At 41.5% G+C, this 114,375-nt stretch overlaps 1 protein-coding gene and 1 non-coding gene across 3 annotated transcripts; both read right to left on the minus strand.

Moving 5' to 3' along the window:
- Positions 1-19,659: 19,659 nt before the first annotated feature.
- On the minus strand, positions 19,660-78,834 carry LOC130874791 (interferon-inducible protein AIM2-like). Of its 2 annotated transcripts, none has more exons than XM_057770290.1 (6): positions 78,807-78,834; positions 31,836-32,165; positions 26,914-27,065; positions 24,500-24,910; positions 22,506-22,697; positions 19,660-21,407 (listed from the first exon to the last, which is right to left on the minus strand). In XM_057770290.1, exons 2-6 carry the CDS (start codon positions 32,098-32,100, stop codon positions 21,303-21,305), a joined length of 1,125 nt encoding a protein of 374 aa, XP_057626273.1. In that variant the 5' UTR covers positions 32,101-32,165; positions 78,807-78,834; the 3' UTR covers positions 19,660-21,302. The 2 variants fall into 2 exon arrangements, with proteins under 2 accessions (XP_057626273.1, XP_057626272.1); XM_057770289.1 differs by lacking the exon at positions 78,807-78,834 and adding an exon at positions 62,535-62,593.
- An 11,850-nt stretch (positions 78,835-90,684) lies between these two features.
- On the minus strand, positions 90,685-90,758 carry Trnar-ucu (transfer RNA arginine (anticodon UCU)). The gene has a single exon. It is a non-coding gene; the product is annotated as a tRNA-Arg (tRNA).
- Positions 90,759-114,375: the final 23,617 nt, after the last annotated feature.

Below are 114,375 nucleotides of genomic sequence, written 5' to 3' on the forward strand. Positions count from 1 at the left end.
TCTTTTCCAGATAGAAAAAAAAATGAGAATCCTTTTCTTCCTGAGCATTGAGAAGGTGTTTCGTGTTGCAGAAGCCCTCATAAAAATTGCCATAACAATTAATGATAAATTAACCAAGTTCTTATTGCAAGCAGTTCTTCTTGAGTGCCTTTTTCTGTAAATGGACAAATTAATGCTGGGAGATTGGGAACTGTGGCTCCTTAATTAACAGCTACTAGGCTATCCCTTGCTGTCCTGACCCATTTGCCCAAAAAGATTACCTCCCAAATACATATACAGGCTAACCTTGTAACCAACACTGATTTAGTAATCTAAAGATGTTTTGAGAAAATCGCACAATTGCAGCTCATGGCTTTAACTTCTGAAAGCACAGCCTCAGCAAAACTTTCACAAACACTGGGTATTAAGAGTTTACTGTACAAACATTGGGAAACACTAAGTGCCCCCGCAACCATTTTCATACGGGCCAAAGGGATGGGACTTCCCCATGATGCCTAGCAAAAGAACACCTGTGATTGATGTAAGTTGATGTGGGATCCCCTCTGTATGCTGTGATTACCGTTAATGAATTAATTAAGAAACTGCTTTGGACTTATAGCAGGGCAGAACTTAGCTAGGCCGGTAAATCTAAACTGAATGTCGGGAGTAAGAAGGGTGAAGTCAGAGAGAAGCCATGTAGCGCCGCCAGAGTCGGATGGAACTTTACCCTGTAATACAGATTAATAGAGATGGGTTAAATTAATATATAAGAGTTAGCCAATAAGAAGTTAGAGCTAATGACCAAGCAGTTATTTAAATAATATGGTTTCTGTGTGATTATTTCAGGAGTCTGGGCAGCTGGGAAACAAACAAGCAGCCTCCTCCAACAGTAAGCAGAAACCCTCACTTTGATATATACTGCAACTGGTCCAGACACTGTTCTCTGTATAATCAGGCTGTTCAGGTTGGAGTAAGCAGGAAGAAACTCTCCTCTGGCGGCTCTTACAGAAGCACAATGGTCCTATGAAAGGCTTCTAGGTAGTTTCTTTTCTTGGCTATTTTTAGTAGTGGGGGCAGATTTGGTTATGTGAAAACAATTAGCAGCAGGACGGCAGTCATGGCACGGACAGTGATACAGCAGTGACATAGGCTGTCACCAGGCCAAACTGCAAAGGTGGCCAGGCTACCGAACAACTGCTGATATAGCTAGGCACTTTGAGAGAGTTGTCAGGACAGAGAGAAAGGGGACAGTAGAAGTAAAGGGGACAACAAGTAAGGACTAGCCTGGGAAGAGTCAGAAAAGAGAAACCACCAGCCTTGGTCATTAGGACAGTTCCTGATAAAGGTTAAGCCTTTAGAGCAGTGGTTCTCAACCTTCCTAATGCTGTGACCACTTAATCCCGTTTCTCGTGTTGTAGTGACCCCCAACTATAAAGTTATTTCGTTGCTACTTTATAACTATAATTTTGCTACTGCTATGGATCTTTATGTGAATGTCTGATATGCATGGAATCTGATAAGTAACCCCTGTGAAAGGGTGATTCAACTCCCCAAGGGGTTGTGACTCACAGGCTGAAGACAATTGCTTTAGAGCCAAAGGTGCCAGACACCTCAGACCTGGGAATTCAACACTAAACCCTGTCAAGGACTGATGAATCCCAACACCTATGGTTTCCCTGAGATAATGATGCAAGGCTGACTTCCCATCTCTTGAAGAGTTTAAATCTTGAAGAGCTAAGGGTTAAGACCCTAGGTCTACACAAGAACTTAAACTTATACAGCTAAGTGCCTGATATCCAAGACCACCAGGAAAAAACTCTTGCCACTGCTCTTCTGGCCTGCAACATACTTATTACTAAAGGTAGAAAGAGCCAGAAGCTGCCCAAGGCTAGCACTTGAAAAGCAACTTTACGCCCATAATTTCTATCCAGGTGAATCTGCTAACCCCAGAGAGTATTAATCACCAAGCCATGACATCATCCTATTTATAGACCAGCTGGCAGGCTCCCACCAGCATCCACTGCTAGAGGGCATTTGTTCTATACCTCAGAATTTCACCAGTTTTGAATCCTTAAATTCTCCATAGAAAAGCACAGCAGAACAAGTATTATTTCGGCCCATGATCTTACTCAAAACTCAAAGCTTTTCTACTGTTTCCAAGGCTCCAATTCATCCTGTGCCTACCCCATGAATAACGTAGAAACAATGAGGAAGTATTAACTTTGTCATTGAAAAAGGGCAGCTTAATTTTGCAATCAAGAGGGCAAATAATACTAGATTGCTTTCTATGTATTCGAGGTCGAAGCTTGGAGTCGTCTGTATGTAACAACATTATGCTCTGCAAGCCCAGGCCTTGGGCACCACTAATGAATGAGTGGACGCTACAGAACAACTTAAGCCAAGAGCTATCTCGTCTCAGGTTTTCTTTGAAACCCGTTCAAGTGCAGCTGGCAACCGACACAGCCAAGTTCTCCTGCTACTGTCTGCATCAGAAACAGGAAAGAAAGTGGCTGGGTGACTTGGCTTTTTAAAGCTGAGGCTTTGCCTTCATTCAGAGGAATGTATATTCCTAGGGACTCACCTGTAAGTCTGTGTACATGAAGATTGCAAATCTGAATTTTGTACCTATGAAGACTTATAAGGAGAATCCTCAGTGTAACTAACTCTCTTTGACTTTTTTTTGGTAATTTAATGTTCACAGGAAGACAACTCTTAAGTTTCACTTTCTGAGGAAATTGAAAGCTATGAACATTTCTGAGAGACAATCTCACTGTTTTATCACTCCTTCTGCCACAAAGCAGCACAGGATAAGACACTCAGTGCTATTCAGACCATGCAGTGACTCTAACCAGGGTCAGTTTTCTATTCTTTCTGTAAAAAGTTTATTTCCTTGGAATTTCAGATTTTAAAATCCTCTGGTTCACTTTCCAACAGATTTAACTAGTTTTTACTATTTTAACTTCTTCTGACACCCATCCCTCTCTCTCTCTCTCTCTCTCTCTCTCTCTCACACACACACACACACACACACACACACACACAGAGAGAGGGGGGGGAGGGAGGGAGAGAGGGAGAGAAAGAGAGAGAGAGAAACACACATACACAAACACACAAGAATTGCTTTCTACACTCCAGAGAGTGCTGAGCAACTTTCTAAAGAGGTGAGTCCTGCCCTGCTTTCTGTGGAGACTGGATACTCTTTGAAATGCACAAGACTACAGATAAAATCTTTGTGCATCTATCTTTTGGTTGAGAGAGGAGGAGGCAGAGCTGGTACCAGCTGCAGTTAGTAAGGAACCCATGGTAGCTGGATTTGGATGATTCTTTCAGGAAGATGGCAGACATCCTTATTCCTCCAGTACAGAGACTGAGCTCAGGAAAACACATATCACATATTTCAGATTATAAAACAAACTTTTTAGAGGTAAGTCTGAAAAACTGAATAAGGAAAAGAAGGTTTTGGTTATCTTGGCTAGGGAGTGCTTAGAACCTGGTGGCTTTGATGAGCAACTGAGTAAAAGACAAGTTGGTAACAAGAAAAAATCCCCATGAAATAACATCCAGTGAAAAACGCATCCGGCCATCAAGCTGCGTCATCTAGGATCAACGGGCATGTGTGGTAGAAAACGTCTCCCATTCATAGTTGCTGCAAACACAGTGTTTCAGTGATTTCATAAGCACATTTAATACTCTTCATTCACTTTTACATTAGGTGGAAAGGTGGCACTTTAGACACTGTCGTTCTGTGCTATCCTGAAAGTTAATTTGCTTTGTTTGTTTCTTTTTTTCTTAGTTTTCTTTGTTTTTATTTTCCAGTGGTAAGATGCAGGAAAGAGATGGAGAGTTAAATATAAATAGATACATACTTTCAGAAAGTTCTGAAGACTCTTTGTGTACTATGGTATGTCCATCATGTGTACTTGTACAGTTTTTTAAATGTTGGTCTCAGAATCGTATACGTATTAAATCAATACTGCTAAGTTTATCATTATGTTGCACAGACTTTCTAAGCCTTTACATTACTTCATTTAGTAATTGAGGTATGTATTCTTAAATCGACCATGAAAATTTGGTTTTTATAGCTGTTATTAGACAATCTACTTTTAAAGCTGCTATTCCTAGGAGGTAAACTATAATAATTTGTTGAGTTTTATAAGAATTTCTATCTTTAGTTCTAATTAATACAATGTAATATAGAACAATTGGGTTTTATTTGTTAATAAGCACAGGATTTATTTTAAAAATCACCTTCAGTGAATGTCTTATTAGCAACAACATTTAAGTACATATGTTAAAAAATTTGACAAAAGATGTTAATTAACTGATTATATTAGATCCTTATGAGTGGGTTAATAACACATTTTTCTGACTTCTATTATGGCCATTTCTTTCATGGTATGTCTCTACTTTGTACCTTTTCTTTATATCTTCTGACTGACAATTGAAGACAAAAACATTAAATGAGCTTAAATTCTTGCCTCCCTTAGTAACCGTGTTGATATCCTTCCTGTCTCTTCTCTCTCTGAGGAGGGTTTCCCACCTGAAGCAGAGCTAGAAATAGGCAACTTTGGTTTTCACTCTGCTTCAGTTTTACTCTGAGGCACTCTCAACTTTACATATCGTTCTCTTACCATGCTTCCAATGGTTGTCTCCTGCGCACTTTTTCATTTGAAACTACCGAATGTCAAAGATACTCTTGAGACTTTGTTCTTCAAATGTAAATTTAACAAAGTTAAAACACTTTCTCATTTTCTATTTTACTCAGTGTCGATTGAGGGCATCTCTTTGTGCCACTGGGGCTGAATATATTTTAATATCCAGGACTTGCTGGCAGAAGATGTGTTTTAACACAAATAGCCCAGATACTACATTATTGGACACTTTGTTGAAATTGTGATCACTATTCTAAAATCAAAAAAAAATATCTTTTCAACAGCAAAAATATGAGTGTTCACATGTAAGCAGAATGAATAAAATGTATCAAGATATCAAGATCGCCTGTCATGTCACATCAGCTTATATTTTGGAGTAAGAATGTTATCAAAAGCCACAAAATCAATAAAACCTTCACATTATCGAAAACACTTTGGTTTGTGGCATCTTAGGTCAGTAGTTTGCTGAAAGGAGATTGCTCTTGAGAGTGAGCTTTAATCTGTTCCTTGACTATTTTCAGATGAGCAGATATTTAGGCATAAAAGTTGGCATTGACTCACCCTCTGTAACATTCTTCGTAGTTGCTGCCCTGTGTCTCTTTGGAGAACTTCCCGTCATAATCTGGGCCTTTTCAGCCTGACAACACTGTTCAAAAAATCAGTAAATAGTCCTAGAATATTTAGTACCCTCATTAGAATAGTACACACAAGAACTATATCCCATGACAAAAATTACTTACAAATTTAAGCAGATATTGGAATCCATCCTCTAGAGTTATAAAGGATGTATAGGAATTCCTTAATCAAGCTTAACTAGAAGAGGGCATTTGGTCCATTGGGAGTTAGCAAATGTGGGAGTTTGTAGAAGGCAGGATCTCAGCTGATTCTTAGAGGCTATCACAGAAGGCCTACAGAGAAGGCAATATGAAAATTATGACAAAAAGACAGCATCTATTTCACAAGGTGTGGCAAGGGAAGGATGCTGTGTATTTTGAAGTGTGTGATGTCAAGAATATAAAAGAAAAAGATGTGAAAGTTGCAGATTATCCAAGGCCCTCCAAAATAAAAAGAAACAGGAATTAAGAAGAAAACAAAAACCTGATGAGCTAGAAACTTATTTTAGCAGGATGTAAACATGGCCTATTCAGAGAAAACTGGCACTATGAGCAAAGAAACTAAGAAATCAAGCCTAACAGGAAGAAAACCAGCTAACTAATTTCCCCCAGTAAATGCTATCATCAGACAGTACAGTGTGCACAAAGACCTGGAGAGCAAGGTCTAACACCAAGCAAAACAGTATGCCAGTTGAAGGTGGTTAATGAAGAGCCAAGTGGACTAGGGCCAATGCCCCAGCAAGGATCACCCTATTACAGTCAACACTCATTCCTGTACGTGTACCTGTTTACTAAAAGGCCACTTAAGCATGTACAAGTCAGGAATTTGCCAGGGGACAGCCAGGAATAGGTTCCAGCCCAATAAAGAGTGGAAAAAGGAACCAAAGTCTAACATCAATTTTACATAATAGAAAAAGAGCCCAGAATTTCAACCTCAGAGCCCATACTCTGAACACTGAAACAACCACTGATTTCCATGCTTTTTTCTGTCACAACCATCACTGACCTAAGCCAGCTACCATCATCAACAGAGAAGAAATTCTTAGACTTATTTATTAACTTATTTATTTATTTAGACTTATTTATTTATTTATCTTAGACTTATTTATTAACTTATTTATTAACTGAGCAGTTCTCTGGTAATTTTTCACAGTTGGTAATCAGTTCTCCGTTTTTCACATACACAGCCATGGACAACACTACCGCATGGCTTGTTCACCCACCTAGGCACACCCTGTTTCTATTATCTATTCATGGATGTAATTCTATATACTGTTATTCTCTTGTAGGCTCGCCTATACTTTGAGAGATGGTGAATGAATACAGGAGAATTGTTCTTCTGAAAGGATTGCAGTGTATCAGTGATTATGATTTTAGAATAGTTAAGTCCTTACAAAAAGAGTGACCAGACATCATGAATCTGGTGACCCTTCACTTCACTTTTGCTATGCCCTTGGCACAGATAAAGGGCTTAGAGTAAGTACTCAGAGAAAGGTACTGAGGAGAACAAGCTTAGCGGATGCTTTTTCAGTGAGATCTTAGACAGCATACCTTTGATGAAGGCGTCACAATAGTTGATCCTAGTTCCAATTCTTCCTCTGTGTTGGAGACAAGGTGGGAAGTGCTGGATTCGTTCTGACTGGGTCCTATTGCAGCCTGTTTGGCTTTTCTTTTGCTTTTATTTTCTGGCAACAACGGCCAGTGGTTATAATAGGCCTCATGTGTCTGCAGCAACAGTATCTGACAGTTACAATACCCCTCGGATCACCCCAGCAGCAGAACCCAGGAGATTCCAGGCCTCACAAGTGACGCCAACAACAACCAGTGCTTACAATAGCCCTCAAGTGTCTGCAACAACAGGTTCTGGCAGTTTTAATACCTCTCAGGTCACTCCAACAGCAATGCCTAGCAGCTTTAATCCTTCTTCACAGTCTCCAGCATCATGGCCCAGCAGCTCTAGTATGCAACAGGTGTCTTTGGCAACAATATCCGGAAGTTCCTCTGCTACTTTGGTGTCTCTAGCAACACCATTCAAGGTAATGATGGGCTGTTCTCATAATATGATGACAGGAATTAGCACAAAGAATTTCCCATGATGTGTGATGTTTTAGTTTAATAAGTCACTTGTCTGTTTTAAATATCTGATTTTATGATTTTCAGTCCTTCCCAAGATTTACTTTCTACTCCTCCTGCAGTGAGCACCTGAGCATCCTTGTTCTTTAAAGGACACAATTAACCTTTATTTTTTTGTTTTGACGTTTTGTTGTTGTTTTGGCTTTCGTCTTTATTTTTTCACTCAGTGAACCATAAATTGATATTTTAGTGGAAGATGTGATATAAAAATATAAAGTTAAGCAGACTATATCACCAATGATTTTTTATGTTTTAATTATACAAATGCCATTTTAGAAAACTTAGGAAAATAGATAATACACAAAATAAATGTTTGAAAGTATCTAGAATCTCTTTCTAAAATGCCACATTTCACTATCCAATCTTGTTTGTTTTATCTTTCATTACATATATGAAGAGTATCCTTTATCTACTAAATTTGCATACCAATGAACATATTTTTCTATAGCTTGCAGTTTTAAAACTTTATTTAAGCAGGTCTGAGAGATGGCTCAGTGGATAAAAGCACTTGCCACATAAGCCTGGGAACTTGAACTTGAATCACCAGATTCCATGTAAAATGTGGACACAGAAACATCCATGTGTACAAACCACATGTGTACCAAAGCAGAGGCTCAAGGCAGAGTGACAAGAAAATCTATAGAAACTGACACACAGCTTATTAGGTATGCATAGCAGTGAACTAGAGAGACCCTGTCTCAGACAAAGTAGAAGGTGAGAACCAACATCCAGTATAGTCTTGTGGTCACACACACACACACACACACACACACATTTCTACCCCCAAAATATTCTTAAAAATAGATAACATATCTTGAACTGCTGTTCAACCAACCAATATAGATTTAAATGATTTTGTTATCTGAAACACTGCAGAGTTCAGACAGTATAAAGATAACCCTGGGTGGTATGACTTTAGGCTATTTCCAGTATTTTCCTTTCCTGCAAACTCTGAAAACACCTGAGACTATTTTTTTTCATTTCTAAAGAAGTGTATATCATCTACTCCTTAAATCCTGTGCACCTTCTGTCGGATGTTCTTCACACCAGTCTGAAGTCACATTCAGAGTGCACTTCCTATGGTTCAAAAACATTGGAGCACACTGAGGAGAAGTCAGAGTTAAACCCCACCATCCACAGGCTTCTGAACCAGACCACAGAGAGTGCTGTTGGTTCATAACTACCTCACTACACTGGCCTCTAGGTTTCCTGTAATTGCAACCATACTTCTTTCAAAGTGTGATCCTGAGTTCAGAAATAGTGCGGAGTAGCTAGGTATGGTGGCACATACCTATAATTCCAGAAAAGACTGATGGACCTCTGTGAGTTCAAGGCCAGACAGTCTGATATACATAGCAACTTCAGAGTCAGCTAGTAATACATATTGAGACCCTGTCTCAAACAAAAGAACCAAAGAAAGTGAGGTTGGGGGAGAAGGAAGGAAGAAGGTAGGGAGAGAGGGAGGGAAAGGAGGGAGGAAAGGAGGAAGAGAGAGAGAAGAGAGAGAGAGGGGTTGTGCATAATGCAAGTACTGTGGAGACAGGTTGTCAAATAACTCTACCTTTCTTCCTTTTCCAAATCCAGGATTCTCCTGCAGGGCTGCTCTTATACAAGTGGACGAGCACCTAATATGAATTATTCAGATTAGCAGAGACCTGGGTGCTTACAGTAGCTGCCTACCTAGACCTTTTTTTTTTTTTTTATAAGACAGTACTGTAGGTGTGTGTGTGAAAAGATAATGTAATTTAAGCTTTAAAATGTATTGTTAGACTCAAAATGTAGCTTAGAGGAAGAGAATTTTCCAGGCATTCCAGAGGCCTAGAGTGTATTCCCAAATGCAACAAAAATAGCAATACAACCAATTTGATGGAGAAAGGTCATTGGTTAATTAATAAAGAAACTGCTTGGCCTCATAAGTTAGAACATAGGTGGGTGGAGTAAACAGAACAGAATGCTGGGAGGAAGAGGAAGTGAGGTAAGATGCCATGCCACTGCTCTCCAGGGCAGACGCGATGCAGCCAGCCACCAGGTCAGACATGCTGAATCTTTCCCAGTAAGCGCACCTAATGGTGCTACACAGATATTAAAAATGGGCTAAATTAATATGTGATAATTAGCCTAGAAGAGGCTAGATATAATGGGCCAGACAGTGTTTGAAAGAATACAGTTTGTGTGTTGTTATTTTGGGGCATAAGCTAGCCAGGCGGCTGGGAGCTGGGTGGCAGGAATGCAGCCCGCAGCTCCCACAACACCAATTTGCCTGCCATGGGTAATTAGTACATGCTGGAGCTACTGCCCAGACCTCCATTTATTCCCCATTTATTACACCATAGGATGTCAGACTTTGGTTATATTTTTCCACCCTACCTAGGAAAGATATTCCTTCATGTCCATCTTAACTGTTCCTGGCTTTCCTGTGTGCATTTCATGCAGAAACCAAGACTGAAGACTGTACCTAAGCAGCCTTCTCAGAAAGATGGTTACCACCAAGGTCCCAAAGCAATAGAACTATTTACATATGACTTGAGAGAAAATGGAATGATGTTCCATGCCACAGTGGCCACTGAGACTGAATTCTTCAGAGTGAAGGTTTTTGACATAATCCTAAAGGAGAAGTTCATCCCCAACAAAGTCATTGTCATCTCAGATTACATTGGCCACAATGGTTTTCTAGAAATATACAGAGCCTCCAGCGTATCTGATGTGAATGGCACCAATATGATGGATATTCTAGTTTCCCTGAGACAAAGAGCCAATGCAACACCTAAAATCAATACTATTTGTTCACAAAGAGTAGGGACATTTGGGAATGGAGTGTTTTCTGTGTATGCGGTAAGTCATTGTGTTATTTTGTAAAACTGCATTTGCAACCTCAGATTTTAAGTCATAACTTGGCAGTGTGGATATGATCGATTTCATGCATGCAGGAAACGAAGGCCTCCCTGGTCAGAAACAGGAAGTGGAGTTTCACACTTATAAGTGTTGCATAGCCTCTTCCCATTCTTTTTTTTATATTTATTTATTTATTATGTATACAATATTCTTCCTGCGTGTATGACTGAAGGCCAGAAGAGGGCACCGGACCTCATTACAGATGGTTGTGAGCCACTATGTGGTTGCTGGGAATTGAAGTCAGGACCTTTGGAAGAGCAGGCAATGCTCTTAACCGCTGAGCCATCTCTCCAGCCCCCTCTTCCCATTCTTATCAAGGTATCACCATGAAAACATTTTTACAAAGAGACTCAACACGAAACCTGGCATTTTACTGTGATGACCTATTTGTAGTATTTTGCGTCAATATACATATCCTTAAGACTTTGTTTGCCTTCCTCATTACCCATATGAGTAATAACTTAAGTATAACTAGTAGTCGAACCCTTGCCTGGATAATTGTGGTGACAAAAAGAATAAGAATGCAAGTTGCTAACAGACTGATCACCTCATCTTTAAACTACTCTCAATTACATTTGATTTACCTATATTTTCTTTATTAATTCTTAGAGAATTTTATACAAAGTATCTTAACCAAACTTCTTCCAAAACCATTTCCCCTACCCTATTTCCCATCCTCTTTTTACTTTATTTTTAGAAGAACCTATCCTGAATCAAATAGCCTGGCTCTCCAGTTCTTACAGTCTGCCTGCCCCCTCTTCTGTGATATTTCCTGAGCCTCAAGTGTATGGATTATGTTAAAAATGTATTGATTGGAAGAGGGCACCCCATAGTCATTTGATCTGTACATTGTGGCCAGTTGCACACTTTTCTGATGGTCTCTAACTTCTGCAAAAAGGAGCTCCTTTGTAGAAGGCTTGGAGGTTCACTTTCCTGTGCTTACAGAATATGAATTTAGAATGCACTTAGAGATCATACAGGCTCAGGCAACTGGCAGGAGATTTTCCTCTAGGTTCCATGTCCCAACAATTCAGTGTCGAATTCATCATAGTCCCTCCTAATGAGTGGACCTTATATCCAATGAAGTAACCGCTGGCTACTCCCAGGATGTAAGTACCACTCTTCCACCTTTCCAAAGATCTTGCCATGCTGACCATGATTCAGGTTCGTTTCCAGTATAACTGGGATGGGATGGGACTGTTAATTGTTCTTATCTTTGGCAGTTTACATGGCTTCTTCTGAAACTACAAGAGTTAGTCATCGTTGAGGAGGCTTCTAGGTCAAATCCAGATCAGTTCCTCCAAATTCTGTGTCTGAACTATGTAGTGCCTTCAGCAAAAGGGTCGTACATTCTTTGCCTGGCAGTAGCCTATATTGTTATTAAGGTCTGTTGAACTGCCCTGGTTAACAAGTTGAAAGGAAGTATTCCATTCCTGGCATTGGAGATTTTGTTAGTCTAAGAGGATTTTTTAGTGGTAGGGGTGGGGGGAGGAGAAATGCCGTAACTTCAATCCAACTACACATAGGTGTGTGTGCATGCATGTGTGTGTTTGTGTGATTGTATATGTAATTTAAGTTAGAACAAAATAATACATTTCCTTATGTTTTTTTCATACATCCTTAATATTAATGAAACCTCCTTCCATCTCCCTCTGTGTTGTCGTATCTCCTCCCTCCCCAGGTAATTGCCCCATACTCATTGTTTCTCATTTCTCCATAGAAATCATGCCCTACTGTTCCCATTCTTAATGTTTCTGTTATGGTCCCTTTTTCCTTTTCTGGAATCTGAATTTACTCTAGGTTACTCACTGAATCTAAAGATTTGGAGCTCGCATCTACAAATAAGAGAAAACATACCTATTTGTGCAGAAGGCACAAGGTCCTTATACTCACAGATAAATACTAGGGGAACCAGGAATGTTAAACATGCAGGATTGTGTTTTCAAAGGAAGACATGTATAGCCTGTTCTCCATCCAGAAGGCTGGGGATGGATGTAGTCAATAGCCCAGTCACCTCTGTGCTATCTGTGGGGTCACATCTGACTCCCCTATACTCTTAGGTTTGTCTCATTCTCCCTAGGCTTTTATCTTGAGCATTGTTTCTCAGTTGATAAAATTTTACCGTCTTTATGGAAGGGGGGACATGTGTACTTTGAAAAAATGTTTCAATGTAAACATGTCTTACACTTTCTTTTATACACAGGATTGAGTTAATTGTCATCATGAAATTTTAGTGCTGGATGTGGTGGCACATGCCTTTAATCCCAAGACTCAGGAGGCAGAGACAGGTGAATCTCTCTGAGTTCAAGTCCAGCCTGGTCTACAAAGTGAGATCCAGGACAGCCTAAGATACACAGAGAAACCCTGTCTCAAAAAAAAAACAAAACTAAAAAGTCATAATTGACAACACAAACAAAATACAAATGAGAAAAGCAGGGCTAAATGGTGCAGGTTGAAATATTTGGAACAGAATGAACACAAGTGGACACTGAGAAAGCATCATCTGTTTAAGGGGGGACTTAGTCTCAGACATACAGTGAGCCAAAGCCACCCTTCTTAGTTCTTGTGGTATTACCTAGGATACCCACAATGGCAGTCAACTTTATTCTGGTTTCTCCCTACTTGGGCTCTTTAACTCTCATCTCTACCAATTTGGTAGGAGGGAAGGTTTTCTGTAATAACCCATCAGATGAAAACCTTAAATAGGAAAATCTTGAGAGACATTTCCAAAGACAGGGTTTGTGAACCAGAACCTCCAAAGCTGTTTTGTACCTGTAATTCTAAACCTAGGCCTGTATTTGCCCTATCAGAGACAAGTTAGCACTATTTAAGTCTCATAGATGTCACAACACTTGACATATTTCTCAGAAGATGAATGTTAATTATTTCCTTTTCAGAAAACAGTGGAGGATGAATTCATTTACTATGGAATAGAAGACAACACAGGGAATATGGAAGTGGTGGTACACGGACAATTTACCAATATGTACTGTAAGCCAGGGGACAAGCTTAGACTCTTCTGCTTTGAATTGAGCTCATGTGTGGATAGGTGGCAGCTGAGATCTGGGAGGCACAGTTACTTGCAGGTGTGTGCTCTCGGGCATCGCTGTTCTTCCTAGCAATCACTTTTAATACTATGCCAAGGCTTGGCTGCATCAGAGAAGAAATTCAGCTTTAAACACTAACGTATGTTTACCTGAAGGAGAAGAATGGAAAGAGAGATTGGGGAGAGAAATGAGACAGGAGAGCTTGAGTCTTTGGTTTAAGTAAATGGGAAAATTATTTTATCACTAAGGGGAATTTAAAAGAGGAAGCAGTTAGGCCCTAACCTTTAGGAGGAGAAGCTTATTTCTGTCCCCACCCTGTGGGTTTCATACCTAGTCTTATAGCTAGGTTCAGGTATTTTCTAAAAGGGGGGAACATCAGTACCCACAGAAGAGCAGCTTCCCTGATAGTCTCTCTTGTCAACCTCTTCTCTTTCAGAACAGACTTCTCTGAACCTCCAACAGGAACCTCAAGAAGATGGTGACAACAGATGAACACCCGACACATGCTCAGCTGCTGTGTCACACACCAAGGTGCCTGACCTTTGCCTCCAAGCTCCCTCATGTTCCTACTCTGAGGCCCTTCCTGTTTGGGCAAGTCAACCCATCACAACTTGTACCGGCTCACAATGTCCTTGTTCACAGTTGATTTGCAATGGAAAAGTACATGCATCTTGGAAATCATAGACAAAGCTGCTGGTGTCTGTGTGCCTTAGAAAATGATGTTGATATTAGGATGAGTACAAACTAAAAGTGTTTAAGCAAAGGTCCCCCAGTGCCACTTATAATAGAAACCATTCTTCCCCATGTTGATTGAAAGACACTGGGATTAAGGCTGCTCAGTGTGGTGGCTGGAGAGATGGCTCAGAGGAATAGAGCACTGGCTGCTCTTCCAGAGGTCCTGAGTTCAATTCCCAGCAACCACATGGTGGCTCACAACCATCTGTAATAAATCTGGTGTCCTCTTCTGTACTGCAGGATACATGAAGGAAGAAACGTATATACATAATAAATAAAAATCTTTTTTTTTATAAAAAGGATGCTTAGTGTGAGGTTGCTACCAAATTCCACTGATAATATAAAATATATTGTTACAGGTACTGGGTAAACTTTTAAAACACATATAAAATTCCATAGGCATTGCTGTGGTCTTATTGTTCCCTACTAAGACCTATGCTGAGATTGAATCTCTATCATGAGTAAGAGAAATGCTTAATCCATTTATGGCTATGTTGAGAACAACCTGTGGGTCACAACCCCTTTAAGGGTCAAATGACCCTTTCTCAGGAGTTACCTAAAGCCCTCAAAAACATAAGATATTTACATTACAACTAATAACAGTGTCAAAATTACAGTTATGAAGTATCAATGAAATTAATTTTGTTGTTGGGAGTCACCATAACATGGGAAACTGTATTGCAGGGTCACAGCATTAGGAAGGCTGAGAACTACTGACTTATGGTACATGGAGGAAACTAAGGATAATGAGGTTGCGAAGGTGGGGGTCCTCATCTGTTAGGACTGTGCCTGTATAAGAAGAAGAGAGAAAGCCAGGTTGGCACCCTATTCATCAGTCCTGCACTTAGGGAGCTGCAGGAGCTGACTTAGACCCTCATTAGTAAGTATAAACAAACAACTAGACACCTGCAAAGAATCAACCAAGAGAACAAATTGATTTCCTGATGTGGTGAGCATCTGTGGAGGAAATCAAGAGAGAGTCTGATAAGGAAGAGGAGAGAGGGAACGGGGTGGGGGGGGCAGGGGGAATCTAATTAGTGAGGCAAAGACCATCTCCTGGATACTTCCAGAACACAGGGAAGAACACAAGGTAATTGTTACATCTGAGAAGGTGACATTTCCAGGGAAGATGTGAGCACTGAGTGACCTGTGGACCAAGGGTCTGGGTGGGGGTGAAAGGTGGAAGTAGTGTGACCGAAGAAGTCACAGGCTGATCAAGAACAGCAGGAACTGTATCACACCCAAGAAAAGCACAAGCATAGCCCATGTAATCGATGGGGCTGAGGCTGAGACCCAGGGACAGCCATGGCACCAATGAGGACTCTAAGGTTTTAGATTTGGACCAAGGCTAGCCCACACAAGAGTGAACTCATCTGTACTTCCTGTGGAGGAACCGATAGTCACTTTCCAACCAAATACAATCAGAGCAGCAGGGTTGACCCAGACTGTCCCAGGGATTGGGGACAGAGCTAGGGAGGAGGAGAACAAGGCAAGTTAATGCAGGGTGTGTGTGTGTGTGTGTGTGTGATACACACTCGTGTGCAGCATGCTGAAAAAAGCCACCCTGATGCCTCACTACACCCTAACACCATGCTAATGGGAGGGGACTATTTAATGAAAATGTCATACTGTATTTTCTGAAACCCCTACAAAATATCTAGCACACAATTCCTGGACATCCTAGGGATATGGCAGTAAGGACTTCCTTTAGCCCTTTACAAAACTGTATCAAGAAATACCATTCCCCCAAAGCCAAAATAAATAACCATTAATGCAGTAAAAATTATTACACCAGACAGATGTAAGTAAACTTGAAATGTTTATTCTAATCACACATATCCAAGCTTACAGTAAAAATGATTAAAATTTGTAGTTTATATCCAAGTGATCTATATAAAAGCCTATTAAAATTATGTATTTTTGCACAATTTTATAGATATGTAAAATACATTCTTCTAAAGTGATCACTTGAAGAATTTTACTAAATATAATTATCACTGCCACAGTGAAGTTACAGACCATTTCCTACGCTCCTGAAAATGTCTCTATTCTTCACAGAAAGTCCTCTGGCTTACCCTAGATCACGGCTGTACTGAGCACAGAACAGGGGAAGATAGGAGCCCAAATCCCCAGCTGTGGGTCTCTGCATCAGAACATGGTGTGACAAAGCAGGGCTGGCCTGAAACGGGGCGGGAACATCTCTGGAGTCCCACTCTCACTGTGGTTCCGCTGAGGAGCATCAGAGGTCTGTGCTTACGAGCTTAGGAAGCTGGCAGCTCAGGAAGGCCAGGCTCCACAGAGGATCTGGCCTGGCTGCTGCTGCCCAGAGGTAAAGAGGAAGGACACTGGGGCATGCTGAATAGTGTCTATGTCAGGCTTGTGTGTGCTACCATGGCCCACAAAGGTCATGAGCAGAGGACAGTGGTGCCAAGAGAAGCAGCCCTTCTTCTAGCAAAATCTTCAAGAAGGAAGGGAATGGGGATGGGGGAAATAAAGGAGAAAGAAGAGGAGGGTAATGGGGGAGATGTCTTATATGTAGCAGCACCATGCAGCCACAGTTTCAGTCACTGGAGATGTCCTCATGTCCTCACTGGAGCCCTGGGTCTGTCTAGATCACATGAGATTTTCTCCTTGGAGAGAAAGAGATCAGAAGGGTCCAAAGAGATAGAAGTCCATGCTGTCTGTATTTGTGCTTAGCCTGGTGCACCTGCAATGAGCAGAAGAGCTGGCATTTGCAGTACATGCTCCACAAAACACTGCCTGCTCCTGCTTCCTGGTCCTCACCAGTTGCTCCATCTGAGCATTGAACTGCGCACATGCCATGGATCTCATTCGCCGTGTCTTTGACTCAATGCTCTGCCTGTGTTTCCCACCCTGCTGACTCTATTTCCTTTATTTGCTTTGTTCCTGCTTCTTTACCTTTTAACTTCATGCTATTTGTCTAGTTTACAGGATGAGGATTAGGTGTATTACAGAAGTGGTATATAATAAGTGTAACACACTCATCCTCTGGCATATCATTGTCTTTGACTGCTCAAATAATCTCAGCTCCAAACCTCTCCCTGTCCTACAGAAGACTGCTGTTCTAACTGACCCTTGGGTGCCTAGCCCCAGTGTATACATTTACAGTACAACCCCTACCCCAACAGCTCAGAGGACATTGCCAAAAAAAGGGTAGGAGGATTACTTCTGCTCTGTCTTCTAATTATGACAGTGGAGCTACCGATGAAGTCTCAACAACATGATCACCTAAACAAGACCTATATGATGGCAATACCAGTTGACATGCCAATATGCATTGGGATATCTCACAAGGCTCCATCCCTAGATAGAGAACTACAACCATTAAGGGCTGCTAAAAAAGGGAAGAAAGGGGGAAAGTCATTCTGTTCGGGGACGAGCCCCTCATATGTTCTATAGAACTAAGTGACTAAGTAGTTGATCCTAAAAGCATATCCATATTAGCAACACTAGGCAGGCTCTGGTGCTATGAAAGTTTATACTAGTAAGTCTTCATACTGCTATCTTGTTAATCACAGTTTAGTTTTGAAGTCCCCAACAAGGAACCTAAGATGGGTAAAAGGAAAAGGTATTTTCCCTCCTCTATTTACTACTTTTCTTGTAAAACTCTTGAGAACTCCCCTTTTTATACAAGTTCTCTGCTCTTCAAAAATGTCTTCTATTAGAGCACCATAAAACTGTTTTATTCTACCTTCTCAGGACTTGGAGGTGAGGTAATTTGAATGTAATTGGCCCCCATGAGCTCATAGGGAGTGACATGGGGGTTCACTGAGGCACTCAAGAGTGAAGCATTAAAGCAGTGTAGGGGACACCATAGCTACATTGAGGTACACTTGTGGGGGACACCAACAAAGGTCAATACACCCATGAACCCTGAGGGGACAGTTAGGCAGTAGGGGGTTGGGTGAGGACACCCATGTAACCTCCAGGAACTGATGCAGCTGGGGTGTGCTGAGGCAAGGGTGAGGGTGGGGAGTACTGAGGCAGCCAGGGGAAGGAAACTGAGACAATCTGGATGACATTTACATGGCTGTGGGGCAGGGAGCATTGTAGGTTCGAGCAGAGTCACTTTATTAGGGTAAACAATAGAACAGAACAGTTGTTTTGTAAAAAGAACTGTAACCTCAAGGAAAATGTTGTTAAAAATCAGTGATTATTTTCTGTTGTTTACAGATTGTTTTTCTGAAGAATCTTTACAGTCTTTGCATGCCTGTGATCACAGATGCTTCTGATGTACCTGACGGTCTTGGATTATTGGGTACTGCCAATGGTACATAATAGGGACTAATGTAGAAGGGGCGTGATGCTATAGAAAAGCACATAGATTAGATTAAGGGCTTTGGTATGACGAACTTGTTTGCCCAAAAAACAACTTTGTGTAACATTTGGTAAAATGCCTTTGTACTGCTGCTTGAGATTCAGTCTATCAGAGGCTGAACATTTGCTGCTACCAAGGCTACAAGCTGAAAGATTTCATTTTGAAGTGACATCTTTTCTTCATCCAATTCATGCAACACAGAACACAATGGAACTTCAAGGCAGCTGGGGGGTGTTCTGTGGTAGCAGTAAAGGAAAGGAATACACACCAAGGCAACCAGGGACACACTGAAGTAGTTATGGCCACACATTGACAGCTGTGGGGACACGAAAGAAGCATATGGTGACATTGAGACAGCCTGGGTGATATCCATACAGTCACGATTACACCAAGTCGGCCAGTGAGATACTGAGACAGTCGGGGTGGGGGGGCACGGAGGCAGCCTGAGGGCCCCAAACAGTCCAAGAGGGGGGGAGACAATGAGGCAACATGGGAGCACACAGCAAAGCAGCATGGGGGCCCCTGACACAGCTGAATGATGCCCAAACATGCCTTGGGACTATGAGGTAAAGGCTGTGGGGGTGAGGAGGACAGACACTGAGGATTCATGGGACACACAGGTTGTGATCTGGCTGCCCTCCTCCCCCTGAGCTATGGCTAAACTTCCTTGAAATAAACAAAGATGTTTGTGTTCTTTTGGCCTTCTGCCCTGATCTTGACTTGTGGCTGCTCAGCATGTCTCTGGCCAGCCTAAAGGTATAAAAAGGCTCTAGCTTGGGGCAAAATAAAGGTTGTTCTTCCTTCAGCGTTGCAGCCTCCCTCCATGTCTCGATCCTTGCAACCCCCCCGACAGATGGTGTACCCAGACCCTTTATATTTTACAAATATAATTGTAAAAATATTTGCATCTTAATTATAAGCACATATATGTGTAATTAAATAAGCTCTTATATAGTTAAATTTAAGTCATATATGTGTATATGCATTTTAAATAGGAGTTGAAATATATATATATATATATATATATATATACCAATGATGTATGGAAATTTTAGTATAAGTCTTTATTCATTTGCTTCAAGCCAAATTTTGTTATAAATTATAGAGATTTTAACCCATATCTCATGAACAATCTGTAAGTCCTGAGATGAGAATTTAAACTATTATTTAAAGATATTATCATTACTACATGAAACATTTTATAAGCACAAATGTCACACAGCCTCACAAATTTAAATATTTTTAAAACTATTCTTTAAAAAATCGAGTATGATTAAAAATCCGTAACAAAAGTTATCTTAAAACTGGTTAACTCCAGCAGGAAATTTTCTGCCCTCACTCACATTTCTGAAATGCAAAGTAGATCTACACTGGGTCACAGTAGAAGAAAGAGTAAGAATCCTGGTCACATTTTAGGGTCATTCCTTTTGATAAGTGACCCAGGTTCAATTTTCAGCAACTACACTTGGCTCACAACCATCTATTCCTACAGTTCCAGGAGATTCAGTGCCATTTTTCTGGCTTGTGTGGACAATAAGATTGTGTACCCAGACATCCTGACAGACAAAACAACAATACACAGAAAATAGACGAATTCTTTTTAGGAAAAGCATAAAGGATAACATCGGTGGTAGTCATTCTCTGTCCTTGCCTATCAGGATGGGTGTGTGGCCTCTGATAACTGAGAAGGAAATGCACATCCTCCTGAGCCTAACCCTCAGCCCCAGATCCCGGATATTATGAGCAAGAGCATTTCTTAAACGAAGCTTAAGAAGAAACCATCTTGATAAAAATCCACAGGTTAAAAATGTCTAGTATGGTGGATTATTTCCATGAAATAATGACACTACATTAAAGACAGTGTGGATCCCCCCATGCCCACTCTCACCAGGACAGATACCAAAGAAAAATGGCAGCACAGAACTATCGAGAGACATTATGGACCCCAAACCGTTGGAGCCTTGCCTATCAAAAATTCACATATCGGTGCCTTGCATTGTGGTGAACTGAACTCCTGAAGCTCAATTGCCAACTGCTGCTTCTCTGACATCGCCACCACCAGCAACCTTTCCACCCCCTCTTCCATGATGTTCCCTGAACCTTAAGTGCTAGAGTTCTATTGTATATCTATCCACTGGGACTGGGAGTCACAACTCTACATTTTGATGGCTGTGATTGCTTTTTTTTTGTAATGGTCTCCATCCATTGCAAGGAGAAATCTTCTTCATGAGGGATGAGGACTACACTTATCTAAGTGTATAAGGACAAATACTTAGAGTGTAGTTAGGGATAATGCTGGTTTAGTGAAATGGTGGTAGTATGTTCTCCTCTACAATTCATGACTTCACTAACCTGGAGTGGTTGGCTAGGTTTCTAGTACCAAGAATGAATTCTTTCTTGTTGAGTAGGTGTTAAGTCCAATTAAAGAACTGGGCATTCATGACACTAATTCACCCTTAGGATTATTGTGTCATGTTGCTCATCTTTATGATTCTTAGGCATCATAACTGGGTGCAACCGATTGTTGCCTCCCTCTTTGGGAAGTTTGTATGGCACCTTCTGGTTTTGTGAAAGATAATCCTTGGGGAGAAAACTCTCAGGTCAGTTACAGCTCAGGGACCTCTGAACCCTGTGTCTGAAGTGCATGGTGTCTTCAGCAATATGAACTTATCTTCACCTCTGGGGATCAACCAAGGGCAAGAGCAATAGCCCATAATGTTTTGGGAGCCTCCTAGACAATCAACTACTCAAAAGAGGGTTTCTAATGCCTGGTATTGGATTTTTCTTCCTAGATTTTTGTTTTGTTTTGCTCTACAGCTAACAGAGGAATTGTAAAGTATTTGTCCTTTTTGAACTAATAGGATAGGATGAAGAGCTTGTAAACTTCTGTCCTCAGGCAGCTCAGTCTGGTTCAAGAAGTAGTATTAGAATCCTTCAAAGAAGTGTTGTTTAGATGAGTTGAATTCAATGTACATTTTTCTTTTTGCTCAGTTTTTGGCTTTGAGGTCTTAATCACCTGGGTGGAGAAGAAAGATGAAGGCTGAGATGTTATTGATCACTTAACTCTCTTCTACTTCCAGCTACTGCATTCTCCTGAAATGCGCCTCCCTTCATATGACATCTCTTCCCCCCCCCCATGTCCCTCCCTTAATCCTTTCACTCTTGGATGATTTTCTTGAAGTCTATCTGCTCCAAATAAATACATGCCTACATAATAAAGACATATACAAAGATTTCTCAGGTCTCTATCTCAAACTTACACAGAGACAGCGCTTATATAAACACTGATGAGTAGTGGGGAAGAGAGTAAAGCTATGACAATCAGATAAGGACAAGGGTGCGGTGATGACTTATTTAACTGCCCTGGACTATGATAAATACATGAAGGGTTGGTATTGGGACTAATTGAGTCCTGGCCTTCAGCTGCTCTTCCCTGCTAGAGCCTTCTAATTGAAGTTACTAAAAGCTATGCTTTGCCTAGAGGATAAGAGGATGGGATTTTTACCTGTTGGCCATTGACTGCAGGGTATTTAAGCCTCCATGGTGCTATTAAAGAGGGGCTTTGTACCAGTGATTGGAGGTCTGTGTGTCTGTCTGTTTCTGTGTATGTTTCCTCAACCTCCAGCCCCTTTCCAGAAGCTTGCTAACTGGATTCTAGTGCACAGAGCACAGACAGGGGCGTAGTGCGCAGCAGGTTGGACTTGCTCAGAGATTTGTTTTCAAGGTTTTTAAAGTCTGTCTTGACTTACAACTGCATTTGTCAGAATGATTTGTGCAACTTTAGGCAGGTCACCTTCATTAGACTTAGACTGTAGTCCAAAATCTCAAAAACTCACTGTGGAGTTGAGAGAGAGAGAGAGAGAGAGAGAGAGAGAGAGAGAGAGAGAGAGAGAGAGAGAGAGATTGTATGGGTGTCTTTGTGACACCCATGGGTTTATAGCTGGGCATCTAGGATAAGAATGATTTTCTAAAGCCAGGCTCCTCAGTTCTGTGAGACGAAAATGCACTACATATGGGCTCTTATCTGTCATATCCTGTTCATCAGCCTCTTTTCTGCTTTCTGACATAAAGCACAAAATAATGTAGTCTTTTGAGAACTGACATTCTTCCACACCTTAAAGAAGCTGTAGGGTCCTGATTTCAACTGTGTTTTCTCTCCATCTTCTGACACCTCAAAAAATACGAGTCTAAGCTTATCTTCTTTCTCGCATTTTATTTTGTCCTGGTTTCCAAGCACCAACACGTCCATCTCCCCTGTTTTGTCATGTACACCATACAGTATTCTGTCCTTTTGCTGCTCTGTTATCTGTGAAAAGAAACAACCACCAAGCTCCACTGAGATGACTAAGGAAGAACGGAATGTTAATCAATTATCAGACAAGACAGAAGCAGCTTTCCAAAGGAAATATAAGGAAAAATGCCAGTTTCCAAACTAACAGGCTTCTACCTAACAGATATTAACAAATGTCAATAGATGGAGAAGACAGGGTTCCCCCAGGGCCAGTGTACAGGAGGATAGGAAAGGAAGAGAAGGAAAAGAAAGGGGGAAGGAAATGAAGGGAAGGGAAGGGAAGGGAAATGAAGGGAAGGGAAGGGAAGGGAAGGGAAGGGAAGGGAAGGGAAGGAAAGGAAAGGAAAGGAAAGGAAAGGAAAGGAAAGGAAAGGAAAGGAAGAGAAAAGAAGATCTTGTGGTTAGGAGGAAGGTCACTTAGTGACATAAATCCAGAGAGACACATAAACTAACAATAAAAGATCTAGTGAAGAAGTCAAAAATTCAGAATATCAAGGACAACATATAATTCACAATCAAATCTGGATTAGAATGGGACCAGATACTAGTTAGATACTTAAAATATGTACAGTATTTGAGAGTTAGTTTTATTGACCATGTAAATAGACATTAGTGAGTAGTTGACCAAATAGAAAGTTCAAAACTGAGAAGTTAAAAATGGGTATTTTTATGCTTTACATTTTCAAGGAAGATAATTTACTCCTGCTATCTTTTTTGACAGAGCTAGAGGTCATCCGGCTACTAGGGGAAGAAATCATCAACATTCCCAATGGTCCTTCAGGATCTGTCTTAGGCCAGAAAATTGTTCACGCAAAGATAGTTTCCCTGATTCCCATGTGGTAGTTTGAATAAAAAAAGCAGCCACAGGTTTATAGGGAAGGGCATTATATGAAAAAATTAGGCCTTGTTGGAGTAGGTGTGACCTTACAGAAGGAAATATGTCCCTAAGGGTGGGCTTTGAGGTTTCAGGAACTCAAGCCAGTTGCTCACTCTCTCTTTCTACTGTCTATGGGTCCAAATGTAGAACTCTTGGCTACTTCTCCCGCACCATGTCTGCCTGCACGAAGCCATGCTTCCTGCCATGAGAATAATGGATGAAAACTCTGAACCTGTAAGCCAGTCCCAACTAAATGTTTTCCTTTATAAAGTTGCTGGGGTCATGGAGTCTCTTCTCAGCAACGGAAACTCCGTCAAAGATACCCAGCATCTAGCTAGGATTCTCTGCTAACTCTTCCATTCTCTTCATTCAATACCAGGTCTTCCAGGGCCTGCTCATCAGTCCTCTCGCTCATCAATGAGCACACATCTGAAAGATGCTCAAAGCAAAAGTGACTTTGAATGTGGATGGTAATAAATGTGTAAAATCAACACAGGGAAATAGCCATGTCTATGTTTCACAGGTTACAAGGGTAACAACAAAAAATAAAAGTGGCTTCAAAACTTTTGCTGGGGGTAGTGGCATGCATCTGGATCAGCAGGCAGAGGCAGGGGAATCTTAGAGCATGCCAGACCAACTAGAGCTACACAGTAAAAGACCCTGTCTCAAAAGACAAAGCAAACAAAATACTCACAGTATAAAACTTTTGTGAGCTTTGCACACAAGTTTTGGCACATTATTATCCTACAAATCTTTAACTTTATTAAATTGTTTTTTGATTGTTAAAATTGTTTAAAATCAATTATTTAATTGATTTCAATTGTCCTGTTCTATATAGAGAGAAAATAATTAAAACATAATTTCTAGAGTTCTGTCAAAGCTTAGGATATGTGTTATATTTTTCATACCAATCAGTATAAAATTGCATACAGGAACTCACCTTCTGGACTTTAAACGTCCCATTCACAATTGTTCCACAAGGCTGGGTCTTCAGTATCTTAATTGGTGGAGTTCTTCCAGCTCTTTGCCTAATATTATTTGGGACGCAGACTTTGTGGTCAGCATCAGCATCAACCACAGTTGAGGAGCTGGTCACCTCCAAGAAATTACTGTGCCAAAGATAGTTTGATATTTTAATTGTTCTCCTTGGGATAAATTTATCTTTAAATGGTGCATATAAAACTTTTACGAAGAAAAATGCGGTCGAGTTGGCCACTGTCGCATGAAATATGTCTTCCTCAGTCTCACACTTGAAAGGATTGGTAGTTTTCAACACCAAGACCGCCAGTGGATCTTTCTGTAAACCTTCTCTGATAGCTTCCTGCTCTGCCACCATGTGCTGCTTCTGAGGCTGTGATCACAGAGAAGAGATGTTAGTTATGGGTCAACACTGTAACAGAGGCAGCCTTCATTAAGATAAACCCAAGGAACCCAGAAAAGGCCGAGTTGAAGAGAAGATGGAGAAGTGAGGAAAAGATTAGAGATTTGGGATTATCTAGATTGAAAGGATACAAAATGGATACTTCATGTTTTGTATTTAGGTGGGGCCGTGGAGCTGACCCTGGAGACAGAATTCCTCAGTCAGATTCCTTCTTTGCCATGTAATTTAGGAAAAGAGTGTGTCAGAAACCTAAATCATTGCTGGGGCTTAATCTGATCCTGTCTTCTTGTGATTCTATTACAGTGTATTTCTCCCTCCAACACTGTTCTGAGCGTTTATGGGACTCTCGTATAAGGGTGGGGAGGTTCATGATGCGCACAGAGCATTCCACATCCCCAGGAATATCCTGTGCACAATAAAATACAGATCATTAAGTGCGAGTAAATGAAGAGATCTGGGATGAGCGCCTACAGATGGATTAAAGGGAGAGTGGAAATCAGAATCAGCTCTACCTTTGTGAGTTTACTCTTAGAAGCAATGAATTATATATTAAGGCTTGCCAAAAAGTTACATCTTAACGTTTGTAGTTATAAATCACTGAAATCATTTAAATACCAAAAAAGAATTTTGTCAAATAAAATATTGTAACACAACATATAAAATGTTAAGTATGTTTCATGGGGATAATATAACAAACCATTTTAATTGATTTAACAAAGGACAAAGTGCATTCCTTATTGGTGACCCACAATAAACTCACTACAGGGATGTTGCCAATGATAAATGGGCTTTCCTCTCCACGACCAGACTATGGTAATTGTATGCGCATCTTGGATTTTGTTCTTTCAAATTAAGAAAATAAGAGGGATAGGACACAGTGTGTGTGTGCAACTGCAGGTCCAGGTGTGCGTCTGCTCACGCTTGTGTAAGCATTAGAAACAATGCTATTATCTTACAAGTAATTAATGACCTGCAAGCAAAGAGAGACACTTAGGAAAAGAAGCCCAGAAGAGTAGATTTTAAACTAATCTTCTGGGAGACCTTGAAATGTGAGCCCAAGACTACATCTGATGATCAGCATCCTACACTCAATCTGGGCCAAAGCAGGAAAATGCCAAGTTCACTGAGGACTATTACAGAACTTTTTGTTTCCAGGCCCAGGAATTTTATTTGTATCTATCAGACTATACAATACATATTTTCATGTCTTTGATTAAAATGTAACATTTAAACCTGAGTATTGTTTTCTTGGAAATTCTAGAAATTTCTGAGTCAAGCACAGAGGAAGTGGGTGGGTGCTCTAGACAGAATGGTGGACACACCCTAAAGTCATCCCTCTGGAAAATGATGACAATTCCTTCATGGGAAATGAAACTGCATGTGCTTGATGAGTTTTGTGGTGGCTCCCAGCATATTTCTCTGTCAGGACTAAGGGACGAGGACTCTCTTCAGTTTTATCCCCTCTGCTACAAAGAGTCACTTCCCCACTAAAAGAGCAGGCACATAGTGAGTATAGGGATTGTCGTTTCCATCCACACTGTGACAACCCTGAAGGGCACTCTTAGCCCCTAATTCTCTCACTGCACAGACTGAACTCCTGGTTGCAATTCCACTGAACTTGAAATTCTCCCCATTCCCTCACTTCCTAAACCTCCTCACAAGATGAATGCCGAGCGCACCCTAAAGCATACTCACTGAAAATGGTCCCTGGCAGAGTTTTCTTCCAGTAGAGGCTAAGATAGCAACGTGTTAGTATGTCCAGAGCATGGCAGAAACTAGAAGCTTCCAGGCTACATAAACTGATGAATTTGACTGACTTTTCTTTTTGTAATGCAGACAGATCTTTCTTATCCTGGCCTTGCTTTCCTGCTTTGTATGCTCTGAGACAAAGAGCAGAAGGCTTCCTGAGCAGGATGAGAGGGAGAGTCATGGGAGGGGGTCCTCACGAGAACTAAGGAGCTGCTCTGGCCTACCTTAGCCTGGGGACAGACTTCTGGAGCAGAGTTTTTCTCGGAGGATTCGCCTCTGCTGTTGGCAGAGGCACCAGAACAGTTTTCAGCTTGACTTCTTTTTTCTACTTGCTGTGTTCCTTTCTTCTTTTTATTTGTCATGGATCGACTCTCAACTGAAAAAGAAGAAAGAAGAGGGGAAGGGAGGAAAAGCGAAGGAGGAAGAACCAAAAAAAGGTACATTAACCTAAAATGCATGAGCAAGCATGACCTCTCAAGAAGGAAATTAGAAGGGAGACAGAACAGGATGATGGACTAGGAGTTTCCCATCTTCAGTCCCCCAAAGAATACAACTCATGACTATCCCCAGACACGGCACATTAGGGAACATCTCAGAATGCAAATAAGGTATCTTCTAGAACCATGGAACCAATAATGTCTTGAGGGTAAGAGAACTGTTTTCATCTTTCACAGTGTTATGTCCCTCCCAAGATGGCACAGTACTGTGCAGAAAGAATCCCACAACCCCACGCCTCCTATGGTGAAGATGGAGGGCAGAGGGTGAGCATGTGGCCTTCTCAGCATTAGAGGATTCTTTATAGAAGGCTCATTTTCATGAGGAACACTGGGGACACTGGAAAGACTGGAATAACGGGGGTCAATTAGAAATAAACAAAATGGGGCTGTAGAGAAGGCTCAGAGGTAAAGAGCGCTGGCTGCTCTCTTCCAGAGGTCCTGAGTTCAATTCCCAGCAACTACATCATGACTCACAACCATCTCTGAGATCCGGTGCCCTCTTCTGGCATGCAGGCATATACTGTATACATAAATAAAATAAAATTTAAAAAAACAGAAAGAAATAAACAAAATGAAGTGGGTCTCATTGTAACCAGTACATGCACTGCCTTATGGAGTTGTGCAATTATAGAGAACATGGTATAGTACTTTAAGAGGCATGTACTTGCCGGGTGGTGGTGGTGTAAGCCTTTAATCCCCCACTCAGGAGGCAGAGGCAGACAGATCTCTGTGAGTGCAAGGCCAGTCTGCTCTACAAGAGCTAGTTCCAGGGCAGCAGGCTCCAAAGCTACACAGAGAAGGCCTGCCTTGAAAAACAAACAAAAACAAAACAAAACAAAAAAAATGCATGCACATAGATTTGTTGGCTTTGAATCACAGCTACTACCAAGTGTTCACTTAAGCCTTTAGCACTCTGTGCAAGGTTTCTCCAGACTTGCTGGGTGAGAGTGTATACATTTGCACATGTGTGGAGTGTGATGACCCTACCCAGCCTCAGAGCTAGGCACCAGGCTTCTGGAAGGTTATAGGCAATCTCATACACACAAATAACCTTAAAAGGAAACATTTGATCCTGCCGGCCACAGCCTATTATGAAACTTGCCCACTCAGCCCGGGGTTTTACAAAAAAGGCCTTTTGTTAAAGGCAAGTTTGTGCCCCAATATTTCTTCAGCATCTGGTCTCTCCAACCCTAGTGACCATGGAGAGATGGGACTGGGAAGACTTTTGAGTGCAGCCTGAGGTTCAGTGTGAGCCCAAACTGGAAGGAAAGTCTGAGATTATACATAGCTGTCTAGCATAGTCTCTGGCCCTGCCATCCCAAGTGGCCCAAGAGCAGCACCCACAGCCTTTCCCAGTCTCAGAACCCAATCCATGGCCATGCACAAATAGAGATCCCATGCACATGCACAAATTAGAGGCCCGATTAGGGCCTATATCACATAAACTTAATTATAGATGATTACAGATGCTAGCCAGCAGCTCTACCTGACTGCAACAACATCCAGTTAATGACCTTACTGGACCATGCAATGTATCCTTATTTGACCACAGGACACAAGCAGTAGCCTGGTCCAGTTGGAGAACCTGAGAAGAAGGTGTCTCCCCACAGCCAATACCAGCTGACATGCAAAAGCACAGCTGGGTGAAAGAAAAAGGAAGATGAAGAGGAGGGGGAGGAAATGAAGAAGTAGAAGAGTAAAGACAAAAAAAAAATTGTTACCGCTTTCTCTTCCTCAAATGTGCAGACACCAACCACAAAAAGAAGAGACCCAAAGTCTGGACCATCCAGAGCACCGGTTCATCTGAACCAGTGCAAAAACCATGTAAGCCAGGCAACAGTGTGGTATTGTATTTAAAGCAATGGAGAAGAAACTACATATTTGCTAAGTAAGAATATTTTACCTAGAAAACTCTCCCTCAACAGAGGGAGAAGTGGGCGAACAAGATGCCTCGGGGGTAAGGGCATTTGCCACCAAACCTGATGACCTGAGGTCAGCCCCAGGTCTCCCTTGCTGGAAGGAGAGACCTGAGTCCTGCATGCCAATTTTTTGAGTCTAGCAGAGCTGCTGATAACCATTAAGAATTAAGGGAATATTAGTAAATGGAAAATCAGATTGTTAAGTGAATGACGTATTCACTTTTCAGCAATGCCCCCTTAAGGCAGCTGTGCGATAGAAACTGGGTACCCAGGTCAAGGATTAGGTTTTATTTCATTCTGAGATGGCAACTTCTTGTCCTGATTTTGATGTGACCATCTATCAAGGTGGCCAGTGTTCAATTACTTACGGGAGTAATTTTCATGAGAAAAGCATGTCTTAAGAAATTTTTAGATATGGTTTCTCACAGAATCTGAACCATTCGGGGTGTTGATGAACTTGCTTTTGCTAGAAATCACATGATTTAATGAATATAGCTAGCAGTAGGATGCACTTTCTAGTCACAATATAAGGTACTCTGTCATTGTATTTCAGACAAAAGAAGGTAGTTGAGTCTTGGTCAGGGATGTTACAGAGACTCTTTCAGGCATGTCTAACTCAGGGTCTGTGGATCACACGAATTCAGGGCATGTCCAACCCAGGTTCTTTGGGTCACATGAGCCCAGGACTTTTCTAACCCATGATCCGTGGGTTACATGAGCCCAGGGCATGCCTAACCTATGATCTGTGGGTCACATGAGCCCAGGACAACTCTGAATGCAGCCCAAAACAAAACCATAAACTTAAAACATTACTAGATTTTCTTGAAATATTTTAACTCCCTTTTTCTGCTAGCGAGCATGAACTCTGTAAATACTGTTGGCAGGTGACTCATGTCAAAATGGCTAGAAATGCTTGTAAGAATTTAGACTGATCTTCCAGTGACTAGCTCTATGAAATCATTTTTTTCTTTTTCTGAGAAACAAGCACATGAAAACATTCAGTCTATACTGACAGTATAGAAGAGGAGAAAGGAGAGTCATAGGATCTCAAGGGGATAAACCCATCACTCTATCCCACCGCACCAACCACACTGATCGCTTTTAAATGTCATTCATAGTGTTACTGCAGACATTTGGCAGAGCGTCACCTTCCCACTATATACTCATAATTTGATGTACACTTTCCTCTGTCTAACTCATGGTTATATTTAAAGAATTTAGCTAGATTTGCTTGGCTTTATCATACTTATGTGCCCTCATAATTTTTTCATCAGCTTTCCTGTTCATGCCTTTTCTCATAGTCAGAACCCTGTCATTCTTTAATGATATTCTTTAACTTATTCAAATATCTCCATTTTTCGTGATGGACACTTGCCAGAGTAAACACTAGGTGGGAACTTCTAGGAAAGAACCCAGAAATCGACATTGCCCTAACGGCCAGAGGATCACTGGCAAACCTGTGCTGCACTTCAAGCGGGCTGGCAGATGGCTTCACATCGAGCTTTGAAGGTGAATAGGAACTAAAATGACTTCTAGGTCATCAAGCGGAGCTGTCAGTCACTTCTGGTTTTCAACTAGTTCTCCTAGCAGGTCATGTAGAGCTAATCAAACTGATAGAATCCCACCAACACTAGACACAGTAAAATGGAGGGAAAAAATGAAGGTGGTTTATGTCATCCTAGCCAGAAAACAAAAATCAGGAACATGAATTGATGGAGGAGGTGGTAAAAGATATTATCAAACGTATTCAATTGACTTGTAATAGATAAGGAAATATCTACTTGGAGTAAGTATGTGTTCTTACTGCCACCCTGTGGTCATATGGAAGAACTACATATTCCTTCTAATTTCAGGCACCCTTTGAAAATAGTATTTGGCATCATCAAACCTTGCTCTAAGTTCCTCAAAATTACTTAATAACTCATATCTGTATGGAACTTTAACCTTCCTTTGTAAGCTAAACCGGATATAAATATCACTTGAGAAGTCAGGTCACTCACGTGACAAAACACCCCGTCTTCTCCGCAAGCTGTTAAAAATTTGCAACTTCTGTATTACTAGTGTCCCCAAACGACTGCTTCTGGAATCTCTCACTTTACGGAGTCTCTTGATGAGGCATTCCTTTGTCAGTTCTATTAGCTATTTAAATACAAAGGATTCACCAGTTATTCTTAGGGAGCACTTGGGACAAAATGCATATAATTGAAGGAGACTTGGTGGCAGTTTATCGAATACAAACATGTCCTTTATATCCTGGAAATTCATAGTGGCATCTATTCTGGAGATATGTAAAGGTGGGAACTCCATGGACTCGAAGCACATGGGCTTCCTAAAGAAAGACTGACTGGGACTTTGCAGGCTGGCTCAGTACGGAAGTGAATAGTCTACGGCCAAGTGAGGCGATTCTCTGGTTTGTCTGCTCGAGGCTGCGCTGTGCTGCTGTTATTGTCAGGCCCTCAGTGAAGTATGAAAGCCTTAAGTACCATGGAATGGGACCTTGAACACTAACACTGCCATCCCGTGTGCACAGTTTCTGCAAGTAGATTGGAGACAATGGATAGCAGCTCTAAGTGCTGGCAACAAAAATGCCTGAGAAATTTGCAACACAATTTTCAGTGCCTCTCAGGCAAGGAGGCGAAGGGACCGATGGTTGGTGATTGAGCAAATTAATGCAACACTCTAAGCGATTTATCGCTCTTGCGTCATTAAGGGAGGGGCATTTCCACATACCTTTTTTCTTTTGCTCCTGAAGACATGTTGCAGCGTGCATGTAATTCAACTTCCGGAAAAGATGAATGGTCTTTGTCACGGCCGACGCTGGGCCTGCGCTCTGAATCAGCAGGTCTGCTAACTCGGTCCTGTTTGTAGTCTCATCCAGTTGGCTCCTAGAGATCTTAAACGCATCCATGACAAAGAACTTGAACCGTTGCAGTTCCTTCTCGGTGATTTCCTCCAGGCCGGTCAACAAGAGTATCTCCCTGTATTCATGCTCCATCTCACAGGCGCAAGATCAGCCTGAAACAAAGCCTCAGCCGCAGGATCGCCGCACGCCAAACAAATCTACATTTAAGATAAACGAGGTGAGTGAGTGGTCAAGAGAAAATATCCAAGATGGTCCCCATGCCGCAAGAGAGAACTGGGTGAAATATGAAAAGCAAATCCCTATGCAAGGTCACTCGTGTCGGGAAAGGACAGGACACCTTCACAGGGCACGTGCTGCCGCAGGAATTCTTAAAATCCTGTTCTGTGTTCCTATCCCCTCTCAGGCACATTTGTTGAGGCATGTGACATGTGACACAGTGTACATACTTCGAGTATACAATTTGAAACTTTGACATATATATACATGAAATACAATTTACCAGTTAGTTCACTAGTAGACCACATTTTGATGTTCTGTCTTTTCAAATTTCAAGATCATTTTTTTTTCTCCTGTGTTCTTCTCTAGAGATTTTAAATGTCATTTATTAACTTCTGTAGCTATGACCTACTTTGGATTTTTTTGTATGTGGTATGAAATGTTGTGAGGACCCTATTGTTCCCATGGCACGAATTTTCCCATGATCGCATCAGAAAGACCATGTCTTCTCCATTTACTGTTATCAAGAATCACCTTCTCAAATATGAGTTGGTCTAATTAAGGTCTCTTTCCCCTGTACAGTAGTTGGTCTCTCTGTTAATTTAGGATGCATGTGATACTTTGAATGGGAACATTCAATAAAATGAAGGTGTCAACCTTGTCAATTCATATTCAAACTACATGTAAAACCTCAAAGAGAACTTCTAAGGATGAATCTAAAATCCACATGAAAAGGTAAGGACAATAACATTCAAAATAATAAAATAGTCACCGAGAAACACTATGCTTACTACCTGTAAATTCTTCCATAAAGAAGTAATGATTAAGAAAATCAGATCATAAGTAGAGATAAGTCATCATAAAACCCGAACCACTTCTAACACAAAGAGACATGGTGTGTAAATAACGTGGGCTCTTGTGCAATATTTGTGCACTGTGTGAAGATGTGTTGCTCTGATTGGTGAACTAAAGATCTGAATGGTCAATAGCTAGGCAGTAGAGGCTAGTCAGGGTTTCAGGAAGAGCTAGGAAGAGGAGCAGGAAACTAGGCGTGTGGAATCCCTCAACAGGCTTGGAGCAAGTCAGACATGCTGTCCTGAAAAAAGGTAAAAGCCACAAGGCAGAATTAGATTAATAAATGTAGGTTACTTAAGTTATAAGAGCTAGTTGGGGACAATCCTAAGCTAAGGGCCAAGCTTTCATAATTAATAATAGTCTCTGTGTTGTTAGTTCGGGGCTGGAGATCCAAAGATAGTCTGACAAGAAAACTTGATACAGTGTACCATATTTTAAAAAGAGACACGGTGTGGAACCAATGTATATAAATCTTTTTACAAATAACCAGCAATGAAAAGGTTTCAGAAAAAAATATATGGGGAGTGATACCATGTACCCTTCATCTCATATCACAGACAAAAGACAAACTCACTTGGATTAACTACCTAAGTAGGAATAGTAATACAGTTGAGAAAAACAAATAAGAGAGACAAGGCTGTATTAAATTTCATTGAATTCATATTCTAAATTGATTTTTAAATTCTTCTCTCATATAGTATATCCTGACTGCAGTTTCCCCTCCTTCCTCTCTCCCAAGTCTCTCCCAGCTAAGTTTCCTCATAAGAAATACAAACAAAAAAAGCATTTTTTTAAAAGCCCCAAACTGGGAAGATACTGCCTTGAGTGTCCATAATTAATAAACGCTTTGTTGTCAGAAAATGTGAAAAAAAAAACATAGATCTGCAAGAAAATTATTTACAGCCTAGGTGAAAAGCGGTCAAAACATATGAATAAACAATGTGCTCTAATAGCTGATGAAGATGTATAGGAATATGCTTGACAATACTAATTAGTTACTTAGGAGAAAACCAGATAGAAGAAATATGACCAAGAGAGGGTGTCATGAGAGAAAGCAACTGGCCAAAGACCTTGAGGGTCCCCACCAGTGCAGCAATGTCCCTGGGCTCTAAAGAGTGCAGCTAATGTGGCCTTCCTATCATTGTTCCTGGTAAAGGCTGGGCAGGTACAGAAGGGATGGAATAGCTCTGCTTACATGGGTTGTGTTCATACATACATAATGCCCAAACTACCATCAGTCTCCTTTGCAACACAAGATATACACCCGAAATAGCCACAGTGATAACTCTGCACCAGTGTGCCCGGTTCTTCTGATAATATCCAGGAAGGAAATCTCCACTGCCTTAGTATATGGAGAATGCTAATCACGTCAGTGTGCTTCCTGCGTGAAACCTTCATCTTCCTAGACCCCTCTTCCATAAAAACATAATTGCATTTAATCACATTTTACATGAAAACTTAAGACACCAATTTCTCTGAAGGTTGGTTCTCTTATTTGCATACAATTTGCATTTTATTGCATAGTATGTCCACTCAAAAGGTTTTAAAGTATTTGTTTGGGACCAAGATGAATCTCAGTAGTAGAGCCCGTGACTATGAGGCAGGAGGTTCTGGGTTCAGCCGCAAGCACCACAAGCAAACAACCAGCGAGGTGGTATTAGAGGGTGGATCATATGCAAAGGAAATGCGTTCAACTCTGGCTAGCAGCTTTGTGGCCAGCAGCAGTCCCAGCTGCAATCTGACAGTGCTGTGCCATACACAATGCATACTCAAAGTGTTTGCACAAGGAGCCTAGAAGACAGGAAGAAAAGCAAACATATAGGCAGGACTGACTTATCTCTAAATTGGGGGGATTCTTGCCACCTCACAGAAGTGGCCAGTATGGCCTACCTGGAAACTATCAGCTGCTCGTCAGCTGTAGGTTAAGTTTGGTACTCAAGGTGGGATGACTTGCCTGAGGACACACAAGGATGCATAGATGGGCTGGCCTCCAATCTTCTAAACCCAAACACTCTGCCCTTTCTTTTGCTAACTTCCTTCATATTATTTGGACAATGTACAATAACACCTTTAGTTAAAGAAATTATATATGATATATATATATGGATGTTGATGTTTTGGGGTATGATTTGAAGACATCTATTCTTTAAATACCTGTATCTAACTCTCTGGCAATTTTAATAATAATATAATAATTTCTATGCTTTTCCCTTGCTTATTTATCTCTCTTCATAGTGTGTCTGCAAAGCTGAAATCCATCCTCTATAGATGTCTGTTCCGCCATCCCTGGGTGCACTTTATGACCCTGTTCCTCTCTGCCGCTGCACACTCTTTCCTTCTATTTGTTAACTTAGCAATGTGGTACTTTTTGTTTGTGTTCTCGTTTACACTCTGTGCTGGAAAGAAAGTGGCCGGTGGGCAAGGACTCTGTTGCTCATCTCTGCAGCCTTCGCTCCTAAAACAGCATTGGGGATCCGGCAGGTTTTCACTAAACATGTGCTGAGTGAGCAAACGAGGCTTCTCCAACTAAAACCAAAGCTCTGGGCATCTCCATGCTCTGGGCTGTACTCGGGGTTCACTGGGTTTGACTAAGAAGCAAATTAAAAGATAGCAATACAAGGTGGCAGCTAAATAAGGACCCCTAGGAACCATCTTCCACAGGCACACAAGCTTTGATCAGTTGGTCACAGTCCAAACTGATGGAGGAATTACTTTCATTTAATAAAGAAACTGCCTTGGCCCATTTATAGGCCAGCCCTTAGGTGGGTGGAGTAAACAGAGAGAATGCTGGGAGAAAGAAGCCGAGTGAGGAGTCGCCATGATTCTCCCACTCCAGACAGACGCAGGTTAAGATCCTCCCTGGTAAGCCAGCTCGTGGGGCTACACAGAATATTAGAAATGGGTTAGATCAATATGTAAGAGCTAGCCAATAAGAGGCCGGAACTAATGGGCCAGGCAGTGTTTAAAAGAATACAGTTTCCGTGTAATTATTTAGGAGCATAAGCCTTGCGGGCGGCCGGGTGCCGGGGACGCAGACCCGCCGCTCATATTACAACAGAGTGGAGCCACTCATATTACAACACCAAACCACCATCCTAATACTTAAAGAAGTCAACTGAGAGACCAATGTGTCTGGATTCCATCTGATAATAAGAAAAGACATGTTGAAAAGACAGGAGGGAAAGATTTGTCCATGCTGAGACTCATTCAAATTCATGAAGTGTGGAGCCCAGAAGGACAAGGAATTAAGTCCGGGCCTTAGACTTTAAACTCAGTTCCAGGCCATCACCAAGAAGCACAATGCCTGCAAGAATTCTTGTTTGTTTGTTTGTTTGTTTTTTCCTGCAAGAATTCTTTAACCTCTGCCCAGGCTAGACTGAGCAACCAGAACTCTGTTAGCCAGATTGTTGATTTCCTTTGCCTCTCCTCCTTGGATCTCGGTGGGGCAGAGGATTAGTGGAGAGAACTCTACCCAAAGGCAACAGGGCACAAAAGCTAGCCCCGAATTCTGCTTCCTGTAATGGGAACTAGTGGCAACCAGAAAGTAAAGGCCTTTAGAGGGAAGCCACAGCTCACAGATGAAGCCTCCCAACTGGTAATGGCATTAAACAGCTGCCAGCATGCCAGCGGGGCAGACTCAAGTTCGACTAGATTGTTGCCAGCCTTGAAGTGGGTAAAGGACACACCCCTACTCAGACTACAGAGTTTTCTCTGGCTGTGAGACTCAGGTGTGACCCAGTTTAGAGGCACCCCATGTGGACCCTAGGCTTGGACTTCAGCTATCTTCAAGTCAGTCTTAGCAGACAGATCATCAAGATGTGGCTATCACCAAGCAGAGACTTGTGTCCCACTGAGATGGTGTCCTATTTTGGCCTGCATAGACCTGAGTGCACTCAGAATGGGTGAATCCACCAGGAAAAGGGCAGAAAGAGAGAAACAAGTCAAAGCTAACTCTTCGGTCACTGCCAGTCACAGCTCTAGCGGCCCTTTCAGGAAGTGGCTTTTGAGGGAGGCATCAGACAACACACTTGTGTTCGGGAAGCTAAGAAAAGATCCTTCTTAAAGGAAACAACGAACCAACCATGCCTCTTTTGATTGCTCGTTTTGTTGAAATGCTAGGCAAGGTGAGGACTGCAGATCTGCTGTGAAATTAGTCACGTGAGGTTAGTGGTGACAGGTAGAAGGGCAGGGATGGGAGGATGGAAGGCAAACCCAACTCTTGATGTAAAAGGGCCGAGGAAATGTGATAGAAGACTGGGATAGAGCCAGAAATGGAGAAAGTAATTTCGCAAGCTTATTTGCTCGCTTTTCTGCTATGGGAGAAATTAGACTGGTTTCATGCTGATGAGAAGGATCTAGAAAGGGCTGGCAAACTGTAGTATTAAGAAGAACAAAGGGGAAACTGCTCATGTGAGTGAGCCTTAGGATGATTCCTAAGGTGCAGCACACCTTCTGAAACAAAAGAAGCCCACTCTCCGTTTCTTGAGCCTGACATCAGCTGTGCAGGACAGACACCCACCTTTCTCGTGCCAAGAGTTCAGAACTGCTCAAGGATTTCCAGCTGTGTTCATTTGCCGCCTACAGCTGACAGCCATATAGCTAGACAGACACAGACTCAAATCCTGGCTCTGCCATTTTACTAGCTGTGTGACATCTGGTAAATTACAGCCTACTAACGTGTCTACATCCTCCAGTGTAAAATAGGGAAAGGCGATCAGAACTTTTACATGACTACTGTTACAATGTCATGCAGCTGAATCAAGAGCTTGTAACAGCTACCACATATCGGTAATTGCTCAAAGTCAGCTATGAATATAAAAAGTGAAAAAGAGGATTCAGAGGAGTGATGTAAGGAATAGCACTTAAACCTGGGATGAGAGGCAACGGCTTGTGTTAGAAACTGGAAGAAGATGGACCGGTGTTTTTCTAAAACCATCCTTTGAAAAGACAGAGGAGGAAGAAAGTTTGAGAGCTTGCCAGCTAGATGACATCACTGGTTGACTGTCTGGGCTAACTCAGAGGGCTCGATCAGGCGTGGCAAGGCATGCACAGTGGGAAGAAAGGCATTTATTACTTAAAGACTCCCAGTGCCCTGTGAGGGTTTAAGCCACTAAGCTACTGGGCTACTGCCCCCGAAGCCACCTCAAGGATCCTGCAAGAGAAACTGCAGAAAACGTCAGTCTCCTAAAAAGGCTGGCAGGAAATCTTTAAGAAAAATTGACGCTCAAGAGAAATGAGTCCAACCAAAAGACTCCAGGGGATGGAGCTGAAGTCACAGTAAAGGAAATGTCTGCTTTTGAAGCTAATGTCATCTGCTCAGGTTCAAATCCTCTGAGGAGAGCAGCGTGGCTGGTCCTCTCAGCCTTCCTTTCCTGTGGATAAACCAGAAAATCACCCTGATCCAACACTCTGCTTCACTGCTGATCTCTGTGTGCCCAACAAGCACGCGCTGGCTTCCATCTGGCACATGAAGCAACATTTCAATATTCTGGTAAGCACCACCCTTTGCCCCAAGGCACCACAATGACTTTCCCGTCCCCAGGTCCACGGCTGATCGGATCCAGCTAAATTGGCGGAGATAATCTTCCTTTCATAGCCCAGAAAATAATTCTTGTAGACACTTCCTATTGTTTCACCCTAAAGTTACAGTGGCTCAAACACAGAAATGACCAAGAGATTTTAAAAAATAATAGCAGAGGACTATCTGATCTTGTGCAGCAAACAAACTTAAGGTACCACTTGATGTCTGATCAGAAACACGTTCTCACGGTGCACAGAGGGTAAAGGCAAGGATGAGAACATCAGGTCACTCTGGTGTACACAAAAAGTTTGACACCAACGTCTATGCTATATGAGAACACATAGTCCAAAATCAAAACCCAACTAAAACGAAACCAAAAATCAAAATAAAAAAAATTGCTGATCTCAGAGGGCAAGCAAAAATGCATATAAAATCCCCCATCATTACTCAGACTCCTGTCCCAAGTTTGAAGCTGGTGAGGTACCTCATTTCTAATTCAGTGAATCAACAATGATGATGTTAATGCTCACAGTGATGAATCAGATGTGAGAGTACAGAAGTAAATCAGAAAGTTCTAGGTATTGAGTAGCTACTTGAAGTCATGGAAGTGGAGATACAGTTTAATGTATACAGTAACAAGTTATGAGGACAGTTCTAACAGAAACACGCTCCAGAGGCCATGGGAGCAGAAGAACACCTACCCATGCCCTGCGATTACATAATCAGCCAGGCAATGCAGGACCCCTTTAATCTATCCCTACAAGAATCACCCCACGCAGCCACAGTTGTACCCTCAAACAGGATCTTATCAACAAGCTACCACTGTACAGCAATTCTGTGCCCTTCCTTACATTACTTTACCCCACAGGTAGCAACAACCATCATCTGAAACATTGTCCATTTTCCTTCTGTGTCCTTCTGTTTGTTTTTTCCCATTCTGGTGACCTGGCTTTTGTATATTATATTATATTATCCCTTAGAAGCCTTTTTGTTTTCTAATGATCTATATGGGAGAGGAGGTGGGAAGAAACTGGAAGGAATAGAAGGAGGGGAAAAAGTAGTCAAGATATATTAAGTGAGAAAAAAATCTATTTTTACTAAAAGGAGGAAAAAGGAGCACCTTTTAATCAATCATTGTTTTACTTTTTCTTCTTTGTTAAAGATCATTCAGTTAACCATGTTTATTTGGGTCTACTTTTAGACTTTGTACTCTGACCCATTGAATATATATATATATATGTATATATATATTAATTTTTAATTCTTTATGTGTTTTTGTGTACCTCGTGTGTGCAGGAAACTGTGGAGTCTAGAAGAGGGAATACGATAGCCTGGAACTGGAGTTAGAAGTGGATATGAGCTGTCCTGTGCGGGTGCTGGGAACCTGACCTGGGACTCTGTGAGAGCAGTGAGACTCTTAGCTCTCTCCAGGACTCCCATTTGCATATTATGTCCCCCGCTGCTGCCACACTGTCTTGGATTCCACAGTCCAGCTGTCAGTCTCAAAGCTGGGCAGCATCTGCCTTCCAAGCGTTTTATCCTTCGTGACTCCATGAACTTTTCTAGGTTTTCAACTTTTCCAAATAAATTTAAAATCAATTTTTGAGTATCCCTGAAGTCACTCATTGGAATTTTTATTGCATCTAATTTATGGATCAAGTTGGGAAGTACCTTATGAACAATACTAAATCTTCCTCTCCATGAACATGAGATGTCTCCACTTCGCACTTAGACCTATTTTCTCCATTTTGTGGTTTTCTTTTTATGTATGATATTTAACATATTTAGTTAGATTTATCCCTAGGCACACCACTTCTCAGGAGATAAAATTCAGTTTTCACTTTCAACTTCGACTTTATTATCACTCATATACAAAAAAGGAAATGCCTTTTGTTGTTTGGTTTGTTCTTGGCTATGGCTTTTTGAAAAAAATCTCTCTTGGCCTAGAGAGATGGCTCAGAAGTCAAGAGCATTGGTTGCTCTTTCGGAGAACCTGGGTTCGATTCCCAGCATCCACATGACAGCTCACAACTGTCTGTAACTCCAGTTTCAGGGGATCTGACACCCTCGTGCCAAAGTGCGTAAAATAAAATTAAATAAATTATTTAAAAATCTCATCATGGCTTTCAAATTACTGGACACAAATTTATTCACTAGACTTTTAATACCCATGGGGATCTGTGGCGATGCCATACCTGTCATTGCTCACATTAGTTATCTTTTTTCTGCTCACTGGGAGTCTTGCTTGTTTGTTCACTCAATAAATATAAAATACCAAGTGTCCATGGATTTAACCAGAAATTGTAAAACGACGGCACTCGTATATTGGAATCATCTGTGCTTGTAAGATGTGGGAAACTCTTAAAATAGAAAAAAAAGAGAAGTATGAGAAAGCTTCATTTTCAGGAAATTGAAGATAGATAGCAGCATAGTCAAACTGGGAGAGAAAGCCTGTATTGTCATTAGGAAAGGCTGGGCATGGCCAGGCACGGTGGCACACACCTACCTACCTAACACTCCAGCACTTGAGAAGCCGAGAATGAGACAATTGCCTCAACTTGGTCTGCATGCCAAGTTCTATTCCAGTCAGGGCTTCAAAGAGAGATCCTATCTCAAAACAGAAAAACCAAAACCAAAAGGTTAAAATAGCTGCTGCTAGTGAGTGGAATTTGAAGTAGGAATACATTAGGCAGAAGGTTTTTTTTTCCCCTGTGTGCGGAGACTAAACTGAGGACATTATGCATGCTAGGATAGCACTCTGCCACTGAGCAACATCCCCATCCCCAAAGGAGCTTCTCTTGCCATGCTTACAGTACTATTTGATAAAAATAATGATTAAATCTAAAACAAGGGGCTCTGCTAATCTTCATTAACGTACTTTACTATTCCATCACCTCAAAATTCATAAGCAATAACATTAATATCAATCATGATCCACAATAAAATAAATAATACTTTAGAGACAGAATTAATTACATCCAGATAAATGACTTTATAAAGGATTAACTAGAGGGAAAAGGCACTTGGACTCACCTTGTTCAGAGTCAATTTTAAAAAGGATTTTGAGACGCAAAATGTCCCACATTTCCCTTGAACTGGTGGATTGGTGGCTCACCTGGCTCACACCGTCAGGTGCTGGAATTAAAGGCATGCACTATATGTACGACAGTGCCTGGCTCAGGGTCAGATTCTCAGTAAGTAGGAATTCTATAAAGTGGAAGCCTACTCGAGTGGAACGGAAGTTATCTCATAATATTTTATATGTGCATGTTATATATAATTGCTTCAGACACAAAGGTGAACTCTTCTCGCCCACTGAGAGCTAAGCTAAGCTAGTGGAACTGGAATGAAATGAAGAGATGGAGTTACTTGACCAGGAATACTCGACTAGCTTGTGCTTTAGTCAATTGTCTTCTGCTAAATTTTCCTTTTCCCTCACCTTCTTATGCCTTGCTTTTTTAAAACATGTGGGAATAACTCCATACTCAACATACAAAACAACTTTTAGGAATGCAGACAGCTGAGTCAAACCCTGGAAGGGTAGGTCCTAAAATCCCCAAGTCTATCTGTGCCTATTTCTTGCTTATCACATCCTTCCCTGAACCTGTCACAAAGCTCAAAATACAGCTAAATTTCCTTCCACACAAGAATCAATAACCTCAAAGTGTTCAAGATTCTTACTGCAAACAACAAAATTGACTCCAGGTAGTTTAATAAAATCTGTTTTCTTAAAGATAATAAGCCCTCAGAGATCACTAAAGGCTGAAGGAACAAAGTCTGGTGTAAACTCACAGGAAAGGGGCCCCCACCTCTTTCCTACCCACACCTCAAACCACACAGTAAACCTGTTTCGAAGGAAGACACACACTGCTGCTGACACCTGCAGAATGGGAAGATCTGGTTCCCACAGCAACCACTACAACTTCAGTGCTGATGCTGCCTCAGCGCCAGCAATCCTACTGCAATTTCAGTTGGTACCTAAGCTCTAGATACCCCTAAAGCAGCTATATTTGCAAGGTGGGATGCCCTGCATGGTCCCGGTTCTTATGCCAAAGATATCAACCTCAAACTTCACCTGGAAGCACCCATTAGGGCAAGCCCTGGTCTGCTGCAACCATCTGCATTGCAAAGCAAGCTGAAAATCAGGCTTACTTCTAGGTTGCGGGGTAGGACTAATTCATGTGAAGTATTTGCAAGATGCTGGAAAGCCCCAAATGTGACATGTACCCAGTTAAAAAAAAAAAAAAAAAAAACTGTTCAAAAGAGAGATATTTGAAAGCTAAAACCCAAGATGCTGGGTCAGCAAAACATAAGAACAATGGCAGCATTACAAACACAGGAAGAGGAGGAGGTTGTAGCTTGTACCAGGTGATAAGAATGTGGACTGTGTGCAAGAAGTGTTGAATTCGAGGTAGGTACTCAGGAGATATGCAAATAGAGAGGTTTAATTGAATATATGAGCCTGGAGCTTAGATGAAAGGTCAGAACTCTGAGTAATGCAGATGGCATCAGAATACTGATGGCAACCGATACCGTGAAGACAATGTGACTGTGAGGGGAGGAGTGGGATGGAAGCCTCCCATAGAGGCTCGCAGAGCTCAGGCAGCACGACACTGGGCAGAAGGAGAGTGAGAAAGAGAGACTGGCGAAGAAAGGTCAAGGCACCAGAGAAAGAAGCAGACACTGTGGGTCCCGAAAGGCAGGGCGCAGGGGTTTGGAGATCAATATTGTAGTATACATTTGAAACTTGCTAAGAGGATAGATCTCAAATGTTCTCACCATATTCACAGTAAAAGGATACCTATACCTTTGTGAGGGTGGGGACATACACACACACACACACACACGTATATAGATTAGCTTGGTTCTATGATAATCATTTCACAAGGTATATACACGTGAAGACACGGCATTGTGTGCTGTAAACACAAACCAGTTTTCTGTGTCAACTATAGTTCAGTAAAGCCAGAGAGAGAACACTTTCAGATCTCCTAAATTCTGTTCAGATCTAGGAAACAAGCAGATGGTCATTTCCTACAGTGCTCAGCCCTCCTTTTCTGACTTCTGGTCAGGCTTTCTATGCTTATGCTGGACCATACTGTCCTGAAACAAAGATAAACAGATAACAAAGCAAATGGCCTGTGGGAAAGCGCTAAGCTTCTGCAGCTGCAGGACCAGACACCTTTGCTACCCTCTGGAGAGTTCTCCTTACCTACCACCTGCACAGGGGCCTCTGTTTCTCACATGTGTTGTCCCTACTCTCATGCTGGCACACTCACCTAGCAGTGTGTGGTCATGCCTTTCTCCACATCCTTCACTACCCTCTCTGAGTTCCTGCTCCCTGGGAAAGATTCTGCCATTCTCTCCTTCCCCTTTCATTTGATCAATTTCTTATCCCAACAAGGTCTGTCTTTGCAGTTCACTTCTTACAAAATGATTCTCAAATCCCCCAAGTTCAAATGCAGGATTCAAGATCTTTTACAGTCACAAAGAACAGAGAGGTTCATGATACTGTGCTACCATACCAGACAAAAGAGAATAACACCAGCTGTGTGACCTTGAGTTAAGTACCTTGACCTTCTGAAGTACCTAGTCTATGAGAGAACCTGAGTGCACCTACAGGGGCATTATAAAATTTTGAAGAGTTCAGACACTTAAAATACTAAGAAATATTAACTGGAAAATACAAAGCATTCAGTTAGCACTGGGCTTTATTGTTAATATTATGATATTCTTTTGTATTATTCCTGCTCTTTTCATCTAAATGCAGACTATTGGAGCAGACACCATATCTAAATATTGTTTATAAATCAAAGTAAGCATCAGGCCAGTCATGGCAGTTCATTTAAGAGGAGGAAGTAGGAGGATCATTTTGAAGCCCTCTTTGGCAACATAGTAGGTTCAAGACCAACCTGGGCTACATAAGTATGCGTTTCAAAATAACAATGATCAAAGAGAATGAAATATATGGAGATCTCAAGCCATAACTGTTAAGTGCATAGTTTTTATAAATATTCATAAAATCATTCCAAACCAAGCTTACCAAGAACCTACACACTAAAATTCAAGATGCGTAATGACTCTGCTGAAGTCCTCAACCCAAACTTAAGAGTCTTTGCTACATCTTTCTTTTTTGACCGTCTCTATCCACTCCGTGACTCATGCTAACGACACTAGTGATAAGGATGAGTCAGAGGTGAGCATAGAGACACGGCAGGCAGTAGTCAGTCGATTCTGCAAGTGACGTATTAAAGAAACAGGTACCTGGGGATAAGAACAGATTTTCTTTACTAATTTACAGCAAAACATTTATAATAATCATTTGCTAATGAGATTTTAATGATAATACTCTATCATGCCATTTCTGTATATAAAAGAAAAGTTTTTCTGTTTTATTTTTCTTCATAGTTAGAAACACTTGCCTTTCTTTGTCTCTCACCATGTCCGGTGAGATGGACATTACAAAACTACTGGAGGAGTGATTGTAGCTGGTGATAAGGCAGAGAAGTGACTTTCACCGAGGCAGACGGATGGGCAGACGGGCAGGAAAGAAGAGGCAAAGACAGACACAGAGTCATTTGGATATACTCAGGCTAACCGAAGGTCCAGATGACTGAATTGGCCCTAAAAACACAGCAATGTGAGGTGTGTGTGTGTGTGTGTGTGTGTGTGTGTATGCATGTAACACCAAATCTCTGTCTCTGGCATCTGATTCCTGCATCTTCCTGAGAACTGACCAAGATGTTTTATAAGTCAAGTGACATACTTGGCCATCACAAATATGAAGGTGTGTGACATACTAGGATTCCCATAGCCAAACAGGCCTATCATCTACTGATTTGTGATGTCAAGGGCTTCAGCCTGACTCTCTAATCAAATTCTAAAATAATGTCCTTCTGCACATTGGTATCCAGCCTCACCCAGTGTCAATGAAGCTCTGATGTCCGAATGCCGGCTGCCTCTTTTCTCTGTGTTGACAGCTAAAACACATACATGCATAAGATCCATTTCTCATGTTTTTGTCAGTCTATGACCTAATTATCTTCCCTGATTTGTCTTTTATTCAAAGATAATACAAAAGTCTCCCTTTAAAAGCCTGAATAGGAGTTCTCAGACACATGACATGATTTCCATAGTCTTAGCATTTTTTTTTCTGGCTTGGGAGACCACGGTCCCTGAGCCTCTAACTTTGGTGATGGTTACAATCTTTGTTTCAAGTTATTACTGATATTCCTAACAACCCTGATAAGTAATGTCATACTCTTTTTGGAGATGAGTAAATAGAGGCTGGAGTTTGTCATGGGCATGGCTTAAGGTCATATGAGTAATTAATTGTAGAAAAAAAATCCTGAACTTGATCAAGGAGAAACCACAGCACAAACTCTCATACCTTACCGCAGTGCCCCATGCTGCTTCCTGGTTGCAAAGTGAGCAGGTTCAGCTCTAACCAAAAATGAAAATAGAAGCACAGATGTGGAAAGTAGATGTTTACTAAGGTCTTTCCTCAGCTGGCTCATTCCCACAATCTCCCAGGCTTCCCTGTTTGGTCTCTCTTTGGCATTTCCTAACGTCTTCATTCTTTCCCTGGTTTCATTATTTTCTTCTCTAGATAACAAAAAACAAAGACCTGGGGCTCTCTGCTCAGCTCTTTAAGTTACATACCAAGCCACAAAAAAATGGCCACTCCAGGACATGCCCCCTGGATCCATGAAGCACATGATCACAGGATCAGGGAACAATTTGCTCCCGTGAAATTCCTCTTCTAGGGATTCTATAAACTAGTCTCCATTTCCCCCGCCTTACTTTTCTAACCTTCTGTGGTTCAGTAGCTGTCTACTTTACAGTAACTGCGCTGGATATTGTCACCACCCAGACCCTCCAATCCCATAACCCAGTGCTCATCCTCCAGCTAAGCTGGGACGCTGCTGACAGCTGAGTTATGTACCAGAAACTACTTCTGTAAAGGGAGCCACCTCACCCAAGGTCACATCACTGCCCATAGTCAGCTGGAAGGTAAGCTTTATGGAAAAGTCACCCTAGCTATGGACAACTGGAAGCCATCCAAGTCTAGATAACTGGAGAGACCTTCTACAGCTGCCATTATGAATACATGTGAGCTCAGCTCCCTCTGTCCAATGCAGTTTCCCTCTCTCGTTTACAAATGCTCCTGTGACTCCCACAGGCAAATCTCAGCATCTGTGTCTTGGAAACTCAATCTAATACGGTACTCTACACTCCTAACTTCAGTCATATCCACAAACACTGTCACTTTAACTGACAGGTAAGACTACATACCAGAAGGCACATGGATATAATGCCCAGAAGCACATGAGGAGGTAAATAGTGCAGAAATTAAAATCTATGAGTCGTTTCTCCTTTTATACACTACTTCAAGTGTTTGCTTAATATTTCATAGCTTTGCCACTGTAATATTTTCATGCATACTGACACTTAGATATCCTACCCTTTTCTACTTCCTTGTTTTTGGTGTCTATATAGAGATTTAGATGCTTTCTAAGCTTCCCTTCACATTGTCAACATGAGAACTCTTACTCTTTGTGTATGTTCCTCTGTGTGTTATTAGTACATGCACGTGTGTAGATTGTGTCTCTATATAATAGTGTGTATGTGCATATGTGTGAATGTGTGTGTACACATGAATGTGTCTGTGCATGTATGTTGCTTGTATCTGTTTTTATGTGTGGGTATGCATTGAGTAAATGAAGGGGATTGTGTCTGTGTGCACATGTATGTGTATAGTTGCATTAGAGTGGGGTGTGTATGTATACATGTAGACATGTGTTATGTGTGCATATACATATGCATGCAAGTGGATGTAGGATACACATATATATGTGCATGCATGTGCATTTATGTGTAAGCGTATATATGTTCTAAACTTCTAGGTATATGTATATGCATGTTTGTGTGTGAGTGTATGAGTAGGTGGGTCTAGACATGTCAAGAGTGTCCATATGTGTGTGTGCCTATGAATATACGTGTATGTAAGGTCCATACTTGCGTATCTGTGCATGTTCATATGTCAGCACACAATTTTACATTTTACCATGGAAATAGAAATATAGGCACAGAATCAAATAAATGGCTATATATCTTGACACAGTGGTAAATGTGAAGTATGTCAGTACAATCTGAACATGTAAAACTAGGAGGCTAATCATAAAAATGACACACAAAAGAGTTCACTATATTGTAGAGACTGAAAATAACTAGGTACTATGTACTAGACAACTTGCCTCATGACTAGAGCATCAAGAGCTTGTGGGGACAGATATAAATGAAGTCCTAAATAGGCATAAGCTAAACTTCTTAAAACATAACACACAACTACACAGAAGAGAGATTTTCATACGTTATCTGACCAACCCATGTCAGGATGAGGTTCTCATCATTGGAAAAGGCACAGACTGAAAAATAAGGGGGGGGGGGTGAAGAAATACAGATGGCATCATATAAGCAAGCTGAGACAGGAGTGGATCTCCAAACCAAGTCCCAGGAAGAGGGACAGCTGCTGACTTACACTCAGACAATGCAGATGTAGAGGGATCAAGGCCCCTGCCTGAGACAGAAAGGAAACAGATAAACTGAAGTCAGAGTCTGAAATACTGACCATACTTCTGATTTGTTTTTGAAGCAGTAAAATTTCAAAAGGACATTAACACACTCACAATTTCATGACATTTACTAATGGAGCAATATTAGTGATGGCATACATAAGTCTACAAAATCAAGCACTCTACTTCTGCCTCAGTTATACAGTATTAAAAACGTGAATTTCCTGAAGTTCAGTGAAGTGATCTTTCTCTCACTTGCTCACTCTGTGTGTGTATGTGCTTATATGTGTGTAACACCTACATTATATATTGCATATGTGTGCAGGTGAATTCCTTCATGACAGACAACCAGGATGTTTGGTGTCTTCCTTAATCTCTCCCAAATCTTGTATTTTGAGACAGAACTGTTCATTTATCCGGAACTTGCTGTTCCAGCAACAATGAGTGGCCAACTAGCCCCAGGGATCTAACTATGTCTGTGTGGATTATCCTGAGCTTTTTTGTGGGTTCTGGAGTTCTAATCGATGGTCCTCATATTGCACAGTAAGCAGTTTACCCCCGAGGCATTTCTATAACCCTCACATATCTTCTAAATCAAACTGCTGATCGTACAAGGAGCTGTAACTTGTTTGAAACATATGTGAAGTTATCTACTAATTTTGAAAATATTCATATTCCAATATAACTTTCCCATTCCTGGTGGAAGCTTCCACCCATACTGATTGCTAGAACCCAGGGAAGGGAGAGAAAGGCAGGTGGGAGGGAGAAGAGGAAGGACAGTGAGGGCACGGGGAGGTAGAAAAAGACAGAAAGGGGAGATTATATCTTCAGGAAGGGCTAAATGATACAAGTGAGAATGAACTACAAACAACATGAATGAGACTACCAATACCTGTAAACTGAAGAATATATGCATACATATAAGAATACATATCATATGTAAGAATTATATATTATATTATATATAATATCTCACTTTTAAAAATATATAAAGCAGCATATTGTTTAGTGACACCAACTCCCAGCACTCACTTCAGGGAGGCAGAGTGAATGGAGGGGAGTCAACACGGAGGTCTTAGGAGTCCTGATATGGTTCTATTCCTAAACTAGGTGGTCGGTCCAGACCTACTTGTGTCTTTATATCTTAAACAAGTGCTTATCACTATTATGTGTGTTTCTGTGCAGGAATCAACTACTTTTAGAAACAATGAGCTCAGTGAGGGAATTCTTTTAAAATTATTGGTGACTTGTCACCTAAATAGCCCCTGATTCTTTTTTTTTTTAAGCTAAAAAGTTTACATTTCCAAATCAATTTTCCAAAGTTAAGAATTGTTTTTAACTGTCTGCTTTGTACCTATAATTTATTTTCAGGAGATTATTCTGTGTTGCTTATGCTAGAAAAAAGAGAGAGAAATATATAATTTCTCACAAAACATGCAATTTTCTTGTGTTTTATCATTTATTTTATTAAGCTCACTTGTTCTTACCTTTGTTCTTTTACAAAAGCAATTCAAATCATTGCTTTAAAAATGAGAGAATTTAGACAAACAAAAGTAGGACAAAAAGCACATGTAGTCCCACTATTAAGAATATGAAATTCTCATCAAGTGATTTTTATTGTTGTCTATGAATTATTATAATCGTGGAAAGATTGGCTATTTTGGTAAGAATGTCCTATAGTTTGCCATAATTGATTTAGTTAATCTAACCCCAAGAAAGAAAATTTGGGATATGCCCCGTCTATCTCTTTATCCTCAAGAATTTGTATACTGCTCAGAAGGTAGAATATATGTGAACCCTGATGGACAGTGCTTTTCAAGGGTCAATCTCAATCAACCGGGTTGGTTCCGTGAGCCAACCAACCCCACAGAGTTCTGGTGTGGAGGGAATGGTGCCTTACACCTGCCATTGGCGCCTCAGGGCCTCTTTTCATGAATGAGCTCCTGTGATTTCTCCAGTTCCACAGCTGCGCATCCTATGAGACACTACTCTAACCTGCTCTTTGTTTTGGTCTTTCTTCTTTGCAGCCTACACCTAAAAGTACCTAGATCACCTTGTACCAAGACCATCACGCCCAACACAGAGTCTGAGTGACCCGATATCTTTAAGACCCCATGTTTGCTTTGCAGTAAAAAAACCGACTCTTAAAATAGTATGATGAATACCAGGCAATTTTTAATGGCAAGGAACATTGAAATTTTTGTCACCTAGATTATAAATAGCCTACTTTGTATATTACTCAGAATTCCCTAAAGAGGTAGGACCATGGAAAAGAAAGCCATACAAACCTCAATTATAGCAGGTGGCTATGAATGTTAGCTGTTGTGTCCCGGTTATTACACTAATGAGAGAAGGGACCAAACTGCGAAGAAACTGTTTAGTATAGAATTAGGTCTGGATTATATTAAGTCACAATAAACTTTGAAACATCTCTTTGTACATGTTCGTTTTTATGAATGTCGTCAAGTGTCCCAGTCAAGCGTGGGCCTGGACTCTGGGAAGACTGCTACCAAGAAAAAGGGCATTGTTCCCCGAAACAGTATGAACTTTGTTTAGATCCGCATGCTTGACTATTGTTTTCCAACCAGAGTGCTATCAAAGGCTAAAAAGATCTTCCTCATTCAGCAACCCAAACCTCCCATTTGTGATTCAGAGGAAGCAATGCTCTAGCAGGAAGAGCAGGAATTTGAATGTGTGTGTGTGTGTGTGTGTGTGTGTGTGTGTGTGTGTGTGTGTCTTCAAGTCCTGGGCCTTACATTCACTGGCCTCGGGCATGCTACTTGTGTGTCTGACTCCTGAACATAAAATAAATACATAAAGACTATTTAACAGGAATATTTTAAAGACAAGCAGGAAATTGTCAAAATGTCAGTTTCCACAATGACCAACTCATGCATTGAACTTGGGATACATCTGATGGCAGTGTATGTTGGGGGATAATAACCTAGGATTTAAAGGTAATGTGACTGATTACTACCTCACGATTTTGTGGCTTTTGCTGTGACATTTTTCAGTCTTGTTTTCTAGCCATAACCCACATTTTAAAATTGTTTCTTCACTAGATCGCTTCTCTGAACATTTCCTAACTCCTCTGGGCCACTGTCACTTTCACAGCACATGATCACACACAGAGCTGTCAGCAGCAGTTTCAAGCCAGCCCAGCACAGGCACCCAGCTCCCAGCGAGAGCCAGAGCTGGCAGGACTGAAGCTTGTCAGGGCTCTGTAGCTGCTCCTGGCATTGCAAATGTAGGACCGGGGTGTTTCCAGCCACGGAGGAAAGAGTTTTTCCATGGGTTAGATGCAAGGAAGCTACTCAAAGATTCTAAAGACCTTTTGTAACAAAATAAAACAACCACACATGCACACACACACACACACACACACACAAATGGCACAGGAATTACAAACCACACCCAAACCAATACCACCTTCATCCTTAAATCTCTTGCGTGCTGGTGTCTCGGTGAGTTCCTAGACATTGGGTCTCTCTGGGTGAAACAACTCCAATGCTCAGAAAATGTGAACATCTAAGAAAGATGAAATGAAGGGAAGCAGGGAATCCCCAGGCTTCTCTTTCAGTTTACGAGAAAACAAATCTTGAACTACAGGAAACAGGAGGTTAGTTTTTTTTCTCCCAGCCGCAGGGAAACCACTACACTGTGTAGTTGCATAGTATCTGAGATCGGCTATTGCTCAGTGGCTACTTGCCCATGCTGTCCTTCCTGGGATCACCCAGCCCTGCTTGGGAGGAAATCCTTTCTGTTTTGCAAGTTTCTTAACCATAGGCAGTGTGTGTGTGTGTGTGTGTGCATGTGTGTGTGTGTGTGCATGTGTGTGTGTTTAAACAAATAAGGGTGCTAAAGGGCTCTGATATAATAGCTGCTTCATCCTGCTCCTTATTCATCCTGTCTCTTCCTCTTCTAGGCTGGACCTCAAAGCCTTATCTTCAGGACAGCCTCTCATACACAGACACACCATTTCACAGGACAACTTCTGCACATACACACAGACACACCAATTCACAGGTCAGCTTCCCCACACACAGAGACACACCATTTCACAGGACAGCTTCCCCCACACACAGGGACACACCATTCCACAGGACAGCTTGCCCCCCACACAGAGACACACCATTTCACAGGACAGCTTTCCCCCCACACAGAGACACACCATTTCACAGGACAACTTCCGTGCACACACACAGACACACCATTTCACAGAACAGACTCCCCACCCAGAGACACACCATTTCACAGGACAGCCTCCCACACAGAGACCCACCATTTTACAGGACAGCCTCTCACACAGACACACCATCTCAAAACCACAGCCCACCATTGCAGAGTTAGAAGGGGCATGGAGAGCTGATTTGAGGAAAGAGCACACAGCAGTGCAAGTGAGAATGGACTTTGGGACCAGAGTGCTCAAGATTCCAGTGTCATTTCTAGACTTAGCAGCAGTAGCAGGATAGCCACCCCAGCTCACTTGTCCTACATTTAGGTCCATAACTGTCAGGTATAGACTTACCTCAGTGCTGACCTCATAGAGATTTTTAGGGAAGTCACCCACACTAACATGTGTAGAATACTTAAATGTGTTTTGCTACCTGGTACAAATTATAGTTGTGAGCTCACACCACAAACTTGGCTCCTCAGTTTTCTAAATCAAGAATCGTAGAGACTGTAACTACTCAGGTACAAGGAAAAATCAAAAGATGCCCACTTCATAATGAAGTATGTTTATCCTAGGAGGGAGCCTCCTTCATCTTTCTCACTTTGTATATATTCTCTTTATGAGCACACAATTGTTGCTTTTTAATCTGTATAGTATCATTCAGAGTTGCAATAGAACTTTCATAATGAATTCAGCTTAAGTGGATCAGCTATTTCTGGCTCACATGTAAGGCCTTTCATACCCAATAACAATGATTTTAATCTCTTAAACTCATCACAGTATTCAAATCCTTCCAGAACAGAATTTTCCCACATGTAATCTTTATCTCACCAAATAAAAATGTTAACAGACACACAACTTACAGAGACATGCAGGCCTTCTTAATCATATGCCAGACACAGTGCTGGCCCTGAAAAATATCAGAAAGCTTAAAATCTGGAAGTGTGTGTACCCTTTACCCCTTCCCCATTCAGTTCTTGCCACCTTACATGTCTTAAATATAAAATTTATTAGAAAAAAATAAAATTGTCCTTAGTCACACCAGCCTCATTTCAAGTGAGCTTACTGGTCATATGTACTTAGGAGCTACCATGTCTATATAGTTTACCTAAGGAAGAAAGATCAACTTAATTAGTTGGACATAGAGAAGATGGTGCTTTGTTAGGTAGTATCCTGCTGTTATAATAGAATTCCTGATGTACCAAGCTGATGTAGGATTCCCCTCTGTATGCTGTGAATACAATTGGTTAAAAAAAAAAAAAAAACTGGCTTATCCTGATAGGGTAGAAGAGACCTAGGAGTGAAAAACTAAGCTGAATACTGGGAGAAGGAAGGGCGGAATCAGTGGAGAAGCCATGGAGTTGCCACCAGAGACAGACTCGCTGAAACTTTCCTGGTAGGCCACGACCTTGTGGTAATGCACACATTAACGGAGATGGGTTAAATTAAGATCTAAGAGTTAGCCAATAAGAAGCTAGAGCTAATGGGCCAAGCGATGATTTAATTAATACAGTTTCTGTGTATTCTGTGTTATTTTGGGAGTCTGGGTAGCTGGGAACTAACAAGAGGCCTCCTACTACACCAAGCTACAAAGAAGAAATTTTATTTGTCCGTCCTTATAGTTTTGGATGTTCCAGTTCATGACAAATTGACCTCATCTCTTTGAGATGGTGGTGGCAGTCTGTCATGGTGGGGACATATGGCAAAAAGCGGTCGTTTACCTCATGCTGATAGGAAGTGAAAGAGAGGGTGGTAGGAGAGATCATGTGTCCTCTGTCCGCTTTCAGGAAATGACCTCATTGATATTACCCCCACTTGGCCCCATCTCATGAAGGCTCTACTACCTGCAAGAGAGCTACAAGGCTCTGGCATGGGAGCCTTTGGAGAGCACTTAGCCGCAGCACAGCAGAGTGGACATGCTGTGATGGAGAAACACAGAACGCTACAGGGAAAACCTCGGAACTCTCGACAGACCTAGCCATACGAAAGTGAGTGAGAAAACAGATATTTTCCTGCCATCAGACACTGAGCAAGCTGCTTTCAAGATACACTTGAAGAATTCTAGAACCCGATTTTGTATGACCTTGGAAACATGCAACACCAACTCTTCCACAAGAGGGAGCAAAGAAACAGAGCAGGGCTTTTTAGGGCCTACACATTTTTTTTCTTCATTTTTTTAAATTTTATTTTTTTTTAAAAAGGAAACAAACTATCTTTTTTCATTTTACATAGCAATCCCAGTTTCCACTCTCTCTCCTCCTCCCATTCCCTCCACCTTCCCCCCACCTCATCCCCCTATCTGCTCCTCAGAGAGGGCAAGGTACATTGCTTTGGGGAAGGTCCAAAGCCCTCCCTACTATATCCAGGCCAAACAAGGTGTCCATCCAAAGAGAATGGGCTTTAAAAAACCAGTACAAGCAGCAGGGACAAATTCTGGTGTCACTGCTAGTTGCCCCACAGTGTGCCATACAACTGTCACTCATGTTCTGAGGGTCTAGTCCTTTGCTGGTATCTTCCCTGTCTGGCCAGAGTTGGCGAGCTCTTATTAGCTCAGGTAAGCTGTTTCAGTGGGTGTCCCCATCATGGGCTTGAGCTCTTTGCTCATATTCTCACTCCTCCCACTCTTCAGCCGGACTCTGGGAGCTCAGTCCAGTGCTCCACTGGCAGTCTCTGCCCCAGTCTCCATCAGTTGCTGGATGAAGGTTCTATGATATTTAAGATAGTCACCAGTCTGACTGTTAGGAAAAAATCCTAAGACAAGCCACTCCACCAGCCAGTTCTGGTACCTTCTCCATTGTTGCTTAGAGTCTTAGCTGGAGTCATCCTTGTGGATTCCTGGGAATTTCTCTAGTGCCCCATAATGGCTCCCTCAATAAAAATATCTCTTTCCTTGCTCTCATCTATGTCCTTCCCCTGTCTCGACTACCCTATTCCCTCAAGTTCTCCTCCCCTCTCTTCTCTTCCCCTCCTCCTCCCCTTCCACCCTTCCTTCTCTCCCCATTCCCATGCTCCCAATTTTGTCAGGAGATCTTGTCTATTTTCCCTTCCCAGGGGTATCTATATATGTTTCTCTTAGGGTTCCTCAGCAATACCACTCTTGGGCATATACCCAAAGGTTGCTCAATCATTCTACAAGGACATTTATTCAACTATGTTCATAGTGGCATTATTTGTAATAGCCAGAACCTGGAAACAACCTAGATGCCCCAAGCCAAAGAAAGGATAAAGAAAATGTAGTGCATTTACACAATGGAGTACTACTTAGCAGAACAAAAACTATGATATCTTGAAATTTGCATGCAAATGGATGGACCTAGAAAAAAAACATGCTGAGTGAGGTAATCCAGACCCAGAAAGATGAACATGGTATATACTCACTCATAAGTGGATATTAGCTATAAATAAAGGATAATGATCCTATAATCCATGACCATAGAGAAGCTAAGTAGTAAGGGCCTAGACTTATAAAAGGAGTGCTATTGACAACTACAGATCACATAGAATTAGGGTTAAATTCTTCATTTACCTACATACTTGGTGGAGACTATTCAACATTGAATTTTGGTTATAGACAACCATCTCTCTATTTCTCCTTCATCTGGCTACACAAATTCATTTATTGTCAGCTGAGTAGGGAGTTAGCAAATCTCCTGTCTCCTTATTAGTAGAATTACAATAAGGTTTTAAAAAATAGTGTCGTAAAGACTGCTATGTGCTTCAGGCAGTGAGCACTTACTCACTATCAGTAATCTAGGCTGAGATTTAATTGCTAAATCAACGTCTGAGTATTTAGCAAGTACCATCACGTGCTGTGTGTTAGATAAACCGACTATGACATAAACGTGGGTTTCCCTTTATAAAGCCTCAGTAGAGGCACAGGCCAAGCAAGTGTGTTCTTAAGCTAACTCCAGTTATAATGAGTGGTATGGAGGGAAGAGATGGTGACAAGGATAGGCTGCCTTAGTTCACTCAAAGTCAAGACCCAAAGGAGTTTGGGAGCTGCAGATGTACAATGACATAAGTTGCACAACTCAGCGACTTTTCCTGTGCATACTCAGTCTCTCTGGAGAAGGTTTCGAACAGGAAGATCACTGGGGTCTTGCAACAGAAAATTGGTTAAACCCAAGAGTAACAGATATGGAGGAAGGGCTGTTCACCTCTGCAACTGTAAACCCAACAGTAGTAGAATAAACAATGAACACAGATTATGCTAAGATATGCTGAGTATATATGATTCAAAAACTGCCGGGCAGTGAGAAGGAATGGAGGGAAGAAAGTGAAAGAGAGAAAAATGACAGACACATTACGGAAGCGAAAGGAGGACTCTTTGAGGGAGGAAAGAGGACCAGAAAGCAATGAAGAGGGTGAGAGTCCAAGAATGAGGCCCAGGGTTTTGCATGCTAACTAAAATTTAATAAAAAGAAAAAGAAAAAAATAACAACTGCAGACTCAGACGAGGCCGAAAGAGACAGAAAGAGGTAAGGACAACTAGGTAACAGAATTGAAAGGAGACTCAAAGGCAGGAAGAATGTCAGTCAAAGAATATGTTCAAATTTTATTGTTCAGAGAAAACAGGTTTCTGGGAATGGTCATAGGACCAGGTGGCTAAAATGTTGTAGCTGTGAAACATAAGGTGTGATGACATCTACAATAAGAGGCCAGGACATACCATGAGATGCACAGCTCAGGACACACCATGAGATGCACATCTCAGGACACACCATGAGATGCACAGCTCAGGACACACCGTGAGATGCACATCTCAGGACACACCGTGAGATGCACAGCTCAGGACACACCGTGAGATGCACAGCTCAGGACACACCGTGAGATGCACAGCTCAGGACACACCATGAGATGCACAGCTCAGGACACACCCTGTGATGTGCAGCTCGGTACTTCTCTCACGGTTTGCCATAAGTCTGCACTGCTTTTCTTCTCCTAAGCATTACCAGCCTATCATATAATTCTGTGCATGATCCTGGAATCATTCTTCAAGTCACCTGGCAACTCAACCCTGGTGTTACTGTGTGTTGCAGTAAGCAAACTACCAAAGAGAGGCTGCCCCCATCTTCTTCACAATGAATGCTGGAAATACACACACAGCAGTGCAGGCCTCACCCACATGAAGCTGGCTGGCCCTGTGCTCTGAGTGTACCACCTGGTGGTTCTGAATCTCCATCTCCTCACACAGAAAATCAAGCTAGTCACATCTGCTTCAGGAGCTCAACTGAGATAAAGTGAAAAGCTTTGTTAATCAAAGGACACAGCACCTGAATCAGATTACTACCATTGGATATATCTCTCTCTGCTTCACCCAGCCTGTGCAAAGAAGTTGGATGAGTTCACACAGACCTATGATTTCCACAGTTTCCTCGGCTTTCCCCCGCAGTCTGCTATGTCAATCAGGATGTGTTCATAGTAACCACCAACCGAGTCTTCATCTCACAGAGTATATTACATACAGAAAGGCCGGATCCGGAGATCCAGGTCAGTCTGCTGAGAACCAACCCCTCCCTCCACTCACTAAGGTAGGACATAGAGCACAAGAAGAGAGAAGCTGCCCATTGCTTTTAGCTCCAGACACAGCATGCATACAGGAATAAAATGACCGAAATAATCTTTGTCTCTATTTTTAAATTAGCTCTCAGCTCTGACCAGAATGCAAGACAGGAAAGGCTGACTTCTTTTCTTTACGTTGTCCAAAAGGTTTTGCCTATATTCTGCTGTGAGATGATGCTTTTGTATACTGTAAAGATTTGTCACTAGTATTGGTTGAATAAAACACCAATTGGTCAGTAGCCAGGCAAGAAGTATAGGCAGGGTGACCAGACTAAGAGAATTCTGGGAAGAGGAAAGGTAGAGACACAGTCTCAGGCCAGATGCAGAGGAAATGAGATGAGAATGCCTTATTGAAAAAAGGTACCGTGCCACATGGTTTAAACAGATTTACAGGTTAGTTTAAGATGTAAGAAGTAGTCAGTAATAACCCTGAGGAATAGGCCAAGCAGTTTATAATTAATATAAGCCTTTGTATGTTTATTTGGGACTGAATGACTGTGGAATGAGGCTGGACAAAAACTTTATCTACAATAGTCTCATTTTTCCTTCAGTAGCCTCCCAAAGGGTAAATCCAAGCATCAAAAGAAATTTTAACTGGTTTTTTCCTCTCTCCAATTTCTTGTGAATTATTTCTCTTTCCCCAAATCACTCATCCCAACAAAAAGGATGTGAGAGGATTTCAAAAATAATTTCAGAAGCTAGCTTGGAACCTCATTAATCCCAGAGATGTGGTAGAAAATCTGCTCTGGCTACTGTTTTCCCCTGGGATTGCTAATTTATAGCTCTCTTGATCTCCTTTATGGTGGTATATTTTTGTATTTTGATAAATAAATCTTGCCTGAAGACCAGAGGCAAAGCTAAAGCCACCAGAGGTCAGGCAATGGTGACACACACCTTTAATTCCTAAATTTTGGAGACAGTCAGATGGATCTGTGAGTTCAAGGCCACCATGGGCTACACAAGATCAATGTAGAAACAAATCCAGATGATGGTGCCTCACACCTTTAATCCCAATATTAGGGAGTCATACACCTTTAAACCCAGCACTAGAGGGAATATAAAATGAGAAGAGAGAAAGACTGTTTAGTCTGTGATCGCCCAGCCTTGGTAGAGGTAAAACTTCTCTAATGACTTGGCTGCTTTGTTTTTCTGGTTTTCAGGTTGGTTTTATTATTCGTGTTACATCCTTCATCTTGACTTTTCTTATCTGTAGTTTGTTTTTGTTTCCTTTTCAATGCTTTTCACTTTTCTCCAAGCAGACATTAGGATCTGTGCAGGGTCATGTAGCTACATGTGAAACAGAATATGAAGACAGTGCTGATATTATGGGGTGGAAAGAGACTATTCCTGAGTTGGGCAGTTGGGGCAGGCAGGGCCATGGAGAAGAGAATGTTTCTCTCCTGTGACTGAAGCAGAGTCTGAATTATAGGTGCTGGGGATGTGGCTTAGTCAGTAAACTGCCTAGCATTTAAGTCAAGAACATGAGTTTGGCTCCTCAGCACCCAAGTCAAAAGCTGGTTATAGGTAACATTGCAATTCCAGAACTGGGAAGGCAGAGATGAGCACATATATCCCTGGAGTTGTCTGGCCAGGCATCCTAACAAAATCATTGAGTTCCAGGCTCAGATGAGACCCTGCCTCAAAGAAAAAGGTGGGGAGCAATCAAAAAAATATTCACCTTGATTTCTGGCACACACACACATACACACACACCACAAACTTAGACACATATTGTACACATGCACACCAGAAATAAATAAATCAGTCAATTAATAAACAAATAGAAAACAAGCTTCAATTTCAGAGCACCCTGCCTATAGCAGCTACTTATGGTTCTCAAACATTTTAAGTGTGCAACTGAAGAAACTACATTTTATACGGCATTTAATTTTAATTAAAAACATAAACTAAATTCAATTTCTAGAAAATCAGTATGATTAAAATTACTTGAATATATAAGCCTACTTTTTCAACTGTAAATTTTGTGAATTTTAAGTTTATATAAATATAAATTTAAATATAGATGAAAATTTTATCATCAGAATTAATGAACTCTGAGAACAAAATACACGTCAGAGTTTTTGAAGACTTAGCATACATACTTTAATCAAGCATATTGGGTTGATGTTATTTGTTTTTGTTTTTAATGTAGCTACTAGAAAAATTTAAAAGTATGTACTTGTTTATGTTTCTATTGGTCTCTACTTTCCTGATACAGAGACTACGTGGATTAGAATTCTATGTCTTTCCCTTTCTAGCTCCAAAATGAGATCAAAGGTGTTTTCTAGTTCTTTGAAGAACTGCCTGATAGTCCCTACTGCATAGACTTCATGGAAGATGTGACTGAGTTACATAAGCACGCAATCCATGAGACATCTCTGACACCTGGTGTGCTCCACATATGCTATTATTATAGTTTTGAAGTTTATATTTGTCATGCTCTGGGGAGAGCAAGAAGCTGCAAGAGGCTCTGAAATGTCAGAGAGAATTTTCTTCCTCCCTAGGAAAGTCTTACAGCAAGCGTCCGTCAGTTCCATTAGACTCTGGACCACAGATGCCTAAGGCCTTGTTGTCATGGTGAGCTGCTCCCTATTGCATCACTGCTTGCTGTTTCTTGAACACTGTCTTACAAATCTACAAAAGTCACAGCTAACAGGTGGTTGTCCAGATTTAACTTAGAAAAGCACTCTAGTAATAAAAATAATAATAAAATGTAATACCAAGCCAGAAGTGTAATGTGCTCTGTCACTTCCCAGTTTGTATTTATTTGATGGGATTTATTCCCCATAAGTTAAATACAGATAATAGAAGGTGCTGTTGTGAGGATTTAATAAGTGAGATTGTAGAGAGGGCTTTACAAACTACATAACACCAGGCCAGTGCCAATATACCCTCCCCTGAGAGTCACTACAGCAGGATGGGCCTGCCTTCCCCACCCCAATCCCCCATTCCCATCCCCCTACAGAGAGAACATACAGAGAACACACAGAGAACACACAGAAAACAGACAGAGAACACACAGAAACCACACAGAGAACATACAGAGAACACACAGAAAACACACAGAGAACACACAGAAAACACACAGAGAACATACAGAGAACACACAGAAACCACACAGAGAACACACAGAGAACATACAGAGAACACACAGAGAACACACAGTTGCTTCACAGCAGCATCCATGCTTCACTCTGCTCTGCTGTCTGTGATTAAGTAGTCAAGCCCTGTGGTGTAAAAACTTCTAAAACTCCCTTTGAATAAAACGCGCAAAAGATAGGCACTGAAGGGATAAACTAGTAAATCAATAGCAGATGTTCACACGTAAGCTCATTCTATCCAGTCAGGCATCCTGAGAGTCTTTGAGGAAATGAGTCACCAATCTGGTAAGATTTCTTCATTATTATGCCCACAAATATAAATATATAAGGTATATAATATGCAGTCAGGATTAGGCTGAGAATTGTGGTGTGACTCAAATTAGGTCATCAGATGATGTCTCTTTGAGAAGGTAATGTTTAAGCAGCGTATGAATTATGGTGATAAATAGAATGAGTCAGGGGATTTCTAGAGTCAGGGGAAGTTACACAATATTGTCTGTGTACTAAATAGCACTGGGTTCCTCACTTTAGCTAACTGTATGCAAGACCACTTCACTGAAGCAATAAACTTGACCTTACACGATTTCTCCAAAAACTACATCCAAAAGCATTACTCTTGGCTGATGAAAAAGGCTTGTCCCCACAAAATTGATGGCATGGAACTTACAGAAACATGACTAACATAATAAACACCCTCCTACATAAAGAATAATCTTAAACAGGGTTTCTCTGTATTGCCTGTGCTGGAACTAGCTCTTGTTGACCTGGCTGGCCTCAAACTCACAGAGATCTGCCTGCCTCTGCCTCCAGAGTGCTGGGATTAAAGGTGTGCACCACCACCAGCCAGCAAATCTTAAGCATATTTTTATAAAGAACGAAACAAACATGGGCAGGGAATATCACATGGAGAGACATAAGATGCTTACAAAAAAATCCAAATATTTCTACTGACACAATACACATAAATTAGACTCCCAGCTTTAAAAAGAACATTAAACTGGCTTAAAGCCCACTGTGGTCCTATAGTGTTTACAAAAGACACACTGAGAATATTACAATACTGAATAACTGAAAAGAATGTGAACAGAATGTATCAATCAGACACTAGGCACAAAAACCCCAGTTGGAACAGTTATATTAATATTTGTCAGAGAAGAGTATAAGACAAATAGTGTCATTAAAGACAGAGCTGCTGTAGAATGATTAAATGTTAAAGTCACCAAGGCAATATAAAAATTCTAAGCATGTATACACCTCATTGAATAAAGTCAACAGCTCTAAGCAAAACTTGACAGTTCTCCATGAACAAAAGACAAACCTACCATGATATTATGAAATTACAAAACACCTTCCTCCAGTAACTAAAGTTTTAAATAGCTGAAGAAAAGCAAAAAAGTAAAAAGTTGAACACCATAATTAACTATGTCCTGATAAATACTTAGAAATAGTTATTACATTTCAATAAATCTACACAGGTTATCAGTGAAGTGTTTCTTTTCTATTGCAATAAAATGTAATGACCCAAAGCAACTTAGGGGAGGAGCGGGTTAATTTTTACTTACAGTTCCAGGAGGGTGGATTTCATCACCACAGGGAAGACATAGCAGCCCACAGAGAAGGCATGACTAACTTCACAAGGCAGGCGGGAAGCTGGCCTATTTCAATTCTTACTAACACAGGAAACAGAGGAAGAAGTGAGGAGCCTATGACCTCTCACAGCTGGCCCCAAGTGACACACTTCCTCCAATAAGATTCTTCAGTAAGTAAGTTCCACCTCCTGAAAGTCCCAAAAACTTCCTGAGCCACCATCAGGAGTATATTCAGTTATTATGAGTCATCTCTCTCCTAGATTCTAGGAATTTAACTATGGAAAGGGAAATGTGGGATCCAATTTTAAGTGGACTAAAATAATTTTCCTAATACCTAATAAACTAAAAGAAATAGAGACTTAAAGCATACATAATTTAAAAAATAATAAATGCCATGCCACTTGAACATCTGAGATTGTGGAATAATATATTATCTGTTGCTTATAGTTTGGTGCTCTGTCGCTTTCAAGCCAATGTTACCTCGTAGGTACTCTGTCATGCCATTGTTCTTATCTTTTATCTAGAAATACCTGGAGAGCTATTCCTATGTTTCTTTCTCCTTCAGCTAGAAAACAAAAGCCCTCTTCTAAATATAAATTCATGTCAATAAGAGACCTCCAACACACCCAGAAAATCAGAGCTCCTTTTAGACTCAGTCTGGGTCAACACTCTGAACAATGTATCCTACTTCCTGCTACAGCCAAATGCGTTTTCTTTTGTTAAGATCTCAGTTGTGGTGAAATAAAAGATAACTTCTGTTCCTCAGTCAAGGGAAGGTTTAGAGCCAGGCTTCCTGCAGCTTTATTATTTTCTGAATATAGTCAGTACTAATCCTTCTTTCCAACCCCAGAAATTTACCACTCCCATTTCCTCTTCATTTGCTGATTAGCAAAAATTCAGTCCTAAGATTTTTTTCGAGAAAAGTTCAGACCAGGCTTCCCTCACTGCATTCCCTCTCCACAGCAGCCTAAACTCTCAATTCAGGGATTAGTGTGTGTGCTGATAGTTTAAAACATCCACCTCACAAAGCTTTTCACTCTTAGTGGTAGGCCATGCAAAGCAGGTGCTGAGAGACAGAGAGTGGAAAGTGTGACTGGCTCCTCTCACTTAGAAACTTGGCTAGCCTTGGCTGTGTAGCTGTGTCCAGATCTCCACTGGCAGGCGGCATACTAATTATGACACTTTTGAGGCTCCACCCAAACCACTTGTTTTCAGTTTCCTTTTTCCAAAAAGCCTCAGCAGCATTGCTCCTACTACCTTGAGATCTCTGCCAGAGATGTTTTAGATACAGGGAACTTCATGAAAGAAAACCTCTTGTTCTTATTTCCTTTCTTGCTAGGCAGTTCACAGTGTAATGTGATATTTTGTTGGTGCTTTAACAGATAAAGCTTGCCTGAAGATCAGAGTGTGGAACTAGCCACTAGTTAGCCAGAGACCAAGTAGGGGTGGCACACACCCTTAATCCCAGCACTCAGGAGGAACAGAATCTCTGTAAATTCAAGGCCACCCTGGACTACACAAGGTTGATCCAGTCTAAAAGAGAAACACCCAGGCAGTTGTGGCTCACACCTTTAATCCCAGCACTAGCAAGGTAGAGGCAGGAAGAGATATGGCTGAACTGAGAGAGGACTGTAAGGTGGGAGGAGACAGAAGCTCATGGCATTCAGTCTGAGGATTTGTGGAGACAGGATCTTGCTCACTTTGGTCTGAGGATTTGGTAGAGGTAAAAGGTCTCTAGTGATTGGCTTCTTTACTTCTCTGATCTTTCAGCTTTCACCCCCTACTATCTGACTCTGGGTTTTTATTGATAAGACCAATTAGAATCCATGCTATAGTCTAAGAGACAAAACCAAGCCAGCGCACACTGCCTGCCCTCTCACTGGTACTTGGTTTTCTGTGATTTCAACAGCAGCACAAGAAAAAGGATGGGTTCTGCATAATCTGAAGTCTTGATAGAGAGACTGCACTCCATCAGATTTTATGCCAACACTGTCTTAGTGACTGTTGTATACACTCCATCTGTAAGGTGGTGTGCACTGTTTGAGCTCACTGAGAAGCTGGCTCTGGAAGTGGGGTTGCTCTTCAGCCACTTCAGACCCCAGCGTGTTCTTCTCTGGGGGTGTCTAGTCTCCCCACCTGCAACGCAGTGACAGGGAGGACAAAACAGTCCAAGAATAAAAGATTGTGTTTTTAAAAACAACTAGGTCAAGTATTTCCAACAGATTTTTATCCATGACATATAAGGGCCTACAATATGAAAGAGAAGCCCGAAGTTTAGCCCTGGAGAGAAAGCTAACTGCCTTAACTTCCTGGCTTGATTTCTGCTGGGTGTTGTAAACTTCCAGTTTGATAATGTTTTCTCTAACAGTTGCTATTTGTTGTTTTATTTGGAAACCTCACCCAAGTTCTGCTCTGCCCAGGACTCTCTCTATTGAAAACTTCAAATGAGTATTATTTTTTTATTTCGTTTTATTTTGACTTGCTATATACTTAGTAAACTCATTCATTCAAAACTGAAAATATGTTTATCGCAGCTCATTCTCTGAATCATACAGTTGTCTTATGTTATTGTTAATTATATTGTTTTCATTATTCTACTTTATGATTAGTGGTTGTTGGTAATCTCTTATTACACCAGGTTCATTAATTAAACTTTACATCATTGGTTGTAGGAATAGGAAAAAAAATACAATTCTGTGTTGTGTGTGATTTTAAACATCTACTGAGGATCTTGGAATGCATGAAAAATTCAATTAAATAAGAGAATGGAAGGAATTTAAATAAAAGCTAAGGAAACATCCCAAGTAGGTGGCCAGGGTAGGAACTAGGTTGATAATGTCATCAGACAATAATATAGAAAAAAACAGAAAACCATATCACACAAAGGGTTGAAAATGAAGGAGGGAAACTGAGACTGCCAGAAAAAGACAGAGGCTATATAAATAGAACTACTACAGCCTTAAGACTGGCAGTAAAAGATCCAGGAAAGCCAATAAAGTGACCAATTCTATTTTAAAAGACCTGTATTTCTACATTTTCAGCAGCCACAAACAGTAGTAAGACTGAGATTGTCTCTGGAAGCTACCAGGTGAAAATGTTAAAATCTGGGAGAGGATAGAGAATGCCTTCATCAGTGTTCTATTGGTGTAAAGAGACACCACAGCCATGACAGCTCATATAAAACAAAGCACTTACTTGGAGCTGGCTTACAGTTTTAGAGATCCAGTCCATTATCACCATGGCTGGGAGCATGGTGGCATGTAGGCAGACATGGTTCTGGAGAAGTAACTGAGAGTTCTATATCCAGATCTGTAAGCAACAGGAAGAGAGAGCCCTGGGTCTGGTTTAGACTTTTGAAACCTCAAACCCCACCCCCAGTGACATACTTCCTCCAACAAGGCCTCCTAACCCTTCTCAAACAGCACCACTCCCTAACGGCTAGGTACTGGGACATATGAGCCTGTGGCGGACATTCTTGTTCTCTCCACCACCAGGTGTCCTGGATGTGTCTTTTAAAAGAAGCAGAAGAGAAAGAGATAGGTGAACAAAACTAATAGAACACTGGACTTGACTATCAAGTTTATTTTTTCTGACCTTAGCAAAAGTGGGTTCACAAAATGAATGGGAATAATGAATGAGTATCAGGGAAATGGTCCTGGCTTATGGAGCCTGTAGTTAGCAGAAACCTAGCTCTCAGGAGAGAAGTAGTTTAGCGCATATTGGCCACTGAGTGGGTAGTAGAACAAGAAATCAGTTTTTATTTGGTGGTGGCAGGTGTGTATGTGTGTGTGTGTGTGTGTACATCTTTGACAGACAGTATGTGTACTAATTTGAAGGCTGAAAGTCAACAAAAAACTAAAACAAAACTAAAGCCCAGAGATCAGAGCGAGGTCTCAGAGGCATTAAGAAGAGATAAAAGAAAGGATAGGGCAAGGATGAAAATCACCTTAGGGAAAAAAAGAAATTCATTCACCTCTTAAGACAGAAGATACAGGAATATAGGAAAAATAACAACACACCAAGTTCAACCAATATATTTATTATAGGTGCTTGTCTCTACAATTGAGAAGTGACTATCTGATAAGGAACGTTTTCTCTAGGTGGGCAACAAGTCAAGTAGAGAGTGAGTATTGATCTTTCTCTAAATCAATGGGTGCTTCTTGGTGCAATGAAGGTGGCAGAAGGTCAGAAGCACCATTCAGACTCAGAAGAGGGGAAAGTCAGCAAACTGAAACCATGTTCACCTCGCTAGACTTCTGGATTAGTATAGGAATTGAACACAGTTTTTTTTTTTTTTTTTAACGACGTACTGTCCACTCCACACAGTGTCTTACTTCATTTTCTTTCCAATATTTTAGTTTTCTATGAAAAACTTCAAACTTGCACATGAAGTCACAAAATAGTGGACATTCATATGCCTATCATACAGAGAAAAGAAATGTCAATGCTTTATTTGCAAGTATTATGTAGATGCTTAGGTCTCTGTATAAATTTATTGCTACATGATAGAACTTGGTTAGATCTCATAATATTTAGCAATAATCTGTCAGTATATTTCTTCAAATAAAAATAATTTTTGATACTGATTTAGTACCTTATCACACCCAGAAATATTAAAACAATAAAAAAAACCACCTGAGATCACCTAAAACCGAGGACATACTCAAATTTTCCAGGTTGAGCAACAAGTACTTTTCCGGTTCGCTTTTTACAATTGCAATCCAGTGATGGCTCATAGATTGCAACTATTTTTATTTATTTAGGTGTGTATATATGTGTACATGTGTTTGCATACATATACATATATGCACATTTGTGTGTGTGTGTGTGTGTGTGTGTGTGTAGAAGTCAAAGATCAGTGATGGGCATCTTTGTTATTCTCCATCTTATTCTTTGATGCAAGAATTCATCTCTCATTGAACCTGGAGTTCGCTGGTTCAGCCAGACTAGTTAGACAAAGAGCTTCTGGGGTCTACTTATCATATAACAATGCTCCAAGTGCTAGGGCTAGAGACATGTGCTGTGTGTTGGAGATCAGAGTGCAGTGCCTATTCTTGCACAGCTAGTACTGAGCTGTCTCCAAAACCCCGACATGCAGTGCAGTTTTGCATCCTCTGTTAATTTTAAACTAGAACAGTACAAACCACTCACTGCTTTTTCAAGTCCACAACAGGGGCATTGTAAAGTCTTGAACAGCAGCCTTATAAAATTGGCACACTCCCCATTTGCTTTCCTATACCTCATACTTAGATATTCATGAAATGGTCTGGATTAAACACAGATGAAACATTTCAAATAAAGTACTCTCAAGGCATGTATCGAAGTATTGGACTATACTCTATAAAAATGTACAACTAGTGCATCACTTTAAAATCTTAAAGGAATAAAAACAAGCAATGAATTAGTCATTTAAGCTTTTTGTCATTATTCTGTTTTGTTTTGTTTTCTTCTGAGTGTCTGATGTCTGTATTTCTTGGTGGATGCTGCATGTTGGTTCCTGGCTGCTCAGCCCCGAAATAATCACACAGAAACCATATTATTTAAATCACTGTTTGGCCCGTTAGCTCTAGCTTCTTATTGGCTAACTCTTACATCTTAATTTAACCCATTTCTAGTAATCTGTGTATCACCACATGGCTGTGGTTTACTGGGTAAAATTTTGGCATCTGTGTCCATCAGGGCTACATGGCTTCTCTCTTTCTCCTCCTTTCTCCCAGCATTCAGTTCAGTTTTCCCCCACTAGCTCTGTTCTTCACTGCTCTGCTAGAGGCTCAAAACAGTTCTTTAATCACCAATGGTATTCATAGAATACAGAGGGGAACCCCACATCATGTATTAGTCAGCGTTTGCTTGCTTTTGTAACAACCCCAACCAAGCCTATTTTCTTTGAACAGCAAACGTTCCTTATGTACAGGTCTATGATTTTGCTGGATTTGCTGGGCTCTGGGTCAGGTGTCTTATATTTCCCCAGTCAGAGCACTGATTACAGAAGGAGCAAACTTTAAGGTTTCTCTTCCTTTCCTTTTACTGGGAATAGGCAAGCAAAAGGAAAACTTAAAGCGTGAGATGCCTGAACTTGGGGCCAGCAGTCTCTATGTCCAGCTAAACTGCATCAGACAAAGGAAATCACAGATCCAGTAGAGGGAGGAAGCAGACTGTGCCCTTGAAAAGGGGTAGAGGAGAAAATTGTGTCTTAAATTTGGGCATGGCCATATAACTCGTGTGAGCTCATGGAGCACAAACCATTATATGAATGTTCCCTAGTTCTTCCCTTGCCACTGCCAAAGGGAGCAGCCGCATTCTAAATTCATCTCTGCCACTTTGCCTCCCTAAATGAAGATGTACCAACCTGTCAGAGACACAGAGTGCAAGCAAGAAATAAACATGCAAGTTTTCAGGCTCTATAGCTTTGAGGCTGTTACTATAACATAGCCCATCCAGCAACAAACAAGACAGATGTTATTGTTTTCATTTAATTACTGATTTTCAGTGTGGGCATGCCCGTCATCACCATTGTGCCCACTTTGCCTTCCCACCATTTTCTTTACTCCCAACTCACCTGTCTTCACCTCCCACAGAATAGAGGTGACAGGAAAAAGACCAGTTATGTTAGTGTCTCCACGTCAACCAGACAATATTCTCTCCATTCTGATTCCCGAACCAAATTGAAAGACTAGATCAATATGTGAAGCGTTGCTGTAGTGGGGGAGGGGGATGGCTTCAAGAACTGTAGAAAAATCCAGAGAAAGAAGATAAAGGGAAAGAGCAATACTTCCTGACTGGAGTCTAGCTCTGATTATGGTTAGGGAAATGTTGGCCATGGGCATCAAAATGTTGTGAGGATGCTCAGAGAAGGTAGGGACCCACATCAGGACCATAAATCAGTGCCTGATGGCATGATCATCCTTGTTTCCTATCTATCCCGACATCTGGAAACACTTGTGACAATGGATTCTAACCGGGCTGTCACCAGCTAATGATTTGCTTCTTTATTTTGGTTAGATTTTTAAGTTACTCCACAAAGTCCTGGCTATTGTCATGACCGTTTTATGCATACTTTCTTCTTACTGAGTGTCTCTCTTTGGCCCTCTTCCCTGACACCCCCTTATTTCTCCCAGTACCTCCTCTTCAGCTTTCATATTACATGCTTTATATCACCCCTTTCACTCCCATCCCTTAATGACGTCACTTCTTTCCCTCCCATAGTCCCCCTTCTACTTCCATGATCTCCCCAGCACTCCCACATACTTGTATGTAAACGGGAGAGAAAACCTGTATAGTATTTCTGAGGCTGCTCATTTACCTTAACACAATGCTTTCCAGTTCAATCCACCTTTCCAAAAATGCCCTGACTGCATGCAGTTTTTCTATAGAGTGACATATAGTCTCATGAGTGTCTGTACTACATTTTTTTTAGCCCTTCATCCAGTAATGGACATCTAGGCTGATTCCTTTCTTAGCTGTTGTAAAGAGCACAGCAATAATAAGGATGTGAAACTTAACCACTAAGAAAATGCAAACCTAAATAAACTATTCTGAGATTCCATCTCACCCCAGTGAGGATGACTAACATCGAGAAAACAACAAATGCCAGCCAAGAGGTAGAGAAAGGGGAAGCTTTTTCATTGTTTGCGGACTGGTAAACTGGTGTGCTGTTATGCAGATTAGTGTGGTGGAAGCTCACAAAACTAAAAGTTAAAGTGCTGTTAGAAACAGCTGCCCTGCTCCTGAATGTTGGACTATGCATTTGCTTCTCTCCGTTCGCTTACGTGGCAACCATAACGATGGGTCCCATGATCACCAATGATGAGGCAGAGGGGTCCTGTACTCAAAGTCTTAGAGACAGCAAGTCATGGAGATTCAAGCCCAAGGCTGGTGATTTGTCCATAGAGAGCTATGGGATTCTTCTAGGCGTGTGAGATTCTAAGCAGTGACTGACAGTACAGAGGGAGTCCCTGGTTTTTCCAATTGCAGAGGAGCCACATAACCCCTAAACAACTGTGGAGTACATTCTTATTTAGAAACTATAGTCTTTTCCAATACTATGTTCAGATAACATGCAGTGGCACCTGATCTAGGTGCAAACTCTACATGATACCATGACGAATGAACTGGGAAAATTCTAAAGAAATGGGAACGTGAGAAAACTCACCTCAGTTTGGTGCAATTTTGCAATCGCTTAATTTTTTTGTCATTATTTTCATTTGTTTGCTTACCTTTTATATATGACTTTACAAACACCCCATCCCCCACGCCCACAACACCAAGGCTCTCGGTTTTTCCTCCTAGCTGAACACTTGAACCTGGAATCGAGGCACACAGCTTGGACTCAGGCAGAAACGACTCTCTGGGCCTTCTGTGCCAAGTTTACAAACCAGGTAATGACTGCAGGGTGTTCCACTAACAGCTCCCACATGCCGAGGGCACTCTGCCAAAGGCAAAGCAAGGAATGGAAAGGAAACCAATTTCATGGAAGGAAGGTAGTGTGAAAGCTCGCTTCTTCTTGGCTCTCAATTTAAAACCATGTCATTAAAACTTAGGGCCTCGACAATTATACTTTTTCCACATCCAGCCCAGGAGCTGCAGCCAAGTACCTGCAAACACCTGTGTTGGACTCCTACCAGAAATGAGCCACTCGCCTGCAGCCAAATTAGGCAGGAAGAATGAATTAATAAAGTGCCCCCTTTCCTCTGTTCTTTTTGCTCTCTATTCACTTTACGATCCACTTAAAGATGTGACTTGAAGATGTACATCTTTGCCATGTGGGTGCCAGGAACCAAATCCAAGTCCCCTACAAAAGAAGTAAATGCTCTTAACTACTGAGCCATCTTCCCAGCCCCTTAGGTCAGTTTTAAAGAGTAATTCCCAGGAACTGGAGAGATGGCCCAGTGGGTAAGAACATGAAGACCTGAGTTCAGATCCCCCCACCCACATATTTAAAATAAAATAAAAATATAAAAACAGCAAAAAAAAAAAAAAAAAAAGATGTGACTTGAAGGAGAACAGAAGGAACGCAGGGAGAGGAGGTAAAGATCAAGGCTAGAACGCAAAGAAAGCACGAGAAGCTCGTAGACACGTGTAGCAGTCACTCAGGAAGAACTCTGCTAACCTCAGACACTTAATACTATTCCAGAAAGCACACAGAACCCAACCCCACCCTCCCACACCACACACTGAGCTTTGGAGCACATTCTCATTGGAGGTTAGTGCTTTGGATCTGTTGGCTCCGATCTAAACTGTGACTCAGTTTACTGCACTCATGTGCCTGTTTTGTCTTCAAAACTCCTTTGGGGAAATTGTCCTTGACACTGATAACCAGGGAGCTAACAAGAAAACAAGTAAGGGAGAAGTCACATCTCAAGTTTGCTTTTTAATGTGCTTATAAAAAGCCACACATCTCATTCCCCCATGCTGGTAGCATCTGGTTTCAACTACTGCCAAGGGGACTAGACTAAGTAATCCCTGAACGAGGAGTGTGACTTATTGATGCATTATTAGTTGTCTACCCAAGACAAGTAAAGCTGCAAAAAAAAAAAAAAAAAAAAAAAAGCTCATTGTCCTCGTCCTCATTTTCCTGATGAGAAAACCGTGACTTGAACAAACTAGACATTTTCCTGGTACCAGAAGGCTGAAGGCTGCAGCCAAGACACTGATTGCTAACTCAGTGTCCTCACACTTATGGAAAAATTTAGCCATTCTTTCTGATAGCTGCCATTTTCAAAGATAATTTTTAAAGCTGCTGCTTTTCAAATATCTTCAAGAAAAACAAAGTCTGTCATCTGTTCTCCAACCTGGTCTTAGACTTGAGATTCTTCTCTTACTTTTCTTCTTGCAATGTCCATGTTCAGGTTTTATGCTTTTGGACCTCATATATTTTCTGATGGTCATTCATATAAAAAAAAAAAAACCCGACTTTGACTAAAGCTACATGGCTTATACGATTGTGTGTGCTTCTAGTTATCAGAGATGCTTGCCACAGCTCTTGCTCTTGCCTCCCACCCTTGCCAATTTGAAATGCTGGTACCTTACCCTTCCTCCCTTTCTTTAACTATAAACATGGAACAAGCATTTTGTTGCTGTATTTGAAGGCAGGAGGGATGCAGATCAAGGTCTGCAACATGCATGTCCTGTGCTTATGAGCTGATTCATCATAAGCCACAGGTTGAAAACAACTCCCTTAAACTTGCAAGGCTGGGCCAGTGTACAAAAGCCACTAAATCTGGTCAGGAGACAATTTGACTTCATTATTCTGTTCTACCGCGTTCTAATCTTTGTTAGGAACCGTTCCTATTGTTCCCTCTCAGTACGAAGGTTCCTTTCAACCTTTTTAAAATGATCTTTGACCTTTTCTCCTTACCTTAGCTCATGTTGCCTTCTAGAAACTCCCAAATTATTGAAGCCTTCATACTTCCTCTCAAATTAAATACTTCAAAGTTTTTCTCTATGAAATTTTGTTATTCTAAAAGTGAGAATGAGATTATGGAAATAGAGTTGGCTAACCATAAGCTAAATTCAGCCTGTGGCCTAGTTCTTAGGGGATCCAGCCTGTGGCCTAGCTCTTTAAGGACCCAAGCTGAAAATGGTTTTTACATCTTTAAAAGAACTGAGAAGTCAAATCAAAGAATGTCAGTAGACAGAGGCAAAAGAGAGCAGAATGTCTTTAAGGGAAGAATTTGCCAGAATCGTCTCCTTGAGTGTACATAACCCTCCCTTTAATTCCTTTGTTGCTGGTTTCCGCAATCTTCATTCTTTCAAATTTCTCCCAAGTCTGCTAAAATAGACAGTCTAGGATTCCAGGGCGACAAGTCACAAAGAGAAACCGAACCCTAAGGCTTGTGATGACCCATGTGACATGATGTGACCAAAGCGCCTGAGAACTTCCTCATGTCCTCCTTTGCTCCACACCCCTTGTGTCTGTGTATGTGTCTGTCTCTGTGTGTGTCTCTGTGTGTGCACATGTGTGGGAGCGTGCACACATGCACATGTCGTACATGTGGAGCATCCGGGGTCACAGTGAGCAACTCCTGACACCACAACCTTCACATTCCCACTTCATTTTTCTCCTGGTAATCCTGCCCCTCTCTCTTCTCAGTGCTCATGGAGAGAGGAAGACTTAACAGCCAGGTAGGGTAAGTAGGAGATAGCAGCAAGGTGCAGGTAGGAAAAGAAGTCTGAAAAATGTCTGCTCCAGAAGTTGTCCCAGATGGAGAAAATGGATCCTCCTGGTGCAATTGTCCTGCCAGGAGAGATGCTATTCTATGTAGTAATACAGCCTCTAATCACATTGTATTAGTAATTGGTTCCCAGCTGCTCAGCCCCGAAATAATTACACAGAAACTGTATTATTTAAATCGCTGCTTGGCCCATTAGCTCTAGCTTCTTATTGGCTAGCTCTTACATATTAATTTAACCCATTTCTATTAATCTGTGTATTGTCACAGGACTGTGGCTTACTAGCTAAAGTTCTCAGCATCTGTCTTCAGCAGCTCCATAACTTCTCCTCTGACTCTGCCCTTCTTTCTCCCAGAATTCAGTCCAGTCTTCTCCACCTAGCTCTGCTCCATCCCACCCTCCTCTTCTATAAGCTCAAAGCAGTTTCTTTATTAACTAATGGTATACAGAGGGGAATCCTACATCAATTCTATTCTAGTTATTTATTAGTAGTAGTTTTGTTTTTCAAGACAGATTTCTGTGTGTAACCCTGGCTCTCTCAGAACTCACTCTGTAGACAAGGCTAACCTTGAACTCACAGAGACCTACCTGTCTCTGCCTCATGAGTGCTGGGATTAAAGTTGAGTGCCACCACCTCGGAACTGAGGGACGCTATTCCAAAAGAAGACATTGTGGCAATCAGACAGCTATATGAACCACCCTGCAGGACAGATTAAGGATTAGAAAATGATGCACAGTAAGTGTTGGACAGGACCACCCTTTGACTCAGACCACTTAGCTTTCTATACCTCTTGTTCTCTATTTAAACCTGAACCTCATGTCAGGATTGCAAAGACAGACTTGGGAGTTCTTCTATTGTTTACTTCCCCATGATAGTCTTGCTGAATACATCTCCTGTCTCTAGTTTACACAATTACTTGTGTCTTTAACTGGAATGTTAGGAAAGATGGCTGAGCCTTGTTTGTTGGTCTTGCCAGATCCCAAGCTTTGACTCTCAAATATGCAGTAACATGAGTTCACATTGTATTAGAAACTGGTACACACATGCACACACATACCCATACATACACCCTCCCCCCCCACACATGTACAAATATGTTATATTTGAAACAAGATCTTTCTATATAATAAGCAAGATTCACCTTGAAATCATGGTGATCCTCCTTTTGTGGCCTCCTGAGTGCTGGGATCACAGACATAAAGTACCACGCCTGGCTGATTCTCTTGTATTTGAACAATGCCTCCTTTCTGTTTGTGAATCCCCTGTTAGCTGTGTGAGGTGTGACCGGAGAAGTAAGGAGCCTGGGAAGCAGTGACAGCAGGCCCCTGGGGGAACAGGGCATTGGCATGCTGGTTGTGCAGCCAAGCCAGCCTGTTTCTCCCAGAGGGACTGCAGAACCCGAGTATGTTGTGAGCTGGTAACAGCACATCCTGTGAAAGATTCTGCTGAAAACCCTGACCGTGATGGATATAAATATGCTGTGTGCCAGCAAAACAGGATGAAGGGAAAATGAAAGACTACACACCTGAGTAAGCTTTATAGCCAATACCTACCAAACTGCAGGCACACACTGCTCATATAGTAAGCGAAACTAACACTCAACCAGAGAGAGTAGATTTAGGAGAGAAATATAAAAACCATAACAATTATAGTGTCAAGGGAAAAGATCCTTGCGAGCCCAAAACATTCTTCCTATCAGAAGGGAAGACGTCCACATCGCTATTTTTATTGCTTAATAAATGTTTACTATTGTTTTCTAATGTAAAGCTTAGATAGGATGAAACATTTATTCATGGTCCCATGGTTACAAATGACAAAACAAGAATAGACAGTCTGGGAGAGATAAAGGGAGCAAACACAGATGGCACCAGATAGATCAGCATCCTAGAAGCTCTCTAATTTGCAGCAACTTGCTCTCTGAGCCTCAGTTTGCTCATTGCTACCATTGGGACAGCTTCCCGGGGTCTTGAGAGGACTGGAGACTCTTTCTACTAAGAATGGCTCACCTCTAGCTGACCTCTAGAAGGAGGGAGGACAGACAGAAGACAGAGGGACCGGGTGTACCTGCTTCAAGAAGTGGGGGAAATCTTGCCATATGTCCATATCTGTTTAGACTTGAGGAAAAAAGAGAGAAAAGAAAACAGGTGGTTGTCTCAATCAGTCCTACGCAAACTAGACGATTCCAGGCGATCAAGCATTTCAAACTTGGGGCTAGGAATTCTGAGCAAAAGCTTGGCAAATTAATTCCTTTACCTCTACTGTCCCATGAATACTAGAACCCCTCAAAGCTTAGAGGCATCCATTGCTTTGCTACTTCTGCCTTTGAAACTGATTTTCTTTTTTTTTTTTTTAAAAAAAATCATTTTTCTTGAATCTTTCTGAACATAATCAAGTAGTAAGAAATATTACCGGTGATTTCCAGTCGGAAAAGGGGTGTCAGAGAAAGCAAACAAGTGGAAAATATATGCCCAAATCACTCAAGCCTGGAAGTCTCCATTTTTTTCCTGCACTGCGGCCAGCCCTTTGGGAGGTTACCAGGTAAGCACTCTGCCTGAACATGGCAAAGTCTCTAGTATTTTGTCAGTAATGAGGATAGAACCTAAAGTTGGCAGACTCACTTTGAAAGATAATAAGGAGTCCCCGAGGGAGCTGAGCAGGAACATAACCCATGATTTGTCAAACATACTATACTCAGGATTAGGACTGTTTATAATCTGAAATAACCTAATTTAGGAGACAAAATTAAATTCCAGGAATAATTACTCATAATGAAACAACAACAACCACCTGGAAACCAATGGTTTATTGATCCCGAGCAGAATGCATTAATGTGGGAGCTGAAGACAAGCTTTCACAGCGAAGAGCACATACTGCTATAGCAGAAGACCTAGATTCAGTTCCTAGTACCCGTATTGGTGACTCACAACTGCCTGTAGAATTTCACACACACACACACACACACACACACAAGTACACACAAAATTTAACAATGATATAAATCTTTAGACGGAATTTGTTCATAAACTGTGGCATATTTGTAATGGAATATTACGCACCAATGAACTGAAACTGAAGGGCACACAAGAACATGAAAAAATCTCAAAAAAAATGTGATAGTGAACACCACAAGAAACACCACGGAATCAACTAAGCTGGGCTCACAGGGGCTCACAGAGACTGAACCGATAACCAGGGAGTCTGCACGGGACCGACCTAGGCGCTCTGCATGTACGCTACAGTTACGTAGCTTGGGCTTCTTGTGGAACTTCTAACAGTGGGAGCAGGCACTGCCTCTGACTCTGCTGCCTGCTTTCGGGACCCTTTCCCCTTACCAGGTTGCCTAGTTCAGCCTTAATAGAAGACGAAGTGCCTAGTCTCGCTGCAACTTGATATATAGTAACTGGTTGATATACATGGGAGGTCTGACCTTTTCTGAAGAAAAACAGAGGAGTGGATGATGTCTGAAAGAGGGGAGGTGGGGTAGGGACTGGTAGGAGAGGAGTGAGAGGAAACTGAAGCTGGGATATATAAAAACAAAAATAAATACCAAAAAAATGTAATCGTGAAAGGAACAAAGAACCTCACAGCAGAATAAGTTTCCTTTGCACAGAATTAACAAGCAAGGTGAAGCAACATATAATTTAGGGATAGCTGGATACACGTTAAAACTATAAGGAAAGCTAAGACAATGGTCGGTTACTTTGAAGACCAAGGCAGGGATAAAACAAGAGCATTTATCTCAAAAGACTTTCATAAGACCTGGAAATCGTCTCACTTTAAGATGACCTGCAGGATCGTGAATGTTCATGACTGTAATTGTACTTTTAAGCCACTCTTATGCCTCCACACATTTGAGTCTATGGATACATTAATTAAGCTCTAGTGTTGCCGTGTATGGAGAATGTGAACAAGAATGTGTGCACATGTGCCGCTGTACATGGGTGGTGGCTAAAGCATGACTTTCAGGCGTCAGGTCGCTCCGCTCAGCACAGGTTTCGAGGTGTGAGCAGACTGTCTATGAATATTATTTAGTTTCACAATTTAAAAATAAATGTAACATAAATACATGTGTGGTCCCTTGGGTTGTCTCTGCTCTCTCTGCAATAAGAGTCAAGTGATATCACCAGCATCAGCCCCAGTAGCTACGCTCTGAATGTGTGTGTCTTCCCGAAATTCATATGTTGATATCCTAACCCTTTGGGAGGAAAATTTTATGGTATTTTCAGTAATGAAAATATAGAATTGATGGACTAGCTTTAAAGGAACAAGGCATAATTCTGTGGAGATGAAGAGTGTAGCCTATGACTCAGGGAGTTTGCTACTCCCAGGATCCCAAATGGGCTCAGAGTACATAAGAAGAAGGCACAAGGGACTTGCCCTCCTTTCACTATCTGAAGACCCAGCAAGATGCCGGAGAGCGAGACTCCACTAGACACTGAATCATCGACTTGGAACTTCCCAGCCTCCAGGACTACGAGAAATAAATTTCTGCTTTCCATAAGCCACTCAGCTCACAGTATTCCATTATGGGAGCCTGAATGGACCAAGACAATGAAAAACGTAAATTTTATGAAACGATTTTGGAACATGAAAATGAGCACTATACATCAAAGGGCGCCACGAAATGTAAGCTTTCCCGGTAGTGATTTCTACCCTGCCACTTTCTAGGTTGCTTTCCAAACCCGCCTCTCTCGCTCATGTGTGTCTTACCAAAGCCATTTAAAAGTCTTTCTATAGGAAGCAGAAGGAAGCAGATCTCTGTGAGTTTGAGGTCAGTCTGGTCTACAGAGCAAGTTCCAGGACAGCCAAGGCTACACAGAGAAACCCTGTCTCAAAAAAAAAAAAAAAAAAAAAGTCTTTTTATAAACTCGAAACCTACTAGTTTTTCTCACCTTACAGAGTCAACCGCTCTTAGATAAATACATAGGGAGATAGGTGGGCATGGCACTATATTGAATCTTAGCAGAAAAACTATTGACTTCTATCTACAACATACTTTCAGACAGAAAAGGACACAGCTGAGTAGAAATCTTCGCATGCTCAACAGGAGGAGAATTGGAAGAGAAACTCACAGGGAAGACAGGTGTTGACTGCCTTGGGAATGAAGAAAATGCGATCCAGTTAGGAGCATACTCATTCTCGGCTGGCAACTTTATCCTTGCTCGGGAGGGCGACAGAAGACCTTCATTAGAGAGCCCACTTACGTATCAGTTAATCTACAGGCAAGGATTCAACTTCTGCTTCCTGGTTCTGTCCCAAAAAAGAAAGGGAAACTCCTCCTACCAAAAAAAAAAAAAAAAAAAAAAAAAAAAAATCATCCTTCTCAGTTCTCAATTCCCCATTTCCTAAATTACAGAAGATCTGGTCTCTCTCACATTGCTCCTCTTCTTCCAGGCCTCCAGCTACCTCTCCTGTGGAGGAGCCCGCTCGCCATACCAGAACAGCTTTGCTTCTCTGGCTCTGGTTCCAGCCCTTCTGCCTTTTCCTCCAGTATCTCCAGTCAATCTCATATCTTGACGTCTATGTGAAACAGTTTTTAAACTGAGGAGTTCCTAGGTCTCCTTCTAAGATACTCTTCCTTCCTCATTCCACATTCATTTGAACACTCCTAAAACATCAGTCTGCTATCAGCAAATTGACTGTTCCTGTCAGTATCTCTGGCCTAGGTTTCTCTTTAGAGTTCCAGAATCATTTACCCGATTGATTTCCTGATGTATCTACTTGTACTTCTTAGACACTTCAGATTCAGCGTGTCCACAGTAGCCTTCTTCACTGAACACCCCGATAAGCCCCAACTCCTCACGGTATCCGTTGCTTCCCGCCTGCTCAAGGCAGGATGCTAGGAATCACGCTACACACATCCCTTCTCCTGTAGTTTATTTCAACCAAGTCTTATCTCTTCAGCATCTGAAATGCCTCTCAGCCACACTTTTCTCCCTCTGTCCTGCCCAACTCCATATCAGATAACAAACACCTTGAAATTGATCCTCAGTCTGGCTTCCTTTCAGTCATTCTCCACAGTCCAGTTTGAAGAATCTTCCTAAACTATAAACCTGAGCATGGTCACCCCTGCAACTGCACATAAATGTGAATGCACACACAAAGAGACACGGAGTTAGACAGAGAGACAGGCAGGCAGACAGACAGAAGGAATGACAAGACAATCAGAAGAGCAAACAGAGAGAAGCATAGACAGACAGACAGACACACACACACACACAATTTTTGATCATTGGTATTTACCCTGAGTTTTAAAACAAACTCATTGAAAAACTTAGCAGTCCCTGCTCCTGCATCTGGCTATCAGGTTTCTGCTTCACCTGCCTCCCACGTCTTTGTTCTAACTTTCCTGTCACTTCTTCTGGAAAGTTCTCACTGATGGGCGTAGTCGACCGGTAAGCAGAATTAACCAGACAAGCTCAGTACAACAGATCTAGTTTAATAATTGGAAAACAGGGAAACTCACACGACCGGGGTCCAGAGAACACCATGCGCAGCCAGCAAAGAGAGGGAGTGCACCTAGATTCCCAGGTCTTTCTTCCCTGGCCCCAGGCGGCCACACTCTAGCCAAATGAGATTGGCTGAGCTTCCCCATCATCTCACCATCATCATGAGCTGGAATGACTGAATGGTACCTGTCTCCCATACTACATTGCTAGTGTGGTCCAAGATCATGCTTGTGTCATGACCTCTCCCTAGTACCTCACAGACTCTCTGACCCTGCTCAGGCATCTTACAAACACTGGTTAAGTAAATGAATCATCCTTCTTTTCCCTTATGGGATGATTCAGGATATTTTATACTGGCGTTTCTCTAAATCCTGCATGTATCTGCCTGAATTTGTATATTTAAAGTGATCATAATTAAGAGTTATTGACTGAACTACAGGAGAGAAAGTAATTAGAATAAGTTATCTTTGATCTCTCATAGGTTGGAAAAAAATGAAGGGATGAATCACTTAATGAAAACCTACAAATTGAAACACTTCAATATCATGACCTGAAGGCATGAGAGAAAGGTTTTTAACAGTGTTCTCAGGTTAACATAGACTATCTTCTAGGGTGGACACCTCATGAAATTTCCGCCTTCCGTGTTAACCTCCATCGAGATTTGTTTAGGCAGCCATGTTGATGAGACAAGCCACGGGTGTGTCTTCCCTGACATTTCTAGGAGACACCGTCTCACAGCAAACTCCCCATTCCTCTGCCTCTTGCAGTCTTTGTGCCTCCTCTCCCACAATGAGGCTTCCATCCTAGACAAAGTCAGGCAACTCAGGAATTCTGAGTGGGAGAAATAGTCCTCCTTAGGGAATTCAATACCAACTGGTCAGTCCTGAAGTTATATACAAATAAGTAACACTAACATTATGTGGGCTGGAGAAGGATGTATTTTATATTTATAATATATTTTAAATGATAAAATACATCTGTTAATATAATATGTATTAAAAGGAAAACAAACCATAAATTTGAAAGAGAAGCGAGGGAGTGCTTGAGAAGGGATAGAGGGAAGAAAGGGAATGGGAAGTGATATAATTATATTTTAATTTCAAAAATTAAAAACTGTAGGGGCTGGAGAGATGGCTCAGTGGTTAAGAGCATTGCCTGCTCTTCCAAAGGTCCTGAGTTCAATTCCCAGCAACCACATGGTGGCTCACACCATCTGTAATGGGGTTTGATGCCCTCTCCTGGCCTGCAGGCATACACACAGACAGAATATTGTATACATAATAAAATAAATAAATATTTTTTTAAAAAATTAAAAACTGTATTAATTAAAAAACCTGAGATAAAATATTTTAAAAATTATAAGCCAGGTACAATGTCACATGGCTATAATCCCATCAACCAGAAGACTAAGGTAGGAGGATTCCCGTGAGTTCAAAGCAAGACATACGTAGAAAAGTCTGATCATTAAAATAAAATAAAAACATATATAGGAAGATAGTTCATTGAAGGATCAATTTGGACAAAAGATGAAAAAATGTACATTTAGTGTGCATAGAGGGGATGAATTTGGGGTGGAAACAGGTAGTCAAAAACATATATAAATTCTAGAAATTGCTAAATGACATCTCTTAATAGTTACAAGGGTAGATTCTGCATTATCTGTGGTTTATAAATGTTTAGCCATTAACACCCTTTTGTACTCTCCATTTCAGGAAATGATGGCTTTATATTCTTTCTTTTACAAAGCACAAATGAGGTTTATAGGCAACCAACGCATTTAAACGAGATACAGTATTTGCTTAAAAGACCGAGATCAAGGCAGAAAACATTTAATGTGACTGCTTTGATCCACAAATACAAGTCAGTAAGTGAATCTCTGAAAAAACTGAAAGTCAGAATTCATACAAGAAAATGCTATAGGCAAGAACACTGACTTTTCCAAGACTGTATAGATTTTAGATTTTGGTTGGAAGAGTCAACACTAGCAAGGCTTCCAGCAGGTGGCGCTCTGAACCAATTAATGAGAAACTGGTTCTGGGCTCAGCCGCTTTTAAAAAATAAAATCCTTCCCTTTAGTGACATATGAATTCTGAACACATACTCCGGAAATGAGAAGTCCACATCCTGTATAACACACACACACACAACACACACACACACAGAGGAAGGGGGATTTGCCATAGGAAATCAAGTAACACTGTAATGAAGACAAACAAGCTAGACATGCATATATATATGTAAAGGTGTGCAGACTGAAAGTAATTCTAGGAGCCAGTCTGTCTTCTCCTAATGGGCTCTTAGCACTGCCTAGTAAATATTCTAGTGCTGAGTGGTATTACCCTCTCACAGCAAATAGTAGTCTATTTTCTGTGCCTTTTCCGTTGAGCACCTTCTCTTCTGGGCTCTTCTGTCTCATGACCTGCCTTCTTACTATGAACAAAGGGGCAGAAACAGCCATAGGAACTTCCACCCTCCATGCATGGTCAGATGTAATCTTCTCATCTCGCATGCAAATCCACATGCTTCCTTTTTCCTCCCAACAGCAGCCCAAGGAGCTAGCCCTTCAGCTACCCAAAGTCATGCTTTTATTGGTGCTCCTTTGGTGATTGATCCCCGGGAAACATGTGCTCCTCTGTAAATGGATACTCCTCTGTAAAATGGTAATTCTCTGTAAATGGATGTTCCTTTGTAAATGTCTGCTCTTCTGTAAATGAGTGATCCTCTATAAAATGGGTGCTCCCCTGGTGAGTGCTCCTCTGTAAATGAGTGATCGCCTATAAAATGGGTGCTCCTCTGATGGGTGCTCCTGATACACAATTAGAAACCTGGACAGCCTTATGCCGTTTAATTTCTCTCTCTTGAACTCTGCTTCTCCATGATTTTATTTATAATGCTTAAGATATTTTCCTATCTCTCCTACTAAAATACAAATGAAAGAAGCGGAGCTGTATACATAACACTTTGGCCATGAACTCATCTTTGTTGAAACTTAATTCGTGATGAGCTGGAGTCGGGGCTCAGGGTGAGAGTGCTTGTCTAGCCAATTGAGCCTGGGTTCATAGGTGGCAAATAGATAAGCTTGAAATTCAGTGGCAGGTAGAGTGAGATTTTACAATACTTTCCTAGCTATGATATTTATTAAGAGCAAAGTCCCAGGATACACAGTTACAAAGAAGCAAGCATCCTCAGACGCCTCACTTTCTAGCTCAACCTTTCTAGCATCTAACAGTCAAACCTTCAAGAGCTTACTGTATGCATGCATGAAGCATGGGCTTGATTTCTTCCCCTCCACTGCCTCTGCTGTCCCTTCCAATCTCATTTTTACCTCCTGCTCCACTACATCTGAATATCGGCCATCAAGGACCTCCAAGTCACTTTGATGGACATGTTTTCATTACTGCTGAGTCAACTTCTCAGTCACATAGTCACATCACATCTGAAGTCTTCCTTTCCACTGCTCCAGCCACGGTAATGTCCCTTCGCTCTTGTCTTCTTACCTTGCCAATCTTTCTCTAATGCCTCTCTACCCTGTCATTCCACACTGCAGTTTTCTAGTCCAGTCGTAGGTCCTTCCTTCGTAGAGAGTGTGACATTTCCCCTTAGCTAGCTCAAAAGTGCCTCAGAAACAAGCGCTCTGAATTAAATGGTTTCCTCCCTTGTATCTCCTTCCTTCATTAGTATAGAAAGCAGTACACAGGTAGCAAAGCAGGAGCCTTCTTCTCAGCACCTATCCTTTATGCCATTTCCAAAACACGAACAGTTGCAATCTCGTTTCGAAGCTACAACTAGGTCACCTGAGTCTCTTTGTAGCCACTATTAGCTGTTAATTTAATCCAACTCAGCCTGGATTTTGCAGCTTCTGGTGGAATCATCTACTGTGTTCCCAGCATGGGTGGTTGTCTGCCCCATTCCCTCAGCAATATCTGAGAAGTAGTTCCAATATAAAACTGATCTTGCTTGTATTGTTCTCTGAAGTTTTCCTTTTTTTTTTTTTTTTTTTGAGATTAAAATGCCAAATGTCTTCGAGGAACCACAGGACCCTTCAAGGTTTTGCTCTTGATTCTCCACCCAGCTTCATACCAAACCTCCTTCTCCCTTCTCCCTTAGGCATCATAGGCATCATAGTCAAATAAAGCTGTTTTCCATTCCTTTACACCGGACATTTTCTTTCCTACCATAGGACCTCAGTATGTGCTATTGATCTATCAAGAAAACTTTTTCTTTGTCTTTAATTTGGCCATTGCCTGCTTATCACTTCCAGTCAAGGGGGCATTCCAGAAGCATTTGCATGGCCTCTAAAGGAGCTCACACCCCCTCTCCACACACACACACACACACACACACACACACACACAGAGCCTCCCTGTCTCTATAGAGATCTTCTACATTCACAGTTCACAGTTTGAATTCTGCATGTATATGTGGGAAAAATCTCATTTGGTTCATCATTGTACCTGGCTTGGTGTTTTGCACAGAGTGCATACTAATTTAATATTTAGCCCATAACAAATTAATATTCATTTATGAATAAATAAATTGATGTTTGTTTATATGAATGTGTGGGTTTCTTGCCACCCTGCCTGTATCTAGACTCTTTTCCCTTTCATCTCTAAGTGGGTGCTCAGGGACCCCAAAACTCATTTCAATATTAATATAACTGTGCTTTTATAAGTCACGCATTCCAGGAAGTGTTAGGAGGCATGCCAGGTATCTTTTCTATGCCAAGATTTGAGATCAAATGATAGCTGTTGGACCTCAAAAGGACAGATAAAATCAAGCAGAACTCAAATCTGTACTAAATTATCACGGAAGTCTAAGACTTCAGAGAAATGTGCTTGACACAGGTCCCTTTAGGACCTGCTGCCTGAAACCTGGGAGTGAGCAACCACTCTCTTCTTCCATTAGACGCACATTTACGTAAAAAATTAAAAAGCTCCGTTAGAAGTTTGTATATAGCTGGAAAAAGAAAAAAAAAAAACCTTTCATGTTTGCTCAAAATAAATTTAACTGGTTCTAAATTGTCTGCTATTTTAGGTGGTACATTTCCTGAAAAGTGGTCTGTAGAGGCAGCCAAAGGAAGACAAGATTATTAGGGGTTGTTAGCGGCTCCCAGCAGATACGATTCTGAGCTTCGGACTGAGCTGAATCCATGGCAGGGAATTCTCCAGAAAGGTCCCTGGCCAGTAATGCAACCATCAACTCCTAGTCCCCTGCCACCTCCCCAGGCATTTGCTTTTAGCCTAATTCCATGTCTCAAGATACCTACTTACTTCTGTCAGCAGACATACCTACCCTTCTACCTCACTTTGAAGCCCTGTCTGATACCCTAAGAAGGCTTTGCATGACCTTCACCACAAAAGCTAGGAAACCCAGCTTCCAGGGTCAGCCCCAGGACTGCTCTACGGTATCCCCACTTGCACCGCTGGAGAGAAATTCGAGGATAAAATGTTCCTGGAATAGAACGACTATTTAAAATGTATTGGATATTTCCTTATGTCTACCTAAACTCCACTAAGAAAAAAAAAAGCATTTTAAAGAGTCAGGTTCTCAATCCCGGCTACATCCCTCAAACCCCCAATACACACAATCTGAAGACTGGTTGAAAGAACACCCCATAAACAAAAGAAAAATGATTGTGTGGGGGCTTTTACAGTGAAACTAGTGCCTGAACACACATATTTTACCTTATTTCTGTCTTGTGTCACATATTTTACCTTATTTCTGTCTTGTGTGCAGGTCATTTATTAGGTGAGCGAATCAGAGCTCAGGGAGCTCTGGTGTGTGACCCTAGGGAAGCAGCAAACCTTCAGATGCAGACCCAGTTCAGGACTGCGTCTACTACACTCATGGTTTCCAATTCACCTTACCTTAATGCTCCAGGTCTTTTCACGTATGATCTCAGCCTCTAAGGATAGAATAGAGAAGCTAAAGGGATCCTATCCAATTGTAATTTCAGGACTACTGAGGGAAAAAAACACAAGACTGCTTTAGGAAGAAACATCCCTTTGCTATTAGTTTCAAATATGATGACATGAATATTTTCTCTTGTAGGCGACAATTATTGGATGTCCCAGTGCCTTACTCTGCTCACTCTGCGAGACTCTGAGCCCAGCAGACCTGTGGGCCTGCCTGCATCTCAGACCATGTCTATCCTCTATCGATAGCCAAAATCAACCTTTCAACTTGCTGACCCACTTCTCCGCAAAAAGTCACCAATGTGGCCCACACATTACTAGCCCATAGCTCTTTGTCAGTATTTGTCCAAGGCTCTGGAATTGCCCCCTCAAAAGCGATTTGAAAATTTGATAGAGTACTTTCTGTTGTCATGAGGAAGAAGGAACCATGACTGATCATAGAGACAACGAATACCCGAGAATTTTCCTCGTGTTCAAGAGTATTTCACACAAAGCCTTTCTCCAGTCATGTATCTCTCTTTAATGACTTATTAAAAGCTTTTTGCTTGATATCTGAACCTACAGTCTAACTTGTTTTTTTACATAAAGACCTTGTTTTCTTTATGATTTCAGGAACGTTCAAACTACAGTTCATTGGCTTTTTGCACCCAGGATAGCTATGAAACATCCCAACACAAAAACATAAACGTACATAAGTTATTAAGAATTTTTTCATAATTTTATTTTGCTTGTGGAACCCAACCACATAGTCCTAGAAATGAGATCTGTGGTTGACAACATCTTGTTATATTGACAAAGGATTGAGTATGCCTAGAAACATCTTAAATTTCCAAGAATTGACATTACCTTGTGCTATTAACTTTGAAACAAAATAGCACTTCATTTGGTAAAATGCAGTAAGAAAAGGTGTTCCTTGCCTTGGGGAATCACCAGTGTTGGGGATCATGCTTCCCATAGCTAAGCCAGCCATCAGCACATCAACACTGATTTGCCTATGTAGCTGACACATTTAGGGAGATGCTGCTCTGTGATGGACAAAGATTACAACCATAGCCTTCACATATGAAAACAATATTACAGGCGCATCTCTTCTTTATTTTATATGCTACAATTATTAGGACATTCCATGAGTTTGTTATAGCTACCTGAATAGGAAGGTTATGTTACCACTAAACTATAATTTAATCATAAGAACAGGAAGGCTTTATTGCCTGCGAATTTTATATTAGGACAGTAGGGGAGATGTGAGAAAATATTATATTTAACTAGCTTGAGTTAGTGTGGCATCATTTAGTAACATTCCCATTCTTAATGGATACGTACATACACACACACATACCCCACATACAAAACACACACACACACACACAAACATATGTATATACATCTCTTCATCCCATCACACCATTTGGACTTTCCACTCAAACTGGACCCTACCTAAGATGTCTTCTTCTTACCACCTCTTTATGCAAATTCTCTAACTTCTGAATCTCATCTTATCCTTCTTCAATCAAATACTCAGATAGCACCACCTCCAAGAGGTCCCCCAGAATCATCCCTAAAATTCCTTCTCAGCACCTATCTCGCCTCGAATTCCATGGCAATATTTATTTACCTATCATGTGTCATATCATAAGATTATACACCTACAAGAGATGTGGGGGCTGCTGTGCTGTGTTGAGTGCAAGTACCTGGAATGATGGGAATGGTGCAAGGCAAGTATTTGATAAATGCTATTGACGGGATGAATTAATGCATGAAGATACTGTCCATGTTCCAGCTCCCTAGGAGCTAAGAGGAATCACTTTCTTGCTCCTATCTTCATAATTCACAGCCAGTCTAAATCAGCATTAATTCTTTCAAATATATCCATCAAATGCTCAGCATATTTCAGGCACTGAGAATACAGTAATAAATAAGACATATCTACCCACATACTTTGCAATTAATAATCAGCTCCAGTATCGCTAAAGCATTTGAACCACACAGTGTAGTGACTTTATAAAAAAAATCTATTTCTATTTTGTATTTTGAGCATTTTTGAAATTCAATAATTAGAATATTCATAAGTTAGAAATTTTCTCTCATGTAGTAAGAGGAAAATTGTTAACAGAAGAATTTTTATCAGTGTAGGAAAAAAAAAACTGATGTCCTTCAAGTTCCCAAAACAGCACCCCTCAGGGGTGGACAGATACAGCTAAAAGCAAAATGAGGTGTAAGTATATGGAAACTTCTGAATCCTTTAAATGAAGTGACTAGCCAATGTCTCCATCTAGCTAGCTGAGAAGAAAAGTCCCCTTATTTGAGGCACAGAGGGATCATTGTCTTCAGAAAGACCCTCCCAGATAGGAACATCCTGTTAGTTTTCTTTCCTAGGTGTCCCAAATTAGCCCCAGTGTCAGATGATAGCAAACAGAAGTGGTGCCTTAGACCTTCGCACGCCATCAGTCTGTGACCAGGCATCTTTCCTACATGTGCAGCTTTGGTGGGGGAGACTGTTAATAAAACAGAGGCTTCATATTTGCACAGAGATACAAAATGGACTTTCTCACTGATTTTCATATTTGTAGGAAATATCATATAACCTTGTGTGTATAAATAAGCAAAATAAAGTTCAGGAAGTAACTGTGACTTATGCCCAGGTCCTCTGATTCCAAATTAGAAATTATTGAGGAAGGCTCAAGTTAGGCCAAGGGAATAGAACTTGCCAAAAGGATCTGGCTGTATCACACCATGATCAAGTATGATTAAACTCCAAAGCAAAGCCTACTTAGGTACACACACCTTCCCTGATTTCACTCTTATCCTTGGTCCTTAGGATTTCATGACATTCAACTCTTAATCTTGTGACTTTTCTAGCCATGAGAATCTTACAATGTTGCTGAGGGAACTCACGTCCTTGCTCTGACATTTGACAGCACACATGGAAAGAGCCTCCTTCCACCCTCTGAACTTTTACGGTTCCCAGCCAGGGATATGAGATGGGAAAGGAGAAAGACATATGTCAGACTGAGACTGTGGTTGGAAAATATGACTCATCCCTTCCCCAAACTCCCTCCACTTCCTCATACCCCTTTCTCCACATACACTAATATTTTCTTTCAGCTTAGAGTTCAAAACAAATAAGAAATAATATGTCAACTGAAAAACAAATATAAGTTCCATGAAGGGATTTTTCAGGGAATGTCTGGCCTCAACTTTAAACCCAAAGGACTGATGTGGTACACGTGACTGGAATACTGTAAGATAACCCAGAAAGGTAGGGTTATGTCGGCTCTAACTACAAGAATCTTCAGTCCCTTTAAAATATGGATGCTTTAAAAGATGGACATTGTTTCAACTTCCTGCAAATCTGCCCATTTCAGAGAAGAAAGTACACACCTCCATCCACAGTTTGATTCTGTGTTATCAGTTCCTCAACCCTTAACACGGTTTGTTTATGTCCAAATATGCACCCTCCTTCCTCCTGCCCCAGCATCCTCGGAGTGCAACTGGATGACTGTGACCTCTGGTCTCCTTCCCAAGAAGTCCCACGTGGGAGAGATGCTGACTTTCGCCAGGAGGCGAGGGAAGGTGTCTTCTCAAGTTTCTCAGGATCACCTGAGATGGAGGTCAGTTCTTGGCAAGGGCAGCGCCATCCAAACCAGCAGCAAATGTGCAAGGCAGGGAGCCAGGACAGCTCCAAACAGAAACGCCAGTCAGTTCAGTCGGTCCAGGCTCCCAATCTCGTTGAATGCAGCCTGTCAGATGAGACCCGGAAAGCTGGCAGAAGTTAATGAGGGATGCCAGGAGTGAGAAAACAATTTGTTGGAAATTGCAAAAATGACATTCACATATGTATAGGTAAAGCACAACAAACTTCACATTAAAGCACACTTAAGGGAGACCTTTAACGTCCCGGGGACAAGCTCAGCCGACTTGCTCCTGGCAATTACTTGGGTGTTTTGTAGTTTATTCCACGGAGACAAAGAGCAGAACGTGATTACATTTCACCTTACAAATGGATATGTGAATGATGAGCCGTAGTATCCCGAGTGCTAGGAACGCAAAAGCACAGCTGACAAAGAGTGTGAGAAATTACCCTTCGTATGAACCCGGCTGTCCCCTGACCCTGAAAGGAGCTTTTCGGTCAAGATGGATATTATCTTAGAGAACAATTGGCCATTTCCTCTTTGCATGTGGGTCAGTCTGCCCCCAGTATTCTGAAAGAGAGAGAGAGAGAGAGAGAGAGAGAGAGAGAGAGAGAGAGAGAGAGAGAGAGAGAGAGAGAGAGAACCACAGTGGTTATAAAAACCTGTGAGCAGGCATCTTAGTTGTTTTGTGTCTATTATATTATTGTGAGGCAAAAGAGTGTGTCAGCTGAGAAAAAAGATGTAGCAGATATTCAAGCCTCCACCACATGATGAAAGTCAGCCAGGGAGGCAGGAAGAAGGAATGAAGATGGAGGGAGGCAAAGGGAGGAGAAGGGCTAAGATTCCCAAGTAAAAGACTTCTGCTTCTCTCCTCAGAGCCTCTAGGGAGGAATAAATATAATTACCAACCTAGCATGACAGCATTCAAAACAAAAGAGGCACGTGCCAGGCGATCATCTCTGCCGGGACTCGAACCCGGAACCTCTGGATTAGAAGTCCAGCGCGCTCGTCCATTGCGCCACAGAGACCTCACCACACACACAGCATCAGCACCAGAACTGAAAAAGCACATACCTTCTGCATCACCGAGCCATCTCAGCATCCTGCTCTCTGAGCGGTGGGGGGGACAGGGACAGCTGGAAAATCTGGAGTGGAGATCCACCAGCCGGCTCCATCAAAGCTTTTCTCAATATTGTGGGTCTTAGGTTCCTCAGAGGATTGGAAGAATGTGACAGCAGTCATTTTCTAAGTCCCTGGATCCCTAAAAGATCAGGACAGAACAGGAGCCTTTGCTCGCCATTGCACTCCATCCCTAAGGGAGGATAACGGGGAAAGTCTCTCTATTCTCATGCTAATGAAGCAGGGTACACCCAGCCCAGCGGAGAAGGCAGAAGCCATCTCTACTTCCACCCCCATTTCCTCACTGTGGTTTCATCCTGGTCCAGATATTCTCAGACAAGGGCTGGGGAAAGCAGAGGGATTCCGGAAAACCCCGATTCCAGAAACAAAGACTCTTACTGCTGTATAAAATCACCATGAGCAGCATCGGAGAAAGTCAGGGGAGTCTGGCAAGGGGAAACTGGGTTCTTCCTTGCCCTTAGCGTTAAGAACTGTTAGTGTCAAGCTCAGAGAAGAGGTCCAGGAATCTGATAGGATGTTTCTTCTGCATCCTCACTGAAACTGAGAATGAAAAGGGGAGATGGAGTCAGAAAAGTATATCTCTGTGAGAGTAAGAGTGTACATCCCTATGTAGGTTTGTGTGTGTGTGTGCTTGCGTGTGTGCGTGTGTGGGTGTGTGCAAACAGGAAAGGGTGAAAGGTGATAATGACAGTTCTTTGATGAATTACAGGTAGCTGTCACACAGCCCTCCCTAAATCCATTTGTCCCTTCCCCACACCTTCTCTGGCCCCAAGTCTTTCCAGTCTTTACTCCCTAATTTAAGCAGGGAAGATTTCTCAGCTGTCTGGGCTTGCTTAAGGCATCCCAGTATGATTAAATTGACCAGCCCTGGGTAACCATATGTAAAGACCCAGTTCGGATCCAAGAAAATGCTTCCTATTTTTAAAAAGCCTCCTGGAGAAGACAGTTCCATCACCATCGCTGCTGTTTATAACTTCCACTGTGCCAGTTCTTCTGCGTGTCTAATCCAAGTCCTTTCTACATCATCTTCTGCTTATTTCATCCTATTCAAGCACATTGGGGTGATTAGTGTCTATACTCCCAATAACTAGGCACTGACTGGAGACTTGACGCCACATTTTACTGAACCCTAAAAAGGTTACACTAAAATCAGAGCCAAGGTAGAATGCCACACCCCACCACGAGCCACACTATTGCACTGTGTGTTCTCACAACCCTGGCTCTGAGCACTGCCTGCAGACTCCAAACACACCTGAAGATAGTCCTAACCTGTAAGACCAGATGATAAGGAAAGAAAAGGGATGCCCAGCTTGGGAGAACTCAAGGGTCCTCGAACACCAGCTGGGCATCAGTGTAAGCAGGTGAGCCTTCCTCTACCTGAAAGCAGATGTTTCCCCAGCCATGCCTGCTTCCAGGGAGAACCTGGAGACATACGTTCAGAACGGTGCAGCTGACTGTATGTCACCAGCTTCAAACGGAGAGGTAAGAATGGGTCTTTCTTCACACATGATCCTAGACAGTTTCCAGACTCTGGTCCTCAAAGCCGAACAGCAACCAGAGAGTGTTTCCTCTGAGTGGCTGCCAAGGTCAAGACACAGTCCAGGAAGCCCATGTGTCTGTAAGGGAATGCCCAAAATTACAGGACAGTGGCAGCCACTCTAAAGAGAATGTGAAGCAAGGAGGCTCTCAGGATGCTGCCAGTCTTGATGTAACACATACACACACAAGAGGAGAGAGAGAGAGAGAGAGAGAGAGAGAGAGAGAGAGAGAGAGAGAGAGAGAGAGAGAGAGAGAGAGAAGGAAGGAGAGGGGGAAGAGAGAGAGGGGAGAATAGTTTCTGCTCTTCACAAAGATTATATCCTATACTCACAGAGTCTATTACCCCCAAATTCTACCCAGTGCATGCTGACATCTTAGATTACATGTTCTTTTAAACCCAAAGGCCCACCCACCCCTCTCTGGGAGCCTTATCCATTACATACAATGTTCTCACCTAGTATAGGAAATACAGAGGGAAAAATTCTGCTGACAAATCCCAAAGGAGAAATGGCTCTAAAAGATGGAGAGGAGAAAAAGAGGATGCAATCTATTGCCCACCAAATAAGACATCAAATAGGAGTCTCCTGATCCACACGAAGAACTTAATCCCCGAAGGACAAAGACCCAGCTTCTGTAGTGGACTGGGAAACCTGTATGCTTAGAGCTGCTGAGAAAATCAGTTAACTTCTCACAAGGCAGCCACTCATGCAGTTGCTAAAGAGTAACTGAGGTCTCCTGGTGCCGACCCTTCTGCTACTCCACATGTTACAATCCTCAGATCTGACACCTGGGTCACTTTGTTCCCTTTGAAGACTTCCTTTCAACTTCCCCGTGCTGCCCCACAGAAATCTCATTTCAGGAAAAATACACACCTGCTGCCCGTAAGTCTTTGCGGCACTCCTTGTCTGTATCAACAAAAAAATGTTCTGGATTTTACTTCTTTGACATCTCTCATTTTGCCTTATCATCTATAAATCAACCCAGCTTAGTGGTGTCTCATAACTAGATTTCAATTTTAAAATAAGAAGAGTCAAATAAAGCTGTGACTTTACAGAGAACATAATGATGAGGTTAAGCCACTCAAAATGATTGACTACGATATATATATATATATATATATATATATATATATATATATATATTTTCTTCTATCAAACCAGATACATATCATCCATGTTTATGTAAACCCTTAAGAAGATAAGTGCATTCCTTTTCCAATTAAAACAAAAGTGCACCAATTTAATTCTCCAAAGATCTGTGACTCAAACATTACTCATGCTTCTAATTAGGTGGCTCTCTGTGACCCTGCAGACAAGCTGGGGATGCTCATACATTACTTCATTCATAAAGTGTTGCTGGGATATGCAGAATAAATAGCAAAAATATAATTTTCCCTTTGATCCAGATGTGAATCCCATATCCTACTGTGGTCCTTACAGCTTTCCAAAAGATGGTTCTCCTAACTGGTTCATGCTTTACAGGACAAGGGATAGGAGTGGTACAACAAAGCAGTGGGAGAGCTACCTAGTTGGCAGAGCCTTTAGATGCTATACTTTCATCTCAGTTGCTATAACAACCTCCTGCCTTACTGTTCACATCTATCGTTGGCACACCCTATCTGATTTTTGTCTGCCATCTTCTCAAGCGCCTTCACATGATCAGCCTCTTCTTACTATTTTACCCTAAGGAGTCAGTCTACTTCATTTCTTCTATGAGCATCTCCCCAGAAAGCTAAAAACAGGAGAAATGTTTTGCAGCATTAGGCCGATAGTACAAGACCTACCCTGTAGAACTCAGAACTCAACAGATGTTCAGTTTGTAAATCCCAGCTGCTTAAAAGAAGGTTGATACAGGCAGATATGCAAGACAGCATCCCTTCATTCTTTTCCAGGTGTTTTAGCCGTCTGGAATCATCCATACTCACTTGTCTATTTTTCTTGTGCATTTTAAACCCATTTCAATGAAGTGCATGTAAACCTTGGCTTCCCTTCTTTCTCTTTTCTGAGCCTGTGGGCTTGGGCTATCTATCACTTGAACCTTCTCCAGCTGTCTTGGTTAGGGTTTCTATGGCTACAACAAAACACCATGACCAAAAAGTAAGTTGAGGAGCAAAGGGCTTATTTGGCTTACACTTCAAAATTGCTGTTCTTCACTGAAGGAAACCAGGTCAGGAATTCAAACATGGCAGAGCCCTGGAGGCAGGAGCTGATGCAATGACTATGCAGGGGAGATACTTACTGGTTTTCTTCCCAGGGCTTGTTCAGTTCACCTTCTTATAGAATCAAAAGATGCTCAATCATACCACAAGAACATTTGCTCAGCTATGTTCATAACAGCATTATTTGTAATAGCCAGAACCTGAAAACAATGTAGATGCCCCTCAACTGAAGAATGAATAAGGAAAATTTGGTACATTTATACAATGGAGTACTACATAGCAGAAAAAAATAACGACATCTTGAAATTTGCAGGCAAATGGATGGAGCTAGAAAAAAGCATCCTGAGTGAGGTAACCCAGACCCAGAAAGACAAATATAGTATGTACTCTCTCGTAAGTGAATATTAGACAAAGGATAACCAGCCTACAGTCTACAACGCCAGAGAACCTAGACAACAAACAGTACCCTAAGAGAGACATACATGGATTCATTTAGGAAAGAGAAAAAGACAAGATGTATGAGTATATTGGGGAGGGGGGGAGTTCGTGAGGGCAGGAGAAGGGTAGAAGGAAAGAGGGGAGGAAGAAAGGGGAGTTGGAAAATGTGCAATTCAACAAAAAGTTTTTAAAAATTTTTAAAAGAAAGAACCAAGGACCAGCAAACCCAAAATGCTACCACCCACCATGGGCTGGGCCCTCCCCTATTTGATCACAAAATGAGAAAACTCATTACAGATGGATGTCATGGACGCATTTTGTTAACTTAGGCTCCTTCCTCTGATGGCTCTAGCTTGTGTCAAGTTGACACACAAAACCAGCCAGTACCTCTGGGATTAAATAGGTAACCCATGTAAGAATTAAACCTGAGAATCAAACTATAAAAAGACAAATGCTCACGCCTTTAATCCCAACATTTGGAAGGCAGAGACAAGTGGATCTCTGTGAGTTAGAGGGCATCCTGGTCTACAAGAACTAGTTCCAGGACAGGCTCCAAAGTTACACAGAGAAACCCTGTCTCAGAAAACAAAACAAAACCAAAACAAGAAAAAAAACAAAAAAATTAAAAATAACAAAAAGAAATACAGAGCCAAATACCCCTTTGGTACTGTGTTCAACTCTCAGAAGCCATTAACGGTCAAAGACTGCCTGATCAACTTGCAGAGGAGACCATCTAGACCTTCCCCAACACAATCCGAGAACCTACCTATCTCAAAACTGTATGGAATCTCAAAAGCCACTAACATTTAGAATTGAATGCATATAATGCAGCCTGTCCTCCAAACATAGGCTGAGGAAGCTGGAAGGAGAATCTTCCTCCCCTGGACATCTTTCTCCTATTCTGTCAGCCTTCTTCAGAAAACCATCTGGAGACCACTCTACACTATTTCCCTAAGCATATGAAGTACAAGGAAACTGTCCCATACTTTAAAATTAGAAGGACTATGGCTGTCAAATCCACCAGATTTTTCTAAACATTTAGAAGGAAACTCTGCTTCAAACAAACCACCCAGCAAAATAGTTAATTCCAGGTACTCAGTTGCCAGTTCAACCTCTTTTATCCTTTTTCAGATCAGAGTTCTGGATGTATTTGTGCCTTACCAGCTCTTCCACTTTCCTGTGTGTTCAGGACGCGAGTCCTGTTACACTCCAGTTCCTCCTTGCTGTCTTTATCAATTTCTCCTTCTTCCTAAGGATGCATAACCCTTAGTAATTTATCTCTTTAGAATATTCCTTTTCTGTATAACCATACCTTTCTGATTCACAGCCCCCTCCCATCCCTAATTATTTCATCACCCAACCACTATGTATAATGTTCAATTTCATGTCAAGTCTCCCTCTGTTCTCTTGTGCTGAAGAACCTTTCTACTTCAATACTCTTGACACACTCAGTTTCTGCTCTTCTCAGAATCTGTTCACTAACCTTTCCTATCTCTGTCCTTACTCTAAAGCTCTCTGAGCTTTCCAAATCTCCAAATCACTCCCCAATCACACCCTGCTGCTTGGACCCAGACATAGCTACTATGGACACTTTATTCTCAGACTCCTGTTCCTTCCTCTAGATTGACTCCCCCAGACTTTCTTGACCTCCTTATAGTTCTGCTCAAGTTTCCAACAGGTACCACCAATAATTCCACATGTCCTGCCACCCTGTTCATCTTCTGATGGTCCCCCAGAATGACTAACTGCTCCTTACGTGCTCCCCATGTTTATCTCCTGATACTTTTGATTCTACCTGGCTTTATACAACATGTGCTTCTGTTTTATTTATTTCCTTTATTGTCTAGGACTCTGGGCATGTTAATCCCCATGGCGTTGAGTTACTACAGATATGGCTTGACATCCAACCTCCTTAATATCCAGTTACCATGGACTCAAGTCCTTAAAAGAACAGACTCTGTGAGACATAAGTCAATGAACTAGAAGACAGATCCTTAATGACTCATTAATCTATGGTTATAGGTCATGATATTAAAAACATTGGTTTTGAACAATACTATGAATAAGCCAGGCTTCCATATATATATATATATATCCATAGACATTCAATCCCAAAGGCTAAGCATATTCTCACTTAAGAAGGTTCTGAGTGGCAAATCCCAACAGAATCTATCAGGAATTATCCTTATATGGTAGTCATTAAGGTAGATACTTCAAACAGGCATACCACCACCCCTAATGCCTTTCCCTATAAATGTCCACATTCTTCTGGAGTAATCAACTCATTCCTACAGTCTCAGATTCTCTCTTTAGAAGATAAAAGCTGAACACCCAAGTCCTTTCTGAACACTTACCTATGACTCCAGGAGATAGTAACGGCAGTGATGCTGATGGTAGTGCTAGCAATGACAAACTTACTCCAAATGCTTTAGCATGGCTCAACATCACAACTGTCTTAGATTAGGAGAAGGATATTGTCATGGCCCTTCTACAAAAGGAGCATTTTGATGACAAACTTCAGATAATGAGCAACAAGTAGCTCTTAAAGTGATAGAGATAGAGCCAGCCATGGCATAGTGTTCCAATCTGTATCCACCTGGGAGCCTCCGCAGAAGGGGTCTGCTGAGTCACTTGGCCTGGACTAGTGATGTTTTCCTCTGGAAACAGGACAGAAGAAAAATGAAATCTAGAAGGGGCTTTAGGTTGGAATCAAGGTTTGTAATATTTAGAAGTCAGAAGGGGTAGACTCAGGTAAATAAGCTTGGGGTGGTCACCACTTCAGCTGCTAACCCTCTCCCCCATCACCCTGAATTAAGACATGAGAAGCAGACGCCTGGGTGGATGTCCTGTGACCCTCGTCCTTGATGAGCTTGCCCCTGTTCCAGGCAGGTGGACGCCTTGGACTTGGTCTCCTATTGTCTCACTATAGTGTCAATGAACCTCTCTTGAATCCTCAAGATGGTTTCTACATGAAGAATGTGAGGGGTGAAAGAGAGCAGAACAAATGCTTTGCACTCAGTCTCAACTGATGAACCCGGATAATAAAAGGACTAGAAAACATTCCCCTGGAATCAACATAGAGTGCAAAATGGAGAAGGATTTTAAGACAACTGAGCCTTTTTCAACCTTATGTATCAGCTTAATTTTCGCCATGTGTTCTTATTACTTCTAGAGACTTTAGAAAACCTCTTGCTTTGATGATTAAATTAAAAATTCTAGGTGGGAGAATATTTGTCCTTTATGTGCTGTATCTCTGTGGTCTGTGATATTCATCACCCTCCCCATCTATAATTACATAGGTTAGTAAACCTGGGCCACAGAAATTAAATGACTTACCTGCTACTATAAAAATATAGTCACGGTCAGAGTACAGTTGGGAAACTACAGACTCAGCGACAGCAGGGTTCGAATCCCAGCTCTGCTGTGTGATGACCGGTTCCTACTCTGACACTTAGATTACTCATTTCATCTTACAAATCCACACAACTAATAATGTCTGCACTTTAATATCATGATAAAGAGGCAAAGAGACAGTGAAACTCTCAGCAGACTGGTGCCTGGCTGCCCTGTTCTCTGAAACGAGCAGGTTTCTACAGTTGGGTGCGCTGCCCACTGTCCCTTCTCCTCATCACTCCTCAGTTACCTCCAAGCCAGCTACTGATAAAGCGTCCTCACTGAAGTTACTAATGGCTTCCTAATTGTCAAATTCTAATAGTCTTGCTTCACCTTCCTGTAGCATTTCACACTTGTGACCACAGCTTCATTCTTAAAAATATCCATCTGGCTTTAGTGGCACAAGCTCTTCTAGCTGGTGTCTTTTTTCTCAGCCCCTTCTTCTCACTCTCCTTCACCAGCCCCTCCTTTCCCTTAACTGTCACTTCACCAAAGAGCAGTATTATCAGGACTGCCAGAGGAATGTTAGCAGCATTGTGACAACCTTAAATAGGAAAAGAAATGATAGCAAAGATAGGCCATTCCAGGATAAATCAAAGAAAATAGTAGAAGCCATCAAATATTGATTGCATAATGAGATGTTTTGTTCTGGCACACACACATGTACACACATGCCAGCATCTCACCACTGTAATAAAATGTCTGAGACAGTTAAAGAAAGAAAAAAAAAGGTTTATATTGGCCCATACTTTTGGAGGTTCCAGTCCAAGATCAGGTGGATCTGTTGCTCTGGACTCTGGTTGGAGTGCTGGATTTGCTGGCATGGAGCACATGGCAAAACAAAACTGCTTACGTAAGTCAAGGAACAGAACGGGAAGGCAGGAGAAGCTGGCAGTGGGGTCTCGCACAGCCCCCAGTGACCCATACTACGCGTCACCCGCTGAAGATTCTGTGTCTTTCAATCTCAAAAGACCAAACTTTCAGCCCATGATTCTCTGGACATATCCAATATCTGGGCATTATGCATGTACTAGAGCCTAATAAAAATAAATTGACATCCAAGGAACATGTGTATTCAGGGTATAATAGAAATGATCACTGAAGATTACTACATTAAAGTGTCTTGGTTCTCTTTTTTCATATTTTCTCCCTGCATGACCTCAAATGGCACAACAACATACACTATTGACTAAGAACTAGAAACCTCCATATTGATCTACAGGCCAGACAGCTCACAGGGAATTAAGCCTGGTGAACACAAGCTGCCTTTGGATAGCTGTCCGCTGTGACTCATGGGCATCTCAATTGCAAAGTGCATAAACCTCAGCTCCATGAATCTGCTCCTCACAATCCATTTAGTTAATGGTAGCAGCATTTCATTCATTAATTACCACCTATTTATTTATTCATTCTACAAATCTATAAATAACTCTATCTGCCAAGAAATGTGCTGAATTTTGGAGATAAAAGGATAATGATGATATTACATGTAGTTCTTAAATTAAAAATATTTTCATTCAATATACTTTGATTATGTTTACCCCTCCCCCAACTCCTTCTAGATCTTTCCCACGTTGTTACCTATGCAACTTTATGCTTTCTCTTTCCCTCTCTTTCTTCCAAAGGTGGCGGGGGGAGAACCACAAAAACTAAAATCAAAACAAACAAAAACCTTTCATGAACACAGAAAAATAAACCAAATCATAAAAAAGAAAAACATTGTCCAACTCTACAGATGCATCCAATGCACTAAAAACCCAAAGAGGGCTGAGTCACCATCAATTCTGAGGATTCTGTATGTTTTCTAGAGCTACAGGCCTAAGCTCATGCTTAAAATAAGAACAGCTTTTAACCAGTTATAAAAGCACGTGTCTGCATTCGTGCATGTGTATGTGCATCCATGCATGTGTGTGTGTGTCTCTGTGTGTGTGCATGGGCACACGCACATGTTGGGTGGAAGCTCACATGCATGTGTTGGGTAGAAGCTAAGGAGGAAGGGCACTCTGAACTAACAGCACCAGCAGAATGACAACCAAACACCACCTGTGCAAGAAACTACAGCAAATGAGATACTGGTAAAGTTTATAGGCAGGAAGTGGCAGTGGTTGCCTGCAAGGATCAGGTCATGAGGTTCCCTCAGTGCCAGGTTTTAATATTCCAATCCCTCACCAGATGCAGGAACAGTGAAGGGTTTTAGGACCAGAGAGCTGTGATATTGTCTACATTTCAGACACATGCCTGTTGTGCAGAGATCGTATCCAAAGGGCACAACCAGGGTGCTTCTGTGGGTAAGTTATAATGGAGAGCTAAACCCCAGTGGTAGGACACTTCAGGCAAATTATTATTTCTCTCGAAGGTAAAGGTAATGCATCTTATTTCACTATTGCCCAGAGAAGAGCTAAGAGTGAATTGTTTTTTAATCTGTCCTCCCAACCCCCACTTTGTGATACACAGAGCTAAAGTACTCAAAACTCAATAAAGGAGAAAGAGTCCAAATGAAAGGGTTAAGTTCCATACTGGCATCCCTGGGTATATGGTGATATTTCCTTTCTAAAATGCCCTTCTCTTCTCCCTACCATACATCTGTCTGAAAAACTGTTCATCGTCCTTGACTCAGCTGAGTCACCTCACTTTCTGCAATATTTCTCTGACTCCCACAATAACCCAAAGCAGATTGGATCACACCCATCTTCACACCATCCCTGCACCCTGTGCATATGGCTATTGGAACCCTGAGCACAGTATATCGCAACTAATTTGTACATGTCTTTCTCCCACCAGATGATGAGCAACTTCAGCTCTTTCTACCCTTGACAGTCGGAGCAGTGCCTAGCACACGTGCCTGGAGTTGCTCAATACGTGTTCACTGGGGTGGGGAGGGAGCGGGAACAGATAAGCTGGTGGAGCAGTTCTCTGCCCTTCCTAGACAACCCCTCACTTATTCATACTTTATAATAGAAATATTAGGTGGGAACTCTTAAAATGAGACCTGAGAATTATATATACATCTAAAAGAAAGCTAAGAGTTAATCTTTGGGTCCCTACCCCAAATCATACGCTGATGCCCCATATATGTGTGCATCCTTATAAAAAGAGACACAAGACAGTTGATCTTTTCCTTTACCCTGAAAAGTATAGTAAGAAGGTGGCCATCCTCCAAAAAGTAGAAGGCCAGGCCCATGCCAATACAGTAATCTTAGGATTACAGCTCTAAAGCCCATGAGAAAAAGTGTCTGATGTTTCGGCTACCCAGTCTCTGCTTCTGTGCTACAGCAGCCTGAACCAAGACACGTCTTCCATCCCAAAATATTACACCCCACAAAAAGCTTCTCCTGACGCCAGTATTTCTTTCCATGGTTCAGCATTTTTCAAGACATGCAACTACCAGGGCTGAGAACTGTATCTCATCTCTTCCCCTTTCTTGCTTCTCAAACCACCACCCAATATTCTGTTTCAGGGTCGAGTGCAGGGCTGTTTTAGTTCCTCCTCAGATTCCCGTAATCATCATTTGACTGAACTTCTTGGAATAAGCTTTCAAATTTAAAAACTTTAGTCTTTCAGTATACAAACACACCATCATTGCACAAATAGCAAGAATGGGATATATACAGTGCCCTTGAACATTCAACCTCACTAACGACTGGCATTATAAATAATAATTTTTCAACTTTAATATGAAGCTGAAGAACAGAAACACTCAGAAACTGCCTACTGTGTGCCAGGTATAATTCTAAACAGAATAATATACTAATACTCAAATCACACAATTCTTAAATGTATGTAGATGGTTGTCTCTGTTTTCCACATAAAAAACTGAAATGCTAAGATGGTGAAGTACCTTGCTTGGGGTCACAGAACCACTAAGTAGCTATTCATGTACTTAAATGTACATTTACACATACACAAAATTTTGCATATACATGTACACCACTTTAACCTTTTTGCTCTATTTTTTACAAAAGATAATCATGTGTATTTCTTTACATTGTAATTGAACAATACATTTTGGATATTTTTCTATAATGGTTCACATAAATTTACCTCATTCTTTATAACTGCAATGTGTTATTACAAAGTACGACATAGCCTTATTTATTTTACCAATTCTTTATTGATGGATTTGAGGTTGTTTTTCATTTCTCACTACTGGAAAATATGATGAGATGCACACCTTTGTACATGAATCATGGCACTCATGTGTGAATAAATCTATACACAATTTGTGGAAACAGCACCTCTGGTATTTCCATTTTTAATTTTGATGCATCCTGCCAAAATATCTCTCAGAAAGCTTTGCAGACTTATATTTTCACTCATAATATATGAAGGTACCTATTTCCCTCCACACTTACCAACACTGTGTGTTATCCATCATTTTAATTTTTAGCAGTCTGATGTGTCTCTTTGTTGCTCCTTAACAGTCTTTGTTCCCTTTGGTGCTTTAACTTATATTTTTCAAACTTCAAAAGCAGTTGATCATCTTTTCAGATGATAATTGGACAATTGCATTTTTTCCTGACAATTTCCATTCACAACTTTTGCCCAATTTTCTATTGGCTCATCTGCCTCTTTATGTTTACAGTCTGAATAATTTATGTATTGTCAACTTTAACACTTTAGTATATCTGTTCACTCTTTCTCCCACTCTGTAACTTACTTTTGAATTTTGGTGATGTTGTTTAGAAGACTAATCATGTCAGAAACACAACTCAATCTTGTCAACAATTTCCTTTAGAGATTTTGTAATATTATTTCTTAAGAAGAGCTTCTCAGCTTCCAAGAGTAAATGCATTTTTTTTCACAGTTTGAAAATTTAATGTGCCACATGTGTTGGCACAAACCTTTAATTCCAGCACTCAGGAGGCAAAGGCAGACCCATCTCTTAGTTCGAGGCCAGCCTGGTCTACAAAGTGAGTTCCAGGACCGCCAGGGCTACACAGATAAACCCTGTCTTGGGAAGAAAAAAAGAGTATATTTTGTTTATAAAATTTTCCAACATGTCCATCTGTTCTGTGTATAGTATAAAGGAAGTTGATCTGCTCCCACCCCAACTGACAGTTAGCCATTTATTCTACTGCACTCTACAGCCCAATCTTCAGTTACAAAGAGCGAATATACAAGGAAGACAACCCTTTGTGCCAAGCACTAAATCCACACATTGATTTGAAAGGATGCCATGTCTTTGCTGTGTTTTTATGTTTAGAATTTTTTAAGTAACTTGGGATGGGTCAAGGAACTGCTTCCTCTTTAATTTCTTATGTCCACCATGATTGTTCTTGTCTTGCTTTCGCATGGGAAATTTCAAATCTTCCTGTCAAGTACCAGAAAACATTTTCATGTGGTTTAGCATAGTACAGCACTGGATTTACGAATGAACATTTAACACATTTTTACCAACATGAATACAGGATTAATATAGTTAAAGACTAATTCAGTCACGTGGCATCCTGCTGCAAAGTCATTCCAATTGATGCCGGACTAGCACTGAAACCCTTCGAGGGCTAGGGCTACAACTCAGTGGTAGAGCACTTGCTTAACATCTGTGAGGCTTTAGATCCATTTCCTACATGCCATAAAGATAAAGGGCTCTTCAATGTCTGCTTCTCCAATCTCACTTTCCTAGCTTTGGTTTAAAAGCTCTCCCAATTAATTTTCCTATATTCTTGCTTGCAGCATTTTTCAAACAAACTAGTCTACATATTCTATTCTAAATAATTCTTCAGTCTCTGGGCTAAATATAGAACACAATTAGAGAGAAAAAAACAGATACATCCTTTCCCATATAACTCACCAACATTTTGTGTCTACCCAAGATCTACTATTAACCCTTACCAAGGCAGGAATGAATATGATTTCTTTACTAATTTGAAGTGGGGGTGCAGGTCGTTTTATGATTAAATAACCTAAGGTAATAAGGTGTGTGTGTGTGGTGTGTTTCAGAATTCCTAGGAGAGAGAACCTTACATGGGATTTGAAGCAATCCAAACTCAGCATGCATTTATGCTGCATACATCCATGACAGGTGAGGGGCATGGAGGAAAGGAAAGAAAAATGCTAAAGTATCTGAGTTCTTAATAATATCACCAGAGGAGAAGACAAACCGAAAGGGACGTGACATCACATAAACGCTTACTACTCAGAGGAGCTGAGGCAAGTATTCCAAGAGGCTGAGAACACAGTGCATTACAGCAGAGCCGCCACACCGAGGGGGCAGAGGATCAGAAATAACGAGGGGTCATGGTGGCCACACGAGGGTAGCAGAGAGCAGGCTATGTCGCCAGCATGCAAGTGGCCTGGGTAAAAGTGAAGACATTGGCATTGTGAAATCTAGATGCAGGGAGTGCTTTATACTAAGACAATGAGAGTATAAGACAAGAGTCTGTGCAAGGCAAACACACACACACACACAAAAAAAAAAAAAAAAAAAAAAAAAAAAACAGCCCTCAGGCAGCTGCTCCGAGGTGAAGGAGTCGGAGAGGAAACTAATGAGTATTGCTCAGTTCCATGCTAGGAGTGGTACATGAATGTGCTCACTTAGTGATCTTCACAGTGAAGCTGTAAGATTGGCAGTAATAGAGCCTAATGTTTAGTAAATGAAAAAAACCGATGACAAACACAACAGCACAACGTGTATTCTAGTCTTGACTGAGTCTAACCTCAACCGGTGGTTTTCCCTGGGCTGTCTTCTCATTCTCCTAAGCTTCTCCTCAAGGCTGGAGCCAGGACCCCCTGAGCTTCCGTCAGAGCAGAACACACGTTCATGTCTAGGTCTTCACAACACACAAAAAAACGATCCCAGACTTCACATGAATTCAGCAGGAGCAATCTGAACACATCCTCACCCCCTCCGTTTCTAATTTACCCAAGGGAGCCGTAAGGAAATCCTGAAACCAGGAAGTCTAATGAGAATCCTCAACCCATCTCCACCGGCAAAAGGATACCAGTCTAGTGATAGAAAGCTCTTGAACCTTAGGGCTTACAAATATCTTGGGGCCAAAATAGACTGTCTATGCATTGGGGAGGGAGGGGGTGCTTTAAAAATCAGGAATGCAAAAAAAAAAAATGTTAGAAGTTTTGGAGCAGCATCTCATGCTCAACTCACCGCCACCAGTCCTGGCCTTACGAACCTACTGTGGCCTATCCTGAACCCAATTAACAAAGAAAAAGGGATTAGAGAAGAGATGTGGGAATGATAAAGGAACTAGCAGAAGGTTATGAATTGGGGCACTTCTTCTGATGGACAAGAGGCCATGGGCCAATTTAATAACAGCCTAAACCCTCTAGAGGGACGTTACATAGTGGTCAGAGAAAAGAATGAGACATCCTCTCTCACCAAGAACCAGAGGGAAGAGCCTCAAACAGCAGGCAGAGTTTTGCCTTGGACCAAAGACAAAGGTCCTTGAGGATAAAACCAAATGCTTCTTCAAACGTGACAGTATGAAGGGAGTACAATCTATTCCTCGCATCTATTCAACCAGGGCCTACCAGCATGCTCTAGATATCGGTGTTACACACAGCATCTTCAAGTTTTTGGCAATACAGCTCTAACCAAAATTGACAAGGTTTCCTTCCCTTTGGAACTTACACTTGACTCTGAGAAAGGAGCTAGATGATAAATAAATAAAGACCAATTCATCAAAAATAATAAGTGACTTCATTAAAATAAGATATCTCCAATGAGGCGGTTTCTAAGCAGAGAAGCAAATGCAAAACTAATCTCTCAGCACAGGGCACAGGAGAAGCACTCCAGTTTGGAAAGGTGGACACGAGCTTGGTGTCTGCATGTTAGAACAAAACACTGAAGCCATGAGGCTGTGTGAAGCCAGAGAGGGAGGCATGGGTCACATCGTGCAGTCTTTTATGAGCTTTGCAGTCAGTGGAAAGGAAGCACTGAGAAACTCAATGTCAAAAGGCAGTGTTGTTTCTTAGTGTGAAGCATTCCTGTGAACTGTTCTAATGAGGTATTTACATGGTTTCCTTGGGGATCAATGAACTTTGTCAGGAGATGCAGCTGTAGCAAGTCGTTTCTTAGGGTTGTCAGGGCTTAGGAATCACCCACAAGCACTTGGCACTAGAAACAGGAATTTTCGTTATTAACTCATGGAACCCGAGTATCCTGGGGAATCTAAATTGTTTGAGTAAGTGTCTCCAAGTCAGTCTTTCTTTGATCAGGCAAAGAAAGATATGTTGGAGTGACCAGAGGACTTTTAAGACATCTAAGATTTCTAGAATTAAGGCTATGGCTTAGCTGGTTAAGTGCTTGCCACATAGCATATGGTGGCAATTTATGTCCCTAGCACCCGGGTATATGCCAGGCAGATTTGATGTCCCTTTCAGTCCCAGTGTGGCAGAGGAAGTGGTGGTATTCCTATACCACATTGGCTAGCTAGAATAGCTCAATTGGTGAGCTCTGTGTTCTATTAAGAGACCCTGCCTCAATGTATAAGATGGAGAATAATTGGAAAATAAACCCAGCATCAACCTCTGGCATTCACATGCAGGTGCAACCACACACATGTGACTGTGAGCATGTATACACACCTACACACAGAGATATCATCCCCACTACTTAACATATAATTTATAGGAAACTACCAAATTGCTCGAGTCACAAATTCCTCACCTATAAAAAGGGAATAATACTGTTTGCATGCCATAAGGCTGTGCATAAAGAATACATAATGAAGAATATGCGAAATGCCAGGCACACAGTAGGCACCCCATGACTGCCAAATAAAGAAATGTATGTATGAATATATTAAAGTTACACATGAATGAAAAGTGTATGCATTGACTTTTTACTGTGCTTGCTGTTTGAGCCTATAACATTCTTTTCCATCAAAGAGAGCTCAAGTCTCAGAGAATGATGATGGAATTCAGAACTGGGGACCAACCTCCCTCCTCGGTTTGCTACTTGGTTTATGAACTCACCTTCCATTCAACTGCTCTAGCTATCACCCCTAACCATTCTCACTGCTACTGTCCCAAAGCAGAAAATAATTCACTCAGTTTCTTCTTGCCTGTCCAGTTTGCCCTCAACTTGACCCATGGTCTGGGTTACTGGGGCTGCTGCTGAATGCAGATTATTTCTTCCAGGAACTGAAGTAGTGACCGGACATCCCCGTTTTAGCAGCAAAGGCTTTGTTCATGGCCACTGGAACAGTCTAGTCTTCCTACTAATCTACACCATAAAATATAAGCTTCTGTGAGCCAATGTCCATGTGCAGAAGCCTCATCTATACCATGTACGAGCCCAAGTCCTAGACTGATGCTCTAGATATTTTTTCCAATTTACCTGTATAATCTCAGACAAGGCCACACTCAGTGGGTCTTAGTTAGTGTCATGGTACTGGTTTTCTGGGACCCAGGGCTTTTGCAGCTCTTATCCATCATCTATCCAGCACTGCCCGAGTTATCGCTCTAAAATGGAAATCTGACTTGACATTTCTCTGCTTAAGCCCTTCAATGACTGCTTGTGTGCAGAATAAAGAACAATCTAGTATAAATTTCCTCAGAGTCTAGCCACAACTTCGGTGTTCCCTGATTCACCATTTCAGCATACACTAGTCCCTCCTTCATGTCTTTCATTCCTTTGACACCTGGCCAATTCCTTGTCTCAACGTTTCTCCTCTGTTCCCTCTGCACCTCACGTATACACACTCCCACACCATCTTGTCATGGTGAATGTGTTTGCAAGCCTGTTCTTGCTTTTGGAGTATGCATTGCTCTAATGTGGCTTTCATGACTTATTCTTCTTTGTACTTTGTTTTCCAAACACTGACATTTTGCAGTAGAATTTTAAAATTCACCTTCACAGAAGGATTTTTAGAAGCAACCCATTTCTGTTAGAATGGTCTCAGTTATCAAGTATTGGTGTTCCCAAATAGTAACCTATTCTCGACACTTGTATTATTTGTCACAGGTAAATATGGTTCAAAACTGGCATGGGGTTAGAAATGGGATAAGAAAATTGGCCTACTGAATATTTAATTTTGTAATTTAAAAATATCTAGCTAGGCACGATGGCACATACCCGTAATCCTGGCACTTGAGAAGTAGAGGCAGAAAAATCAGGAGTTCCAGGTAATTTTCAGATACAGAAAAAGTTAGAGGCCAGCCGAGACTTCTTGAAATGCAGTTTCAAAAGTAAATAAATAGACAAATAAATAAATAATGTGATTATTTATGCAATTTTTTAAGAGGCTACCTCAAAATATCTAACTTTCTTCCAGCCAGCATTGTTCATCACAGAAACTTCTCAACAGGCTATGAAGAAAAGAAGTCATGATTAGGGAGTGGAGTTCAGATCTGGACAGAACGTGGCAGTTTCTTACACAGTCGGGGCCTGTTTGTTCAACAGGTGTGCTTCTAAAGACTCTTGTGGCATTTAGTCTATATTTACAAATGCAGAAGAACGTAACTGTTCAGAAATGTTCTAGAACTCTTCTTTGGGAACTCCCTTAGGAAGCAACACATAAATCAACCAATAAGTCATTGACTATTATTTTACAACCAAGTCTTAGCTTTTTTTATTGCTCAGAATGACTCACCAACTTATATACAAAGTGTGCATCCTTAAAGGTATTTGTCCAAATTACAAGTGATATTTAAAGAATGAGTGTTTTCCACAACTACAGCAGTACAAAAGAAAGTTGCATGCAGCTAGAAATGAGGCTTGTGGGACAATGCCAGGTTAGCAAACTCCAAGACTGGGTTAGAACACAAGATGACAGACAGACAGGTGGTAGATAAATAGGCAAGTAGCATGATCTAAAGTCAATTATAATAATTATAAAATGCATCCTATGTAGATAAAAGTATTTGTGCATGTATATTATAATCAGCCTAATCAGTTTATGAATAGAATATGCATACAACTAAATGCATGCATACCTGTGTGGCATATGCCATCAAATTATGATTATCTGTATGTATTTGCTTATATGGAAAATGGTTGACTGAGCCTATGTTTGTAAACTTGACATTTGGTTTAATTCAGAATTAAGTAAACATTAAGTAAACTTGTTATTCTTTAGGTTATACACTGGGAATAATGGACTCATGGGTACACAGTTAGAGAAAAAAATTATTGCAAAATCTTCAGAACACAGTGAGAGATCCATAATAGTTAAAGTATATACTTAATATAATAGTAGCACCCAGAAAGAAAGATTACCCTCAGGTGGAAGGCTTTACACAGGTGGTAGCACCTAATCAAAGTTTGGATGGATAAACACAATTTTCATCAGGCTTGATGAGACGGGCAATCCACTTATAGAGAAGGGTATGTGCAAAGACACTGAGGCATGAAACAACTAAGTGTGTTTGGGGAATTACAAGCAGCTTGATATTGCAGGAACACAGAATCAAGGTGAGCAGTGTGGAAGCTCTTCATCGGAGAGGCTACCGATCCCCAGGTAACGGGAAACGCGCATTTTCATTTGCAGAAGATTATATATGTCTGCTGTCTTTCCATAATACATCAATCAGCCTGGAGCTGGAACAATGGTGACACACAAATTTATTATATGATTTTATTTTTGCTTGAATTTATCACAAAACAATTTCCCCCGTCTCTGCTCCTATTTGTTCTGTTTCCCTTCTGCTCCCTCACGTTTTGCTCATTTCCCTCTGTAATGTAGTAATCCCGGCCCCTTCTGCCTCACAGAGTCTCCTCCTATATCAATCTGAGTCTATCGACAGCCTCATAGGTCATCCTCTCGTCTAATGTCAGGCAACTCGGCTTCTCTGACATTAAGAACTAAGCCCACATGACCTTCAGAGCCAAGCTCTGAGCAGATTTTCTGGCTAAGCACAAAGTTAAGAATGTAGACTTTGAGGCCTGGATTTGTGTCGTTCCCCATCATGGTGCAACCGGGCTTCTTCGGGCCTGCCATCCTCATCTGTCATAGAGGTGATGAGCACTGCGCAAGGACATGTGAATATTAAATTGTGTAACAAGTGTAGAGAATTTAGCTGAGAACCTGGCCCTTAGTAGTTATTGCTAATTATAAATTCCAAGTGTCTAGTGATTGTCATCCCTAAGTCTCACACACACACACACACACACGGGGCGATTTAATTTGGTAGCTATTTACCTTGACTTTATCTGCTTGCCTGGAAAACTGTGGGAGGCAGCGCTGCCCTGTTACACAACGCCAATTAGAATGATGCCCCCTGGGGTTGTGCAATATGGCTACTCGGAGAAGGCGAAGGCGAGAAGGCTTTTCTCTGCAGTGAGTTCCTTTCTATAGTCTGAATATTTTAACTTCATCAATAAATTAATGTTTCAAAGTACCAATAGGGTCTGTGGGCAGGGACACGCAGGGATTTTGTAATTTGCTCGATCTCTACTTTGTTCTGTTACTTATTTAAAAATTAAACAAAAAACCAGTAATGATATGTAGAAGTCAAGCTAGTGGGTATTAGTTGAGATTATAGGAGAAGATGGGTCAGAATTACTTGTTGGCAGACAGGAGGTGAGCACAGTGTCATGGATCAGGCAAGCCTGGCTATGGATCCCCTGATTACGAATACAATCATGTTACACCCTGTTTTGCAATGGTAACGGAACTAATAAATTCAACCACATTAGGTAGCTGCTGGTACCCACATGAGATACTGTGTGTCTAAAGCACTCAGCATGAAGGCTGTAAATGATGGCTTCGTAATTCCTGGGATCTGTGGCCATTTTTTTTACCGTGTGCATGTTGCTTTCTTTCTTGCCGGCTCGAACCTGGTTACAGTGGAGATACTAGTTAAAATTGATAATTAAGTTGGGGCTGTTATTAGGACAGGTAGTTAGAATCCTTAATAGATTAGGGTTAGGATTAAAATTAGAATTCAATTAAGGTTAGAATTAAAATTCGTTCTGAGGTTATTATTAAGGATGGTGTTAATTAAAACTGGATAATAGAAGTAAGGGGTGGTACTGCCAAGTACTGGTTTAGTTGGGTGGAAAATTGAAGAGGAAAGCAGTGTAGGTAGGTACCTGCATAGAGTCAACTAATAAAAGTCACAGAGAAGGAAAGGGTCAGAGTGCGAGAAAGGATCTGAGGGACTGCCAAGGTACATCTTCTCAGATGTGTTTTTCCCTGTAGGTGCTGCTGGTCTCTCCCAGAGGAACACATAAAACTCACCCTCTACAAGCTAAGCTCCTTCTCTCTCCCCTTTGAGCAGAAGCTGCGTGGGGAAGGAATGCCCAGGGCCCACACAGCTGTGTCTAGCCTGGCATCGGTGCCAGTATCACATTCCACACCCCCAGATACCCAGGCTGTTGCTGAGTGGACAGGGGCATGCAGGAGGCCACGATCACCCTCTCTCCACTCCCCTTCTTGACTCTCTCCAAATTTCACTGTAGCTGCCAGCTCTGTCATCCCACAGACAATCCATCTCAGACCTTGTGCAAGTCTCTGGGAAATGCAAATTGTATGTCATAGCATTTTCGAGTGAGGAGTAACCATAGAGATCACAATCCAACATAGATACTTACGTTCTACCTATTTTTATGATTGGATAATCCTTATAGGTCAGTCTTTCTTTGTAAGGATCTTTTTCTAAGCAAATGACATGCTTGTAAGATTCAAGGGGCTGATGCAGACAGGGCAATAGAAGAGTTATAGAGAATGGGTCCTTCTAAGTGGAATACATTTCTTGTAGGAGAAACTACCATTTTGAGGTAAACAGGAGAAGGGAACTCTTCAAACTGGATGTTTTTCTTTGTTCCTGGGTCTGATCCTCCTCACCCTTCTTGACTTCAAACGGTACTTACTATCTGTCCCTCACCCAGTCCTGCCAGCCTTCACTAGCTAGATATTGAACACAGAAAGCCATTTGGCTTCTGAGCTTCATTTTCCTCATCTGTTTAACAAAGACCCAGTTTAAAAGGATGATCTTCAAGGTTCTTTGCAGCTCTAATACATTTTTATTTCATAACTCTAAAAGTCAACGGCAACTTCATATTACCAAGATCTAAAAGGCTGCCAAACTCATCCTGATGACGCGATGAAGGAAAGAGAAGCCAGTAGGAAAAGCGCATCCCAGAGTCTCATTTGCTAGCCTTAATAGTGCCTCACCAAAACAGCTCTCCTTCTTCCTCCCACCCCTGGTACCCACCCCTTACAGTAGAGGGCGGGGCCAGAGCCGCAGTCATCAGAGAATTAAGGACAAGCAGAAGGGGATCCTGTGAAGCACCAGATGGAAAAGATGGCTAATTAAAGGACTTTGGGACTTAATCCCACATCCCGCCTACCCCCACCTAACTCACCTCCACACCCCTTACCCTATCCTCTCTAAATCCAAGGCTAAACGTTTCTCGTAGCTCAAATACTCTTTATCCATCAAGAACCTTTAACTAGAAAAGCCAGATCCTTCCCACCGAGGCTAACAGTTTGTTTTGCTGTTGGGTTTTGTTATGCTTTACCATATTCCTTCCTTTTCTTATCATAACCAACCCCATACCAACCTGGTCCCACCTCGATTAAGAAGTGTAATCTTCCTACAAACTCTCCTTACCCCATCTAACCTCCTCCCCCTCTTACATCCATGTCTCCACGTCCCTACCCTATATGTTACTCCATTGTCACTGCTCAGATTTCAAGATAGTAGAGAGCTAGGGGAGGCAAAATGAGTCAGAGTCGCCAACACAGGTCAAATCAGACATTGTTCAATATCATCTAGGAAAAAATAACCACCCAGACAGTCAAGAAATGTCCAAGAGGCAAGCAGACTTCTTCTCTAGAAACTATAAAGTCCAGAAATAGTGAGAGAAAAATATCAGAGCAGACCCAGACCAGACTGAAGGATTCCCTGAACAGTATATTCTCAGCCCCAACTCCACTGCTTGTCATTTAGACAAGGCTTTACCCGTTACAGATTATGTTCTGCAGGCTGTCCTCGGGTTCTTAGATGATAGGGACATTAACTACATCACCATCCAGAACTAAGAAACCTTGACATAGGGACAGAAAGATTACTCAAACATTAAGGCTAGCACAAGAAGGCAGCATGGGAAATGGGCTGCAGGCGTTATTAGAGACATCCACATCTCACTTCTAGAATGAAGCACCATATACTCTTCCCTCTGATGCCCACTGCTGTGTCTTCTGCTGTTGAGTGAATATAAAACCTGGCATAAGTTATATCAGGTTTATTATTTTTAAAGAGCTCTTAACATACTTAAAATTGCCTGATTTTTAGGATTCTAAAATTTAGGAATTCATTCCCCAAAGCTAAATTCCGCCAAAACTAACACAGAAAGATTCTTTTCTGAAACATACCAAACAAACAAACAAACAAAAACAAAACAAAACAAAAAACCTCGCCCAGAGATAACCTGGAAGAACAGCAAACACTGGGGACTTGGGACTCATAAATGTGAGCAAGTGCACTGTCTTTCTCATCCATCTTCCATATAGCCTTGGAGACCACAGAGGCATTCGTCACACCGTTTCTTGGTCTGTAAGAGGGTGTGTGGGTCTGCCTTTCACCGTGGGTTCTTACTAGCAAAAAGTTGAGAAGATGAGAGTCTCTGGAAGTCTGAGAAGAAGGGGGTATTGAAGGGCTTGCTGGGGCTAAAGAGGGCATCGAGGAGAGGAACTTGGAGTTACTTTGCGGGACATTTCTTTGGCTTAGTGTCTGGGATGATGTCTTTGAAGAAGACTTGAGAGGGATTGGGTCTGCTTGGCAAAGGAGGTTGCCTGGAGCCACAAATTGTTGCTGGACAAGTAGAAGGTCTTGAAGAAGAGGAACTAAGAAGGCTAAGCTTAGGAGAAAGGTTTGAGTAAGTAGGTACCCTGGGGAGGTATACTTGGCCATACTGCTGATAGGGGTGCCCTAGCTTTGGGGATCCCGGTTGCCTAAGGAGAAGGCGGGGCCGGAGGATCTCAGGCTAGTGGGCACGCCCTTGCCCAGGCCTGCAGTGGACGCTCTCGCCAGCTGGCCCACCGCCCTGCCCACCTCCCCTCTCTCCACCCCAA

The sequence above is a fragment of the Chionomys nivalis genome, chromosome 5 (assembly GCF_950005125.1).
Source record: "Chionomys nivalis chromosome 5, mChiNiv1.1, whole genome shotgun sequence".
Taxonomy (NCBI): domain Eukaryota; kingdom Metazoa; phylum Chordata; class Mammalia; order Rodentia; family Cricetidae; genus Chionomys; species Chionomys nivalis.

Coding starts and splice junctions, on each gene's coding strand:
- LOC130874791 (XM_057770290.1), bottom strand. CDS start 32,100: ATGGAGCATGAATACAGGGAGATACTCTTGTTGACCGGCCTGGAGGAA. Junction 27,066..31,835: donor TCAGGAGCAAAAGAAAAAAG/GTATGTGGAAAT, acceptor CTTCTTTTTCAG/TTGAGAGTCGATCCATGACA. Junction 24,911..26,913: donor AAGTCTGTCCCCAGGCTAAG/GTAGGCCAGAGC, acceptor CTGTGATCACAG/CCTCAGAAGCAGCACATGGT.